This window comes from Melospiza georgiana, chromosome 11 (genome assembly GCF_028018845.1).
Source record: "Melospiza georgiana isolate bMelGeo1 chromosome 11, bMelGeo1.pri, whole genome shotgun sequence".
Taxonomy (NCBI): Eukaryota; Metazoa; Chordata; class Aves; order Passeriformes; family Passerellidae; genus Melospiza; species Melospiza georgiana.
The window spans coordinates 17,655,007-17,776,902 of record NC_080440.1 but is presented as its reverse complement, the minus strand read 5'-3'; the positions used below and the strand labels follow the sequence as shown (position 1 = coordinate 17,776,902).

General features: G+C 42.4%; 1 protein-coding gene and 1 non-coding gene across 2 annotated transcripts; both read right to left on the bottom strand.

Annotated features, from left to right (window-relative positions):
* Nucleotides 1-6,138: 6,138 nt before the first annotated feature.
* On the bottom strand, nucleotides 6,139-101,652 carry IARS1 (isoleucyl-tRNA synthetase 1). Its single transcript, XM_058031823.1, has 35 exons — nucleotides 101,599-101,652; nucleotides 99,840-99,929; nucleotides 97,033-97,152; nucleotides 96,435-96,591; nucleotides 95,868-95,987; nucleotides 93,064-93,146; nucleotides 85,092-85,209; nucleotides 82,455-82,602; nucleotides 81,220-81,307; nucleotides 77,222-77,282; nucleotides 75,359-75,454; nucleotides 70,614-70,736; nucleotides 69,105-69,196; nucleotides 64,776-64,874; nucleotides 54,566-54,692; nucleotides 49,803-49,876; nucleotides 48,353-48,547; nucleotides 43,898-43,984; nucleotides 43,127-43,210; nucleotides 39,628-39,775; nucleotides 36,672-36,792; nucleotides 32,887-32,978; nucleotides 32,102-32,179; nucleotides 31,600-31,721; nucleotides 28,902-29,004; nucleotides 28,691-28,774; nucleotides 24,673-24,847; nucleotides 23,071-23,174; nucleotides 22,694-22,789; nucleotides 21,722-21,898; nucleotides 18,150-18,261; nucleotides 17,084-17,209; nucleotides 11,620-11,763; nucleotides 10,619-10,771; nucleotides 6,139-6,734 (listed from the first exon to the last, which is right to left on the bottom strand). The coding sequence occupies exons 3-35, from the start codon at nucleotides 97,149-97,151 to the stop codon at nucleotides 6,652-6,654; spliced, it is 3,789 nt and encodes a 1,262-aa protein (XP_057887806.1). The 5' UTR covers nucleotide 97,152; nucleotides 99,840-99,929; nucleotides 101,599-101,652; the 3' UTR covers nucleotides 6,139-6,651.
* LOC131088341 (small nucleolar RNA SNORA84) lies at nucleotides 99,166-99,297 on the bottom strand. The gene has a single exon (XR_009115088.1). It is a non-coding gene; the product is annotated as a small nucleolar RNA SNORA84 (small nucleolar RNA).
* Nucleotides 101,653-121,896: the final 20,244 nt, after the last annotated feature.

Here is a 121,896-nt window from a genome sequence, read left to right as displayed (position 1 = left end):
AGGGATGTGCTGGTACCATGGCACCAGTGCTTACAGCCATGGCTGTGGCACACACACTACACAGCTGCTTTGGGACTTTCTTCCTCAAAGAGATACTCAATTACTCCTTAATTTAATTTTAGGTGGTGGAAATAGAAACACCTGTGGCTGTTTACCAGCTCATCTCCTCTGTTAGTATTGAACTGTGAGTTTATGTCCCTGAGACGAGGGCAAAGCAGCAGGGAAAGGCATTTTTTACAAAGACCATTAAAAAGGGGGAACCTGGGACACTTTTTCTAATTAATTTGCAGAATTAAGATCAGGAGTAAGCTCCTGCCAAGTCCACAAACTAACAGGATCATCCAGGGATTTGCAGCATAAGGTGAATGCTTCAGTTTGGGTTTGTCCCCTTTGGGGCAAGCAGTCATCACACACAGAAATAAATATAATCTGTGCTGTTCTGGGGTTTTAATCCCCTTTCTGTGCTTTTTTTCTGTTACTTTGACTCCTCTTACAGAGCTGGTCTAAGTTGCATGGTGTTTAACACCAAGTGAATGGCAGAATCTTGAAGGTACCCAAATATTGCCAGCAAAATGCATTTTTGCATCTGGCTTGTACATCCAGTAGGGTGATGAGGATGCCACAGGGTGCACAGAGGAGTTCAGATATCAATGTGATGAATAAATTATTGTAGATATCCAAACAAAACCACATTTAGAACTAACAACCGGATTCTTTCCTTGTACTCACTAATTTTTATGGGTGAGACTAATATCAGGCTGAAATTTGTCAGGAATTTTTTTTTGCAAATCTGTCATTTCCTTAAGTGACAAAATAAATTTTAAAAGTGAGTCAGAAAAACCCTGACATTTTCTCAGGCCACCCATCCTAGGATTAATTCTTAGGCAGCTTCCCCTCATGTGTGGCCTAAATTCCCATCCCATTTCACTGCAAGCCTCTTGAAAACTTGTTCATTACTATTCTCTTTGCAATTAGTATTTATTTACTGGAAGATTCCTCCCATCTCACCCTCAGACTTCCCTGCTGCAGAATCAACATGCCAACTCTTGCAATCCTTCCCAAGCCATCTTTGCCAGACCTTATTCCTGATTCTCCTCACGGGCCTCCCTCCAAATTGTCAACATCCTCCTCATGGCAGGGCTCCCAAAATTGGACACAGGGCTGCAGGAGGAGTCTTATCAGCAACTGAGTGGAAAGATTACTTCACCATCTCGCAGACAATCCTGTTTATGTAGCACAGCACTTGCTTTTTTTTGGTACTTGTGTTCTTTGGCAAGAAGATGGAATTACTGGTCCTTGTTTAATTACTAATCCATGGCAGCTCCCTTTGCTGTAAAGCTCTTGCTTTCCAAGAGCCTGAGCTTGGCTTTTGGCTCATTCAGCTGACACAGTGAGCAACTTCTCTTTTTCATCTCACAAACACTGCCTTCAGGAATATTCAAGATCCTTCATCCTTGTTTAGATTGTATCACCAGCAAGATTTGCAGTCTAAGATCTCAATTTTTCCACGTTGCCTCATCTCCTCCCACTTCCCTGCCTGGCACACACAGCCAGAAGCAATGCAGTCCCAAAGATCCCATGATTTTGGGGGTTGCCAGCACATTAATCACAGAACACAAGTCCTAGGTCTATATTTTGATAGTCTTCACCTCTGCAAAGCTGCTGCCTTGCAAACAGAAGGATGTTTGTCCCCTTCAGGCAGAGCACAAAGGATATCCCATGGCAGCACCCCCTGCACAGCTGCCCAGCTGTCACACCTGATCAAACACAGCAAATATTAACTGCCAGGCTACATTTTGCTTGTCTGCAAGGTTTCAGCTGTTTTCACTGGTTTGAGCACTAAAGACAACTAGAACAAATTGCAGAATTAAGACAGTGTTTACAGAATTCCCAAGAAAGTCTTGAAAATTAAATATCTTTAGGAACAGTTTTTATTCCATCTACAAGGAACTTCAGAAGTCTTCTGAGGAGCTTTGTGACCCCCTAATTAGAACTTTGTACAGACACAGACTGCAAATTAACTGAAATATCCAGACACACTGAAATAGGAACATTTTTCCCCCCTCAATTACATAAAAGCTATAATTATATTTGTTACATAAACATTTTAACTGGGGAAAACATTAGATAATTGATGACAGTCCCTCCCTCCAACCCCAGCTGCCCACCACTCACAGCACAGCAAGAGCAAAATTAACTCAGCAAAGTTGTGTTCCCCCTGCAAAGCTGCTCCTGTGTGTGGATGGTGCTGTGGAAAAAAGATGTGAAAGGAAATTATCTGAGGCTCTTTTGCAGGCCACTTTTTGTAATGCAGCTGCAGACAGTGTATTTTCAATCTGTTTAATCAGTGTTAAGAGTCCAGCTTGTAAGAAATCACATAAAGAGCAAGAAATTATTTAACAGACTGAATAATTGCTCTGTGCTTAACCAGTAATGATGAGGACACTGAACTCCACTGCTGCTGGCAGAAATCAGAAAGATTCTGAGCTGCACAAGGGCTGAAAGGTTGATCTGCTGCCACTCAACTCATTGCAGGATTGAGTGGAGAGGAACAGAAACCTGGTTATCTTTTCTCTCCTTAAAACCATTCTTCTCTCTGGAAGTTACCTGCAGAAGGACACCTACAGTCACCTGGGCAGGGCAGAAATGCAGCTCTGAGTGCTGTACCCACCCTGGGGAGGGCAGAAATGCAGCTGTGAGTGCTGTATCCACCCTGGGCAGGGCAGAAATGCAGCTGTGAGTGCTGTATCCACCTTGAGCAGGGCAGAAATGCAGCTGTGAGTGCTGTACCCACCCTGGGCAGGGCAGAAATACAGCTGTGAGTGCTGTACCCACCCTGGGGAGGGCAGAAATGCAGCTCTGAGTGCTGTACCCACCCTGGGGAGGGCAGAAATGCAGCTGTGAGTGCTGTATCCACCCTGGGGAGGGCAGAAATACAGCTGTGAGTGCTGTATCCACCCTGGGCAGGGCAGAAATGCAGCTGTGAGTGCTGTATCCACCTTTAGCAGGGCAGAAATGCAGAAATGCAGCTCTGAGTGCTCTACCCACCCTGAGCAGGGCAGAAATGCAGCTCTGAGTGCTGTACCCACCCTGGGTAGGGCAGAAATGCAGCTCTGAGTGCTGTACCCACCCTGGGTAGGGCAGAAATGCAGCTGTGAGTGCTGTATCCACCCTGGGGAGGGCAGAAATACAGCTGTGAGTGCTGCACCCACCCTGGGGAGGGCAGAAATGCAGCTGTGAGTGCTGTATCCACCCTGGGCAGGGCAGAAATACAGCTGTGAGTGCTGTACCCACCTTGAGCAGGGCAGAAATGCAGCTCTGAGTGCTGTATCCACCCTGGGGAGGGCAGAAATGCAGCTGTGAGTGCTGTATCCACCCTGGGCAGGGCAGAAATACAGCTGTGAGTGCTGTATCCACCTTGAGCAGGGCAGAAATGCAGCTCTGAGTGCTGTACCCACCTTGAGCAGGGCAGAAATGCAGCTGTGAGTGCTGTACCCACCCTGGGCAGGGCAGAAATGCAGCTCTGAGTGCTGCACCCACCTTGAACAGGGCAGAAATGCAGCTCTGAGTGCTGTATCCTCCTTGAGCAGGGCAGAAATGCAGCTGTGAGTGCTGCACCCACCCTGGGGAGGGCAGAAATGCAGCTGTGAGTGCTGCACTCACCCTGGGGAGGGCAGAAATGCAGCTCTGAGTGCTGTACCCACCCTGGGTAGGGCAGAAGTGCAGCTCTGAGTGCTGCACCCACTCTGGGGAGGCAGGGGGGTGACTCTGGGCTGGACCAGCCTGGCCACACTCAGTGATGGCTCCTGAGGAGTGACAGGGACTGCATTGACAAGAGCAGTGCTGCTGCTCTCCTGTCACAGAATTTGCTGGTTCAGCTCAGCCAAGCCTGAGGATTTCCTGCCCTCAGGCTTGCTCAGTGCCAGGCCCTGCCCTTGCCAAGGATGCCAACAGAATCCCAGCCTGGTGGAACTGGGGCAGAACAAACCCCTTGGAGCTCAAAGCAGCTCCCAGAGATTTAGTGGGCAGGGACACAACTCTGTGCACGTGTTTTTGGGGATGTTCCCATTTTGCAGAGCTGCAGCACTGGGATTTTTGGATACAACAATGGATCTGGGTTGTGTCAGTACCTCCTGCTCCCCAGCAGCCCAGCTCCTGCAGGCTGCACACATTCCAGGCAGGAGGAGAGCTGGAATGGCACCAGGTGAGAGGCAGCAACACCAGGATTCAAGGCTCCAAACTCCTCCAGGGACAGCAAATGCTGTGACACAGCTCTGGAGTGCCCTGCTCATGGCTCCTCTATGCAGCAGTGGTCTGGGACCTCATTTGTGTAACAAGCTATTTAAGAGGGAAGCTAATTGAGGTACATAAATCCTGAAGAATATCACATCAAGCCAAGAGACTATTATTAGCCCAACCTAGATAATGTTATAGAAGTGCATTAAGAAACCTCAATAAAAAAATTACTAGAAAACATTCCCCCCCCCTTCAAGATCCCAAGAGATAAATTCTCTCATGCAATGATTAGATATTATCCAAAATAAAAAAAGAAATACTAAAAATGGATGTGGAGAAGGAAGGTAGAGACAGCACAAGATCACCCAAATGGGTCACAGCCTGTTCCTAATGTTCATGGCTGTGCAGGTAAGAGATCACAGCCATCTAACAGGGGCATCTGAAAGGAAAATTAAACCCTAATTCTGCCTCCAAATTATTTTTTTTAATTTCATGCTACTTATGTTGATGTAAATGTTGATGTAAAGTTAATGGACCCAGAAGCATTTCCAGCAGTGTCCTCTGATCAGCTCTGGTCTTGTTCTTCCATTACATGTCCTAAGTATATTGAATTTTCCTTTCTGCTCGTTTCTACTGATCCTACCACACAGAAAGAGCATCCATGGGCATTTCCATCCTTGTGATGTGAGCAGGCTGGAGCACACCTGGGTTTCTGTCATCACAACCCATAAGGACTGTGCTGATGTGGAGAGAAAGTAGATCAAGTTCAACAAACAAACAAAACCAAGACAAACAAAACCAACCACACATACACCAGAAAAAAAAAAAAAGGAGAAAAAGGAAGAGTGACATGGTGAAGTGTGTACAGTGAAGGAAGGAGAGTGAGATGAAACAGGACAAAATGCTAAATCCCAAATAAGTCTCTAAAAATGCAAGTGTTGTGACCTTAGACTGGGTCATTAAGAATGAGGTTAGGTTGCAATAATTTACCATCTCCCTTTATTCTCCATCAGCAATAAAGCAAAGTTACTTTAGGAACAGCAATCTTGCTTTCACAGATGAAACCTGGACATCTTTGATGTGACAAAGAAACCTCACAAACCAATACAAATTGGATTTCCATGTCACTGTGTCACTAAAAAGCAGCTGACTTCCAGGTAAAAGTAGAGGGCAATGTCCAGTATTCATTAACCTGAACAGGAACCTGAACAGGCCAGTGATTCAGGAGGCACAGCCATTTTTAATACTGATAAAATAATTATGTGTAAGCTGCATGCCAGGAAGTTGGTTCACTTCAAAGAGTCTTTACAATTTTGGTCCAGTGCACCAGTGCACAGGAGTTACACAGAACAGCTATTTATAGTTATTCCAACTAACACAGAGTTATCATGAACCAGCTCTGGGTTTTGCTCCTAGTGTAAAGATGAAACTCACAGAGCAATGGAAAAAGGTGCTCAGAAGCCTCTGCTCTGCCAGGCTGCTGCTCCACTGTTTGCAGTGTGTGTGCTGCTGCTCCCAGCACAGCCAGGGCTCACTCTGCCTGCCCCAGGGAGGTGCAGAACCCCCAGGTGTGCTCAAAGCTCCAGCTGAACCAGGCAGAAACACCCCAGCACTGCCAAAGGGGGGCTCTGCCTTCCCCTTCCTTCCAGCAGGTACACGAGTGAACATTGAAACACTGACAAGCTACAAAAACTAAAACCCCAACTGTTTTCAGTCTGAAACTGCTTCTGCATCAAAACAAGCCCCCAGACCTGTCAGCAGCACAATGCAAACAGCCACTGGTGCTCAGCACTGTCACACCTCAGGTGGCTCTGGCTGCTCCTGATCCATAGGGAGCTCTAAAATGTCTCTTCTTCAGAAATCCTGAGGAAGCAAAATACTCTGAAGTCAGGGAAGCAAAAGTCAGGAGATGAAGCAAATTTATTGTTCCAAGTGTTGAAATTAGGGGGTATTTGAAATCAACAGCCACACACTTGATGAAAACCCAGCGAGTATGAATGAACAAATCCAGATAACCCTTAAATAAGTTACAAAGCTGTTGTGGGAGGGTGGGAATACATCAGAGAGCCTTGTAGGTAAGCCATGGTTTAGAAAAGATGCCCTCTGCCTGCACAAAGGACAGGCAGAGAACAGCATCACTGAGGTACAAGTCCCATTTCTCTCAGGCAAATTACTGCATAGATATCTAAGGTTTCTGAACAGCTTTTACAGCATATTAAGATAACAAAATGAAAATACACTGTATTTGAAACCAAAGAGCAGCATATTAGACATGCACTGGTAGAAAACATCCTGTGTGCCACTAGAGATGTTAAAATACCATACACAACTTGGATGTTCATCTAAAAGCATAATAACTTCCTTTGACTTCATTTTTTGTGGAAAAAAGTCTACATGGTCATAAATCTGGAATTCTCAACATTCAGCTGTGGTGGGTATGACATGAACATAGAGGGTCTTCATGTTCAGGTTCTTCATAGAAACATCTTTTGTGATCTCTGAAAGAAGGAAAGAAGAGAGAAACAACAGAGTTAGTGTTCTTTCTTACCATGAGAACTATGAACTTTAAAAAAAAAAATTTGCTTTATTCAGACATTTTTGCTGTGGGACTGGGACAGAAACTGCTCAGCTCAAAATTCCTTCCTCTTAAAGCCCAGGGCATGAAAGGAAGGGTCACCACATGTCACCAGTGTCCCTGCAAGAGCAGGAGAGCCTGTTTTATGTTCCAAAGTAGAAATTTTTGGAAGTCTACATCAGCCCACAGCTCTCACCTTCACATCCTGACAGAGCAGCACCTAATTCAGAAAACTCTAACACCATGATATGAAGTCAATATGAACAGCCCCTCATACACAGTTTATATGTAAAGTAATGATTGTACCAGTACCTGCTGAAGAACTACTGCTGGAATCTTGTTGAGTATGCCTGAAGACTTTCTGACCATACAGGACAATTCCCTAAGTCTTCTCACAGCTGCATGCCCAGAGTTTGGAACAGGGACAGGATAAAATCCCAACAAACCTCTGAAGGACAGAGCACACTTCCAACAGGCTGACTCAGGGGTTGTAATTACTCAAGAAACACAAACACTGAGTAATCCCACTTGTGTCTAGGGAAAGTCACCTGCAAACTTGCAGGAGCTGGAAATCTTTCACCATTACCTTGTGAAATGTGAATTTTTTTTTCCCAAGCAGCCTGGTGCTTGCTGACTTTGCTTCCAGCAGCCATCAGCTGCCCCACTGAGAGCAGAGTGTTTGGAATACTGGGAGCTACAGCCTTGGAACAAAAGTCAGCCCAGTATCAAGCACCCTGAGGCCTCTGCACTGAGAAAGCTCAGAGAAATAAGAAACTTGGCAGGTGTAAGCAGAGAACACTGGTGAAACCCAGATTAACAAGGACTGGGGTCACGGTGTCACTCTCACCCCGGAACCCTGCAGACAACCCAGCAAACACAAGATATTATAAAGGTCTGGCACCAGTCTTAGCACAAAGGACACATTAATAACACCCAGAATGGCTGGGGGTTTTCAGGAGGAACCCTTCTGCAGTGTCCTGCCCCATCCTGCTTTGAAAAATGTTTCATTTTTAGCCTCAACACACAGAAGCTGCACTGATTTTAAAAGCCATCTGTCAATGAGAGAACTGAGAAGTCCTCATGGATCACAGTGCTATTCAGGAGTTCTCTTCCATTGTAATACCACCCTTTAAGCAGCTGAATATGCATTCACAGAGCTATAATCCAATACAGCAATCAGGGCTGTATTCCCTTACTAACCTTCCTTCCCAGGAATGTGTTCCACCAGGATGTGAAAGAGTCCGGTCTGCAGAAGCAGCCAAACCAATTGTGAACTTGGATCTCCAAGTCTCTAATTACATATTTATTTATAAGATCCTGAAAAATGAGGAACTTACATGAACCTATTTCCTACAGTATTTATCACAACAATTAGTTTTAAGAACTGGAAATTTGATTTATCAACAGAGTGTAGGGACACCTTCCTTTCTGTGCCAATGGCTCCAGGGAAGGGCTGCAGGGAGCACCTGGAGTGTCCCCACCATCCCCAGTGTGGAACCATCAGGTACCTGGAACCTCTGTCTCTCCAGCTCAGGAATAAACAACACTCACCACCTGAACATTTCTTTTTGGAATGTTTTCCAACATTACAAAGGGGAGTGAAAAGCACGTTTGTTTCTGAAAAGCTGCTGAGTGTCTGTGCAATAGACAGCAGATGCCCAACTGCCTGGACGACAACATTTATAAAAATAACTCTTCAAAACCAATAACTCATTTTCCACCAAGTGATTGTTTTTCCTTTTTATTGAACAGGCACCAACCTTCCAATTCCTGGGTTATTTTCATCAAACACTTCAAACTGTTAACAGCAAATACATTTTTATTTTTAGAATAAAGCACACAAAACCTACTCAAGAGACTGAACTTTGCTGTTCTGAAGGTAAGACCTTGAACAGATTGATCAGAAGATGAATGGGAGATTACAAAGCTGCAACAATATAGATAAACACTAACTGACCTAATGTTTTCTAGAGGCATCAAAGTGTTTTATATGCAGCCCTCATTTGTCACACAAAGAGATGTGAAGATAAAACACAGCTATGCCAGTGTTTAAACTTAAAAAATGTTATTCAAGGAGCTGAATGCTGAGAATTAAATCTGAGATAGCAGAAGTGTGGCTACAAGGCATTAACTGCACAAATAAACCTCTGGGACCAAGCTCTCTGTGTTCTGAGTTTTAAAAGAGACCAAATCTGTTGTTTTGGCCTTGGAGGAGTTATCAAATCTGATCTTTCACATCACTGTGAATTGTCACTTCATACACTTTAACTAAAGTTTAAAGAGTTCTAGAGAATCCATGCTACAAATGTTACAGTGATTTAACCCATTTCCCTTTCAGGTGAAGGCATTTTAAAATTCCTCACTTCAACTGAGCCTTAAAAGCTGTTTTGCCAGTCTGTACATTTTCCTGTCCTGTCAGCTCCTTGCCTCTTTCAAAGCTCTGCAGTTTCCTACAGTGGTTATTTCAGTGTCTGAACAGAATCATCTGGGGCTGAACCAAAGAGGAACTGTGCCTAACATCCCTTGTTTCTGAGTGCCTGAATCCCTGAGTCCCCAGGTGGGCAAGGCTGCACACAAAAATACCTTTCAGTTTATGCAAACCAAGGGTGGTTCATCTTCTAGGTTTTTACCCCTTGTGCTGAAACACTCCAGGCTCCAGTTCTCTGTTAACACCACCCAGCACATTATTTTTGGCATTTGCTTAAACTATCACTAGAAAGTTTCATCAACATCTGAGATCCATTTGAATTACAAAAATGGCTTTTAAATAAATACACTTAAGGTCATATGAAGTAAAAGCTAAAAAAAAAAAAACCAAACCAAGAAACCCCCTTCCCACGACCACTCCTTGCTCAGACTTCAATATATCCCACCTAAATCCTCATGGGCAGCTGAGTGACCCCAGCTCTCAGCAGCTGCACCAGAGCTGCCCCCTTCCTGCCCTCCCCACTGACAGCACCTCCTGAGGAAGCTCAGCCACCCTCAAAGGGGCAGTTTGAGCAGGATGTCCAACTTCTGGACAGGTAATGAGTGATAAGCCAGTAACTGTCATGGATCCCTCCCAAACAGCCTGTAAATCACATCACTGTGACACACTGCAGACAGAAACCTCAGCATCATTCCACTCAGCTGAATTCTCCAAGAATCCCTGTTTGGAGTTGTTTGGGTTTTTACCATGTAGTTTGCAATCCACTCTCTCTGTCAAATGAAGTCCCAAATCACCCTGGTCCAATTTTTCAGCACCACGGAAGCTTCAGTCACACCTTCCTCATGAATCAGAGATTTTTGTTTCCCATCTGTCAGTGGGTTTGGGGGGCTCTTTAGCATTTCAGACCTTCCTGCTTCCCAGGTATCCCAAATGGCTGTGCCCTACCTCACTCCTCTAACAGAGATCCAACACTCTTTTCCACCCACTCCAATCCTCCAAGACAATGCAGCAACCTGAATGCTAAAAGTTTGAACAGATTCTTAAAATATTCCTGCTGTAGACTCAGTTCCAGGAGGAGATTCCCTGTTCATCACTCAGCAGGGCACTGCTGACTGACCTTTACTGCAGGAGGAAAAAACTTTCACAATGCCTTGCCTTGGCCATTTCATGAGGGGAATGCATTACAGCTTAGAGCTTCTACATCTGGATGTTTGCTTAAAGGATTCTGTTATGCTAATATTGAATTACTGGGCAAAACTACAAACCAGTGTGTGAACAGTGTGGATTTAGTAATTAAACTGGATCTCAGGTTACATGAGCTGCTCCTCAACAATAAATTCCAAGGATCCTCAGATGGCAAACCAAAAGTTTGTGCTTACCATGAGTTAGTGCTTCATCCAGGAACAGCTTTAGCCTCCTGCTTCTGAGCCCAAAAACTTTTGCTGTCTCATGCAGAAGAGCTTTGTAGGTTAATCCATTCTGACCAACAGGGTTTTCCATTAGCAGAGTTCCCACTGTTCCTTTCTGGCATTCTGGACAAGATAAAACAGCTGAGTCACTATTGGTGAGAAATCAAATTACTTCATTTATCTGAGTAAATTGAAATTTAGGATTTCTTCTTCCATTTTACCTCTATTTCTTCATGGTACTGAGAGACAAATTAGCAATACCAACCTACAGATATTCTCTTAAGTTCATTAATTACAGAGCCAGAAATGTAAGTGATGGCTGACAGCTTGACCAACAGAAGAAAACTTCTTTACATGGGTCAACAGGATGACACAGAGTTTGGGAAACATGAAATATTTCAACAGGACATAGAAACCACTACGTGCAGAAGCTCACCAAGCATGTACTGATGATCAAATCCCCTGTAAAAAAACCACATTTTTGGCTCCTGCAAGCTCTCAGTAGTGTCAGAAAGGGCTCATACCAGGGCACAGGCTAAGAGCAAGTTACTGAAACAACTCAGCTGCTCCCATGTGAGCTCTCAAAGTGCTAGAATAGCAGGTGGGAAACAGAATTACACACACATATATTTATACTCCAGACCAGATGAATAATACAATTCACTTGGCTTTTAGATAGCACTAAGAGCTGCTTCACAGGCTGTTTCCAGTGTTCAAACTTGGTCTGTTTTACACTCAGCCTTTTACAATAAACTGCACAGGTGAGCTGATGGTCAGAAACAGGGAAACAATGCCCAGGGGCTCATGTTTAACTGCTGCCCCTTATCTCAAACTGGCACTCCTTTTGCTCTCAGGAGAAGAGGGAAGATTGTTTTTATCAGAAAGTACACACTAGGAAAAAAAATAACCAAAATCTCCATGCAGCAATGCTGTAGAAGCTGCTGTGAGGAGCAGCCCAGCAGCCCCCATACCTTGTGGCTTGGCATTGATGAGCTGCAGGTTGATGTACTGGCAGAGCAGGGCACTGGGGGAGCTGGGCAGGCCAGGGGCTGACCCTGCTGTCACGTGCAGAGTCCTCCCACTGAGCCCCAGCAGGTCTGTGTGCTTCAGCAGCTCTGCAACACAAAGGGACACCAGTCAGGCCAGCCCAGGAGCTTCTCACTCCTGCCCCACTGCCTCCTCTTGCACCATCCTGTCCTCCAGAAAGAGCTTCTCTGCTGGAAAAATGGGATTTGTGCAGGAATATTTGGGTTTCATAATAACACAAAGAGAGTGCTTGGTTTGCTGTGGAAATTAGCTCCTATATAACATTTCTTATGCATATAGTGATTTATGCAATAAAAATAGGTAGCTAACTTCAAACAAGCAAGAAATTATTCACCCAAGCCAACCATTCAGCAGTCATTATGGGCTACTTGTATGAAAACTGAGTGCAAGTCTACAAGTTTCCCAAACAAGAAGCTTAAGAGAGTTTTCAGCAGTCTAGAGGAAAATAAAATCACAGAAAATTTTTTTAGCATCTGACTTGAGCCCAGCTTCCTCCCTTTGAATTTTATTTTTTTTAATGTAGCAAAGGGCAAATTTTATTTTTTATTTTCTATTCCTATCTCATTATATGAAAAGCTGTGATCTTTGCTTGCACCCAGACTTCCCTGGACAAAGCAGCACTGGCAATGTGTTACTATGCAACATCAAGTTATTTATTAATAATAAACATTAAATATGGTAAATTATTATCATATTAATAACAAATTAATTGATACAATAATAATAAATTATATATTGATATTAAATATATTAAACTCCAGAAAAAACAAACCAAAAAATTTCAAGTCATGGCTCATGAATAATGCCCCCTACAGGAGGATCTGTATGGCCAAAGCAGCAAGCACTGGGAATGTGTCACTATGCAAGATCAGGATATGAATTTTACCTTTTTCTAATGTAGAAAAGGACAAATTTTATTTATTATTTTCTATTCCTATCTCATTATATGAAAAGCTGTTATCTTTGCTTGCACCCAGACTTCCCTGGCCAAAGCAGCACTGGCAATGTGTTACTATGCAACATCAGGATACTTATTAAATATATTAAATAAGTAATATTAAACAAATATTAAATTCATTAAATTAATATAATATTATTAATAAAATAATAATTATATTGATAATAAATGAAATATTGATATTAAATATCTTAAACTCCAGAAAAAACAAACCAAAAAATTTCAAGTCATGGCTCGTGAATAAAGCCCCCTACAGGAGTATCTGTGTGCAATGCCAGCACAGCTCATGATCCAGCACATGACTCCAGGAAGGCAGATGGAGAGAATGGGGGAAAGCCAGACCCAAACCAGCAGCCCCATCTCCAAGGACATCAGAAGCAATCCCTGGAAGATCTGGGAGGAGAAGCTGATGAGGTTTCTGTGACAAAAATGAATCCTGCAGCACTGCCTGAGCCTTGAGGTCAGAGCCACTGATGGGCATGATATTAAAATACACAGGAATAACATAACTCTGTGCTGCAAAGAGCTCCAGAAATCAAATCATCAAACCCAGGGAGAGCTGATGCATTTAATTTCTTGTCAGAACTGTGTGTTCCTGTACATATGGAACAGGCACACCTGTCAGCTCCAGCCAACAGGTTTTCATTCCACAGCAGCCTTATCCACATGTCAGGCAGCCTAAGCTGTACAAAGCTCATTTTACATAGTTCACCTGAAAATCTCAAGGGAAATAATTTATAAATGTATACTTATTGTAGGTTTATAAACTTATAAATAAAAAGCCTCTAAACCAACCACCCAGCTCCCAAAAAAAGCCCCTAACCCCACAAAAAGATGAACAGCAATCACAAGTTCTCAAAATTCTGTCAAGTGCCACAGAACAGAGTGAGATGCACTGGGAGTGTCTACAAGATTGCTCAAGGAGGCAAAAAGACCTCAGGCTGCACCTAAGATTCTAAAATGTGTATTTTAAACATCAACTTTTATATATTTGTATATAAATATATACAAATTTAAATTTAACAGTTTAAAGTAAAAAGAAACCAAAAGTCAAGCACTGTTCAGGCCTGTCTCAAGCACAGGAAGGGGATTTGCTTTTGAAAGCAAGCAAACAACTGAATCAACAAGTGGAGAGGAATTACCAAGGTTCCATCCAAAGGAAGGGAGGCAGGGGCAGGTTTTTCCCAAACCAGCACCATTTCAGGCCACAGAAGAGAGAGCACAGGGGGTGACAGAGTGGGAACACCTGGCCCCAGTAACTCCCAGTTTGCCATTCCCCAGCTGGCAGCACCCCTGGGGATCCATGCAGGGCAGGGAGGCAGAGCTGCAGTGATGGGGGTTTGCCCAATTAACAAATGAGCATTTGGCATTCCAGGAGCACTGACATTTGCCAGGGAAGAGCTCAGGCTGACAGAGGAGTCTGTTCACAGAGCCCATTCACAAGAGCAAGAAAAAATGGATCATTTCTTCCTGGATATCAATAGACTTGAAGGCAAGCAGGTATTACAAGTGCTCATCAAAATCACTTTAAAAGTCACTTCTCCCTGCAGTGGGGTTTAAGTGCTAATGCTCTGCCCTAAAGTACCTTACAGCCTCACAGCCTTTTAAAAATTGAAGATTAAAAAAATCAGCCATCTGAAAATTATAAAGATGGAATAAGGCATGGATCAAAAGCTTGTAGGGGATTTTTACCCCACCTTCTTTGCCCCTCTCTTTTTTTTTTAAGCCCTACATGACCTACAGATGCATTTCTTCCCATAAACATATTGAAAGTATTTTAAATAAATCTTTTTCATTAAGGGCTACTTGCATGAAAGCTGAGTGCAAGTCTACAAGCTTCCCAAACAAGAAGCTTAGAGAGTTTTCAGCAGTTTAGAGGAAAAAAAAGTCACAGGCAACTTTTTTTAGCATCTGACTTGAGCCCAGCTTCTTCCCTTTGAATTTTATTTTTTTTAATGTAGAAAGAGACAAATTCTATTTTCTGAAGGTCAGTACAAGTCCCAGAGCCTTGTTTGGGGGGTGCAGTTCCTCAAAATACCTTGACACACTATTGGGGAGGAAATGTTCATCCCATTATTCCAATGCTGCACTGAAAAGCAGGGACAGGACCCATCTGAGAAGAACTGCCTGGTCCTGTGCCACAGCACAACCCTAAGGAAACCCTCATTACAATTAGAGAACAAGATCATAAATTACTGCAAGTACAATGGACAGCCCAGAAACCACAGGAAGGGAATGAGGAGCCAGAAATTTGGTTTTGCTGGGTCCCAATTTTATTAACACACGTGGGAACAATTCAGAAATTACTTGTCTGGAGCGCACAACCTTTCTCTGCAATTCCTCTGGGACACAGCAGCTGATTCCAAGCCCTGGAGTCACCATGAGACCTCACCTGAGGTTACCCACACCAGAGCAGATGGATTGTATCCAAAGCAAACACTGGGATTCTGTTCTGTCCTCTGACACCTTTCAGGATGTTTTCCTGGCACATGCCTTGAGCTGGGACTCCCCATGGAGCCACATCTGCTGACCAATGCTTGTTTGAGATGTGACACACTGCCACAAATGCCAATTTGATGATCTGATCTTTCCAAGGGAATTTCCATATGGTGAATAAGTGGGCAGGGAAAATACCCTGCTCTGCTCAGACCACTGACACATACTGAAAGGTGAAAATCAGCATGGCAGGAAATGATTCCTAAGGAGCAAAAGTGACGAGGAAAGAAGGAAAGGAGGAGAAGGAAAGGAGGAGAAGGAAAGGAGGAGAAGGAAAGGAGGAGAAGGAAAGGAGGAAAAGGAAAGGAGGAGAAGGAAAGGAGGAAAAGGAAAGGAGGAAAAGGAAAGGAGGAAAAGGAAAGGAGGAAAAGGAAAGGAGGAAAAGGAAAGGAGGAAAAGGAAAGGAGGAAAAGGAAAGGAGGAAAAGGAAAGGAGGAAAAGGAAAGGAGGAAAAGGAAAGGAGGAAAAGGAAAGGAGGAAAAGGAAAGGAGGAAAAGGAAAGGAGGAAAAGGAAAGGAGGAAAAGGAAAGGAGGAAAAGGAAAGGAGGAAAAGGAAAGGAGGAAAAGGAAAGGAGGAAAAGGAAAGGAGGAAAAGGAAAGGAGGAAAAGGAAAGGAGGAAAAGGAAAGGAGGAAAAGGAAAGGAGGAAAAGGAAAAGGGCCTTTGTTACTACAGCAGAAGAAGAGGGAAGGTTTCAACTTTCTCCACCACTTCCCTTTGGGATTTCAGCATTAATGGATTTGTGCTGCATATTTTTGTCCTATAAATGGCAGAAAACCCCCAAATATGGAGTCAAATTACTTCTAAACTTAATGAGATGGGAGTTTCCCAACTTTTCTGGGCCTTTTGAAAGTCATCTCTTACTATCTGTAGTGACATTGAACAATACAGGTACAGACTCCCCTCTGCAGGCACAGACCACACTGTCATCCCTCCTACTTGGAAAAGGATTTCAAGGTAAACCATTTCCTTCTCCAAAACACAACTGGAACTTGAGGAAGATACTGAAGGATTTCCCCTAAATCCCCTCTGACTGAAAGCAAAGATTAATCCTTTTGTATGACAGGACTGAGGACTGTGTTCAGCTGAGCTGAGCACAACTTGAAAGATTTATCACAGGGAGTTAATGGATGACACCAGATGGGAAACCCCCAAAATCCTCCTAGAAATACTCTCAGGAGAGGACAAGAAGGAAACTAAGGACTGAGATGGCAGCAGTGACACATAAACTATTTCTTTATGGATGTCACTGGTGGACATGAACTGGTGATCCTGAGCAGCCCTGGGGGCACCTCAAATCAGCCAACTCAAGCACCTCCCCCTCAGATGTGCCTCAGTAATATTCCCATTAAAATACTAATAAAAGGTTTTGTGGCCATCCAATTATCATTTTTATAGTTTTCTGGGGTTGTTTTTTACATTCTTTTGCCTTAAAGTTCAAGCTGCAAAGATTATTCAATAGGTTTTTCTAAAAAAAGAAGAAATGTAGAGCTCCTCAAGGTTCTCTAGGGTGGAAAGGCAACATTTTTCTTCTACAGATCACAGTTTGCATTCAGCTTAGGTTCTCACCCTGCCTACTGAGGCATTAGGGAAAGCATGGAAAGGCTGATGGCAGCTGGCCATGGAGATCCAGCACAGCCTGGGCCCAGTGCAAACACTGAAATAAATCACATTTTGTCCTGATGAGAACTGCAATGGAAGCAAGATAACAGATGAGCACCATTTAGCAGCAGCTTTTGGAAACATGTTGATGTGACTATAAACACAGTCTCATAAGCTAAGGACTATAAAATGGAATATTTCCTTACCCATTTTCTTGTCAATTTGATATAGCTAGCTAGATAGATATAAATTACACAGTAAATAATTATACAGTAAATTACTCCTAGCTGGTGCAAGAAAGACTTTCAATTTTCCTTGTCATACTCCATTTACCTGTGTTTCCATTAAAAACTGTCAGTTTGGAATTTTTAAGACCAAAAATGCAGGAGACAGCATCTACAAGTCCAGTGAAGTTCAAGGTATTATCTCCTTTTGGATTTTCCAGCAGCAACACACCATCTAAAACCAAAATTAAGAAATTAAAATGGAGTTTGGAAGCAATATCCAAGTTCTAATGATTTTCTAATGATGCTAATTACTTCCAGTGAGTTTCTAAGTCAATTTAAAACTGACAACACTGCATCTTTCCAGATTTTTTTTTAGTGGGAAAGGGGAAAGAAAACAGAGAAACAAACTGATGTGTACTTCAGATTTATGGTGCAGAAGTTCTATTTGCCTTTATTAACAAGGCAGTCCCATTTGTGTGTTACTAAGGTACAACCCGGCCTATAATTTAATATTATAGGTAATATATTGGTTAAAAGCTGAGACTGTGCCCTCTGAGATGGTCACCAGCTTTCCCAGCTGGATTCCTTCTCACTCAGGGAGCAGCTCTGTGACCATGTCCAACAAGGAACAATTATTTCCATACATAAACTGGCAGTACATGCAAGAAAAAAGCTCCCCAAGTGCATTTAGTTTTCTCCCTTCTTAATATCTAACTCACTCTTGTAACAACATCACTGCACCCATGTCCACTGCCCACACCAGTCAGGCCATTATCTGGCTTTAAGTATTCTCTTCATTTCTGTACTTCATATCTGAGCTTTTCAATCTCCTCCACATCCAGGCCTCACCTCCTGCACAGAGCTGCAGCAAGGATTACAAATTCTCAAGCACAGCCCAAACCCAGAGAGTGCAGACCCCACAAGGACACTGACACACAAACTCTCCAGAATAACAACTCCTGCCCACACAGAAGAGTTTCCCTCAGAAGGAACCATGGACAGGTGTGGTTTTGCTTTGAATAAACTTATTTTCAAGAATTATTTCAAGGTCCTATTTGAGGGGAGGCTGCACCACCTTTCAAATGAATTCAGGCTCCAGCCTTCACCACTCCATTTCCAAACTCTCCCTCCCAGCAGCCCTGCCAAAGCAAGCTGGGGATGTTCATTCCTACCTTGCTCTGTCCCATTGACACAAACTTTGAGGTTGACATAGGCACAGGCTGGGCCAGCAGGCTGGCACACCCCTCCTCTGACCAGGGTGATTTCCAGCTCTGATCCCTTCAGCTGGGGAAAGACAGAGATTGGCATTATTTCAATACTGCTTATTAAACAAACACAGCAAAATGTTTTCCATCAATAAACAACACTAAGATATTGTTTTATACTAAATGTGATTTATCATAAAGCAGGGATTTTTCCTACATCTGCCTTCAGTGACAGTGCTTCAGACATCAATCTGCCTGTACCAGATGTCAGGAAAGCAGGGAACAAACAGCCTGATTTTCACAAGTGATGAGCAGTGAGGACACCCTCCCAAAATACAATCCCAAAGCAAATCTTCCTGAGAGGAACACTTCCAGAGAAATTCAGGTTACTGAGCAGGGCCCTGCTCTCAGTCACTGCCTGGAGAAGCCCCCACTCTCCCTGGGGGAGCACTGAGAACCCCCTGGGTCACACTGCCTTGGTACCACCAGCCTCTGAGTGTCTCCCCAGGAGGCACCAGTGACCCTGTCAGACCTGAATCCAACATGGATCTTGCAAAAAAGATCCAGAAATCACTCATATGAATAACTGGTACAAAAAGACCATTTAAGCCATTTTGTTTTGTAATTTTGGAGATGGTCTTTGGCAAGAGACACAGTCCAAAGGGTGACAGACAAATTTGGAAGTGTCATTCTTTAGTCCTATTACAAAGTAGGGAAAAACACTTATGCAGCAACAAATGCCATTCTGTGTTTATCCATTCTACCAACAACTCTAAATTCATTTTTCAAGTACCTACTTTTCTGCCCCAATAGTTTCTGAGAAACTGCTTTGGTTTTTTTGTTGTTGTGGCTTGGAGCAAGTCTTTGGGAAAGGAGCTCAGAATTAAAGCCTTGTAGCAAAAATTGATCCAGGATAATTTCCCAGAAGTAATGACTTTAATGTAATCACAATAAATATAAAAAGAACAGAGTGCATTTCATTTTTGTTCCAATTCTCACATATATTCAACAGCAAGCAGATTCCTGTTACTCCTCTGAGTAACTTCCAGAAATTTGGTGCAATGATCCTGCCACAGCTGGCTTAACTTACACACTCCCATGAAGGATTTCTCAGGAAGGGCTTTCTCATGTCACTGCTCTGGATGTGACAAAGGAGCTGCAGCAGAGCAGAGTCAAGCACCTGCCCCAAGCAATCCATCTCTGCAGGCCCAGAACACCAACTCCCAAGGAGCACTTGACAGTGGCACTGCAATCTCAGTCATCTGGTTCTCTCTGCAACATCCACTCTGAAGTCTGAGTGTGTGACAAACAGTTCAGAGGCACAGCAAAGGCTGCAGCAGGCACAGAGCTCCTCCACAAGGAGCTCCCTGGGGTGACTGTCCCTGTCCATGGTAGGGCTGGAACTACATAATCTCCAAGGTCCCTCCCAAACCCAACCCATTCTGTGATCCTGTAACTGAGACTCCTTAAAATAAATAATAATGAACAAGTGCATTGCTTCTGTTCTTCTGTGCCTCCATGTCCCACACACAGACTGTACCCCCTCAGGACTGGCAGCATTGTGTAGGATCCTAGGGTGGCTTGGTTGGAAGGTGCTTTACCTTGGTGACCATCTCATTTCACTCTTCCTGCCATGGGCAGGGACACCTCCCACTGTCCCAGAGTGCTCCAAACCCCATCCAGCCTGGCCTTGGGCACTGCCAGGGATCCAGGGGCAGCCACAGCTGCTCTGGGAACCTGTGTCAGGACCTCCTCACCTTCCCAGGGAACAATCCCTTCCCAAAATCCCATCCAGCCCTGCCCTCTGGCAGTGGGAGCCATTCCCTGTGTCCTGTCCCTTCATCCCTTGTCCCCAGTCCTTCTCCAGCTCTCCTGGAGCCCCTTTAGGCACTGGAAGGGCTCTGAGCTCTCCCTGGAGCATTCTCTCCTCCAGAGAGAACATCAAGCCCAATTCCCTGCTCATGGTTTTGTGTGAAACCCTCTCCCTCCAAGGTTTCAGGGTGGCAGGAGGCCCTCTCAGTTGGATGCCCACAATGAGACAACTGCATTTCTCTGAACTGAGCTATCAACACCCCACAGACCTGGCTGCCAGAACAGTGCCATTTAGTGAAGATTTCTGTAGATTTTCTCTGTCTGAAATTCAACATTTGTGCAAATGCATGGCCTGACCCACAAACCTCTCCCAGGGTCACACACTAGCTCCTCATCTCCACAACTGAAAGGACTGCCTGGTTTTTGCTGACATTTAGATGACAGCCATCAGTTCTAGCCATAAAAACCAGGTCAGGTGCCTGCTGGCAGGGGAGGATTTCATCTCTACACACAGAGCAGTGTTTATGACTAAACCAGTACACTCATCTTTCCACAATGGTTTTCTTCACTAAAATATACTAAATTAGATTTAGGTAAGAGCAAAATAAGTGGGGGGGAGCCATACTTGCACAGGCATTAAAGTTTTCATGGAAAGCAACAGTGACCAGCACTAAAGCTCAGGTTCAGGGGATTTGAGGCAGGCAATCACACAGGTGATTCCCAGCACTGTATTTCCAGCTTTTACATTCCAATTCAGATTTGATGTTGTCCAATTCAGATTTGATGCTGTCCATCAGAAGTATCAAATTTAGAAGAAACTTAAAGATTTTCAGTGATTTCTCAACCACAGCATTTACTTAGTGTTTACCCCCTGTCTGTCACTAGATGAAACTGATAGTTTTGAAAAAGGCCAAACAGGGCTTTGTTTCAAATCTGTACAACTTCAGAAGTGCCATTAATAACTATAAAACATTTCCTTTACACACACTATTAAGATGGATGAAATGTGCCCTTTCCTTTCAGCTATTCCCTGCCTTCCCAGTCATCCTGTAAATCAAATCTCAAGTCTGATGGATCCTACACTCTTGTGTGAATTAATCTTTGTAGTCCAGCAGGACATTTATATTGAAGAATAGCTCATTCACAGTTCTGCTAGGAATGTCTTTTGAATAGAGTAAGTTTCAGTAAAACCATGGCAAAACTATCATCAAGTATGTCAGAAGCAGCAATCAAAGAAAACAACAGAAATTGCTGCTGATTTGAAATATGAAACTACACTTTTACAACAGACAACTTCAGCAACACAGGGCAGAGGAAAAAACATCCTTAAATATTAAACAAGTTGGTCTTAAGCCAAATTCAGCCTCAAAGGAGTAGTTCTAGTACAAAAGACTATTAATCTAAGAAAATCAGAGCAACAACATTTTGGCCGTTCAAACAACACACTAATCCAAATACAAATAACTGTGTATTAAGTTCAGACAAACAACTGCCTCAGTTATTTACTCTGGTATCCAAGCAGCTTCATTCTCAAAATCACCACGCATACAGAACCCAACTCCTTTCCTTGATAAACCAAGAAAGACTAATACAAAAAGTTATAAATAGAAAACAATATCTGCTCTATCCCACAAACAAATATTGACACCATTATGCTTTAACTGGAGCAGCTTGTTGGGTTAAAAGCAAATAAGATGAACTATGCAAGCAGTGCTTTTTCTCCTTACTTGTGTTGTTTCCTGGATGAGAACTTCCCTTGAGGTAGGCACCGGGTAAGGCTTCAGGTCTGCCTTTACTGTGGCAAAAATGAACTCAGCGTGCTGCTGGATGACAGTGTCCAGGTATTCCCCCTCTGGCAGGGCCCTGTAGTACACTGTGATCTCATCTGTGGGCATCAGGTTCCTCTGTAGGACACACAGACACCATTACTGATAGCACAACCACACACCAAGACAGCAATACTTGTCGAGTTTAAAAAAAAATAATTTATCAAGCAGTTGTTAAAAGCTTCCACAAAAGACTTGGAAGAAAACAATCCTTCTACAAAAACATAAAGAATCTTAAAAGATGGGAGTTTAGGCAAGATTAAGTGTATTAATATTCATTATAGTGAAAATAAATTATGAACAGAACTGAATTTAAATGCAGTAACACATGGGAGAGTTTTCATGGTCACAATCCTTCCTGGTTATATTTTATACAGAAATAAATCCCCAAGTTTTATATATGTAAGAAACCATTAAAATATATAAATCTACATAGGTGTAGACATAATATTTTTAAAAATACTGCATAGGTGCGTATATGTGCATATATATGTATATGTATATATATATGTAAAATCTACACAGATTTTTTTTCAAATAAACATAATGTAAAGGACATCTATTTTGGTAAAATTTGTAATTTTTCAGTCTTATGCTGAAGAAAGGTCCTTTCCAATCCAGACTTTTCTATGAGTCTATGATTTATGCAGCCTTAACTGCACTGATCTTTTCCAAAATAACATGACAATTTTTCCATGAAAATTTTCTCTACACATCCTTTAGAGCTCTTGCAAGGGAATCCAATCAGAAAGCCATACATGAGGAGTAAATGATACAGGGCTCCATGTTTAATTAAAAAGGCAGTCTGTGTATACTGCCCAGACTGCTGGAAAGGGAATGGCAGTGCCTTGTCCCACCCCACTGAGTGCTCACCTTCTTGCGAAGCTTCTGGATGCGGTTGATCACCTCCCGGGCCACGCCTTCATCCACCATGGACTGGTCTGGGGTCACATCCAGCAGCACCAAAACCTGAGCAAAGGCACAAAACATTGATGAACAGGTGACAAACTGGACACAAGGTGGGAGTAATATTGTCAGGAGCTCAGGATGCCTTTAGAGAGCTCCTCACATAGAAAATACGATGGTGGAGAGAGCGCTGAACAGCTCCAGGATTCACACACCCCTGGAATGTGTGTGCTACCTGAACTAACAAACCCAAGCCAGCTTTTACCTCCTCATTTTCCTACTGCTTCCTGAGGAACTCTTCCCTCAATCAAAAAAAGAGAGAGAGGAAATAACCAATAACATACCTGAGCATCGGAGTGTGCCTCGAACTGGGCAGATCCCTCTGCCATCTGATACATGAGACGCAGATCCTCCCCATGGAGCTCGTGTCCTTCCACAACAATGCTGCCTGCAGGGTTGGCAGATGGAGAGCAGCTCTTACCATCCAAGTAAAACCCCCAATTTTAAATTCAGAAAGCTTTAACCAAGCATCAGCCTTCAAACATGTGCCATGTATATATTTGCAATGCAGTCAGACAGCAGTTAAGCACTAGTAAGCAGCAGTGAATTATCCCACATTTCCATTTTTCACATAAGCACTTCTCCAGGCAGCAGAGCCCACTAAAACACAGGCACTTCAGCAACTGTTTGTGTGGAACCATCTGAATGAAATAAAACTTAAAAATAACCTGTATACTCCACCAACTCCAAACTTCCATTTAAGCAGTTTGCTAAACAGATATAGCTGCAAAATTCACACCCACTTGTAACTCTGGAATCAAAGGAATGCTTTTGGAATAAAAGCTACTGCACAAAAACTCAGTTCCAATCTGATTCAGTCTCACAGAAAGCTTGTTCTCTGCTTCATCTGGGCTTTACAGAAGCACTTAAAATCAGAGAACATCCTGAGATGGAAGGGACCCAAAGGGATCATTGGGTCCAAATCCTGCACAGACACCTCAAAAATCCCACCAAACAGCACTGTCCAAACTCTCCTGGAGCTCTGGCAGCCTCAGGGCTGTGACCATTCTCTGAAGAATCTGCCCAGTGCTCGACACCCTCTGGGGAAGAACTTTTTCCTATTATCAACCCTAAACCTCCTCTGACAGGAAGGAACACTTCACAGAAGAACAGTTTAAAATCAGTGTCCACAATCATTTCTAAACTTTTTTTTTGCAAAAAAAAAAAAACAAAAAAACATGGAAATAATAAACACAAATTTCCTCCTCATAACAGGTGAAGAGGGATAACAAGAGGGAAGCAGGCCTTAAGATCCCTTAAGCCAAGGGCATCCGGGCCTGGATCAGGAATGGTGAGGCCAGCAGGAGCAGGGAGGTCATTCTGCCCCTGCACTGGGCACTGCTGAGGGCACACCCTGAGTGCTGTGCCCAGCTCTGGTGCCTCAGTTTGGGAAGGACCTTGGGACACTGAGCACATCCAGAGGGGACAACGAGGCTGGAGAGGGGCTGGGAACACAAACCCTGTGAGGAATATTTGAAGGAGCTGGGGGTGTTGAGCCTGGAGGAGGCTTTGAGGTGAGCTTATTGCTCTCTGCAACTCCCTGAAGGGAGGTTGCAGGCAGGTGGGGGTCGGTCTCTGACAGAACCAGAGGACACAGTCTCAAGCTGCATCAGGGAAGGTATAGGTTGGATATTAAGAAAAAGTTTTTCATCAAAAGAATAACAAAGTACTGGAATGCTCTTCCCAGGGAAGTGGTAGAATCACCATCTCTGGCTGTGTTTAAAAAAAGACTGGACATGGTTCTTGGTGCTACACTATAGTTGAGGTGTTAGGGCACAGGCTGGATTCGATGATCTTAGAGGTCTCTTCCAACCTCATTATTCCGTGATTCTGCAAGCCCAAGAAGGACACCCTGTCACCCCTGAGGGCTCTGTCCCACTACAGACCTGTCTCCTGGAACCTCTCCAGCTGCTCGCTGCTGAGCTCCTTGATGGCCGCCATGACGGGCTTGAAGGCGCCCTTGAGGCGGCGGCCCAGCACGGTGTGCTCGGGCTCGGCCCTCAGCCGCACGCCATACCGGGCCTTGTCCGCAGAGAGTGTCAGTGCCCGCACGTTCAGCTCCTGCAGGGACACACAGCACACAGATCAGCTCCTGATGTCAACGTGAGACATTTGTACAGGGCTGTCTCTATGGACAGAGTAACTGGGAGAGCAAACAAACCCAACCCTGAGCCCACCTTCAGCAGCAGAGCCCGTCCCCACCCTCCAGGGTGTGTGGCTATTAACAGGCAGCTCCCGCCTCTAATCAGCCCCTTTAAATTTCTTTATGTCCTACCTCCACCTAAGCTTCTACCCAGCCTTCGCCCTAAGCAGCCTAGGCCTAGCCTTCCACCTCATCTCAGCCCTACTATGTTTAGAAACTCAGCAGCCCTCTTGATTTCCCCCTCACAGCTGCCCAAGAGCTGAACCCATTCCCTCTGTGTGCAGTGGCCTGGCAGAGCTCAGGAGAGGAAATTCTGCTGGAACAGAATTTGTGTCCTTTCAGAACACACAGAGCCAGGAAATCATTACCAACTATTTTATGGTTGAGGTTGTACAAAATGGCCTCATTTTGTCTCCTCCTTACCTGTTCATTGCAGCTCCTCACTGCACAGAAAACCACCCTGCTCAGAAAAGCTCCTGCAGCCAAAACAGCTTTATAAAACCTGCATGGACTTTAGGAGGGGCCCCAGACACTGCAGGAAGGTGTATGCCCATTTTTCTGAGCTGCACATGCAGATTTTGTTCCCATATCTGAAGGGAACACAGTGGTGCTGCAGAAGTTTTACACAACTGATTGAGAGGACAAAGTTGTTTTCACATGAGGAAAGACCAAGGCTGGAACTCTTTGGAGATAATATGGCTGGGGTTGGAAAACACGAGGCACAGACCTGCACAAACATTTCACTGCAATCCAGCACTTGGAGCATTTGGTGTTTAATGTCCACTGGATGGTGGTGAGAGCTCCCATCACCATCCTACAGCATCCCCAGGTGCACTTGGCAAACAAGCAAGGCATTTAGGAAGCAGAAGTAAATGGCAGCATCAGCATGACAGGACTAGCAAGTAGCCAAACATTTGGATTGAGAAATAATGTTTAAATACAACCTCTGAGCTGCAGCCTAATTCCCTAGGAAGTCCTACTGACATGAGGAGCCAAGAACACAACTGAATCTAATTTTATTTAATACATCTTTTAGGAAATCTAATGAAAATTATGCACTTCAGAAATTCAGTTTCAATGGGGTGCTGCTGGAAATGAGCCCACGAGTTGTAAATGACAACCTCGTGGGGGAAAAGAAATAATAATCCAAAAAATAGCACAAATTGAAAAATTACTTTGGGCCTGATTAGATAAATCAGAGAAGCCAACTCCATCAGGACAAGTTTTCTGTACTAATTAGATTAGGAAATTATTCTTTCCACATATTATCCATTTAAAAACCCAGAATGAGTCTTAGAAAAACAGGCAAATCTGTATCTTAGGTCTGTTTACACCAGTCTCAGAGCTTTGACTTAAAATAATTCTTAATTTTATCTTCCTAATTACTCAAAATTAGCTCCTTAACACATCTTTCAAGTCTCATGGGGACATAGTGAGGCAACCAGCCCTTCCCATGACCAGCTGAAGAGCTGAACACAGAATGCCTGAACATGTAAGAGCCTTCAGCTGGTGCCATGTGCCCCAGCTATGGCCAGTCCTCAGAACAGAGACAGAAATATCAGAAATGCTGTGCTTCAGCTGGGCTCTCTAAGCAGGCAGCCTAAAAAGGAAAATAAGTACTCATTATGTCATAGTGTAAGAAATGAAAAACTGCTGGGCCCTCCAGCCACAGCTCCTGTCAGATAATTCAGCCCTGTCACAGGCTCACTCCCTGGGTTTGATGGAGAAGTCAATTTTCTGTTTTACAGCAGCTCTGCACAGGGCTGGGGGTTGGAGGGAATGCAAAGGCTGGATGGAAACAAGATTCTGACTGTGCACAGAGTCAAATTTACACAGAGAAAACCTTTCCCTGGAAGCAGCTGGGAAGGAAAGTCCTGACCCAGGCTTGTAAAAGGCCTCAAATAGAAATGAATAAAATGCAACTGTGTCCAGTTGCTAAAAGCCTTCTGGGTTTATTTCATTTCATCAGCTTGGCTATTTTTGCATGACAACCCTACAATCTGGCAAGTTCTAATATTAAAATCCATTTATTTAAATGACTTGCTGTGTTCTGAAGATGAGAGAGGAGCACTGCAGATCAAAGACTACAGCTCTTTCTGCAAAAGCAATGAATGAAATTTCTGAAGAATTGACAAGTATATTTTCCCCACTCTTTTGTCAGCAGCTACACGAAATTAAATGGTGTAATTCTCCTTACCCATTACCTCTGGCATCTGCAAATTTACTCCTGGCAATCACTGAAGGTTCTAAAGCTCTGAATAGGCAGGAGGTTGATGAACAAAGCTGCAAATGCAGCCCAAGCAATGCTGCCCAGCCTGCCTGTAATCACTGACCTCTTTAGCTCTGCACCATCCAGTAAACAACAGGATTGATTGCCATGCAGTACAATAAAACACACTCTAAGCTCCAGCAGCAGCTTGTTGAATTTTAAGACACATAATAAAACCAGGACAATAGACAGCACTTTGTGTTTGTGCTTCCACAAAGGCATCTGAGTTTGTTTTAACTCATCTCTCCAGAAGAGACACTTTTGTCTGCAGGAGGAAAGGAATGCTAATCAAAACATACTAATGTACAATCCAATTATGTAATAATTTAAAAATTGTTAGCTTCTTTTGTTACCTTTCATTAGCTGTAGAAGCTGACAAAAATTCTAGCAACCACTCTTTTGGAAGTAATTTGAGGAAGCAAACCTCATGTCCCTTAAAACTGGATTATCTAGAATTTAAAATCCATTTTTCAGATCCAAAAAATGGGACAGATATTAGGCTGAATTTCACAGAATTCTGCTGTTGAAGAGACTCGGATATTGAAATTATTATAATTAATAATAACAGCAATTCTGAAGCAAGGGATCATAACTGCCAAGTCTAAGAGCAATAATCAATAAGTTAACATGACAGAAAAGCTTTACAGTGCCCCTTGCAAATCAATTACTATTTTTAAATTTAAAATTCCTGCAGTTAGTAATTCTTGGGCATTTAACTCCCACAGTAACTAAAAGCAAGCCGCATACAGCACTGATGTAGAGGTCCTGTGCACTGAGCTGTGACTTCCTGAGCCAGTGCTCATTCCCCCAGCAGAATTTTCAGAGATTTTAATAGATGTGTATTTAGGCTTGGGGAAAGCTCATGTTGCTGGAATTGTAAGTAACACAAGTTTCAGAGTCCCTCATCTCCTGAATTCCCTGACTGACATGGCTGCCCTCACCAAGCCAACTGAGGTGAGCTGATCCTCTCTGGGAAGATGCACATTTTTGTTCTCTTTGTCAAGGTAAAGCAGCTGCCCTTGACAATGGCAACCTCAACCACAACAGAATGGCATATTTTAGGCACATGAGCAGATGTGCTGTTACAGTGAAGGGAAGAAAGGATCCTTAAGCTGCCAAGAACAGGCACAGGATAATGAAAAGGCACAGAAATGGCCACACCATTTGCACAAGAGAAAACCCCTCAGATCCTGTAGTGCCAGTGCTCAGTGGAAACAGAACAAGAATTTTGTGTCACTGACCCTTGAAGATGGATTTCATGGCTTTAAAGAATGCAAACAGGTCAGATTCTAGCAGCCTCTCAGCCCAGAGTGGTCAGTTTGTAGGATTAAGTATTTCTCAACACCGAATGCCTTTGGCACATGACCCACTGCCACCCCTTTCATTACAGCTCTCCTGGAAATTCATTTCACCCGGGAGTTGTTAATATGATCAACAGGGAGGTTGTTCAGGAAACCAATAGACACAATCCCCTTAAACATGATGTTCTTACCTCGAGTACATACTTCTCTAAAGACCTGATGTTCTCCAGAGCCTCTGGATCCTGGTGGATAACTACCACTTCTTTCAAAGGGTACTGGGGCAAAAAACAAAAAAAAAAACCAAAACAGAAACTTAACTATTCAGTTTCCCCAGGTTCATCCCAAAGTTACAAAGCTGTTACACATTCCCAAGGTTTGACAGGAGATGTGAGGAGCTCTAACCTTGACTGGGATGTTTTTTCTGTCTCTGATCACTCGTCCCAGCTCAATCACAGACTGCAAACAAGAAACGGCACTTTCAATTTTTTTGTCGATGAGATCCTCCCTAGATTAGAAAGGAAACATTATAATTGCTGCATTTTCATCACATCTCTTTGAGCAGATGGAAAACATTTTACCCCTTTCTCTGACATTTCCTGCAACAGACTCAATTATGCCCTGGTTGGGGCAATCAGGCTTTTCCTCTGTCTTTGTGGAGAAGATGAGGAGGAAATAACTTGCTGACAACAAATAGCAGAGCTATTTTTACATCTTTTGTTAGCACCTCTCACAAGGTGCAGAGGATTGACTCATACAACCTGTTCTAGTAATAGCCAATAAAAAATACAATTTACATTAATAATATCATAAGAAGATGCAGAAAGATATTATAAAAAGGGTACTTATAGCCACAATGAATTCCCTGTAACAACAATTCACTGGATCTCAATTTATCCTCTTTTCCAAAAACTGCAGATATTTGAGCTTGATGTTTTAGAGTTTTAACATCTTTCTGAGCTCTTTTAACACCCTTCCATGTTGAGGCTAGGCAGGGTTGGGTGTTTTTTTGCCTTTTGGGGTTTTTTTGGGGGTGGGGTGGAAAGAGGATTTGGCTTGAATTTTTTGGCCTTTTTTTCCTTTTTTTTTTTTTTTGAGGCAATTGATATTTACATCTTGTTTCAAATGTACAAGCAGTGAAATGTTCTGAAAATGTGTTTCTCCTGATTTGTTGAGTAGATGCACTAATTGGGCAGCTCCTTTAAAACCACTCAGGTATCAAAGCAAGAGCAGAGGTATTGGTTAAAAAGACAGATATGAATAAAATTAAATGAACACAGATACTTGCTGTAATCTAAGGAGCAGAAGTACTGGGATGAAAACCACAACTCCAGTAAGGACTGGCCAGAAAAAACAGAGCTGCTGAAGCAAAACTTACAACTGAAATATGCCCATTGCAGCATTAAAGCTTTGAGTTGCTTCTACCTCTTTTGAAGCTTTTGTTCTTCCAAAAGCCAGTCCCTGAGGATGATCCTCCAACAAGTTGGAAATGTGGAAATTACAAGATGGAATATTTTGTCCCAGAAAGCTTCATACAGGATTATGTGACACTATTTCAATATCACTGAACAGGATTGCAGAGCCACAACACGAGAGTATTTTTCAAAGACTGAATGCAAATCCACAAAATGTAGTGCAATCCATCTGCTCAGACACTGAGCAACCAAGCAGGACCTCAGTGGGGTTTAACACAGGTGTTGAGTCAAGCTCAGCTGTGAATGTGGCCAAGCCCAAGTTCTTCAGCTTTATCTGCACTCCCCATACTGGTAAAGTGGTATTTTCTGTAACTGCATCCAAAAATCTCTCTTCCTATTAATTGACAATATTGTCCTTGTGCTGTATCAGAAAACTTTCCAAGTAAATGCAGTGATGTGCCTTGCAACCACAGGTGAAACTCCAACAATATTCCGGATTTGAAAAGGCTTTTTCAAACTGATACACAGGGGATCCAATAAATTCCACAAACTAGTAACAGACAAAAACCCAAACAAAATGCAATACAGAGAAAAGTGGTGCAAGCCTCAAACACATCCCACATTTGCACACTGCAGCAGCAAGTCAGCACTAACTGCAGTGAAGAGTGACTAAGCCACTTTTAAATGCTCGTGCTACACCCATGCCTGAACTGAGTCCCTGCAAACAGCTCCCCATCCTTCCCTGACTCCCTTCCACAGGAGCCCTAACCAATCCTGGCAGCTCCCTGATGAGGGTGGCATTCCTTGATTATACATTCTTCACAGCACTTGCCCGGGGAACAGAAAATCAGCACCATCCTGATGCCAATCTCCAGCTCCCTGGTGCAGTAACTCTCACTATTAAAGCTCTCACAAAGACCATCCACCCTCCTCAAAGCAGGTAGCAGCCATAAAAAGACTCACCATTAGAGAAGGCTTAAATTTTTAAACTGTCAAGTACCAAGGTCAGGTCCCCTGTCCTTGAGGGTTTTCATACTGAGCTGCAATGCTGAAGGGAGGGTTTTTCTCCTATTTTCAGATACCCAGAGCAGACAGTGCTGCAAGAATTAAATCCACTGCAATAGCAGTGATCTCTCTGATCCTTCAGGGCCCTTCACAGTGAGGCACTACAGCTTTGAGCCAACACACATTTTGAGGAGTTAAAAAGGATATATCTGCCCACCATAAGAAAATATTATGAATTGGGAACATGCATTCCTCCTAATTGCTTTCCTTCCTATCTCCAGTCCTTTAAGCTAACACAAATCTACTGCCTAAATATGGAGGGAAAATTCTCAGCTAAAATTGAGGGTGGAGTGTGAAGAGCACTGCAAGGAAAATGTTCTCCTACAGCAAAGAGATTAAAATTGATCAGATCTTAATCAAAATATAAACATTCTGTGCTCATAGAAAAGAACATGTTCACTAGCATCCCAAAGTTTTTTCAGAGAAAAAGGAATATTTACATTAATAAAGTAGTTGGGTTTCTTGTTATGCAGTTTTAAACAGAAAAGTGAGGAAGCACTGTTCTGTGAAATCAAAATTAAAAAAAAAACAACCAACAACAAACCCACAAACCCCAAAAATTAACAAAAATCCCCCAACAAACAACCAAATCCCAATTTTGCCACCTAGGAGCTGCTTCTTACCTGACTTGGGGGAGCATGAGGTAGTGAATGCTCTCAATGTTCTTCTCCTGGACCGAGGCTGGATCAATGAGGGTTTTCAGATTCTGGTACATCAGCTCAGTGATAAATGGAGTATATGGTGCCTGTAATGTTGCATTCAATCACCAGCTTGCCTTTATTGCTTGGACATTATGAATCAGTCATACCATGAATTACATAAGGGCAGTTCAGCAAAAACAATGCTTGCACAGTGTCTGCAACTGGGATGTTATTCAAAATGCAGACTGAAATAAACAATGGAATTCAGACTACTTATTTACCTCCTGTCTGGTATTTAAATGTTATTTTTGGGCATCAGGGAAGAAATTATAATGTGTCCTTATCAATAAGGTGATATAGGCCTTCTTTTTACTACCATGGGGCAGATAAAGAAAAGGTAAGATGGAAAATGAACTGTCCCATAAAGATGCTTTTGTATTAACTGCTTTAAAGTGTTATTGAGGGTGGGGCATAATTCCCTTACCATGAGTCTGCACATGGAGAATAAGACACTAAACAAAGTTTCCAAGGCCATAATGCAGTCCTCAGTCCCATTCTCGCCCTAAAGGAAGAATTCACCAAGAAAAATAGACATTTTAAGATCAGGAAATGCACTTCAATAGGCTTCCAAAGTTTCCTGTCTTACTACAATATACTTATTTTCCAAACTGTATTAACTTAGGTCCATTCCACTGAGCAAGTCTGTCACAGACACATTTTATGAAAAATCCTTTTGCCAGGATTTTTTCTCCTGAGAAGCTGAGAGACCTCAGGAACAAAATGTAAACAATGATTATCTGCTGCTGTGGAATGCAACAGGTGAATCTGTGATTGGTCTCATGTGGTTGTTTTTAATTAATGGCCAATCACAGTCCAGCTGTCTCAGACTCTCTGGTCAGTCACAAGATTTTATTATCATTCCATTCCTAGCTAGCCTTCTGATGAAATCCTTTCTCTATTCTTTAGTATAGTTTAAATATATAATTTTCTTTTAATATAATATATATAATAAGATAATAAATCAGCCTTCTGAAACATGGAGTCAAGATTCTCATCTCTTCCCTCATCCTGGGACCCCTGTGAACACCACCACACAAGTTCAACACAATTACTGGGAATTTTGGTGGCTCTTCCCACAAAGCACAGAGGAGAGAGAACAGTTCATTTTGGTGCCACTCTCAGGCACAAAGTGACAGCATTTCAAGCCAAGATTTTATGTGGAGCTGCCAGGACTCTGCAGCAGGGCAGGAGTGCAGCACTGATCCCTACCTTGAGCCTCCTGCGGTTCATTCTGACGTACCAGTTGGTCAGAACATCCACAAACTTCACCAGCCGGGGCACCACCGTGTACAGCCTGTAAGCTGCAAGGGAAAATGGGTCCTGCAGGTCAAATAAGCTCCTCACTTAGAAACCACATCATCCTCTACAGTCCTGGGGTTAAACACAGCACAAAGCTCCAAAAAGTGACTAAATATTGATCATTTTTGAATTTTGAATATGCACAGCATTGTTCTCATGCTCAAGACAAACACTTTCCCCCCTCCCAAACTGCTTCCCTCATCCAACACAAACAGACATTATGGGAGCCTTATGCTTTTTTCTGACTGGTAAAGAGGATAGTGGATAAGAGACTATTAATGGCAGGGGATTGGGCAAATCCTCCCTTTGCACATGCTGCAAACACAGCCAAGGCACTGCAAGTTGAACAGAAATTATTGCAGAACCAGAAAATAAAATTTTCTTAATTACTGCCAACGCTTCCTCCTTTTGCTCAGCAGATTTAAAATGAGACACCTACTTCAACCAAGTCTCCCTGAATTAATTACAGCTTTTCACTATTATTTAAGTAACAGGGTAAGCTAAAATGTGAAGTAGCAGCAAGGCTGATGAGGTAAGAGATAAACAGAGCTGTATTTTCAAGTTCTGTGTAAATGAAATTATGGAAATCTGCCAGCACCAAGGTCATCCCAACATCACTATGCAACAGGGAAACAAATTTCAGCTGTTCCTGAGAAAACTGGGGGATAAGGGGGACAGACCTTACACAGGACTCCATTTTCTAAGCAAAACCTTCTATTTAACTTCCCTAAAAGCCAAGAGCTTCTGGAGCTCCATTCTGAGGCAGTTTCATTAATCAAGCAGCTACTGAGTAAAATGGATCTTGGCTTTAAAAGCTCCACCACACTTTTCACTGTGTTTTGTAGAGCAGAAGTGTTTTTAAAGGCAAAGAATAGGGATTTAAACCTAAAAAGGAAATGCCCAGAAGATTCACACCATGGTGAGGAAGACATTATTCATGGGGGAATCTGTATTTCTAAAAAATCCTAACCTTTCTTCTAGCTATGCATTATTTAGTTAGGAGGACTGTTATAAACAAAATTTTAAACAATCAAAAATCCCACCCTTCAGGGACAGTGTGTCTTTAACAACAAATACAGTATTAGCCTGGAAAAATGTATTTCTGTTCTCAATAGCTGTGACCAAATTGTGAAATCTACTTTTTTGCGAGTCAGGAAAAAGCCATGGATGTACATTGAGACACTACAGACTTCTTTTCATTTCAGTCATCAAGAGAAAAGATGCTTTACTAAAATAAGTGTTTGTATTGGGTACTTTAGTAGAAAATAAAAGCTTAACAAAGCTTATTAATTTTTAACACAGAATTTTAACACCCCTGAAACACATCAGGTTTCAACACAATGTAACTTGTGCCATTTTCCAGGAATACTGGGAATGGGGCTGGGTCTCCTCTCCTCCAGCTGCACACACTCCTGGGAGGCAGAGCCCTCCCCAGGCAGGACCAGCAGAGCTTTTCCCCCTGCCTGGAGTTTCTCCAGGCTCTCCCAAGCACCCAGAGCTGGAGGGGGCACAGGCTGAGCCCCTTCCCTGCCCCTCAGCCCCTGCAGGGGAGTCAATACCACACTGACCCCACGCTGCCACCTCTCCAAGTGCCAGCAGAAACTGGGACAGAACAACCAGAATATGGATTTAATGGAAATATTTTTCCAGAGGCAGGAGCTGGGTGTAAAATTCAGCTCCACTCTAAGAGACATTGGATGAAATGGAAGAAGCAGAGCCCAGCTGCAGCATTTCCCTGGTCACTGGGGTCTCCTCAGCACTGCCAGGTTCAAACCTGTGTGTTCTTACACCCCATGACCTCCAGCTACAGGAATTTATGTTTTTATTTATCTCATTTATTGAGCATTTGATAGTATCAGTCACCATTGTAATCTTTCATTGTCTCTCCCTAACATTTTTCCTACTTGAAGTGATACAAAGTAGAAAATATTTTCAAAAAAAAAATCCCAAAATAGGTTTGCAAAAGAGATTAGAGTATCATGTCACAGTACACAAATTCACTTCATCTCATTAAGATCTGCCTGACTGAATCCACAGTTTATGCAGAAAAATAAATTGAAAAATTCTGTTTATTAATCCCTTCCACATGAGACTGCCACTCATTTGCTGAGCACAGGATGTTATCTTCATCTAACACAAGACAACAGTATTTCCTACCAACACTACTGCCTTTGAAGTCTTAGCATTGCCATTTTCCAGCAGAAACTCTTTGCTCCTCTTGGAAGGATCTTATTTTATAAAGATGGCCATCTCTTTTATAAAGATGACACATCTCTTTTTCTCAGCTTCATCTTCCTCTCAGAAATCCAGAGCAGGTAATTCAAGTTTCTACCCCCATATTCACCTTCCTACAAATATTTCTGTTTAAACTATGCACTGATCCAAGATCCCAGGTTCAAAAACTCACAAATGAATTTTCTGCTGTCCCTCAGAGTTATTTTCCTGTTCACAAGCAGCACATAAACTTGCATAGGCTCTGCTTATTTCTGCTTGGCAACACTTGAAGCTCAACACAAACCACCATCAAATTTCAAGGACAACAACTTGCAGGAAAAGAATCCACATTTCCATCAATGAGAGCCAGCTTTTATCATATTGCTAGGCTGGGTAGCTTGAGGATTCCTTCCTCCTTTAATGAAATGTTCTTAGATGAGCTCAGTGAATTCTGCAGGTACCAATGAGCTGGTTCCCCTGTCACAGTCAGATAAACTGCTCTGCTCCTGGTGACAGTGACCATCACACCAGCCAGGGGGGAACAAGAGATGAGGGCAGTGCAGGACTGTCCTGTGTCCTGCTGAACTCACATCTGCCAATCAGAAATTTCCTTATTGCCTGTTATCCCACTTAACACGTTCCTTCCCAAGCCCAAGGCTGCTAAAAAATTCTTCTGGGGGCAACTTAAGATCACAGGTATTGAGGGGGTTATTTGTTTATTCATGAACAGGAGTGACAATGGCCAAAGCCACCTTCTCTCCAATAGCTGGGCTTCCAGTGCCCTCAAATGCACCAAAACCTCCTCAAATCCCATCTGCAGGTTTCTCAACTATTTCAGGGGGTTCTTGCAGCATCTCCTCTTTGCAATTTAGTGTCCCAATGGAATGTGAGCATCAAGAGGTATGGGATGATGAAAAAGACATCATGAAGGAAAAAACCTGCACAGTATCCTTTACAGCTATCCTAATGCCATCCAGTCTGCTGCACAGATTCCCACAGCATGATTCCAAAGAAACCCTCTCCATGGAACCACACCATGGAAAAATTTATTGCCAGTGTTCATGTACCCATCAAAATTATTTTATTCAGCTGACTTCAGCACTGCCCATTTTATCCCTTTTTTTACAGCTTCTCCAAATTCTATTTGGCTTCCTTTTCAGTGCTGTCTTTCAGTGACTATTATAAAATTATTAATTGCTCCAAGCACTGCAGACGTTGTTACAGCAACAAGCTCCATCCCTGAGCTCACAGGATTAGCTGTGACAAAAAAAGCCTCATCATTTTTTGAAATCTCATGAACAAGCATAGCAAAATCAGACTTCACACCCATGAAAGAAGCATTCCATGGATTATTGCAGCTGGTTAAAGATTTCCTTCCTTTTATCAAAGACTCTCACAGAATTTGGGAATCTCTGTATGGAAAGAAAAGTTCTGCAAACCAACATGAAACACCCCCAGACCCCCTGAGCAAAAATGCATACCTGCCATTTCAGCTTTGAAGAACTGGATGAGGGACTGGGTGAAAGAAAGAATCCATTTATCCATGATGTTACTGCTCTCCTTAACTGTGTTCTCATTGTAAAGGAATTCTCTTCCCTCATCCTATCATCAAAACACAAAGCAGATTTCCAAGTCATCAGGGTATATAATCAAACCTCTGTATCCAATTACCTGTCAGCTAGCAGTACTTTGGCATCTTCCCTGGGTTCCACTGGTTTCCCAGCAGCAAACATTAAATTCCAGACACAGCTATGTAAGAGAAGGAGCTGTGCAAAACCTGGGTCTCACTGCTGCCTCTCCAGCACCTTTAACTGCAAAGGAGGCTGGTGATTTGGGCTGTTAAAGCAGATAAAAAGCAGCACCAATCCTTCCCCAGGCTCCAGACACAGGCCAGGATCCTGGAATTTACACAGCTCCTTCATCCAGGAGGGTCTGAGGCATTTCTAAGGAATTCACTGTGCAGATGGATTCTGTTTGGAGAGCAGGCCTAGAAACAAGACCATTACTTTTTTAAGAACATGGGACAATCTCAACACACTGAAAAACAGATGAATGAAGCAACCTGAAAAAACAGGTGGAATTTTTAGCATCCAACATGCACACAGGGCATTTCTGCTGCTTTCCAGGGCACTGATGTTTGCAGCCATCTGAGAAATGGCATCACCTTGCTGGTTCTGCAGGGCTTTGCAAGCAAGACCATGTCTGACTCCTTCCCACATTCTTACAACAGGTTGAAAACAGGTTTTGGTTTTTTGTTTTTTGTTTTTTGTTTTTGTTTTTTGTTTTTTTTTTTTTTAATTTACAAACTGTATTTAATAGCTGGTTTAAAAGTCTTCAGACTTTCCCTTCCCTCAGAGTCCAGATGAAAAAATCTGTCTGGATTATTAAACCCAGATCCTACAGATGCACTTTCACAGTACAAAGAAGAAGATTCATAGGAAAGAAATGCAGAAGAGGAACAATCCCAGTGTGAGGTCAGCAGTCATTAACCAACTACAATTAAAGGGGGAATCACAGTAAGCATTAAATCATTATTATACCTGATCCAGGACACTGGGATTTTACTTGCACTCTTGCAGGAAGCAGAACACAATGAAGTTGCTTAAACCTAATGAAATCTAATTTAAGCATTACCATATCCAATAGCACATTCTTTTGCCTAATATGGTGCATAGGAAGGATTTCACTATTTAGAAAGAGAAAATCCTGAAAATACTGAATTACCAAACCTATCTCCTCAAGTACCTGGATTTTCCACTGGGGTTTTCCATCCCCAGCTGAGCTGACTGCAACACTTAATGGAATCACAGCAAAAAGCTATAAAGGTCACTTTAGACAATTCAAAGGTCACACAGGATAAACAGGTGTATTTTGGGGGTAACATCTAAATTTGTCTGATGACTGCTCTCTAGGGATACTGAAAATAAGACTTGTTGAATAACAGGATCTGGAGTTAGCAAACTTTCTTCCCCAAAGAGGTTGCTGAAACAGATAAATCTAATAGTTTAAGTCAGCTGTTTACTGTACTGATTTGTGAATCCAGCTGCCTTTATTGATTCAAATGGCAGCTCCCCAGTGCCCAGGCTAACACAGCAAGTGCAAGGTTTGGACTCTTCATTCAGCTCCCACTCTCCCATAAAAGTCTGCACTAAACCTGCTGTCATTAATTTCAGCTAAAAGATTAAAATTGGTTTCAATAGAAACTGTACAAAATACACATCAATTCTTCAATTTTAATGAAAAATTACTATAAGAAAGAAATTTTAATCTTGCTTTCACACTCAAAGTGTAGAAACTCCTGTCACTCATCCAGCATTTTTAGCAGACTTCAAATGTAATCTACAAGTCTAAAGCATTATTGCTTTTGTGATTTGCCTTTCTTTCCATTCCATTTCTGAATCTTTTTTCTAAGTTGCATTTAAATATAACTTTTAAAAAAATTACTGTCATATGACAGAAGACAATCTCCTTGCTGTGGCTAATGTATTCAGGACTGAGTATTCCCAAGTTAAGCATTTTAATGCAGATTCATAATTAAAGTTCCTGTAAATGAGTTAGCTCAAGAAACTGTCACAGCAGCCACTACTGCAAATAACTTTGCTGACTGATTTGCAGTTCTGCACAGTGTGTGTGGTGCTGAGCACTGCTCTCAGTGCAGAGGAACCTGCAGCCCAAGTGACAGATGCTGCTGGACAGGAGCTGTGCTGGCCACACCACACAGGGAACAGCAAGAAAAAAGCAGCAGCTCTAAGGCAGGATCAGTGGGAACTGCTGCCTGCAGCTGCTCTGGAAACACCACCAGGAAAACCCACCCATGTTCAGCAGGGACATTCCAGGAGGATCCCCTGAAGCACACGTGGCTTTAACTGGTGCTCCCAGGGGTGAGGAGCAGCAGGTAATTGCTCAGTGTGCCCTGACCCCACAAACACCAGGTCTGGAATTCCTATTTCACAAGTCTGAATGCAGCAGCAGCATCCCACAGATGTGAAATAAAAGGGACTCAACAGCACTCTGATCTGAGAAATGAGAGCTGTCATGTCTTGGCAGTCCCTCACTTTCCTCTCCCCCTTTCTATTTAATAAGCTTGGTCAAGAATACAAAGATGCAGGTGGTTACAACTTTATAAAGCGTGGTACAATGAGCAAATAACAGATTAGGAGCAAGTATAATAAACAGTCTGATCTATCTCAGATCAAGGAGTAAAGATCAGATGACCTCCAGAGCCCAGACCTCCCTCCCAATGTGAATTTCCCTGCCATGGCGATTCCCTGAGCCCTGAAGGAGCAGAGCCCAGCAATTTCCCTGCCATGGTGATTCCCTGAGCCCTGAAGGAGCAGAGCCCAGGAATTTCCCTGCCATGGTGATTCCCTGAGCCCTGAAGGAGCAGAGCCCAGCAATTTCCCTGCCATGGTGATTCCAGAGCCCCCTGCCCTGTACCTTGTGCTGCAGGACCTGCACGTTCTGCACCAGGAAGCGATAGGCGTTGTACCAGGGCAGGAACACATCCTTCAGGATATCCCTCACCCCCTCCTCCTTAAACCTCAGATTTTCTGCTCTTACCACGGGAGAATTGATCAGGTACAACCTGCAAAAGAAGAGCACAATAGTTCAAAGCTTAAACCTGCAAATACTGATAGGGTTTCACAGGAAAAACTCCAAAGATGGGTGTACTGTAGGCATGCAACAAACTGAACATGAAACCATTTACTAGTAATTGCTGCAGGAGTTTTTCTAAGATGCTGCACACAGAATTTGAATTGAAATTTTCTTTTTCACTCTCTGTGCTAACACATGCTCAGGTGCCATCACAGTGTAAATCAAGCTGAGGTTGTGTGGCTCATCTTTAAAATTGTTGTGGTAATATTTTGAATTCCTTAACCACTAGTATCTTTCTATTCAATCCTATTCACCTCCTCAATAATGAAAAACTTTGGCAGAACTAAGGAGCAAAACAAACCAGGCAGATCCAAGGAAAAGAGCAGAAATCAACATTTTCAAGAAGGACAGCCCCAGAAGGGAACAAAGGCTGTACCTCCTGCAATACAAATCTTGTATCCAAAGGCAGCTCTGAGGGACCAAAGCAGAGGATCCAGGTGACACCAACTACTGATACAAGGGACAGAAATGTCCCTCAGCTTCTTTGCTGCCTCTCAGTTAAAAAATAAAAAAAATCCCACCTTCTTCCCCAAATAAACATTCTGTCTTCAGAAATAAACTGGAATCTATCAAGTTCAATCAAAGAGAAACCAAGCCTTACTCAGGTGTCAGAAAAACTTGAACCCAAACTTGATTTAGACACACTTCATTTAATTTTCCAAATATGAAAACCAAACCAAACATTTTTTCATTTTAACGATTATGGCATTTTTCAATCCAAATTTATTGACCCATTTTCTCACATTTTTAAACTTTTAAAATCATGGTTCTAAACTAATGTAACTTTACAGGCGCTTCCTTTAAGAGGCTTTAAAATCTTAATGGGGTTTGACACAGCACATTCAAGAATACCAGACCATAAATTCTTCAGGAGAGAGGGATTCTTGCATTAAAACTAATAGATAAAAATAGAGCTGCCAGAATAAACAGACAGTAATGCAGCACAGAAATGGGCTTTTTCAGTACTGGATTAAAAAAACAAATTAAAAATATTGAAAAATAAAAACCAACAACATTTTTTAACACAGATTCATAGAATGGTTTGGGTGGGAACAGACCCCAAAGATCACCCAAGTGAATTCATACCTGAATTCAAATTATAAATTTACACAAGAACAGAACAATTAATGGCAATGAATAGTAAGTCCTTAAATGAAACTGGAATTTAGGTCTGTCCTTAAACCACACCTTCCTTCTACCACAATTATTTATGTGCTACAGTTTGGTGGTGATGTAGCTTTGGTTTTTTTTTGGGAGGGTTGTTGTTTTAATAAAGCAGCCCTACCCTGCCTTACAATATGTAAATGTTACAAGAAGAGCAATTTCCTCAATTACTCTAATTCAAAGATCCATTTATTGTATGGACAGAGAAATAAGGTCCACAGAAAAACCAGAGTTCCATCAGTTTAGTTACAGCCATTCAGTTACCCACTGGGCAGAAATAAAATCAAGCCAGTGTCACTGAGTTTGCTGACAATGCATGAGAAAAAAGTGAATTATCTCTTCACCCCTCAGACCAGCAGCTTGTTGCATTATTGCTCCTGCATTTGAAGACTAGGTTGAGAGGAGGATGCAACTGCTCCCTTCTAACAGCAATCCTCACCCAGCACAGAGGAAAGCAAAGGCTGGAAATACCAGGACCAGCAAATTCCTTCTGACACAGCTCAGCTTGGACAGGTCACCAGCCCAGGTCTCAGCAATGTTGAAATGTAACTGGTTTGGCCTTTCTAAAAGATTTCACTCAGGATTCAAATTTCACGAAGCCTCAAGTTGAGCTGTTAAATTTACTGTGCTGTTATTTCTGCTGTTTGCTCAATTCCATATTCATTTCACCAACTTATATCTATATTTTCCACTGATCTATTTATCAAGCTACTGCTGAGAATACTTCAAAGCTGGAGTTAGAATATACATATATATTTGTGTACTGCAAAAGCTAAAGTAACTCTGCAGGGAAACAGTGCCAAGGAAAAAACCTCAGTTGTAGCTTTTGCTATAAACAGAGAACATCAAGCACCTCAGAAAAGGCAGAGAACTGAATTGCAGAGCTCCTTCCAGAAATGAGCCCAGGCTGCAATGCTTTTTTACTCTCTGTGTGGGTGTAGGTATAAATAAATGTGACATTAAAGAATGAGTACACTGGCAGAAAAATGAATTAGCTTCTTAGAAATTTCAAAAAAAAACCATGAATAATGGAAGTGTAACTTCTGGTGTTTGAGATTTTTTTGGTTTGTTTATAAAAAAGGCAGGGTTGTTTTTTTTTTCAACAGAAACATCACCTGTGATTTAAAAATCTCCAGTATGAGTAACTCCAACCCTTTTCACTCTTATTATTGCAGCTACCAGCTCAGTGCTACCCTGCTACCACACCTTGTTGATTTGTAAAGAGCAACCTTGATTAAATGGAAGAATTCCACTCAACTCTTCATTGTAAACATGTTAAAGCTTGAAACAATTAGAACTTCACATTGATTCTGTTAAATTATCTAGAAGCAACAACCACCTTCCCCAAACAAACACTCAGCTCCCATTCAGCCCATCAGTTCTGTGTGCAGCTGTAAAACACAATGTGTGAGAGCTGAAGGGTTTCTTGTATACACAAGAATTACAGAGCTCCAGAGAACTGCCCAAGTGGTGCATTCCTGCAGTTATTAAAATGTCTTTTATGTAGCTTTACCTCAAGGTACCACCTGATGCATGCAGTCAGTGCACCAAGTGACTCTGTAATCACTTCAAGTGGTTCATTAAAATTACAGGAGCACATGAACTGTGTTTAATCTCTGTTTGACCAGGATAATTTATCCACACACATTAGGCTGCTCCACTTCTGCTCTTGTGGTGCCACTACTATTAGGTGCAAATGATGTACTTACATCCACAAGCACAAAGCACTTTCTCTCTAGAAAATGTATAGTGCAAACAGGAAACAAATGTTTTGTGCATCATGCATAGACCCTCCTCTAAGCCAATGATTTAACAGTGACTTGTAGTGTTGTTATCAAATATTTTATTCCCATTTTCAGTGGTTCAGCTCAGACTATCAGTGCTGGAAGAAGCAGATCCCCTGGCCTTTAGGGAGGGAGACATGCACTGCATCCATTGCCAGTTCTTTGCAGTCATCCACTCCTGCAGCTACTTCTGTCACAGTGGTCTAGAAGCTTCTAAAATGAACTTTCTTCCTGCTGCTAACTGTCAAACCACCCAAGCAGCCTCTTGGTATGGATCTGCCATGAGCAGGGAGCCAACACATCCCACAGAACATCCAGCAGAGAAACCCCACCTGAGTGCATCAGCTCCATAACTGTTCACAATGTGCATTGGATCAGGGTAGTTCTTCTTCCTTTTGCTCATCTTCTGGCCATCACTAGAAAACATCAGAATGTAGGCATCAAATCTCAGAACTTTTTTAACACTTTTAACACTTATTTTAATGGATAAAGAAAAAAGGATCTTCAAATCCTGCTCAGTTTTTCTGGCCTAGTACATTCCTGGTGGCACAGACATAATTATAAATATCTATATATTAGCACATCTTTTCTGTAGGACTGTTGAACCTAAAAAACAACTGAAAAAACCAAAGCCCACCCAGAAGGCTCCCAAGTTACAAATCTAAGCAGGAAATCTGTCCTTCCTACCCAAGCTGAGGAAAGATGCACTTGTTTTGAATCAATCCCTCCACCCTACTGATTTTTTTTAAATTTTTCATTGGAAAATAAAGGGAAACAAATATAATTAACTTTAAATTACATCTAAAACTACATTTATCATCCCCTTTACTCTGCATAACAGGTACAATTTCTTTCCTATTCTTGCTATTCATTTTCTCTCTCCAGGCAGGACTGGCCCTGCTGGGAAGAGCCCAGTGCAGCAGATGCTGGGATGTGTGAGCCTCTCACTCTCAGATGCTTCTTATCTCCTACAGCACAGATATCACCCTGGCAAGTCTTAACAGCTCCAAAGCCCATTTCACATTCCATTTACAATTTGCAGGTCTTATCTGAAACATTCTTTGACTAAAAAGCTGCTCAGGAAGCAGCTGATTGACACCAACCTGGCAAGGACAAGGCCGTTGACAATGACATTCTTGAAAGGAGGCCTCCCAAAAAGAGCAGTGGACAGCACCAGCAAAGTGTAGAACCTGAAACAAGAGACAACACAAATGGGACTTTATAAATACACCAAACCAAAGCCTGCATGTCTTCCTTATAAAATAAATGTGTCATTATGCTGCTTTCTTCTGGCAAAGGTAAATTTTAAGTCTGGGGAACATTTATGTGGCAAAGAGTCAGAAGAGGAGCCATGGAATGTAGATCTTCCTATTTGAAGCATTTCATGCTGTTTGCTCAGCTGGGATCTACTAGTCCAGGAAGGCAGAAAAATTTTAATAGGAAGCATTAGGAAGAACCTGAGGAAGAAAACTGCAGCATTTTCCCTCTTTAGCAGAAAAAAGGGAATTCTGCCCCTGAACAAGTTTCCTATTTGCTCACTGCAAACCTGTCAGGACCAAACAGAGCACTCAGGACCAGCACATTTTTGTTTGTGTGTTAATTGTGTGTTCTTCAGCCTGGAACAATGGAACATAGTATAAAAGTATAAAAACAAGTTACCAAAAATGAGAGAAGCCTCCTTCCAATGCTGCCAAAGGTTTGATTGGAAGGAGGTTGTGGCTGTCTGCTTTAATCAGCCATCACTAGGAAATAAGAGAATGTTCCCCCAACAAAGGGCAGCAGTGGTTCCTCCCCATTCTATTTGATGTGTTTACAATCACTCCATAAACTTGGACACTCTGGAAATCAGTGCTGGAGCAAGCACAGGCACCTATTGTTCACAGGCTGATCTATGATTATATCTGGGAAATTAAGTGGAAGTGCAGGATGATGTGATAATTTCACACTCAGGAGCCAGAGCCTTCACCAAAGGAGGGCTGTGTGAGCTGCTGGAACTGCACTGCTGGTAATTACTTTAAAGAAAGTAACTGGAGGGTGGGCCACAGCTTTCCTGGTTCAAAACAGGCATCACACTGACAACTGCTTAGCAACCTTCAAAGAGAAGGTGATTATAAAAAAGCTATAATAAGGCACAGGAGGTTATGTCTCAGAACTATGTATTTGCATGAAGATTTAGGGGAGAAACACTTCATGGGGGGGAAAAAAATCCATCTGTATGTTCCAAAGTTGTTTTTATCAAATAGCAGCCTGTAATTGCAAAAGCATTATTCTGACACTTGAGGGTCCTCTGCAGAGGTTGCTGTGTGCATTTATTAAGTGACTTCCATGACAACTCTGATGTTTATCTCATCCAGACCCCAAACTCTCAAAATCACCTCAACTCAGACTGCAGGATACAAATTCTCTTTATTAAACTGCACTTTAATTTCATTAATTTTAAACAATACTCCTCCATCTGCACACAAACATGTGCATTCAAAATCCCTGTACTGATTTTTTAAAAAAAACCCCAAAACACAAATATCTGACTATTTACTCAGGTGACTGACACCTCAAGCCTACAGGGCTGAAAGTTCATTACAAACACAGCAGTTTTTCCTCTGTACTTACTAAAAAGTTCCTCATTGACAAACTCCCAGCACTTTCTGCAAACTGGTCACAAATTCTCCTATTAGAGCACCTGAATTTGCAGGTAAAAATCACAAAGCAGAACCAACTAGGAGAGATTTCAATGTTCTTCAGGAATTCCTAATTCTCTGTGTTAGAAAAGTTGTACAGGCAGACTGTGGGCACTGAAAAAATGCATCCAAGGATACATCACAAATTTTATGTTCAAATTGTCAAACCCAAAGAGCCTCAGCATGAGGTGCCTTAGCTGATGACAGCTACAAGACTGTCTCTGAAAACCTGTGATCCACATATTCTGATGGAACTCTTCAGATTCTTCCTCAGGTTGTGCTTTTAGAATTCACCTCATTCACTCTGAATATTTTAAAGCAGTGTCTTTCTGCACCTATTTTTGAAATATGTTGTCAACAGACACACTTGTTTCTTGAAAACTTCCTCAATTTCTCTGCTGCTTCACCTTCCATTCACCAAATCTCAGATTGTTCCTAGGTATGTCCTTGCAGATAAATACCTGCCACATAACCAACAGTAAAAATGCCATAACAGGGACAGGAGAAAACAGGGAGAGAAACTTTGCTCCTTTTTTTTCTTGAACATCTGTGGATAAATTCATGATCCTGTGGTTCATGTCAAACCCTCCAGATTTGAACTCCCTATGGGCCACCACATTCTGACCACAGCCATAAATCTTTGCTACATTTCCCTGTACAGAGGCAGAGCCTTTCCTACCACTCTGCCTGGACTGCCAGTCTTGCAACACAACTACTCTGAGATTTTGTCCCGTGGCTTTAACAAATATAATTCAGCTGGTTCTCTATCCATGCAGAAAGTCATCAAAAATATCACTTTCCTGGACAATCACCTTCTTCACATTAATTTTCCCCTTGTCTCCCTTGATTTTTTTTCTCCTCTTCTGTGAAGTGAACCAGAAGCCACCAGACCTGCACCTCCTGAGCCTTTCTCCACCTCCCAGTCCTCACTCCACAGCAGCTGCAGATTCTGACCTGACACAAAACCAATCTCCATTCTCAATCTTCACACTTCTAACAGGATGTGCCAAACACAAATCACATCCTGTGCTCCCAGCACTTCAGAACTCACCCCTGCTCCTTGTTCTTAGACCTCACATCTTAATTCCTCCTGTCTCTCACAAATCACAAGTGCTCTACTACAAATCACCCAACACTTGCTGGTAGCAAAGCCCCAGCTCATTAACAACCTGGGAGAGGTGGGAGCAGCAGGAATTGAGGAGGGTGTTTTGATTTCCCACCACAAACAGGTGAAACACACCTGGCTCTGGCTAAGAGTCCCAGGAACTCTTACACTGATGTTAAGAACAAAAAGCCCCAGACTGAAAAGGGAAAGCCTCCTCTTGCACCCTGATTATGGCACACAAGTCTGAGGGCTCACACCAAATATCTTCATCCTGAGTTCCTCCATTAAAAAATAAATTATTTCTAATTTTTCCAGATGAAAAGAATAAAGAGAGAAAACTAACTTGTTATTCTCCTTTTGCTACCCAACAGTATTTGATTGTTTACTGAGGTACTAAATCATTTTTTGCATCACAATAAAGGGGTTGAAAAATGAAGACATTTCACTGCAGTCATGAAATTTAGTTGTATTTGGCATCCTGCCTGCTTCAGTTGCTTGGTTTGTTGGGGGGTAGAGGAGTGGGCAAAGGGAAGTGCCAACTGTATTGCAGAGGAATTTATTTAGCTCTAATACCTCAAGTTACTGGATGGAAAAGTTCTGCTTGGACAGAGTCAAATTCACTAATCCAGAAAATACAAAAATTCATCTTCATCTGTCAATTTTTACAGTCAACCTCAAACTTCAGACATGGACTAAACACTTTGCAATGCTAGAATTAAAGCTGTATGCAGGCATACAAGTATGTATGAGAACATTAACCACAGAAAATCAGACAAAATTTTTCATGGATGATTGAAAAGGATTTATCCAGAGTGAAAGAAGCAGATGTAGTTTACAGCTGAAAGCTTTGACTTTTTTGTAAACTATACAATCTTTACAACATAAGGTTTGATTTAGTTTTTTTTCTGCACTCATATAAACCCAAAACTCAATCTTAGAGTAAAAGTTATCAGGCTATATATTGGCTTGAAATCCTCAACACATTGACTTCCATTTCAGCCAACTCAACTGCAGCTCTGTCTCTAGTAGATAACTCAAGTTCTGTGATCATTCAGCTGCTGAGATTTTTGCTTACCAGGCCTAAGATGTGCCCTATTACCTACTGATGTCTTCCATAACAGCTGGGAAGTTTTCTTGCTAATATTGTATTTCTACAACAACTTTTTCATCACCGAGTTTTAGACCACCTTGTGTTTTAGTTTAAAAAATTAATTATACACTTACCTGTACAGAAACAGTCAAGTTATCTGTACAGCATTACCCAAAGATATGGAAGTATTGAAGCCACGACAGTTTAAGTAGAATGATAGTGAATTTATCATGGGGTGAAAAATAGATTTTTGGGGTTTTTAGAATGGGGGTTCAGGGGGCAAGATGGAAGAACCTGGCTGTGTCAAGTCCTTCTTCTTGGCCTCCATCTTCTGCTGTGATGTTGGCACTTTTAGATTGGTTGAGAGTAGAAGCTCACTGTCTAAATAGGTGATAGGTATTGGGAAGTTATTGTAAATATTGTACACGTAGTTTTTAGTATAAAAAGATAACACTGCCCTGAGGGTAGCCAGTGTGCCTCTGACTGTCTTGCTGAGCAGACCTCAGCAGGTCAGAGAAAGAATTCTATAGATAAGAAACAACAAACAACCTTGAGACCGAGAAACGAAGAGCTCCGACTCCTCCTTTGACCGCCAGGCTGGGAAAAGAGACTTTCTAACACCTCTTGGGGTCACTGTGACCAGCCAGAGTCCCGAGGCCCCCAGAGCTAGTAAGGCAGGCATTACCATCCCCGCGTCTGGTCGATGCCCTCGGCGATGAAGTCGGCGGGGAAGGCGTCCTCGAGCTCCCTCCTGCTCTCGAAGGGGTAGTGCACCTGCGCGTAGGGCATGCTGCCGCTCTCGAACCAGCAGTCAAACACCTCGGGCACGCGGCGCAGCGCGCCCTTCCCGCGGCGTGACGGGATGTGCAGCACGTCGATGCTGCAAAAGGGACACACCCACCTTCAAAAACCCCCTTTAAAACTCAAATGGTTTATTCAACCTTAACAGAAATACTACAGAAAGACTCAGTCATCTTTGTTTCAGGTGTGCTGCGTATCTCTGGGTTGTCATTGCTACCGTGTCACGGATGTATTTTATGAAAAATCCTTTTGTTAGGATTTTTTTCTCCTGAGAAGCTGAAAGGCCTGAGAAATGAAATATAAACAATAATTATCTGCTGCTGTGGAATGCAACATGTGCATATGTGATTGGTCTCATGCCGTCGTTTTTAATTCATGGCCAATCACAGTCCAACTGTCTCAGACTCTTTGGTCAGTCACAAGATTTTATTATCATCCCTTTCCATTCCTTGCTAGCCTTCTGATGAAATCCATTCTTCTATTCTTTAGTATAGTTTTAATATATCATTTTCTTTTAATATATAATTTTCTTTCAATATATCATTTTCTTTCAATATATCATTTTCTTTCAATATATCATTTTCTTTCAATATATCATTTTCTTTCAATATAATATATATCATAAAATAATAAATCAGCCTTCTGAAACATGGGGTCAAGATTCTCATCTCTTCCCATGTCAGGGTTGCCTGCAAATTCAACACCATCAGAAAGAAGATCTGAATGAAATAATATTCTCCCTCAGACATATTCGTTCCTATGTCTATTGAACAGAAGTGATCTAACATTTAGTTTAAAGTGAATCAGTAAAGGAAAACAGCTCTTGGTCACGTGAACAAATCCTCTGAAGAATAAAACGTGCAATGATGTCCTAAGCTGACTTGATTTCCCCGAACCCAAACAAGTGCATTTTGTGTCTCATTTCACCAGGGTTTAATTTCATGCAGATTTAGTCTTATAGATGGATAATGAGATGATTGGCTCTCACAATTAATATTGTGTGAATATTAAAAAAAGCTTTAGTGATGTATAGTTATGTTATTGTAGTTTAGATGTCCTCTGTTCTCCCCATAGTTCCCTTTCCCCCAGTACTGTTACCATCAGACAAAGTGTTTCCTTTAACAGTCTCTGTAATTTTTTGTATTAACAGCATTCAACAAGTGTTTTTCAACAGAAAAAAAGAACCTGACATTTATATGTGTTAATCACAAGTCCTGTTACAACTTGTCTATTCCCTAAACCTGTTTCCCAGGGATCTGGCAAAAAAAAAAAAAATCAAGGTTTTTTTATGTCTGCTTATCTATTTCTAATACCCAGTAGTCTCTGTGACTCACCTTTCTCGATGCAGATCTGTCACTTTGACTCCAGTCAGCTCCTCCAGTTCTGCCATTGAACCAACACAAACCACCTGCAGGAGAAATTACAGAAAATTAGCCAGTTATTTGTACACAGCAGGTTTGGCTTTTTGTTGTTTTGGGTTTTTTTGTTTTTTTTTTTTTTTTAATATCAGACAGGAGACTTGCACTATCTCCTGTAGCAGTTTACAGAGCTGAAAAAAAACCAATACAAATTTTGTACAAGGCTCTCCTTCCTCAAATGATGTTAAAGACCACTGCCCTGATTTAATACAATTCATGTCACAGGAATTGGAGACTTGGAAGCAGCAGCATCTTGGCAGGTTATCAAAAAATGTGGGGGGCTTCTCCAAACCAAACACAACCAAAAACCTCTGAAAATTCAATGACTGACTTTACACAAACAGGAGTTTCAGACCCCAGGTTCCTCCCCTAAAGTAAGCAGCTCACTATCCATAAGGGTTCCATTCCAGGCAAACAAAACTGTACATGTTAAAAGGCTTTTTATTTAAAGCAAAGAAAGCATCACAGCTACCAAAGGGGTTGCTAAGAAAGACTTTTCTTGTGCACCAACATGCTATTAGGAAAAATGCTGATTTCCACATCAGATTTGCACTGACATCATGAAACAATGATTCTAAAAAAGTGTATGAGAAAGCAGAAAAGCAAAGGTTTTTACTTTATGTTTTACTGCAATGAGCCCTCCCAGACCCTGGTAGCCTCTCTCATCTGCCAGGACTCAGGAGCCACAAGCTGCAGCACAGGCCTGGATTCTGGAGATGCTGTCCCACATGCCATCTTTTCCATTTAGACTAGCAACAGAAAAACCCCAGGGTCTGACAGATCTGACAGGGAAGGAGTTAAATGTAGCACCATAAAGAAGCTGTAAATAGGCCAGACGTTTTTCACATGAAATAACTTTGGAAGTTGCTCTTAAGATACAAAAAATCAGAGCACTGCTCAATTCCGTGAGCAAGTCTTAAACATATGCATATGTATACACATGGAAATTGTGACTAACTGAAAGGTTTTGGTGTATTTCATTCCAAAAAATTGTCATGAATTACAGAAAAGACAGAAACTCAGTCTGATTTGGGTTTTAAGACATGATTTTCCCAGTCTGATTCAAGTGCTGATATGCATTACTAATCACCATTTGCTATTGTTAAAGTACTTTGGAAATGTGATGTTTTCATTCTTATCTTTTTTTTTCCTGTAGGAAATGAGGCAGGACAATGATTCCACTAGCCAGGTACAAGAGGCTGCAGAATGCACACAAACTACACCAGGGGATTTATTCCAGGTGAAAATACATCTTCATCAACAAACTATTTTAAACCCAGATCTGTTCTTCATTCATGTGGCCCCACAAGTAAACACAGAGGCTCAAGTGAGCAGCAGCAGGTGCTTAGTTCAGCACTGCTGGAGGAAGAAAAGGTATTCATAGAGAAATGGCTAAAAAAATGCCCTTGGATACAACTTCACCTTCACTAACCTATGTATTTGAAAATACTTTCACACTAAGCTCTGGGAGAAAAGCTGCTCATTATTTGGTGCTTTTTGAACAAGTTCTTCAATGCCAAAGCAAAATTCTGAATATTGATGCACAACTGCACCCAGAAATCACTCATGGAAGAAATGAAAAATCCACCAACCCCCAGAGCAACAGAGATCTCCCCCACTGAGTCAGACTGCCTCTGTCCAAGGCAGAAGGAAGGAGCTCCTGTGTCCCAAGGGGAGCTCATTAGACACTGAAAGGCAAGAGGAGAAAGCAGCAAAGAGATGCTAATCAAATTCCATCCCTCATTAGGCCCACCCCCTCGTTTCTGCAAGGAGCACACACAGGCTGATGCTCCCCAATTAAATTCCTCAATTAGATGGATCCTGCTCTGGATCCATCCCTTCAGGAGCCATGGCTGCCCCAGCAGCCTGGGCCCTCTGCTCTGCCCACCAGACATTTGCTCCTCCTCCATTTTATGGTTCACAGCAGCTACAGAAGCAGCTCCACCACATCCAGCAGCAGCTCAGGCTGCAGCAGATGGGACCTGACAAGAACCCACAGGTCAAGGTTAACCCCTGCCAACAAAATGAACATCAGATCCAGGATTATCCATGTCCACAGGAGCACAGATCCATCCAGCAGCAGCCATGGACCTCAATGCTCCTGTAGCACAGCCCTGCAGTCCCTGCTGGATAAAAATGTTTGTTTATGTGGGTTTGCCATTTCAGCTGTGCCCAGGACTACAGCTGGAGGAAGGAGTGCCCACAGAAAGGAAGAAGCCTGCAGGGTGTGGCAGAGAGATCTCCAGAAAGCATCTCATGAATATTCAACAGGGGAAGAAATGACTGCTACAGTGGCCCAGAAATGCACCAGGAGAGGTTCCCTCACCCTCAGGAGAGCAGAGGCAGAGCCCTCTCCTTGTGCTGGGCCAGACTGAGGGCACCCAGCCCGAGGCAGGGTTACCATGGGTGACAAGCCAGGAAATAATCAGGGAACCTTCACAACATCACTGAATACTGAACACTATCATTTGTATGCAAGGCCTATCAAGTGAGCCCATATCTGCTTTACCAACTTGGGTGTTATATTAAAAAATTTTATTATCTAATCCAAATGAGATGTTTTCCTCCACTGGGGAAATGGTTGGAATTTGAAAGCTTAAAATGATAAACTGTCTGCAAAAATGTGGCAATAAACACAATCTTCAGAATTTAACTTCCATTATGTGTCTCTACCTGATAATTATGCTAAAAGAAAACTAAAATAAAACTGTGCAAAACCAGTTATTGATCTGTAATAAAATTCACTTTAATACCAATTAATTCACCTTACTGTATATTAAATAAGGAATTGTTATTACTTCTCCAGGATTTAATATGCAAAGCATAATTGCATGCAACAAAGTGTTCTTCTGAGAGCAAGACATGAAGAGGCTGCTGTGCAATCCCACACCAGGCTGCAGTAACACTGGAGTCAGGAATTCTGAGGGAATATCATTACTGAGAGAGCAGATGTCACCCAGGCTCTAAGTTCCACATCAGTTCCAGCCCTATTTGTTTTTCAAGCCATATCTCACACACACAAAAAGATAAAATACTTTTCAAAAAACCCTTAACTTGAAATTTAGCTCTGTTCAGAAGCTGTACTCAGCTATTAAAGCACAATATTCAGGCTCTGGAGCAAACAGAAATGTGTAACATCTATGGATAGAAATAATAGACCTGTTGGTATTTCCATCATTATTCAGAACACTGAGCCCTGAGGAATATTTGCAGCTCGTTTCTAAGGAAAGGTCAATCTTCCAAGTTAGACATCATTTTGTTATTAAAAACTAACAAATCAAACTTAGAAAAGCAAAAAAATCAGTACACACAGGAATACAGATATGGGGAGACTGGACAGAAAATGAAATATTATTAGAGGCAAGGAGTGGAAGTAATGAAACCTTTACACAATCTTTTTCAGCTGTAGAATGAAACACTCAGCCACAACACTGAAAGCCTTTTTATTACCTAAAAGAAATTATTATATTGAACAAGGGACTGAGCAATGTTGGATGAATGTGAAAAAAAGTGTGTATAAATTGTCAGTCCTCAAACTAAACTGGAACTGTTATATGAGAGACAGAAGCACTGGGTTTGTCAGTAATTTACAAACACACTCACAGCACAAGCAGAATCCAAATGCCAAGGCTTTCTTAGATACTTAAATCCTAATTGCAGGAGTATCTCCTTGTCTTACCAAGATTCCCAGTGAAGAGGAAATAAAAAATGCTTTATGGTGCACATCTAAGCAATGGCAAGTTGAAGATCATAAAATACTTCTCTAGCAGATGTTTTCCTACTCGAGGTCTTTCAGGTCTAAAATGAAGAGTAAAACTTTTTCAAATTGAGAGAGAGAAAAATAAAGGCTTGGGGTAGTGCCATCAGTGTTTACCTTCCCTGCACACCCTGACACTGATTACCATTTTCTACTTCTTGCATGAGGAAGGCTTTTCATGTGTGTCTAGTGGAACTAACTCAATGCAAAAAAAAAAACAACAAAAACCCCCACAAAAAACCCAAAACCCACTCTACCTTCAGAAAGAATTTTAAAACCATCAAAATTCTGTTAAGTGTTCACTTGTGCCCTCTGCATCTTGGTACCAATGCAGGGTACCTTACAGCTTGACAAAGCTCATTTATAGCATTACCATTATACATTTTCATCATTCCACTAGATCCATATTTTTACAGTCTGCTACATTCACATTTGTGGCACTACAAATATGTATCTTTGCTGTTCTGCTGTGGTGGACTGGCTTTTATGCCTTCAGCAACTCATTTGGCTTGAACTAACCAACCACCAGAATATCAAAAGCAGACTTAAAGGAGTTCCAAAAAAAAAAAAAAAAAAAAACTCCTCCTTGCCATTTTCTCACTGCATTTATTATTTCCTTTAGATTTGCCATCACTGCAAATTCTTCTGGGAAAGACAAGATTAATTTTAATGTAAAAACCAAGAAAAATTGCTTGCAGTTCTCAAGCAAAAGCAGGGAATACCTGTACAGGCACACCAAGGCACCCATAAATAGGCACAGATCTATCACCTATTACACACACACAAATGGGTTATACAGATTTACTGTTCAAACATGTAAACAGCACTTCAGGCTGCAGCAGTCAAAGATAGAGCAAAACAGGCAAACAACAAGTACAGGCAGGGTTTCTGCCAGCTGGAAGCTTTCATGTTCCTCACTCACCTCCTCCAAATCGTCGCTGACCCACAGGGGGATGGGGGTGCCCCAGTAGCGGTTCCGAGAGATGGCCCAGTCGCGAGCGTCCTTCAGCCAGTTCCCAAAGCGCTTCTCCCGCACAAAATCTGGAACCCTGGGCCAAAAAACCAACAGTGTTCATCTATCACTACTGCCACTTCAGAGAAAGCTGGTAAGAATTGGTTCTATTTGATTTTATCCACCAAGAAGTTCATTTCAGCATTGATTGACTTGGAGCGCGTTCATGTTACAGCTCTGGTTGCTGCAAGGCCTGAGGAGGTGCTGCCAAAAAACACAACATTGCCTTCTTCTGACCCCAGGTGAGCTGCAGAAGTGACAAACACCAGGTTCATTTTGCCATGAAGTAACTCAGGAAAACATGGCAACATAAAATAGATTAATTAGGGGTGAAACACAGCCAAAGTGCTCAGGACAGTCCAACGCTGGAGGGTTATGGCTAAGGGTGATCACAACACTGCTGCTTAAATTACATATAGAAAAAAGATTTTGAGGTTCAATGAAATTCCCATTATTAAAAAGCCTGGAGCAACAGCATCAAAAGGCACCTTGGATTATGTGTGGGCATCCAGGTACACAAACATTAATCAGGCTGATAGATCATACAAAAAATCCTTTCCAAGCTATTTATCATCTCACTTTGAATTACCCAATTAAGAAACAAAACACGCCCCCAACCACAGAACCCTATCAAGGCTTGCTAAAACCTCATTTTGAGCACTAATGGGCACTGAGGGATGGTAAAGACAAATTTTCATTGTATGAAAGTATCTTGGAGCTCAAAGGTTAAGGCCAGAACCCAATGTTCCTGGCTGTGCTAAGTGGCCTGGTGCCTTGATCAGAACCATTTTCTCCCACAATATAAACAAACAATTAACTATTTACCCAATGATTATATGCAGATGAAGGAAAGCAATGGATTTCACAGTCAACAATATGCTCCCCTCGTGCCTAAAGGTGCATTTTAAAAGACCAAATTGAAATTAAACTCACAGAAAGAGCAACCTTAAGCCAGCGTCAGACACACAGAAGCTTGAATGAGCGGCTCACAACAATAAAGCAGCTCTGGAACTGAGATTTTAGCAACCCAAGGCAGGTTTTGCTGGGTTTGTTTTCCCAGTCTAACCAGAAAGGCCCTTCCCAAAGTCTGAGCTGGATTAGGAGAGCCACAGTTTCCAAAGGGGGAGCAGCCATGCTACAAAGCACACAGGGTCTCTTCCACCTTTTCTTTCTGAAGCTCTTGGTCCTCTTGTCAAGTATTTCTTTTTAAAGAAGATTTTTAATCACAGGTCAGTCCCAAGGGTAACAAAGATGAAAGGCTCCATTAGAGGACAAATTGAAAGAATGGATTCATACGACACAAGGATTTGGCCCATAGCAGGAGATTTATGAAACAAGTGTGAACAAAAAAAAAAAAAAAAAGGCAAACTATTGATGAAAATAAAAGCCACTCTCTTTTAAAAGTTTTACCCATGATGATGCCATGTGGAGATCTAAAGACTCCTTGACGGCAGTGTTGTCTCAAGTGGATAAAAAGTACCCTTAAAAGCCTCACTAAATATCAGCCTGGGGTTCCAGAGCTTCCCTTGCTATTTCTGGAGTTACTTTCAGCCACACAGTTGTCTCCTGTAACACTTCTCCAACAAAAATCTAATATAAAACAATTTCAAACAAACTCAGTGAGTCATGTTTCACATGACATGTGCAGCCCTGCTTTGAAATGTAGAATGTATACAGCCTTTCCCAATTTGGTTCAGCGTGGGACTCATTACTATTAACTCTCTGCGCTGACCTTAGGAGACCCTCTCTCCAAACACAAGTGGAAACTGTACAAAGTTCATTAGCATTTGCCCAACGTTCCACTAATGTGGAAAACTTCTCTTTACATCACTCCTAAACTAGTTTCCATTTTTCAGAAGTTGTTAGACACTGATTAGCTGAAATTATTAGTCCCATTTAACATAGCTAGAGGCTGAGACAATCCCCCAATGACATTAAAATGCTAAGAGTTTCAACTCTGCCTCCTCAAAACACGCCTGAAAAATTAATTTTATCCCCAAAGTGGACATTAACCACAAAAATGTATGTGGTGTGATCTCTCTCTGTGAGCTATGAAAGCATATAATTTACCTCTTCTGGTAAAATTGTCTGACCCTGCTGCCAGTTTTCAGTGGAACATGAAACACAAACCACTTCATCTCCTACCAACCAATTTTGGAACAATGATCTGTGGCTCTTCAGAGGTACAAGGCAGGAATAACAGTGGCACAGGCATCAAGTCAAACAGAAAGAGCCTGTACCTAACCCATTCTGAGCCCATCACTCAAAGGAAGTGTTACTTAGAGCAGTTGGGTTTTGCCTGTGCAGAGATGCTGCCCATGGGTGCTGCCCAGGGCAGGCACAGCCTCCAGCTGGGATCAGGCTGGAAAAGGGATCTGCAGCAGGAACAGCCATGCCAGGCACAGCTCTTCCAGTCTGGAGCCCATTTCTTCTACTTATTCTCACTAGGTTTAGCTCCAGAGAGCTCAGCTTAACACACACCTACATATCACAGAGGAAAAAATAAAATCAGAGGCACCTTCTACTGAAATATTTCCCTAATACTTAAATATTAAATATTAGGCTGGAAAAAAGAGTATTCTCAATGATGTTGTTATTAACACCTGATCTTTATTTAAACCAATTCCAGGTTAGTGTTCGTATAGAGTTTTTCAGTTTCTTTTCATCCTACTCTTAGATATTTTCTTGGTATATTTCTCCTGTTAAATTTTCATAAAGACACCATCCTGCCACAGGCATGTATTAGTTGAGGGAGCATTTTTTACTCTTCCATCTACACAAAGCAGCTGGAGGATAAATGAAAAGCCCTCTCCCATATAGCAATGCACACATTTTTCATGTTTAACCCCACATCCATCACATTCATGTTGACACACAAAGCTCAGGTTCCTGCTGCTGGTGACCCCTGAGCTTGGCTGTGCCCAGTTGTGCCTGTTCAGAGCCCTGGACTGGCACTGGACACCTTCACACCTCAGAGAGGATCAAACCCCAGCATCCAACTGCTCCATGAGGCTGCAAGTGAAAAATCAAAGCAGCCCCATCTCTCCCAAAGCCATGGTGCTGCAGCTCCTCAAACTGAGCTGTGAGAAATGGGTTTTTTGGGTTGTTTTTTTTTTTTTTTTTTTTTATTTCCCAACTGACCTACAATTTGTTTGACCTTCAAATTTCTCTGCAAAATTACACAGATAGGATTTCATACTTCTTTCTGTGACATTTAGCAAGGTTAAGGAGACTGCTGCCTCAGCAGGTCAGGGAGCTCTTGATTCATGGCTGTGGAACAGTGTGGGACAATTGCAATTTCTCCTCTTGGCACCCAGGACAGGGCACTAAATAAACTTCAGCATGCAGACACTGCAGCAGTTGGAAAGTTCAGGGAACTGAACTCCACAACACAAAGGAATAAATACTGTTTTGCCAAATCATACATTAAAAAGATTCTGAATCAAAGTGCATCAGTTCCAACCTGTTTGAATGCTCATGTCTATCTTACTTTCCCACCATCAAAACTCTATCATATAAGTTAGAGATAATGAAAATTATTCATTTGCTGCAAATTTCCGTGTCCATTTTTGACTGTTTGTTCCTATTTTTGAAGCAGATGTGGGGTTTTGCTTAATTCATGCATTGCTAAGTCCTCTGCACAGTCAACTCCCACATCCTTTCTTGGTAGCTACTCATTTTCTTCGTGTCTAAAATAAAAATTCCATTTGACAAGCCAAAAAAACCCATGAAGAGCAAAGCAAAACCCAGCCTTTTAACAGCATTTATTAACTTATTACAACAGGAACCATCTTCTTTGCCTTCTCAGCCTATGCACCACTCAGCACCCAAGTCACACAAGCAATGTGGGCATGGGTTTGAAAACAGCAAATATTGACCACCCTCAATCCCAGAGCAGAACTGAGTCTGCTGACAGTGAGCTACCACAGGCTGAGCCAGTGGGCTCTCAGCATCAATAAAATGCAAGGAACAGCATCAATTAAATACAGAAATTTGCTTTCTGACTCTTGTCTCCAGAGGAAAAATGTACAGGATGCAAATAAAAAAATATTCTAAATTATCATATTATCCAGAAGGAAACTTATTAAAAGGATAAAGACATCTGCTCCTTTTCTGTAGATATATTCTGAGGTGTATTTCTTGTGCTTATAACACAACTGCAAATACTGAACTGAGCTCCTTATTCCATCTGAGAGCTCAGGTGTGCTCTGAGCTGCCTCTCCATGCCCCAGCCACAGGATGCAGGAACTGCCTGAAAGCAGCACCATCCCTCTGTTCTGTAAACACAAACAGCACTGCCAAAATAAAACACTGCCCCTGCACAAGCCTCGTGTTTTAGCATCAGCTCAACATGAAAAGCTGTTTCAGATATTACATAAAGATAGACTAATCCTTTCTCACTCTTCATTGTCATGATATTCTCTGCAAAACCACAGCACCTTTATGTATTGGGTAAGATTTACTTCATAATTGCTAATTAAAGGAGTTAAGACTGTAAAGTTGATAAACAAAATACTACCTTAAGCAGTGGGAATTAGGGGACCTAATACCAGATTAAGAACTCTAATACAGCTTTGGTTCTGAGAGGATGGTCCCAGATCTGTCCTTCTTTGGCAAGCTGGTAACTTTTTAAGTGCCACCTGAAATCAGGAATCAGTTGTAAGCCTGGAAAAGAGAAAGTTACTCTAGCAGCAGATAGCTGAGTTGTATCAGCAAACTCAAAGGTGATGAAGTAGTTATTCTATGTCATCTAACTAAATATGTACAGATTTATTTAAATTCCTAGCATACCAACTGGGGGGTTTATTTTAGGTGTAGAATTTGGCTTTCTTTTTAAACATTAACCAACCCTTAGAAGACAAAGGCTTAAATTCCATTATGTTAATTTACTCTAATAACAAGCCTCCTTCAGCATGCCCTCAAATTGATTTTTAATGGTTTTTAATTCAAAGAGATAAAATAAGGAACTATTCATGGCCTTTTGACACTTTAATTAGCACCAATCTATATCATGGACCTAATTAAACATGGGGGGAGGGGGGAGGGAGGAAAGGTCAGTGTGTGGCAGGCAGAATTTCCACTGCAGCAGCAGCTCTGCTCCTCAGCCCGGGAGAGCTGCAGTGGTGCAAGCCCACAAACCCTGCTCATGGTGCAGCTCACAGGGGCTAGCTGAGCTGTGCTTTCCATCATTTTCATCTCCCAATGTTCCTCTTGGCTCCTTTCTCCTGGTTCCCATGGCAACCCCCACGTTTGGTGTGCCTGCAATGCTGCTGCAGCCCCGTCAGCGGCACGGCTCCGGACGCAGCCGTGACCTCCAAGGCTGGCACACACACACACACACACCCCTGACACCCTGCTGCACCTCCCTGCCACAGCCAGGCACTGCTCACTGTGATACACTCCTTATCTCATCAACAACCCCTGCAGCCACAAGCCACGGAGCTCCCTTGGGAATGTTCTAACATTTGCTGGCACAAAGTATTTTGTAGGGCATCGGCACCCAGGATCCATCTCAAGGCACATCTATCAATGCATTTGCATTCCTGTGACAGGGGCAGATATTCTACACACTGCTCATGTCACAGATTTATCAGATGCCCAAGGAAAGAGTGCTGGAGTTGCTCTGTGAACTGGCATTTGGGGGGTTTATTTCAGCAGCTTTTCCTTGTGCCCCCTCAGTGGGGATGGAGAGGTGCCTCTGCATTCATGGCATCAGCAGCAAGCCCTGCACCAGAGCCTCAGAGAGCAAACAGCAAAACTGAGGCACAGCAGAACAGTAGCCATCAAAATCCAGTGAACAAGCCTCCAAATTCACTTCTAATCCTCAGCCATGTCTGATAACAGACAGTAATAAAACCCTCTCTAAATTAGACAAACACAAGGCTAACCCTGCAGCAATTTTTTTCCACCTCCTGCTGTAGGCAATGGCAGTAATTTGGATTTTTCCTCGGGAAATGTTGCCATCTAGTGACTCCACGTTGCTGTACACATCACAATTGCTACTAGAGGGAGGATCTCATTTGTAGTCACGATTCCCCAGTAAGAAAAGTGTGACTGATGACTCAAAAAGAAGAGTTACAACTGCAAGGTGATACTAAAGAAAAGAAAGAAATGAAAAAATCTACACACAGCATACATTTCAAACTGTTCAGATGAAATGTATTAATATTAACAAACTAAGAAAGAAAATGTCCTGAGACTTTCTATAAAACAAAAATAAGCAGCAAAAGAAGGAAAAAGGACTCACTGATTTTCTTCCATTGCTCTACAATCCTGTTATGACTTAAAATTCTGTTGCCCTGCCTCAGACTCAGATTCCCACATGAGCAAAAATGACAAGTTCAGTAAAATAAACATTTGCTTTCTATTGTGGCTCTACAGCCCATCCCTGCACAGCCTCGGGGTTTCTGACACAAACAGGCATCATTCCTGATCACATCTCACCTTTCCACAGCTGGGACACAGTTTTGTGCTCAAAGATTAAAATGACCAGGGTGAAAAGCCTCTCCAAAGCTTGATGTGCTTGATGACACCTGGGCTGGAGCTGCAGGGAGTGAGTGCAAAACTCTCATTTTAATTTCACTACAGAAATGTGCTGTGGGTGGCATTTCCAGCAAGAACTAACAGCTTAAGTGATGGAAGTCAGGAAAATAATACCTTCAACCATACATCAAGCTCTTTATTACAGCACCTGAGTCCTTCAGTGGTGAGAAGATGCCAGAACAAAAGGTTTGGCTGCTTTGAAGTCCCTGACTGTCTCCCATCACTGCTTTCCTTCCACTGATGCTCATTTTTCCACTCCTGCAAGTGCTGCACATCTTATGCAAACAATGTCAGAACTGCACAATGTCTTTAACATCAGAAACTTGGCAACAGCTACAGGTCAATGTTTCAGGAGTTACTGAAGGAGAACTTTAAGTGAGGGAGGTTTAAAAGAAAGAAAAAAAGAGTTCAAAGCTAAAATTTAAACAGAATCTTTTCTATCAGTCTGCAAGAATGGAAATAAAACATCCACTGCCAGAAGGATGAGCTACAAGAGTTTGGAATTCTCATTAGAAGTTGTACAGATTTATTGCTTTCAGTAACTTGTAAATTTTCAATTTACACCAACTTTGAACACTGATGACAGGAATTAGTCCTATATTGTAATTATAATCTAACATGGCCTGGTTTAGTCTGTGGGTACATAAAAAATGCTCTTTCAACAAACCATTTGAGAAAATGATGGTGACAACATTCAAGGCTGAAATCCAGACAGCACCTTGGTGCTGCATCCAACTCTCCTTATCAAGAGAATAGAAAGCCAAGATCTGACAAATCTGGATTTTACAGCAGCCAAACCTGCCCCTCTTCATCTCAAATACAGCAGCACTGGGTGCCTGAATGCCAAACAGAAGAGAATCTTTTTAATTTAAATTTTCTTTAAATAAGATCTCAGTTACACAGTAAAGAACATTCAGTAAGGGAACTTCAATTAAAGGCTGAAGCACAGCCCCCTAAATACTGTTCCAATTGTGCATTTTCATCAACATCCAGCACAAGTTAATTCCCAGTCTGACTGAAATAAGGATGCAACAGAGCAGAGAGGGTTTCTTGGCTTCTGGTTTTACAAAAATGCTGGCACATTACTCATGCAGCCATTATTGGAAGTGATAGTTAAATCCATTTTGAAAAATGAAAATAGACTTACTGGTTTTAATAAATTTTGAATGACTGTGGCCTTATAAGTTGGGTAATTCACTAAAAAACTAATTAGAAATGCAATCAGGTTGCAAAGTTTGTCCAAGTATGTTTAATCTATTTCATCAGAAAGGATATCTATCAAGAGGGCAGCTATTCTTAAGGGAAAATATACCTATCAGTCATTTGGAGGAATAAAAAAAGCAATGCAGTCAAACCCATTTTGTAAAGGTTAATATAGTCGGAAAAGCATTTATCCCAAATTTTCTCATTTTCAGGACATGCTGAAGCCCCAGAGAGTCCAAAAATAAATTTTTAAAAAGCTACATATTATTCTTGTGACACTTTCAGAGATCAAGTCTCTTCAAAAGCAGAAAAAGTAGGTTTGGGGAAGGAAGGAGTTGCCAAAATTTAAATAAATGAATACTGCAGAAGGCCAGCAGTCTCAATGCCAACTTCAGAAGCTACAAGCCCAAACAAAACTGGCATCAATGGAGAACACATGAAGAAAACCTCAAAAACACTTCTATATTCTTTACAAAAGCTGGATTTTAAAAGCCAACTTCCAGATTACCCAGTATTCAAATTACTGTGAATTCACATACTGGAAATACATATTATTTATTAATAATTCTGTGATCATACATCTCTACTTGTAGCTACATTCCCAACAAAAAGCTTCCCAAAATCTTTAAGACCACATGGTTTTAAGAGGAGTCCTGAGGAACCAGTTTTATGTTCGATGATGGAATTGTGTTCAGATTCAGGAACTGCCTAAAGGACAAATGGTTGCTGTAATTCCAGGCATTTTGGAAATTGCCAAATGATGGCATTGTCTGCTCTTCTCACTCAACCTCTGCAACACTGATATCCCCCCTATCAGCACTTACAAAAGCACCACTGAAACCCCAAATATGTGCATGAGGCTCAAACTGAGCAGTAATTCTCACTAATTAGTGTCTCCTGGATGAATGGAGGTCACTCAGCAGCTCCTTCCTGAAGCTCTGCTTCTGGAAAAGCAAAACCCATCCATTCAAGCCCTTCTTAACAGGATCATTACATTTTTTCTTCTGTTCATGTGAAAATTAAGTATGCAGGTCTACTGTCATCCCAACAGTGAAAGCATCTTGAGGAAGCTAATTAAAGCTAAGAACAAACACTTTCACCCCCTCTCCAGCTTATTTTTGCCCCAAAGGAGGATCACAGTATGTTCTGCTGTGGAAAACAGAAAACAGCACTCCCTAATCTCTAAACTCTCCTGACACAGGCAGACTGGGCTTGTGCTGCAGCATTTTTGGGCAGGCTCCATTCTGGATCACTGACTTCTCCCTCACATCCCAGGATTTACACTGCCTGCACCACGTCAGCACTTATGCAAAAGCTGCTCATGGAGAATTTAATTGCCAGCTACTGTCCATGAAAAAAAGGCAGCACAAGCTGTAATTGCTCACTGAAGGTTGAGTCACCTTCTTTCCAAGAGGCAAAGGAGGTGGGAGAGGGGTGGAATCCCAACTCTCCCTGCAGCCCTCAGAAGAAAAGACTGAATGAGGTTGGAATCTCCAAGTTTTCCTTGCTCACTGGGAGGTCTCAGCCTCTCAGGCACAAGTGATGGATGACAGGAAGGGAAATAAAAATGCAGCTTTTAAAAGTGCAGAAGATAAGGTCCTTTTGTTACTATCACACCACAAACCCAGGACTGACTCCCTAAAAGGCCACCAGCACCAAGAGTCCCCTTTTACTGTAATTAATAATGCATTTAAGTTCTTATCTAAAGCTCATCTGCTGTTTTCTACACAAATCTCACACAACATAGGGAGTTTTTCACACTCCCTATATACCTGTCAAGATTTCATTTTTGCCATTAATAGAATTTTTTTCTTTAAAACTGTAACTGAGTTTACCTACAACAATTAAGGCAGCTGGGTTGAGCTTTTTGTGGCTGTTTAGGGAGAGAGTGGGTGTGGATTTTTCTTCAAATGCACCTATGATGAAGTAATCAACCTTATCTGTAATAACTAGATGAAAAAACCACAACTTGTCTAAAAATTGGTTTAATTTGGAACAACATATACACAGCCCTAAGCTGCCTCTATTACTGCCTCAGGTGGAACCTTTTGGGAAGCACATCTCTGCTTCTGCAGGATGATTCTCCTCTGCAGTTTCTCTCATGCTGAATAGTTTAGGTTTGCATACCATGATTGGAGGGCGCTCTTAATGACCCTGTAGTGTATTTCTCTGTAAATGACAAGGGAATATTCATTCTTGATAGAATTGAGATAAGACTCTGCTTAGAACTGGTCGCAGCAGCACTGGCTGAAAAGGAGTGGAAATATGAAGCAGAGTGAGCATGGGAACAGGGGAATGGCTTTGGAGAGCTCCAGCACACACAACCCCCAGCTCCAGGGAAAGGAATAAATCAGATTTCTGCAGGACACATTACCAGTAGCACTGGGCATTGTTCTCCAGCAGCTTCTCCACCATGTGCTCCACCCTGACAAACCAGCTGGGCACAGCTTTGTAGATCAGCGGGGTATCTGACCTGTGCAGGGAAGGGAATAAAAGAAACAAACACATTTTTAAATGCTACATTATTTATAAAGTGCTCTTTAATATTTATTTTTGCACATGACAGTCTCCTTTTCACAGGGTGCTGCTGAAATACTATCACAGTTAAAGGCTGGGGTTTGTTTGGTTTGTTAAATTACATAAACTGTTACACTTATGTGAGCTACTATTTTGAAATCCAGTCCTGAAAAAATATTTTACAGCCTTCAAACCCAGTAATTCAAGGAATTTGTATAGCAAGAGCAATCATGAGAATGTTCAAACGATACTTGAATTTGAAATTTGTGCTCCTACATAGTACAACATGATGAACTTCAGCAACTATTAAAATGAGTCATGTTTCAGTCTTCCACATGAGCTCATTCTGAATCACTTTTTATGTGTACATGAGCTTGAAAAGTCAGGGAACATTATGCTGTGCTTTTACTACTTGCATTTAAAATAATAATCACAAATCATAAAGAAGTAACAGCACCTAGGGTTAACCAGAAGAAAGTTCTATTCCAGGAGGAGAGGGAAAGCAAGAAATCCAGATAAGCATATAAAAGAAGTTTCAAATATATCTTAACATATTCCTTACTTCAATAAGCAATAAAAGAAAATTCTTATGGGAGGAGAGCAGTTTCACAACTTGGGATTGCTTAGAAATGGAAACACAATTGGCCAGAGCACAGATTGAGCAATTTCCTAAATTGCTTGGGAAAATCAGTATCTCCAAACATCTGACTGCAGTGTCCCAACCCAGTCTCTGATTTATCAGTTCCACAATAACTGCTTAAGGTCTTGAATAACTGTTCAGGCAGCACATCCTTCTGAAGGATCCTGGGATCCAGCAGTGGGCACAGGTCACTAGCAGGGCTCAGACATTTCTAACCCTTCCCATCCATCCCATTATTCCATTTTGAGGAGGGAGAAGAGCCCTAGGGGATAGGATCTGTGGGTACAGAGGAGAAAACAACACTGAGACAAGAACCTCATTCTCCTTTAGCATCATTCCACTCTACAAAATGTTTCTGAAAAATATTACTTTTGTTTGAGTCACTTTGGTTCAGAACTTGGCAATACACAAAAGTTCACCTGAGAAACTCCTGTTATCTCCCATGTGCAGTGAGCACTACAAACAGCCAAAGTTTAATTCATTTCACTTATACCCACAGCAATAACACATTTGAAATCCACAACTACTGCTGGTTATGATGTAAATTCAAACTGCTACTGTGCCAGTACTTACTAAAGGTGCACCTGCCTGACCCACAAAAGAAAGAAAACCCACAGCAAAGGTTCTTCAGACCTTAAAAGCCGAACTCACAGTGCACAAAGCCCAACAATAAAAAACACATTGTTTCTTTCAACACTATACTTCAAAGGACTTTCCATTTTAACTATAGCTGTATGTTTCCATGTGCTTAAGTGTTAAACTACCTATAACCTTAAAGGAAGTGGTGAAAGCTCAAAGTAACAATAATGTAGTTGTGTCCTAGCTATTAAAGGCAAACCTACTGATGGTTTGCTACAAATTTAATTTAATTTAAAAAATGGGAACAGTTGAGTTCACTGCTCACACAGTAAAAAAGAAAACATTCCCCAAGCTACAATGTGTTTTGATTTCACTAAGTATCTTGTTTCAGATGTGCTGAAGAATGATGATCACAAGGTCTTGAGTAAGTGCAAACAAGGAGAACAAAAAATTGATATTAAAAACTTATATTTAAAATTTCTCACATGATCTTCACATGTTGGAAAAGGAAGGTTGGGACAATGGTGAGGAGAGCAGCAGGTGGGGCTGGCTGGGAGATCTGTACCAAAGGCCCAGCAGGGGAACATTTCCCACCCAATACAGAGGTTATAACACCTGATAACCACTCCAAGCACCCCCAGGGCTCTGCTCCTCCTACAACAACAATAAATGGGAGAGGACAAAGTTTCCCTGAATATTTTTCTTCTGGTACTACCAAGCAGTGCCTCAGCAGGAGACTGCAGAGAACAAAACAGTAAAATCTGCCCAAGCAGCGACACCTCCCATGTTTATGCCCCTCATGACTGGTGAGGAGGTTGAGGAATCCAGATCCAAGTGGATTTTACTGTAGAATCAAATGAGAAATACTCATTGCTATCAAATGAGAAAGACTCACTGCTGGGTTTGTTTTCCATCAACACAAGGGGAAAAACACCCAAACAGACCTTAAATCCAAGTCTAATGCTCACAAAGTTCCTACCTTACCATTCCTCTCTGTCCCAACTGAACAAAGTCTTGTTCCCCTTACACACAGATCCTTTAGAAACACATCACAAGAATCAAATCACATTAATTGTGATCCTATTCCATTTTCTTGCAATTTAGGAACGAAATGATCAATAATTGAGCCCATGCTATAAAGATGCTTCTTGGCTTTGCCTTACTCGTTTGGAAAAGTCAAAGCTCCACATCTGCCAGTGGAGGAGCTTCCCAACACTGTTCCCAAAGGAATGGCAGGCAGGAGCTCTGAGGGACACCCAAGATCTCAAGACTCCCAAGATCTCCAGTTCTGACCAATGTCTTCCATTTTCACCAGTTCTAATAAAGACAAATTCTAACTGAAAATTATCTACTCTGTCCTTACCAAGCTGTTGTGTTTTTCATAAAGTTTAGTTGACAGAAAGTTACTTAACAGAGAAGGATCCTGATTTCATGATATGTGAAAAGAGAAGACAAATTTCTCAACATCCCAAGAATTCAACAACTGCTTGGTTTCAGGGAAAAGCAGGAGTACATTAATAAGAGTCTGATTGCAAAGTTTTCTTCCATTAATCAATATAACTTATAACTATGTTCAAAGTTAAGAACTACTTTTCTACTTTTAGCATATTCCAATTATGGTTTGATTTGTGATGGCAGTGAAATGAGCTTTTCAAGTAGAATCCATTGTTCGGTTCTTCCCACCGGATAATTTGCTGCTAGGTGCTGCCTGCAACTTATCATCCATCAACAAAAATGTCAACAGAGTGGCAGGATTAAGGATCTTATACAGAATCAGCACTTCTGCATCCCTGCTCTTCTCTCAGAAGGCCATGACTGGATATTTGAGTTGCTGCACAAGAAAAACACAAGCCTTGCTTGATTTTGGGCCTGCCATTTTTCAAGAGCTGTCCCAAATCATCAAGGACGTAACACTTGAAGAGCAATTTCCCTTCTTCCTCCAGGCAGCTGCTAGAAACAAACCAATCCTGCTGCTCAAGAGCAAGCAAAGGTTATTTTTGCTATAAATTAAAGATAAATGTACCCTGCTAGAACACTTCACCTGGCAGAGTCAGAGCCAGACAGAGAGATGAGCTTTTATCACAGCTATTTCAGTACAGGTGCTGTATACATCAGATAAGCCTTAAAATCTTCAAGCCATTTCAGATAATTAAATTAGATATTTTAATTTAAGTCTGTCTTTGCTCATAATAAGAATTTAATACTCTACTAAAAGGTTACTGAAGGTTCTTTTTCTTTTAATTTGATATGGTTTGGTGATTTTTTACAACAGCAACCATGGAAATTTCAAACCAGGGAAGACACTAATAAAAACAAGCTTCATTTCTAGATTAAATCTGTCTAGCCCTGTATTCCTCAGAACCAAAACTTGTTTGTTCACTGATACTGAAGGCCCATGGAGAATTCCACATGGAGACTTCCCCCAGAGACCTCCACCTAGGGAGATGTTTCCACATTTTTAGCAACTGGGCTTCTTTCAAAGAAATAAGTCATTCTACAAGGTTCAAAAGAGCTATATTTTAGCCATTTCATTCAAAATATACAAAGCTTTAACACCAACATCTAAAGACCTTCTGTGATATGCTTATTTGGATACAATTCAAAGGGTATCAAAAAAATCCTTTCCCATCACTCAGCTGCTTAAAAAATAACCTTTTTTACAAGAGGTGGTTAGTTAGGAGTTCTACCCCAAGAAATGAGCAACACAAACTACAAACTACATTTAAAACCATGAATAGAAACTAAATTTCAGCACTACACCTAAGCTCATCAGTTTTATGGCAAAAAAAAAGAAAAATTTCTTGATGACTAAACCAAAACTGGAGCTCGCCTGAATTAATAACCTCGGTTTGTGTTACTTTTAGTTTTGGCAGGAAAATTAAGTAAAAGAGGGGAAAATATGGGAGAAAGCTGAAGAATTTGTGTGTTAGGAAGCTGTGCTGAAGGCAGGTGCAGGGGTGAGCTTACCTCCAGCAGAAGGGGTAGCTGTGCTGGAAGGTGGCGCTGTGGATGAGCCGGCCCTTCTCCTTCAGCCATTTGATGATGTGCTTATCTGCATCCTGAAACACACATTGGCCTTGGAATGCACACTGCTCTAAGCTACCACAGGGTTTGTCTCAGATATTCAAATTATTTTATAAAAAAATCTATGCATAACCCAGCATTTACACACACACACAAAGTTGCTATCAAGTTTATACATTTCCTGCAGGGGCACTGTAAAACACTAAATTAGCAAAATTATTTGCTCTCCAAACCCTGTTTATTTACAGTGTCTTCAATGTGTCTCTGCTATATGAATACATTAAAATTCATAAATTAAAGCATCAGTCCTTTTATACCCTTAACTCCCTTTCCATATACATACAACTGTGTGTAAAATTTAGATTTTCTGAAGCACCAATACAAGCCAGAAACCACATTGTTTAATATCCTAATGACTGAGTCTTCTAATTTTGTGGCAGGAAATCACACAGTGCTTTTTACCCAATATTTAAACTTCCTGATACCACATTCCTCTAAAATGACTGATTTTCAGAATTTGAAGCATATTTCACAGTACCTCCCTAACTAACTGGGATTTCATGCTAAGCTGGAAATTTGATAATTGATAATTCAATCAATTTCATGTATTGATAATTCAAGACAATCTACTGAACATACAAGTGTCAATATGACATTAAGGAAAAAAAAATACAAATATCCACGAGTGAAAAATTCAGTATCATAAGATAATTTTCCAAGAGCCTTGCATTCAGATTTTTACCAGCAAGAAGCTAAACATGGAGCCTCCAGTGTCCTCTTATTTGCCTTAATGCATAAAGCAGGAAGGAAAGACAGCTGATTGAATCCTCAACTTAATTGTAAAATCTTGCATTGCATTTGTTTCCAGAACTTGCTTTGCTATCAAACTGGAGCAGCAGGGCTAAAAGCAATTTGTTTTCTCAGGACATGGAATTTAAGAGGCACTCCCTGCTCGGGATTTGTATCTGCAGCAATGTGGAGTTCCTGGAGGTTCCTTTTCCAGGGATTCTCCTGCATCTACTGCAATTAAATTCCCACTGCAGCACAGCCCACAAGTGGGGAAAGGATGGAATTTCTCTTTTCTAGGGAGCCACATTACATTAACTGGCTGGGAGAAACTTAGTGATGGCACCTGGAAATCCAGAGTCATCCAGAGGTAGGGGAGGCCCTTCAGATGTGCCTGGAGACTCTGGACATGACACGCGGGTCAGGAGAAAGCTCAGAGTGAGTGAGAGTCTGCAGACAGGATCCTCCTCTGCCCTCTCACCACAACATCACTTGCATTTCACCTTTTTTCTCAGCTGCTTAATTAACAAATTAAACAAATGTTAAAACAAATTTTAATTTATCCAGATACCAGTCACACATTGAAAACAAGCCCACACAGGGAAAGAAAAGAAAGCTCCTACTATATATAAAATGTCTTGAATAAAGTATTTCAGGCCCACTGACCTTCACATACTGCCCAGCAAAGTCAGTCACTTCTGCTGTGAAGCAGCCTGATGCATCCACAGGACACACAGGCACAGAGTCCTTCTGAATGATATTAAAATCCATGCAGACTCTGTAATCATCCTGCAAAAGAGACAAGCAGCAAGCTGTAAGAATACAAAATACTGGCTAAGATATCCATCCCTCGAAACAGAAATGAAATATTCAACAGAAAATGTGATGACTGGACAAGAATAGCAAAATACTCAGGCTTCACTAATCCCAAGTGCTTATGAAAAAGTCCTTTTTTACAGGATTGTAGTTTTATTCATGCAGAAAATTATGATTTCTTCAGGCTGTGCCCTAGTACAGGGGATATGTGGATGTGTTTCTCTGCACATCAGTGCATATACACACATGTATTTGATGTGTCTGAGCACACACACACCCATGGAGTGAACAGCTTCAGGCAACCCTTGCACGGCAAAGGAATCCATCACTCCATCCTGAGCCTGGATCTGCCCAGCTCTCCAGCCAACAGGGCATGTTTCAGAAAGCAGGTTGTTTTAATCAATCTAATTCTGGCATTTCACGTAAGCAATCCCATTTTCTGAATGTCTTAACGAGCCAAAGCCTTTAAACCTGTATTTCTCAATCATTTTTGGCCCATAGGCAATGCTACTGACCAAGAACCACACATGGACAACATCATAGTTCTTTTTTCCTGGCCAGTCTCCATTTAAATTTTTAATTTCCTGTAGCAGTAAGGGGAAAAAAAAAAAAAAAAAAAAAAAAAAAAAAAAAAAAAAAAAAAAAAAAAAAAGGGTTGCTTCAGACTTTCCAGAACATGACTGAACAACAATGGTATCGGAGAAAAGATTAAAACAAAATCAGTAGAAAAGTTTAGATTTTAGCTTCCAGGCTGAAGTGACAGTAAATCTGTATCTGACCCAGGATACACAGCAGCTGTTTCACAGGAGCTGCACCTACAGCACCCTCTGAGGCTGCCCAAGGACAGGGTGTAAATGCACATTTCACATGCAGGGCTCCACAGCTCCCTGAGCTCTCCTTCCCTGGCCCTGACCAAGCCAGGTGAGCCAGCTCTGGGGTGCCAGGGCAGAGCTCCCATGTCCTTTGTGGCCTCACCCAGCCCCTCCAGCTCTCACCACTACCCCTGAGGCTCCCATTCTCCTAAGCCAGACCTGCTGTGTTTTACAAGGATGAAATCCATCCACAGATGGGGAATGTGGCCGCTTCATGGACCAAAACCTTACACATAGAAACAACAAATCCAAAGTTTTACACACAGAAACAACAAATCCCTGCAGCCCCAGCACTCCCAGCAGAGCACAGCCCTGTTGCCCTAGGGTGGTGTTATGATGCTTGTATCCCCATTCCTGTGTTCTGTTTATGCTGGATATCATGTTCTGTGCCTTCAAGACTGGCTCTGAAGAGTGAAAGTTTTGGTTTGGTTTCTTATCAGAAAGACATACAGACGGGACAATACATGGTGCTGCTTTTGCTTTTTGCTTTCCTTTTCACTTCGCTTCTGCTTCCTCTTGCTTCTGCTCATTAGCTAGTTTAGCTGAACAGTCAAAATTTCTTCCTGGATTGTTTCTCCTTTCCTTTTTTGGACCTACTCAAACCTGCTCCAGTCTGAACCTGGGAAACACCGAGAATTTGCACCTTGTGGCTGCAGCAGCTGCCCCAGCACCAGAGGGACTGATAACAGAGCAACCACTCCCAAGAGAGACTTTCTGAATTTGTCATCTTTTTCAGAGTGGTGCCACCTGGTATTGTTCATTCAGTGTGCTGGGGGTGCTGTGCCTGTTAAATAAACAGGTTCTTTCCACTTCTCTCTGAGGAATCCTTCCCAAACCAGTTGGGTTTGCTGTCTAGAGGGGCCCCCTTTGGAGATTCTCTCCCAGATTTGCCCTAAACCAGGACACCTGTCCAGCAGCTGCAGAAAGCATCCCATAATTATTGCCCCTGCCCTTGTGACCCAGAAGAGCCTCTCCAACAGTGAGGACAGTTTCTGGCACACAACACTACTGCTCACATAAAAGCCAAGATCAACATCAGGTTTTTCCAGGGTAGGAGTTACTCCTGCACTATTCCAAGATAGTGCTCACTCCTGCACCCCAAAATCCCTCAAAAGATAACACACAGAAGTTGTAATATACAAAATTAATAAGTACAGCTCATTTGTGAGAAATCAAAAGCTTTTTATGTGAAATTTTAACAAAATAACAGGAACACAAAGTCAAATGTTCACCTTCAGCACTTCTTAGCAAAAACAAACATCACTTTTGCCAAAAGTGTCAGGCACTGAAAAAAAAGTGCATCAGTAACAGATCTATGAAAGTTGTGTGTCAAAGCCTGAGCAGGCACTAGCAGTATTGCAAATTAAAAATTCGTATGCAAATTCAAGTGTTACTAAAGCTTTTAAGTTGACTGCACATACATCTACATATGATGAAATACCTGAGCAGCTGAATTTCAGTGTCATGTTAATCTGGAGGTACAATGAGTTTACAGCATTTTTAATACAGGTTTGTCTTGTTCTGTGAGCTTTAATTTTGATGTCTTTTGAACTGAAATAACAGAGTGCTCTGATATGGTGTGGCAGCTTGCATTTGGCAAAGGCATCACACAAGACAATGAAAATGAAACAACACCTGGAACTAAATGGAAGTGAATTTTTACTTTCTATTTTTTTGGAGAAGGATACATTGCTGAGCTATCAGCAATACAGAACATGTATCATGTAGGATTTTAGGATAAGTAGGATTTTAAATAAATAAATAAATAAAATCCTGTCTTTCCAAATTTATTTATCAAAGGGACTCACTTATATTGATGGGAAGGGACAGAGACAAGACTCAAGGCTTGCTGTGAAGGACTGTGCTTTGTTTCCTCACCTCTGACCATCCTGGTGCAGTTATTCCTTTTTTATTCACCTTCACCTCAACAGGAAGGTGCAGAGGAGCCAATTAAGCAGGAACAGAACTCTGCCTGCTACCATGAACCATCTCCCTTCCTTCAGCTAAGCCTGTCTGAAGGCCAACAAGCAATACCAGCAGGATTCTGCACACAGCCTGCTGCGTAATAATGAAATCCTGAGCTTACACCAGCACCTCTGGGAGCTTTTCTGAACAGAAATAATCCAGGGGCTGTCAAAACTGAATTACATGCACCCCAAAAAGAAGGCAGCAGCTTTAAGTGCAACACACACTGTGCACTTTCCTTGTGAAGGCAGCACAGCCCATTGACTCAGGCACCAAAATTATCAAACCTCTCCTTAGCTATGACTGCAAGGTTTTGTTTGTGATGTCTGTGCACTTTTTCCTCACACAATGTTTTATGTATTTTTTTCTTTGTGAAGCATTTAACTGTTACTCTCAGGTTTTTTTCATAAAAAAAATGTTTTACAAGTAATTGCTGATTTCCCAGAGGAGAGAGAGAGAAAAATATTTTTTCCTCTGTGTTTACAAAACTCAGTGGGCTTATTAAAAAAATCAAATAAAAGAGGGCAGATAATCTTTGCTCTAAGAGGCCAGTCAAGGTTTCCAACAAGCTGTTTCCAATAAATTTAACTGGACTGTGCAAATACACAATCCACTCTTAGGGATTTTGTGATTCTTTCCTGTCCAGAGCTCCTTCCCCTCCATCTCCCACAGCAAGAGCTCCTGACTCTAAATCAACTCCCACCCTCTGGAACACCCAGGATTCAGCTGCAGGGGAGAGTCTGAGGAGCAGAAGTGGGACAGGATTTACCCTCCTGAGGACACTGACCAGCCACCACCATTTCCTTCATTAACTGCTAAAACAACCCACTCTAATTTGCTTTATTCAGAGCTATATTAAGCTGGAACATCTTTTCATATCAACCATCACCCTGACAAGGGAAACACCACCACAATGGATGTTCCCTTCAGCAAAATGCAGGGCAAAAAGGATGGAAGAGGATGGGCTATTTCACATGAATACAAAGAGGCCTGTTGCTAATGCCAAGTTTCTCTGGAAATTATGACAGAGCTCGTGGTCCAGGGATTGCTAATTGCTAGGCACTGCAAGTTTTTTGAGGGCATATTTGGATAATGGCTGAAGACAGGACACTCTACAGAAAGGACAATGAGCCTAAAACAGTGCATTTAATTCAAGTGTCTAAAAACTGAAATGATTAAATCCATGACAAATTATTCCTCTTAGCCTTAAAAAAGAACAGACTGAGAGAAGGGACAATAAAGACAGGAAAAAAAAAAAAGAATGGAGTGCAACAAAATCCTTTCACACCAAGGGATAAAGTCTCAGGACAAAAGCAGTGAAAGCATTTTCTCATTCTCTAAAAGCCCAGTGAGTAATGACATTGAAACACTGAGCAGAACTGCTGTTCCCAACCAAAATCACCACTTAGCAAAGCCAGTTTTCACTACCAGTGCCACAGGCCAGCCCTTCCCAAAGCTCCAGCTTCAGACTGAGAAAAGCTGAGCTCAGTGACACCCCCAAAAGATCCAGTGGTGAGTTCAGCTCACACAACACAAACTCCAGAGGGGGACACAAAAATCTCCAGCCTAGCACAGGCACTAAGTGGAAGAGCTCATGAGAATACAAAGCTACATGATATTCTTACACTTTTAAGCAGCAAATGGGAAGATTGTTGAACATCACTCACCCTGAGAGAGTCCCCAGGAGCTGGAAAACCAAGCAATGTGTGCTGGCCAAAATTCACATCACAGATACACTACAGTGTACTTGATACTTACAGCACCAAAATAGGGAGCCTGATGGACAACCCCTGTGCCTTCCTCCTCCTTCACATAACCATCCACCACCACAGTAAAAGCACCATTTTCTTTGCACTGTAACACAAAAATATCATTTTATATATTATTTACTATCTATTTACTCATTGATTATTTATTATAAATATAATTTATAGATATATAATATATATCATATAATATATATCATATAATATATATCATATAATATATATCATATAATATATATCATATAATATATATCATATAATATATAATATATAATATATATCATATAATATGTAATATATAATATGTAATGTATTATATTTATTCATTTTTAATATTTTTATTTTTCTATTTTGATATTCATTAACACACATACAGCAAAACAGAGTTGCTCAGAACCTGGCAGAGCCACAAGCCACACAAAAGAGGAAAGAAGTGCATCAAAAATCAGTGACACAGTAAAATGTGACATCCCTGCCATGACTTAATGACTTCCCATAGCCCAGACACCTGTGTACTTCATTTAAAGAGTGTCAAGTGTGATTAAATCTCACACCTCTCCAGAAGGCCTCCAAGTCAATTACTCCTCAAGCCACAGATCTTCACACAGTTCTGTGCTTAACAGACTGCAAATCAATACACTCCTGAATGTGGGGAAACCAAGAAAGGTACAAAAGTTTCCCTGCATTTTTGTATGTCCCTTATACCTCTGAATTAAATAAAATTTTGATTTTATAGTCACACATTTTCCTTATTTCCTCCAGAGAATAAGAGCATGGTAAATACCAACTAAAAACAGAGAGAAGAGAAAATCCAGGAAAAAAATTGCTAAGAAAAGATATGAGAATTTTCAGTGTGTTCAGTATAAAGATAATGAAAAATAAAGGGTTATTTACTATTCCCTAAAACAAAAATAATAAAATAAATACTGCAGTCACAGCTGAACCAAATAAGTTACAAAATATTAAGTTTGGCTTGTTCTGAAGGGAGCTATTTTGAGATAAGATCTCCATTCTAAATAAAAAATTGTAGATGCCCCCATCTGCTCCTTACAAGTACAGCGGGACTCACAAAATTTATCCATTCCAACCCTCAGATGCACAGTCCAATATTCCACATTCAGCTGTGTTTGACTTTCCTCTAGAAAGATCAGAGATTGCTCCCTGCAGAGGTTTTCCCACCTTTGCTGACTCCTGCACATCTTTCAGAACAGGAAACGTCTCAAATGGCCAAATCCCTCACAGCAGTTCCCAGCTGCCTGGCCAGCAGTGCTGCACCTCTTCATCAGATTTTAATCACCTTTTAATCAGATTTTTTTTTTTTAATTTAGAAAAATTCTCTAGGAACTCTCCTGTTTCTAGATATTCTTTTATCATCTATGATGCCAGACTTAATGCAGCTGAAAAGCTGCATCCAGATAAATCTGATACATCAGTAGGGTTGTAGCAAAGGATTTTAAATCTTCACTGGGAAATGACAATGACATGTCTGTGGCTGTTATCCAAGTCATTCCCTTGTGAAGACAAAGCTGGGCTTAGGAGGAAGACAACACTCACCAGATGAGAAAAGGAGAGAATATTTGTTAATATGTACTGGTTAATATGTATTGAAGTTTCTCTTCAATCTAAAATCAAACTTCTATTTATCAACCAGTGTTTACTCTGAGTATATTTAAAACTTAAAGGAAAAAATTAGAGAAAAAAGTCAACACTGTTTTTCAAACTTTCACTATTTAATAGAATCTGGAGTTTGTTATTAGAACCCAAGATCTTTTTATAATATGAACAAGGAATACTCAGAATGGGTTTTATTTTTGTCTTTATATCCTGTATCAAACACCAAACTGGTTCATCTTACCTGAATAAAATATTCAAAGAGTGGTTTGTATTTCTTGCCTTTAAGAACAATACCAGGAAACCTGAGGAGAAGGATTTACAAGAACATAAATTAACAACTTTAAAAACTGTTTTTTCTATTTGCTTCTTCACCTCCCTGACAGAATTTGATTTCAGAAGAAGAAAATAATTTCCTTAAATTTACTTCCCACCTCTGTGGTAAACTGGAGAAAAACCAATGTCTTTTATGCATCTCTGCTACCAGTCAACAACTTGTACCTGATGGGCTTCAATCAAACAATCAATGTAAATTAATAAAGGAATTAAGCATTAATGACAAGCTCCTTATGGTAAAGCTGGGCAAGAATCTTCTGGATCAAACACAATAATCATAGCAACAAAGCCCTAAAGCTCAGCATGTCCAAGAGCAGTAAATAATGACCAAAACACCTGAAGTTTTATGTACAGGAGATTGTGACACAGGGTATTGCAGCCTGTGAAGCTCAGGTATCTCATTCCTTATTCCAAACTGGGCATCCAAACTCTCCAGAGGGATCTCAGGGAATGACCCCACACAGGCAGGGCTGCCTGGGGAGCAGCTGAGCCAAACAAGGCACAGGAGCAGAGATGGAGCCTGGCTCCCTCAGCCCCTGACAACAGCTGACAAAGGCACAGCTTAGGTTGGGATTTGCAGCTCAGAACTCCCCTGGAAGTGCTTAAATTGTCCAACTTCAGGAGGAAAATCCACTTAAAACATAACTTAATCTAAGAGATGGGCTGGCTCTCTGACTGTGTACCAGCTGTGGTCTCTCCCTGCTCTGGCCTTGATCTACAACTTCCAAACAATGGCCAAACCATAAAAACACTTGACTCTTTCAAAGTGGGGGACTTTCCAAAGCTGTTTCCCTGCACAGGGAGGACCTGCAGCAGCTTTTACTGCCCAGTTCAAGAAAACAAGCCCACACAGGGAAAGAAAAGTAGTCTAGCTTACAAAAATTTTCATGTATCTTTTCTAATTGGTTTCCATGCTTTGTCTTCTTCCTTGCTATAGACACACCTGAAAGTCATCAATTGTTAATTCTTCTATTAATTTCTTCTATTAACTCAGCTTTGCTTGCAGGCCAGCTGTCAAGCCCCTCCATACCAGCTCAGCACACACAATATATCCTCTAGGAATAGGGGAGACTTCCATTTTAAGCCTCAGCTTTGCAGATGGTTTATATGTTTTTACATTACAAACAGCTTTAGGAATGTTTGAGGTGCTTAATCAGGATCAGATGAGAGAGAAGCATCCCAGTGCTCAGCCACACAGATACAGAATGTGAAGCACCAAAATTGGCTTAAACAAAAAAAAAAAAAAAAGTAGTTATTTTTTTTAACACAAGTCAGAGAAAGGTTAAGATTGTGGATCACATTCCTGATTTTCATTTTGGGATCTGAAGTGCTTTGTTTCTCAAAGTCCTGGACTTCAGGTTGAAAATTTATACAATGGTGCCTTCTTGTGACCTAAGGTATAGCAGTAAGGCTGGTTTAAAATCACTTCAGCAATCCTTCACTCTCAGGAGATCAGAAATCTCTGGTTTGGATTCTTTAGAATCCAGAAAAAGACAACCAGGGAAAACAGTGTGAAGAAATTAAATATTTAATATGCCAAAGGACTGAAATCTAACACAAGGGAAGGGAAATGCTCAACAATCACATCCCACCTCTGCTAAATAAAACAGGAATCCACTGAATGGCCAAAATTGGGTTTATACATCCAGACACACTCACGAGGGCAAAGCAGCCAGTTCAGGGGATTTCAGACACTGAACATTTTCATCAGACCATTCCTGACCCCAGCCTGATCCTGCTACAGATTTTGTTCTATCAATTTCTCCCTCAAGGGCCTGACTGCTTGAGAATTTAAAAGTGAGCTAAAGGAAGAAAAAAGCTAAAAGAAGAAGTGGTAAATTTCATTTCCATGAATTTAGATACTTGTAGATCTAAATCTTTCACAGAACCATTCAACTACCAGCTACCTTTTAACTGTCTCACATTTGGGAAAATTAATTTTTACATAACAGAAAAACTGGAGCATGACCAAAACCAGAAAAGAAATCAGCTTGAGAACAGACCATAGCACTAATACAAAAAGAATTAAAATATACTGTTCTGCAAAGAGATTTGCTAGCAGCCTCATAGATCGGCAGAGGTTAAAAAAATAAATTTAAAAATAATCAGAGATTGGAGGGGGTGGCTGGTGGTGTTAGGGACATAAATACAACACCTGAAATGTTCATGATTGCCTTAAAGAGCAGGATCTTCCAATTTCTGATGAAGACACCACATCAAAAGAAGGCCAAAATGTTCTGTGCAGTCCTGATACAGAATGACTGCAGTCACACTGAAGTTAAATTTGCAGTATTGCATTAAAAGAAGAGTTTGGAAACAAAAGACAACAGATCAACAAATTTAATCTATGAGCTACCTTGCTTCTTTTTTAAGCCTAAAGCAAATGTATTTGAAAATACTTAAGAACATAAAATGGTTTTGATAGAAGTTTTTAGACACTCTGAACAGGTTTCAAAAGACCAAAAAGGAACAGAGTATCTGCATTTCCCAAGAGAACTGAAGCACTGATGGACCTAAAAACCACTGAGACAGATCTAACAACCTGATTCAACTTCAAGGGATGGACAGTTTCTAGTAAGAGAAGTGCTAAAGAATATAAAATGTGGATTTGTCAAGAACAAGCCACACAAAGCCAAAATTTTTGGGGCAGAATTGCCAGTTTAGACAGCAAGCAATCAGATCAAATTTAGGTCTCAATGTTGGTGAGAGCTTTGACACTTTATCATTCCAACACACAGAGATATGGAACTGGAGGATACCCCAGCACTTCCAGACAAAGTTGCTGTTAATTCAGTATCAGACCAACAGAAAATCCCCAGTGGGCTCTGGCACGACCAGCCTGACACTGTTCAGTGATTCCACTGGTGACTCAGAGGGGAGGGAAAAACTCCAGAGATCACAAGTTCAGCCAGGCCTGAAGAATGAGAGCACTGAACATCATCCTCAGTAACTGAACACCAGCTTAAACTGGTACAGACCAAGTGACAGATTAAGAGCATTCTCAGAGAGGGGGGAAGGGCAGAAATCAATGGAGAAATCTAAAATTATTCAACTGTCACAGTATGAACCATCAGAACAGGAAACATCTTAAACATTCCAGCTCTGCATTTCCCTAATTTAATGATTACATGTAACTGCTTAGCTGAAATATCCTCTACTTTTTCAATTTACAGCTTTCAAATGCTTGATAAAAAGACTAAAATAGAAATAACTGATGCCAGTGAAGAAGTGTGTTATTCTCAAAACCATTTCTAGTCTTTATTTTTTTATTGTGGTTATGTGGGGTTTTATAGGGTTTCCTGGTTTGTTTGTTTGTTTGAATAAAGTGAACAAACAAATATTTGTTGTATTTGACCTCTTTAACAGGCTGCTGGTTTATACAAAATGTTTAAGAGAAGCCAAGGCAGACATTTTGTCTAAAGAGCTACAGAATTTAATATCTACACCCCCTGCCCAGCCTGACTTCTCAAATAATTCCTCTTTTTCCACCTAATCAAGATGAGCAAGCACCCTGCAGAAAACAATGGCTGCCACTAATTAGAGAAGTAATATTTATTTGCTAAAACCAATGGGATTGCTTTGCCCATTTCCCTTTAAATCTTTACATCATGTGTAGAAGAAGGAAGAAGGCACCTGGACCACACCTCCAGCATTTTCTCAAACTTTTACCTTTATCTAAACACAAAGGAGAAGGGTGGACTATGGAACCTTTATTCCCCACAATACAGGGACCCAATGAAACTTTTTTCTATTTGTAGCTTCACATACAAGACCAATTTGTTCCAGCAAATTTCAATTCCTTTTATAGATTTTTGAAATATAAACACAGATGCAGGGAAATCCATCTTCTTAACAACATTTAGAAAAACACTGGAAGCTAGCAAGTATAATAATTTATGTACTTGCCTGTCAAGTATCTGATATTCACTGTCAGATTTGTACAGTGCCACCAGTCTGGACTCCATCAAAATGTAAATCTTCCCTGTGGCTTTATCTAGAATATAAAATAAAACAGGAGTTTCACAAATCTCAGTTTAATCCCCTCATTTGCACCATTATGAAACCTTTCAATGTATGCAAGATATTGTAACAATAAAACTGCCCAAATAATCCTTTACTACTTTCCAGCTACTTTTTCCCCACACAGCCAGTTAAGGAACACTTTCCAAAGGATAAGTTTAAACAGAAACCACAGGATAAAACCCAGGCCACTGGTTTTCAGTGTGTTTTGTTTTTGCAGAGGCAGAAATAGCTTGTCTATTATTGCTGAGTCAAATAAAAAAGCAATTGAGAAGTTTCAGTAAATTGTAACTGAAACTGGAAAATGGACAATGACTGCATAAAATCAATATTATTAAGTTGTGAGGTAATGATTGCACTTCATGCAGCCTTCCTGAGATTTGCTATTTCAATTACATGCTTGCATTTCTTTATAAAATAAGTATATACCAACAAAGAAAGTTAACATCAAAATTGAGTGAAATGTTATGAAGAAAACTCATTTTCTATCCCAAACCAGCCTGATTTCCTAACTTCAATGACAAATTTTATTCAGGCTGCTAACTTAGGGTTACTGTCCCACAGCAGTGAGCCAGAGACATCCCAACCCAGCTCAGGGCCTCAGGTTATTATTTCTGAAAATACCCAGTATTCTTTTTAAGATGACCAAATTTATGTTAAAACTTTTGAAAACTGAAACATACTTAGTTCTCTTCAAAGAAAGAAAACCCAAACAGGTGGAGTTCACTGCAAAGGCCTGCACAACCTCATGTTTAACACACAACAGATTCATGAGGTTATGTTGAAACTGGAAATTCCTACTCTCTATTTTACTTTATAAAAAAAAGGGGAGAGGTGTTTGTAGATGAAGGTATAATTAAAGACTACAAACACACACACCTTTATTTATTATTCTTTATTTCATCTATCTGTATTTTGTAAGGAAGAGTCCTCTCAATTCATGTTAAATAACAAGAGCAGAGCAGCTGCAAATCATCAGCCACATCCAAAGTGGATCTCATCCTTCACACTATCACTGGTTCAACCCCAGAAAGTTCTGTAAATTTCACATAAACCAGACTAAAATACAAAACATAAATACATGTCCACAGGCCCTGAAGGAAGAGGTGTTCCACACTTGCCTTTGAGTTTTACATACTGCAGTTCTGGGTTAACACACAGGGCCAGGTTGCTGGGCAAGGTCCAGGGAGTCGTGGTCCAGGCAACAAGAGAAACACTTGGATCTTCCTCCAGAGGGAAGCTCACAGTCACTGAGGGATCCTGAACATCCTGAAACACAATTTAACATGCCATGTTCATCTGGGATGGAAAAGGTGAAGTGGGAACATTAAAGTCAGGATAGAGCAATCACTGAGCTCCTCATTACACCAGTGCAGCCTGCCAGTCCAACCAGGCCACAGGGTTAAAATCTCCCATTAGCAGGGAGATTTGGGAGATTTGCTGCCAAAACACCAAAGAAAGACGAGTGCAGTTCCTATAGGCACCTCTCATAACCCCATTTTCAAAGTTCAGAACCAATCTCAAGGGTCAGGAAAATGAGCAGTTTCTCAGATACTGAGAAATACTTAGATACTGCTAAAAAAAGCCTTTTCCACATTTTCTTCTGCAGCCAGGGATTAGGAAGAACAGCCATCACATAAAATGATTCATCTCTAATTAAGGAGCTGTTGTTAACAAGGGGGGAAAAACATTTGGGGTACTTAAAAAACAAGGGTATGTCAATATTTAAGAGTAAAAACCCTCAGGGAAGGAGACCTTTGTCAGCTACACTATAAAACTTCACCTTCAAATGAATCCTAAAAATCCCCTGAAAAGAAATTTTTCTTTCAGCCAACTACAACCTTATTCAGTCACTTCACATTTCACATATGATGAAAAGCTGCTTGTAAAAAACAAGCCTAGGCCTGTAAATGTGAAATTTTCCCTTTGCAATCCCACATGCCAGCTCAGAGGGTGCCATGCACAGCGACCCTCAGCCCTAAATTGGTGCTGTGGCCAGGGCTCTGCTCTCTATTCAGCATCATGGAACACTCACTGGCATCATGGGACAGGCAGCTATTTCTGTCTGAGCTGAGGGCTGCTCCAGAGGGAATTTGCTGTGAACATCTGGTGCAGTCAACAGTAAAACATAAATATTACATAAGCCATGGCCCAGGCTCAGTACCAGGCAGAGATGGAGCCCTCGGTTCTGGTGAGGCAGCACTGCAGGCTCCTCACTGATCTCACCAAGGAGATAAAAACAACTGGGAAAGTATAAAAATACCCTCCAGGCTGGCAGGTTGTTGTGTAGGGTTTTAGCTGTTAGAATTTCACCTGCAGACACCATTTCCTCAGTTTAATGCAGTACCAGCTGCTGGCATTGACAACTCCGGTGTGCCTCGGACACCCAGCTCTGGTTCTGAAGGTGCTTCTTGTGCTCCTGATCTGTGTCCCAGCTCTCAGAGGATCAATGAACAGCAGCCAAAGGCTGCTTCCCACTGAGAGAAAGGCAACAGCTGCCTCACACCCAGGAATGACTGTGCTCAGCAACACTACATCCTGTCAGCTCACAGACCCACAACTTCCAAACAGCTCTTCTGGCAGATGAGAAAGGTAATTTGTGCATAGAGTGGCAGAGCAGCATCCCACCCACACACACCTCTGGTTCTAGAGTAAGAAACAGCATCTAAATATTTCATTAAGACTCAAGAAGAGAAAAGAGCTTCAAGCTTTATTATGGAAAAAGAGAATATAGATACACATTCAAACTTTCAAAAAAGTCTTTTTCCTAAAGAAATCTCATTTATCTGAGCCTGTATGAAATGTCAGCCAATAAGAGCAAGAAAAGTAATTATTTCAGTTGTCAGTCACAAATATCAAGATCTCTTTGCAAATCTCTCTTTCATAAATCACAAACCATTTTTTCTTCAGTACAAATGCCCTCCAGCAACACTGAAAGCTCTGGTATCTCTCTGGTATCTGTGGGCTGCATTGTACTCCAAGTCTATTTAAACATTTGTTTTAAAACCACTATTTTTGGCCAGAAAACTGGACTTTTTCAGGCAAGATATAGAGACCAGATGTACAATCTGTGCTAGCTCTCTGCTCTCACAATGCAAGTGGAAGATTTACAAGGTGAGGATGTGGAGGCCTGGGTCAGGATTGGAGGGGATACAAAACCTCTGTCTACAAACTAATGTGGAATTTGGAAAATTGGGGCACAAGTTCTGCCTTCACATACATGAACATGAGTTTGTTGCAAGTGAGAAGCTGCACTTGCTTCATCTTGTCACTCATTTTTAAAAGAACGTTTTATAAACCACAGTAAACCCTGCATGATATTAGGTAGAACATTTTCTGGTGTTTCCCAATGTAAATGAATGATTTTTAGAAGAACCATTATCCTACATCTACAGAGTCTTTGACATTCCTTACAAATTTCCTCACAGAAGACTCAAACCCTGCCAAAGACCCTCTTCCTTCCAGATGCAGCTCTGCTCTGCTCTGAAAATCCACCACTGCAATAAAGCCTTGAGAGCACAGAGAGGGAGGAGTTTGCCACAACAAAAAAAGTGAGTACTTTAAACATCTGTAAGTAGTAACCAAGGAAGAACTCTAAGATCAAGTGATCCAATCAAATACATCAAAATATGACTAAAAATAACCAATTTACCTAGATTTTACCACCAATCTGGAGTGTAATGACATGTTTAGGAACCACCAAGTGAAAAGAACAAAAGCTTTACAGAGGAAAATAGAGAAATCTGATTGCAACTTACCTTGTAGTTCTGATGGGACTCAAAGTTGGACAGGGGGGTGTTGCATGCAGTAGAAAAAGGCATGACCTTAACCCCTCTATACACCAGGCCTTTGTCATAGAGCTGCTTGAAAACCCACCTGGAAGTACACAAGGAAGAAGAAATGACTTGGTGTTTCACATTTAGTAAATAAACTGTAACATTTATTTTACAATTTCTGCTCTAGCTGGAGTTTCTTTCTGAATGACACTTCAAAAAAAAAACACCATAAACTAAAGACAATATTTGCAAGTCAAAAGGCAGAGATATAATTGATTGCAACTGCATTTCTGGCAGATTTTGGCTTTGGCTGGAACTAGCAGCTTGGTATTCCATGCAGTGGTGCATAGCACAAGGATTAACCAGCAGTATGGATTTGTGTTCCATGTAAATCCCTTCTCATATTTCCTGAATACAAAAATCACCTGAAATTTGAACATTTAACAAGGCTGAAATCAGTCATAACTTATGGAAGAGCTGTAGTGACATGGCTGCTCACCTCTCACATGATCTTAATTTTCTGCTGCAGCAACCAGAGCTGCAGCAGAGACACAGACACAAATCAGAGTCATCTGCAACCCAGCCCAAGTAAATCCTGCTCATCTGAGAGCATTTCCACAGGAGACCACAGTTAACCAAGAACTCAGTGCTGCAATTTAATGTTCTACTTTGAACTCAGATCCTCACCAAGACATCAGTCTCACACCAAGGTCTAACTCTGCTTAGGAAATCATCAGTTCAGCCTGGAGCATAGCTGGAGCCTTATGTTTTCTTGAAATAATCAAGACAGCAATATTAATATTGCAAGTGACAAAGTGAGTCAGTGTTCAAGGTGAATGGAAGCTGGCAGAGAAACTCTTCACACAACTCAAGGTGTCCATGTGATGGAGAAACCCTGAATGCCCAGGGTTTCCTCAAGGATCATCAGCATTTATCAGCTTCTCCCATCCTGCTGACTTGCACACTCAGTGGCACAGCCTGCAGGCTGTAAGGCAGGAGAGGCCAAGCCTTAAATAATCCTGCCAGCTTCAACTCACAAATCAGAGCCGCTACAGAGCCTCCTCGTTTGGAATTTCACAGCAAAACTGTTAAACTCTGCTGACTTTAAAAGCTCCTTTATTCAAACTATGTTTTCAAACCATCCTGATCCCTTTTCTGGGTCCCTTTGCAGATAAATAGCTCATTGCTAAGCAACCAACCCAGTCCTGGCAAGCAGCACTTCTTTCTGCAGGCTGTCATTTTGTGCTTGAGAATCTGGACCTGTGTTTCAGTCAGTGTCTTGTCTTCTGTGCTTGAAATTATCATCTTCAACAAAAACCACAAGTAGATTATTGCACTGATTTTAACTGTGGCCCAAAATAAGAATACCAAGAGACATGCCCTGGCTTGCTGACATGGAATTCCTGTGATGCTTTAATCAGAATAATTATTACACTGCAGATTAGGCAGCTGGAGAAAATAGAGAATGTCACACAGAAAAGATGTGCAGTCCAATCAAATTCATCCATGGGCCTCCAATAGAAGTCCAAAACTCTGCTATGAGTGGTCATTAACATCAGAAAAATTATATAATCCAAAGTCTGAGATGGAAAAAGCCTCTGAGACCTTCAGCAGCATCAAGTTCTGCCACAGAGGAGCCAAAGCCAGGAGTCTCTCAGAGCTGTGCACTCCTACAAAGGTGCCTTACCTTACACACAGCTCCAAAGAAACCTTGTTCAAACAAGAAATGTCACCAACAGCAAGATGTGGCTGCCTGACCCCCAACCCAAATCTGAAACACAGCAGTGAGTGACTATTTTAAGGTGGAGATTTTAAATTTATCAACTTAGACTTGTATAAATCCAGATCAGTCTTTTATAAAAATGATCCCTGAATATAGTTTCACCAGCTTTCAGCATATAAATTTGAGCTGGCTAACTGCACAAGTTTTTGTGGGAGTTAAAGTAACTTTAAATGTATGCTTACCCCCTCAGAGCATAATTAATGCAGCCTGTGACAAGTGACAGCATTCCTACTGAAGGTGTTCTATTTGCCTTTCAAAAACAGTAACTGAAACACCTATAGAAAAAGGCTCCACTTGCCTTTCTATAGAACACTGCCTACTAACAGCACACAAAAACTACCCAGAGAAACACTGAATATTTAATTCAGCTGTAAATATAACTGTAAACTCAGGGAGCTGCTCAGGAAAGGTGAGCATTAGTGGAGCTGCCAAGCTCCCAATGCAGGCCAGCATCTCCCTCCTGTGGCAATCCCACCCCACTGCACAGCCCAGGCTCCAGCTGTGCACTGAGAGCAGGGGTGGGCTCTGAGGGAATGCCTGCCCTGAGCACAGCCCTGTCCTAGATCCACCATCCCTGCCCTGAGCTCCATTCCTGCCTGTGACCATGTTCACAGGGGTCTGAGGATGAGGGAAGAGATAAGGATTTGACTCCATGTTTCAGAAAGCTTATTTATTATTTTATGATATATATTAAAACTATACTAGAAGAATAAAAGAAAGGATTTCATAAGAAGGCTGGCTAAGAATAGAAAAAGAAGAATGATAACAAAAGCTTGTGTCTCAGAGATTGAGCCAGCTGTGATTGGCCATTAATTAGGAACAACCACATGAGACCAATCCCAGATGCACCTGTTGCATTCCACAGCAGCAGATAACCAATGTTTACACTTTGTTCCTGAGGCCTCTCAGCTTCTCAGGAGAAAAAATCCTAAGGAAAGGATTTTTCAGAAAGTATCATGGCTACAATTGCCCTGAGCTTCATCCCTGCCCTGAGCTCCTCCATCCCTCCTGCCCTCTTTGGAGTTTGTCACAATCTGTCCCCCCACACAGCCATTCCAGCAGAATAAACAGAATTCTAGTTGAGTCAAGTCTGCTGTTTGATGTTATAGCCCTCATTACCACTACACAAATTCTTTTGTTATCTTAAAAAGCACCTAAAATGGTTTCCTTTAACAAAAAAGCTGCTGGTGTGTGACCAGCAGAGCTGATTCCCAAAGAGCTCCCTGCAGCAGAGCCCACCTGCCAAAGATGAGATGGTCCTGACAGTAAGAGTCACTGACAGGTAGAGATCATACTTTGATCAAAATAATCACAATATTTTAGGCAATTATCTCACAAAACATGGTGAAAATACATAAGGTTTAACCCTTATGTTTGAAAAATGTTGACACTTTGCAACAAAGGGACCCGGGTTTGTAAGCCAAAATTGAAAATGCAGTGCCTTCTGAAAAAAAAATAATAATCTAAGGAAACCACAGAGCTCCTTTCTAGTAACAAACACAGCATTTACTCACAGAAATGAGAAATTAAATCCTGTTCCTCTAATTCTGCTACATTTCTCCTCACACATAAATAAATTTAGTTGCATCCTCTTGGCTGTGGGAGCAGCACTCAGACCTTTACTGAAGAAAAATGCAGTTTGGGAAAAGGTGAAATTCAAGATGCATATTTCAGCTTCTTGTTCAGAGAGAATCTGGTCCCTAAAGGTGCAAGGAGTGTTTAACTTCCAAAGTGATAAGAGTTTGTTGTTTCTGAAGTGTCATGGGGGTCAAGCCCAGTCAATAACAAAGCCTTGCTCTCCCCAGAACTCCCAAAAATCCAGAACCTTCCTGCAGAATTTGTTCAACCAAGTCACACACACAGCACACAAACAGCACATGGATACAACCAAACCCCTGCAAATGGAAGTTTTGCTTCTAAAAAATACTGAATCAGCCAATGCAGCACTGCAAACAGCCCTGGCATCCCTCATACCCAAAAGCAAGCTGCACTCCTCAGACACCTCCATCCAGCTCACATCAAAGAGAAGGTTTGATCTTGGAGCTGCCCAAGCCCTTCATGCCATTCCTTTGAGGGATCAAGGGGCTCTGTCTGCAATGATCAGTATCTGAGGGTTTTCTAAGGGTTTGAGAACTCCAATCTTTCCACAAAACTACCTCATAACTGAGATTTATTTTCAAACACATAAAGTGCTTTCCCCCCTTTTTTCCTCTGTAAAGAGTTCTGTAGCCATTAGGACAGCAGGATCCAGAGGTCTATGATTTCAACATATCCATGGTACTTCAGGTAAATGGACAAAATTATTGCTGTGTGACCTCACATCAGTTCACACCAAGATAAAAGCACAATTTTATAACCTCTGTAGACCCACCAAACAAATCCAGGCACAAACACCACACTATGTAAGAAGCCTGTCATTTTAAATTCAGCAAACACTGCATCCTAACAGCACCATGGGAAGCAGAAATCCTGAGGAAAAGCTTTTCCTGCAACTCATGGACAATACTTGAAAAACAAGAGGAAATTAAAATGAAAGCAACATGCAAAAACAGATGCTTAGGGACAAAAAAAAAAAAAAAGAAGTACTCAAAAAACACTGGATGTGGATCAGAAAAATCATAAGCCTAAGTGGAATATGAATTCCAATAACAAACACAACCTATCTTTAGAATAGCAGCTTGGAAAGACAGCTCCTGAAGAAAGGCAGGAAAAGTATTTCTTTGTTCCAAGGCCTAGGAATTGTTGAGTACAGAAGTTGTTAAATTCTGTGTTAAACTAGCATGAAAGCTTTAAAGTCCTGGCATACAGAGATCATCCTGTTCCAGGTCTACCCTCCAAGCTGTAACCTTCAGAGCTGTGTGTCTGTTGACAGATTCTGGATGAAGCCAGAAATGCAAAATACCTGCATAACAGTAAATTTGAATATCTAAAACTGATGCTAGACTTATCCCAAAGGTCAGCCATAGGGCTGCAGTTTTCCTCCTCCAAAATACAGGTAAGGAGATACAACAAGACTGGAATGGTGAGAAGGTAACAACTAGGGGACTAGAGAATTTAATGCACAAAAGAAACACAAGAATGAGGGGAAAAAATACAGGTAACTCATGGAAAAGTGGGCAAACCACACTTCTTATCACCAGTATCTCTCTAGAGAATCATTAGTCATGGAATACACAGAATACAAAAGGGATTTCTATTAGGAGAAATCTATTTCTAGAAATCTACTGGGAGAATTTCTGTTCAGAGATCTGTTGCTCTGAGATCATTCTGGTTTAGTGCTGGGTGCTGGGCCTGTCTCAGGGTGTGAGCCCAGCTCTCCGGGGCAGCTCCTCCCACAGCTCCGTCACCAAGGGCTGTCTCTACCAGGCTCAGCCCGCAGTTGCTCGTTTGGGCACTAGATGGTGACAGGAATCTGCTCGAGCCACCCTTCAGAGGAGCAGGAGGAGAGGAAAAGCCCTCACATCACCTGGGGATGCAGAACATCCCCTCATCCCACCTGGGCTGCTTTTCCCAGGGGTGAACCCACACCCAGCACTGAGGACAATCATTTACAGTTATTCCAACTCCCAAAGGTTTCTTTCAGACCACCTCAGTGAGAAGTTGAAGCTCCCAAACTCCTCTCCATTTCACTGGATGTGCCTTGTGGCTGTACAAAGAAAAAGCAAGAAGATATTCCATGTTTGTGCCATGCCAGCTCAAGAACATCACTCACTGCACTGTTCCAGTGAAGGGCACTTCTTAACTGAGATCCAGCTGGCTGCAGGACAAGTTGTACAGAGCTTTTAAGTTCTAATTCTATTTAAGTTATTCAGTATGTGCAGAGCTGATTGGATCTTAACATGCAAAACCAGCACAGTATCACCTCTCACTGACACCAACCTTCAATCCTCCCCTGAAAAATTCTGCCAGGATAACACAATTCTACCAGTGAATGTTTTGTTTTAAGTCAAAATTTAGCAGGCTAAAAATTCAGTTTAGTCAGTCATCATATGACAGCATCAAAATGCCAACAAAGTAGTCATTTCCACCAGACCAATTATAAAGATAAAGAAATGCTCTCCAACATTCTGAGCTTATTAAGATTGTTTTGTAGAGATACCATACAACAGATGTATTTGGTGTCTGAGTCCTAAATACTCCAAATCTAAAGGATTTGGATCAAATCAGCCACCACTGAAAACAACATTTATTACCAGTATTAGATTTTCTCCCTGAACTCAACAGAAACAAGGAAGAAAACACCACATGTCACAAAGAAATTCCAGTTGAGGCCACTCCAGAGCTGCAGGAAAAGCTACAGACCAGAAAAAAACAACCTAAACAGACTGGTTGAGCTGATTATATGACTAAAGAGACACTCCTCACCATATTTTAACCACAAAACCTACAGCTGCCAAGCCCACTCCCATTTTCATAACCAGGTTATTTTTTTTTGGACCTAAAATCATCATTGTACTCCCACAGACAGAACAACAGCAAGGTCAAACCACTGGACAGGCCAACATGGTCTCCAGGGCAGCCAATGCAGAAATTAAGCTGCAGTTTCTCCATTGTACATAGCTGGACACTAAATTTGAAACTTTCAGGGATTTCAAAAGGAGCACAGAAAAAATTGAATCAATTGTGAGAGAAGCATTCTAGAACCTACAGCTCAAATTACACTCCTGAGGGACGTGCAAAGTAACTTCAGTAACACCTTGTGGGTCTGATGATTGCCTGGCTCACCTTTTAATTTATTTAATTTTTAGGAAATTGGGCATTACCCTGCCAAAAGCATCACTCTAAGTGCAGTGACAGAGCTCTCTTTAAGCATCATCTGCTTCAGCCCTGAGACAGTCCTAGGAGACTTCCCAAAAAAAAAACCCCAATTTTTAAAAACAGAAAATGTTTCATTACAGGATTTAACAGAAACTTAACAGTATCAGGAAGCAAAAAAAGTACAAAATTAAGAGGCTGTCTGCCTACATGCTTCCTGAAATCTCACTGAGTTTTCAGATCCAATATAATGTAGAGTTTGTATCAAATCAGGCATTAGAGGAGGTGATCTCTGTAACACAGGTCAAAGACCAGAAATTGCCTTTTGAAGAGGTGGTGGGATAAAAAAATCACCAAAAAAAGGCTTGGGCTGCTGAGAGAGACCCTGCAACTAGCTCAAGGCAGGTTTGGTTTTTAAGCTGCCCGTTAAACAGGATTTGAGATGCCACTAAGTATTTCTGTAATTTACAAAATGAAGGTTTCTTGTCAGTTTTGGCTTTATAATTATGCAGGGTTTCTTCAGCTGAGCGAGTTAAACATCTGCTGCCTTCCCACCATCTCTCCACTGCTCACTGAAATCTCACTGGCACTTCAGTCTCTGCAGTGGCTTCTTTTAGATGTCTCTGCAGGGACATCTAAAAGCTCTGTCAATCCAGTGGCAGAACTTTATGAAACTACACAATTAAAGCTGATTAATAATGCTAACATTACCAAATATTCAATACTTCATTATGCACATAATTTGCTTTTCAATGGATGTTGAATTCACCTTGTGATTCTATCACCCAAAGGATTCACAGCTCCCATTTCTTCACTGTGTTAAACCAACCTGCTCATCCTTAACCTGGAAGGTTTTCTTGTCTTCTGAAATCCCAACAGAAACTGAACACATTGCCAAAACACCCAAATTTTATTAAGCTCTGCTCCAGGAGTCCAAGGCAGTCGTCAAACTGTGCTGCCAAGAAAAAGATAACAGCAGATTCACAGCCTCTAAAATCAGGCTTGAAGGAGAGGTTTGGAGCTAAACTGAGCTTGGACAGTTTGCCATTTACAGCTGACAGTGTGAAGAACATCAAGAATGCAGAGCTAGAATGTAATTTCCTAAACCAACCAAGGACCATATTAATAGATCTTCAGAAGTGCTTTGAAGCTGGCATGGAGCAGTAAGATTTCAGGGCAGCGTTGGTGCACTTTATTTTGCAAAGCCCTGCTATCCTGGAGAAGGAAAAAATGGGAAAATTCATTCCATCACTTGGACATCAAGAGGTTTCACATCACTTTAATTCCTCTGCCTGATGTTTTAACTGCATTTGGCACTTTCTGAGCAGTTCCAGTGACACGTGGACCAATACATGTTTGCAATGAGTGAAGCCTTTCTCACATTTCAAATCCCCAAAGCAGTGAGTGTTCACTTACCACACAGACTCCATGAACTCAGGGTAAAGAGTTTTATAGTCATTTTCAAAGTCAATCCAGCGTCCTAATCTGGTAACACTGAACTGTTAAGACACAAAAACAGATTGAAAGGCATCTTAATAATGCATCAGCAGGATACATTACAAATATTTATTCTGTAAAATAAAAATCAGCTGGATTTTAAGTGCAGTGTTGTCCCATCTCAATGAAATACATCTACAAAGTATTTTAGCCTGATAATAGTTCCAAACAGTGTATTCATACAGGCAGAAGTAAGGAAGGAATGAAACCATGAGCATGGCTATTTAGAACCAAGGTCACACATCAGGTAAATGTGTTCAACACAGCAGGAACAGTAGATCATTGGATCATCCATCAGATAGAAATGGTGGATCCCTCAAGGTTCAGCCAAGGTTCAAATGCCTGAAAATTGCTCTTCATGACAGTGGTCACACTTCTATTTTTAAGACTACTTGTTGCAGAGACAGTGAAAACCCAGAACTCTCTCAGCTTTCAGCTCCATGCAAACATGATGTAACTTGAAGACAAAGCAATGCTGAGAGAAATTGATACATGACAAGTTCTCAAACCCTTCCAGGGCCAGCTGCCTTCTGTGCCTGCCCAGAGCCACGAGAGGGCTGCCAGAGCCCCAGCAGTGACAGGTGCCACCCCTGGCTCAGGACAGGCCATGGTCACACTCAGACACTGATGAGGAATGAGCCAGCTGTGGGATTCACTGGGACAAGTGGGATTTCACAGCCACCCAAACCCCCCAGCTCTGCAGAGAGCCAAGGCAGGGACAGCTGTCCTGACACTGCTAACAGAGCCCACACTGAATGTCACACCAGCCAAGGGAACACAAAACATTCACTCCCTCACCTCTGCATTTTCATACCACACCTGAGCTCTGACATGGATCAGTTTCCATCCTGACCTTTAAGCCACTCTGACATTCCTCTATAAGATCCACAGCCTAGGATTGATTAGCACAAGGATTCACAGAGTTGGAGCAGTATGTCTGGTCACAGCATTGTGAGATCTCACACAGCCAAGGAACCTTTACTATTTTTTCATAAGGCTCAAATATTTGCTAACCACTCCAGGCAGAAAACAAACAATCCAACAGGAATGCTGGTAATTCCTCTCCCAGCACTATTCCAAAAAATTTCAGTTTAAACAAATTTCATTATTTTTATTTATCATCTAAGATAAACTTGTTTATGTCTGTGTGTATGAACAAAACAAAACACAAAATCCATTCACCACCCAAAAGATCAAGTGCTTGCACTAACCAGCACTGCAAAAACACCAGCTGCTGAAGCACAGCAAGTTAAAAGGTATGGAAAATGAACCACAAATGTTCCAGGTGTGGCTGGGACAAAGTTAACTTTCTTCTTCATAGCTGTCCAGTGCTGTGTTCTGGATTTAGGATGGGAATCATGTTGTTAACCCACTGCTGGCTTAGGTACTGCTGAGTCCTGCTTGTCCCAAACAAGGAGTTCTCAGTTTCCCAGGCTGTGCCAGCCAGGAGCTGCACAAGGAGCTGGGTGGGAGAAGAGCCAGGACAAAGAAAAGCCAGGACAGCTGATCCCAGCTGGCCAAAGGGACATTCCACAGCACAGGACATCATGCCCAGCAGAGAACTGGGGGGACTTGGCCAGGAGCTGTGAATCACTGGGCTGGCCATCACTTGGTTTTCCTGGCTTTTATTCCTCCCTCTGTCCTCTTTTACTATTATTATTATTATTATCATTAACATCATTCTACTATTTTATTTTGTTTCAATTAAACTGTTCTTATCTCCACTCTTTGGTACTTGGCTGCCAGCTGGGGTTAAACCACCACAACAAACCAGAATGAATCTTGCTGTTTTTATTTCTAAAAGCAATAAAGAATTATCCATGATGGGTTTAAAATACAACATTTCAGAGTGTAATTTGAAAAAAAACAAACTGTCTGCTTTTCATCCAGCCACAGTTACTCCACCCAAGGCACCTCTGGTGTCTTCATGCTCCCAAGGGCAAGAGGCAAGTGATGCTCAAGTAAGAAACTCCTATTTCCATGAAAAGAAATACAGCAGGACTAGAAACATGCAGAGGAGTGGGATGTAGTAGAAGAGCCTTTGCAGGAGGAAAAAATTAAAATAATATAGGACTGCTCTGCCTAGGGAAAAAAATATGGTTAAGATGAAGCTTAATTGGAAATAATTTTAAGAGAACTACCATTCTTCAAACTCGCAGACATCAACACTCTCCCTGTATTCCTGGGATGAAAAACTGACACCAATATCCTCTGGGAAGACTGAGGGTTTACCCACACCTCTGGTGACAAAACCAGATGTGAGAATTTCTGTTCTTCCAAAAATACAAGCTGCTGCCCTGCACTCTGGCAGTGAAAACACTGTGGGGAAGGAGGAGCAGAAAAGCAGTGAGGTTAATGGTAATTTTCTTTAATGGCTCCATTAGAAAACCAGACAGATCTTTCAATTTTCTATACAAGAGAAGACACAAAGAAAGAGACAATGCTCAACATATCTGTTATTTGCTCAGTGTAGCTCATCAGACACTTTGAGCTCCAGGTAACCTGCCAGTAACCTTCTCCTGACAGCACAGCAGTGTCTGTTCCAAGCCACAAAGGGCCTCTTTTTGTTCCCTTTCAGGATCACAGGGGAGAAACACAGGAGCTTAAAGGCATGAGATTTATGCACACAATCAGAGAAAAGGATGAAGTCCCCCCACCTGAAACACTTCTGCACAAACACATTTAGAAATGCTCAGCAGAAGGTGGACTGAGCCTGCACTCACCTCCCACTCCTTGGCATATCTCATGACAATCCCTCTGCACTCTTTGTTGTAAGCTTCAATGCCCATCTTTGCCACGTCCTCTGGCCCTTTAATGCCCAAAGTCTTGTCAATCTCATATTCCTGGAACATGGAAAACAACCAAACAAAACATCCTGTTAGCAAAAGCCTTCAGGAGTCTCCTGGATACTTTATGTGTCCTGTGCATTCTAATGAGGCTCAGGGGCCTCCTTTAACCTTTTGGGATTTCATGGGAGCTGCACCTGAACTAGGCAGGGATTTCACAGGCTCACTCTGGTGTGACAGTTTCTTTAGTTTCTTTAGTAAAATAAACAAAACACCACTTTCTGAAATATGAGCCAAATAAATACAGCTTCATAGCAATGACCAGAAGGAAGCTCCTGAACTCACCACACACAAAAGCCAGAGAAACACACTGGACAAGGAACTTCCATTTCTCTTTTAGCAACAATGTCAGGCATAAAAGCAACAGAAATATTAGTGATAAGCAGGGAACAACAGGGAAAGAAGAACCTACAGAAGTATCTGCAGTAAATTCATGACACATACCACAGGCAAGCCATGGCAATCCCAGCCAAACCTCCTCTCAACATGGAAACCACTCTGATGAGCAAATCTGGTCACAATGTCTTTGATGGTTCCTGCAAGAATGTGGCCATAGTGGGGCAGCCCCGTGGCAAACGGGGGGCCATCATAGAAGTTGAACCTACAACACAAAACATTCCTCATAAAAATTGCAAAAACTGAGCAGCAGGTCAGTGACAGGTGACTCCATGCTTGCACTACTTGTGTTTCACTTGGAAAATGTCCATTCCTTCCTCCTCCATCATCAGGTGCTGGCAGTGGCACTGCAGGGAACATCCCAGCCTGTTCCATGGCACACCCAGCACAGCGGGAAGAGCTCCTTGCTTCCCTCCCCATTTCTCTTACCAACCCACCAGGCAGGAAATTGCAGGTTCATTACAAGGGTTTGAACACTGCTGATCTTCACCAAGTGAAATATAAAGGGACAGCAGAAAGAGCCAGGCCTGCTGCTGGCAAAGGGAGCAGCTGCTGTTTACAGAACCAAGGAAAAACAAAGAGTAACCACAGCCAAGCCAGCCCTGCACTGCCACACACAATTGCTGCAGCTTTTAACAATTCTTACCTAGGTCTGTTCTTTGATTGCTTCAGGCATTCCTTGAAACAATTTAGATTTTTCCAGAGTGTCAAGATCTTCTCTTCCTCATTTGGAAAGTTTATGTTTTCTGGGACTTGTTGAACCATTCTTTCCCAACAAGGATCGATAAGAGAAAAAGACACATTGAACAGAAGTGAGAAAAAATAACTCCACAAATACAACTTTTATCTTTCAAACCCACATCACCAATCCAAAGAGCCTGATTCATTGCAGGCATGGAAGCAAGAACTCCATTCTAAAAAAAGCCTAATTTTGACTGACTCACACCAAAGTTTTGGAACAGGAAAAGGATTCTCCATTCATTCAACCAGGATTGTTCCCTTTTTTATCATGTTTTTATTTCTGTTTCCCAGAGAAAACAGTCAAAGGGTAAATTATGTTTTGGTTACAGGGTTTTTTCTTCAGGACAAGCCTCTGAGTTCAAACTGACCCTTCAGCACCAGTTTGTATCAGAGAGTTTCACTTTCAACTACTGAAGAAGGAGCAACTTTTCCTTGTTCATCTATTCACAAACTGTTTCGATGTTTAAAGGAGCATTTTCCATCAGGCTGTGCCAACAATCTCAGATGCCCCTAAAAGCAGCCAGACTGCAGAGAACACAGCTGAAAAACTGCAAAGATGAACATGAGTTTTAGAAGTACATAAAAACTTGTACAGGCCACTTGTGTACAAGCAACACAGGGAAGAGGAATTCTCAACATTATTAGGAACACACAGCAGTTGCCTGGTTCCAGAGCTGCTATGAGATAGAAAGGGGTCAGGTGTCAATAAAATGCCACAGCAAGAACTAAACAAAGCTCTGTTTTAAGGCAGCAGCTCCCTAAGAGGAGAAAATTGGGTATGAAGGTTGTAGCAGATGATGCTAAAGGATAAAAGGGTTCTTCTACCTCTCACTTCAGTGCTGCTGCTCCTAAGCATACTTACACCAGAAGTAGCTACTACAGCTTTGAGTTTCACTCAGCATTAGAGAATTACAAGTAACAGCACTGTTTTGTTAATAAAAAAAGGCCTGAGTTTTGGGATTTACTCAGATTTGTAAATACTAACCATAAAGCAGCAAAGGCAAATGCATGAAGACAATTCTTCCAGTTACAGCTGGAGCTCCAAAATATTTCCTTAAACAGAACCCAGAACACCACAAAAACTGCCAGCTCAAGACTTCAACCCCTATGAAAAAATGTGCTACAGACCAACTCCATCACTTTTGTATTCATGACAAATCATTCTCTCCACTAACAAACCCAAATTATCCTTTATCACATTATTATAATTGAGAATCCCACGACCTGGAGCACAGGCAACACAGCATTTGGAGGGGAAATCAGAGGCTGACAAGGAACATGTGGACATGGCCTGGACGTATTTTGAAAGGCAATAACCAGCCTGAGCACAGTGAGTTACTCTACATAACCTGGAATTATCACCAATCTGCCTCAGAGCACTGATTAAACTGTGACTTGATCACAGAGACAATGGAACTGATAAAATAATTCAGCCTTAAAGCTTTGATCTCCCACAAGCCAGCTGACCTGAGGTTTACGGATCTGCATGTTCTACTCAGCTCCATGTCACATTTTCTCAAAAAATCCCTTTGCCCAGGATTTTTCTCCTGGGAAGCTGAGAAGCCCCAGAGGAAAGGGAAACAATTCTTATCCCATTTGCTTCTCCTGTGTTTTGCTAGTCTGGAATGTGTTTGGAGATTGTTTACCCACAGGTGATTATTTCATTGGTTTCATGTGAGTTGTTTTCACTCCTTGGCCAGTCAGGGCCAAGCTGTGTCAGGGCTCTGGAGAGAGTCACAAGTTTTCATTATCATCTTTTTAGCATTCTGTAAGTATCCTTTCTGTATTTTTTAGTATAGTTTAGTATCCTTTAATATAATATTATATGATAAAATAATAAATTAGCCTGCTGAGAACCTGGAGTCAGATTCACCATTCCTCCCTTTGTCTGGGGGAGCTCAAACACAAACTCAGCTCAGGGATCTGCACGTTCTGCTCAGCCCCAGCTCAGCATAAATCAGTGTAACTCCCAAATCAGTGTAGCTACAAAGTGTCTGGAGCCTGGCCAGCTGTGAGGAAGCAGAGGCAGGCTGGTTTGGGGTGTGCCTGGGGCAGGGCTGAGGAGGCTGCTCAGGGCTCACAGCCTCCCTGCGTTGCCCCAGGGTCACTGTGGGCCCATTCTCCAACTGAAGCACTGCACAGGCACAGCAGTGTCCAGCAACCACAGGGCACAAACCTTCCACACCCTCAGCAACAGCAGCACTTCACTGCAGCAGAAGCACGGGGGGGAAATACTGCTGGGAATTAATGTGCAACCATCACTACCCGTTATATTTTCCAATGATACAAACCAGAATTTTATGGAGATTTAGAATTTTAAACAGAATTTTAAACAGACTGACTTAAAAGGCAAAAAGCACATTGAAAATCTTGCCATGGCTCAAGCTCAGCTGAGAAAAAAAAGCCAAAGTACAACAATCATTCTATAGACAGAGGTGTGAGTACCCCTACAGCACAGAAAAAAAAAAAGCTTGTTATAAGCAATCTAGTTATTTTCAATCACAAAATAATGGAGAATAACTTCATTACTTTGAACACAGTCTGAGCAAAAACATCACAAACCATATTACAAAAATTATACAAACACATCTAATAAACCTCACTTTCACACAACACCACATCTACAGAGATCAGAAAACACATGAAGCTGACAAGAAGTGTTGAAGTTTAAGACAATGCACCATTAACTAACTTTTTATTAAGTACACTCACTTTTTTAGAGGATAACAACATGCATTAGCAAAGGTGTCAAAATTTGGAGATTGTGCTACAGCAGTCAGAGACTTAAGCTGGGCTTCTTATCTACAAGAAAAAAAAACATGCATTAAAACCATAAAAGCAAGTTCCCATGAACTTTTTTTAAATATTAATTTTTTAAGAAACAATAAAAATTCAGTTAAAACACCACTATGAACAAAGTGAACCCACATCTGAGAAATATTGCTGTACTTCCCATACATCAGATATGTGATTAAAACAAAGTGGATTTCATTATATTAATCATTTTGTCGCCTGAGAAATGATAAATATAAAAACACAGGATGAACTAAAGGTGAACAAAAGGTTTCTGATTTCCAGGGGTTTATGATCAGTCTCTTATTCTTGTTCCAGTCACCTTCTCCCACAAACTATTCCATAAAAGAGACCAAAGCTCCCTCCAAAGACAAGGAGCTTCCTTTCTCCACATACAGCTGCTTTCTCCAAAGTTAAACAATGCTCCATTTTCCATATTTTCCACATCTAGCACCCATTTCTGTCTTTTCAGGTCCTGTTCTGGAGTAACATCAGTCTAGACCATTCACCTGATCATCAAAATTCTCCATTTCAAGAAGGGGTGCAAACAGCAAAGTTTAAAACAAAAGGAAGGAAGGGTGGGAACAGAACGCTGAACTACAGAACGAACATTGCTTCTGAAAACCCTGTGTCTTATCCAGGGAATAAAACTGCAACACCAGCCCAGCTGTCCCCCTGCAAGGATTTCCTGTAACATTGAGAGGCCAATTAAAACCTTGCTAAAACAATAAGCACACTCATCAATTAATGCTGTCCTTAGATACAAACATTTCATGCTATGCAAGAGCCCAGTTTTACACTGTATCTTGTGCTGGCTTAGGAAATGTTGGTTGTCATCCTGCTACATTGATTAAAAATGCAACATCATTGGGAACAAAGGAAATCTAGGTTATCTTGAAATAACTTTGAACTACATCTTTTTAATAAAAACTCAGAAACCAGCATCAGCTGAGTTACTGAACACTGCTTTCATGTGACAAATTAATTCTATCACCTGACAGCTGCTTTCTAAAGGTGTCACCACCAAACCGAATTAAAGCCTCAGAAAGGCTGTGGAAGCCAAGGTTTGCTGGAGATATCAAAATCACTGCAGCTGCAGCAATAAAAAGGGTGCATTCATCAACCCCCCAGCTAAAAGGATATTGAAGGGAATGCTTAAGGTATTACACATTGTAAGGGACTGTAAGTTCTTTGTACAAATAACTAAGGAAACCAAGACTTGCTAAGCATGAAGCCCTGCAATACAAATAACTGATGAACCCAAGCCTTGCTAAGCATGAAGCCCTGCAATACAAATAACTGATGAACCCAAGCCTTGCTAAGCAGAAAGCCCTGCAATAAGGCACCAGGCTACCCTTTAATAAGCACCTCCTATAAGTAATCCCTAAATTGCCGAAAAAGCAATAAATCCGCACAGCACCCAGGCAGTAAATCACGCACACGAACGGGACGCTGTACACACAGAACACACGATCTAACAACGCCCAAGGCCGCAGGGAGCCGCCAGCCCGGCCGGAGCCGCTCCCGCCGTGACAGCACCGGCACTGCCGACCCGGGAGCCGCCGCCCCCCGGCACGGCGCTGGAGCCGGCCCGCTCTGGTGTGTCGGACCGGGCGCACGGAGCTCAGCCCGGCCGGGCCGTGAGGGGCCGAGGCTCCGGCCCGGTCCCCCCGCTCACCTCCGTCCCGCCATGATGCAATCGCGCCAGGTGCAGCATGGCCGGAAGCGCCGCCAGGGCCACGGCCAATCGGAGCGCGGCTCTGTGTGGCCGCACAACGGCGCTTTGTAAGGCGGCCACCCATTGGGTGTGAGCTCACTCGGGGCGGTGCGTCACGGCGGCGCGAGGCCGCTCGGGAAATCCTGATTGGGCGGGGCGGGGAGGGGGCGGGGCTTGGGGGAGGGGTCGGGCGGGGCAGGGGCGGGGCCGGCAGTTCCCCTCACGGCGCGGGGGTGAAAGGAGCTCGGTTCGTGGCAGGGCAGCCGAGCCCAAACCCGGGCAGGAGCTGCGCTGGACGTCCTGAGAACCCCGCCCGGCTCTGACCCACCGAGAGCAGGACGCTGGGCTTCCCCCAGTAACTGGATACCAAGGGCCTCCACTGAATCCCTCTTGGGAGCTCGACCTTACCTCCGTTAAAGGGATTCTCTTAAATACCTCAAAATATCAATTCTTAAGGCTGTAGCTACAACAGAAGTCCCTCCTTTGCTGCTAAATACATAAATAAATAAATAAATTTTTAAAACCAAACTTGTAGATGGGTTGTCCCATGTCAAAGAAAACGGTTTGAAAAAATATTATTGCTGGCTGGCAACCACTGAGAAATTACAAAACGTTTCATGATACATCAAAAAAACATTTCCTCCACTTTTCCAGTGCTGAAATCAGCTGTGAAAAGGCTCTGGAAAGGGAAAAATAGTAGTGAGGCAGGAAGGTGAGGGAAGGAGATTTCCCAGCCTGCACACCTGAACCCTGCCCAGAACAGAGCCTGGGGAATGAAGGCCAGGTCAATAATGGCACAAATAGTTCAGCTGTAATGATTTCAAATTGCTCTAAAAATTTATTTACTTATAGAGATATAGGTACCAATAAAGGTTTCAATAAAAGCTTTATGTTTTGATTTGCAGGACTGGGTGCAGGATGAATTCAGTGGTCTGTGCAGGGCAGTGTCAGTGTCTGGATTAGAGATAATCCAGATGTGAAGGGAGGCACATTAACTGGAATTCTCTCCTGCACAAAGTAGCACAAGGCTCCTTTCTACACACAATTTCCTACATCCTTCTAGAACAGCTAAAAGAAATGCAGACTCAATCTGCACCAAAATGAGAGAAACAGAAGAGAAAATGGGAACTGAGGCCAGACTGAGCTGGGCTGACCAGCCAGACAGGAGAGACTGGCTGCATGTCGTTGCCAGGGCAGAGTCCCCTGTACAAACACAGAGTTCTGGCATGTTCTGTATCCAGGAGAGAAGTTTGGAGTGGCAGAAGTTTATTCAAGCCACACTGCTGCCTAATACATCTGTGAAAAAGCCTGTGACAACTGGAGATGTGGATTCTACCCCATGATGTGGCATTTCTTTATAAACATCCTCAGAGGCTGCACATTTTAGACAGCTGCTGCTTGCTCCAGTGCCAACCCCTTCTATTTTGGCCTTTAGTTTGTAAAACACACAGGTAATAACACCAGCTGAGTTTAAATGGAACACCATATAATTCCTGAATGGAATTTGAAACAAACACTGCTTAGAAATACACACTGTAATGCAGTGAAACAGACAAACGTGGGCAATTTTGTTTGGGCAAGTTTCATTACATGTTTAGCTCAAACCCAGACTTTTACCTTGTCTCCCTCAGTTTATTTGGTACTTCTTTGCCCTTCACTGTTAAATTGTAATAAAATGTTACCCGCATGGGAGTTGCTGCCCTTGTTCATGCACAGCTTTTACTTGGGAGCCTTTGGGCAACACTGGGCTTGTTTTCCATGAACAGATTGGGAGGGAGTGGGGAGGGGGGGAACGGGGAAGTCACAGTCAGATTAGTTACGTGCAGGGCAGAAAAACGCCACCCAAAACAGATTGGAAAATCAGGGGAAATTTGTGGTAGAGGGACCAAGGCCCAGCACAAGTAACTGGGACATTCCCCAAATTACAAAAATGAATGTCTCTGCTCTTGTTTTTCACTCTAGACTGATGAAAAAGCACCGATTCAGCCGGAGAGGTTAAAGGGAAGAAAAAAGAAAAAAAAAAAAAAAAGTGAAGCCTCAGGAGGGGACCCCCCTGGCGTGAAGCGGCTGAGGGGGAAGGCGCGGGCACCATTTTGTGGGACCCGCGGGAAGGTCACCGCTGCCCGGCGGTGGCGCCGGCCGCAGCCTGGAGCTGCAGAGGAAGGGCGGCCGCGGGCACTGGCACTGAGGGCCGCGGCTTCTCTAGCACCCGGTGCCGGCCTCAGGCTGCCCCTTCTCCCTCCCCGCTGCTCCCGCGGCCATTTCACCGCCATCCCCCCACCCCACCCCAGAGCCCCTCACGGGCGGCATACGCTGTTTGCGTAGCGGTTGGCGTAGCGCCGCTGCTAGGTACAGGAGCCGTACGCGGTTTGCGTAGCGGTTTGCGTGGCGCCGCTGCAAGGGCCGGGCGCCGTACGCGGTTTGCGTAGCGCTGCTGCAAGAGAAGGGCGGGCAACGGTGCTTGCGCGGTGAGCTGAGCGTAAACGGCCTTCGTGAATAGGAGATGAACAAAATGCGCCCGCAGCTCTGGGCCAAGCCAAAGCGCGCCCAAGGGGGAAGAGATCCCGGGATAACCCGGGATAACACGGGAGATACGAGCGTGCGGGCTGCGGTGCCGCGGAGCCCTCGCACTCCCCGGGCGCGGAGAGCCAAGTTTGGCGGGGACAGGCCAGCTGAGGAGCGGCTGTGCCGCCCCGGCTCCCCCCGCGGCGCGGCGGCCGTTGGACTGCGCCGGAGGTGATAACTAGGGGCTGCGCGGGAGCGCGTCGGCAGTGGGCGCGGGGCGGCGGGCGGTGCGCGCGCTCCGTGTGCGGTCCCCGAGCCTCGGCGCCTTCCCCTCACCTCGCTCGCTTCGCTCCCGGGCCCTGCCCCGGCCCGCCGTGCCCGGCGCAGCGCTGACAGCCCGGCAGCGCCCGGCCGGGGAGTAGGCGAGACCATCTCCGAAGAGGCGGCTTGGAACCCGTCAAGCTGCCCCGCAGCCCGCAGCCGTTCAGCCAGGCTATGCGCTGCCAACGGGCTCCGCTCAAGAAAAAAACAGAGCGGATCGTGAAAAGGTAGAGGCGTCCGCAGAGGCCCCCGCAGGGCTCTTGGGAAGCGGCCGCTCAGCCCGGAGAGAAGCTGAGGACGCGCCGGAGAGGCGACGGCGCAGGAGCAGCGCGGCGGGGGCGTCCCGGCGGCTCGGAGCATGTGAGAGGCCGGGGGGCCGCGATGCTGCGACGCGCGGAGTTCATCGTGTGCCCGCCCTGGGAGCCCGCCCGCGGCGAGGGGGTGCCGGGGGGCGCCTCCCCGACGCCGCTGAAGGGCGGCGAGCCCCGGCGGGGCGGCAGCCGCTCGCGTTGGCCGCCCGGGCGGCGCGGCAGGGTCCCCGGCGGGGCGCGGAAGCTGCTGGGCAGCCGCACGCACAGCCACTTCCAGCACTACCAGCAGCTGCAGCAGCAGCACTGCCGCGCCTTCCGCCGCTGCCACCGCCCGGCGCGGCCGCGGGTGCTGCTCTCCCTGCGGCCCGTCAATGTGCTGGGCCGGCGGGCGCCGGGCATGCGGGCGCCCCGCAACACCAACCAGTTCCTGATGCGGGAGAAGTACCAGCTCATGCACCTGCGCTCGGACTCGGTGGGCACCGAGAGCGGCGGGTCGGACTGCGAGATGGACCCGCTGGACATGGACTCGTACCTGGGGGTGCTGGAGAACGCCCGCGGGGCGCTGATGGAGTGCGCGGGGGAGCCCGGGGCCGCCGCCCGCTCCCCGCCCGCCCGGGCCGGGGCCGATGCGGCCGCGGGCTCCCCGCAGGAGGAGAGCCAGCAGTACTTCCCCTCGGAGGACGATGTGATCGAGAGCGAGCTCTTCATGGAGAGGGACTTCGACGAGTTCTGCAGCAGGATCGCCTGAGCCCCGGGCCTGGGGGGAGCAGAGCCCCGCTGGCTTGGAGCCTTTCCGCCTCGGAGGGGGGGAGAGGTTTATTTATTTCTCAGCCATTCCTTTGCGTTTTTGTCAGGGGGGTCGGCTAATTTTACAAATGGGCGCGTGTAAACAGGGGGGAGCCCCCCTTGTAAATAAAGTGAACTTTTCTGAAGGCGACATCAAAGCGGATCGCGCTTTTTGGGTTTTGGGGGAGAGCGGGGACAGCCGGAGCCGCCGTCGGGGGCAGTGCAGAGACCTGCAGGGAGGGAGGGAGGGACGGGCAGGGACCGGGCACGGGGGCGGTGACGGCCAAAGTCACGGCGGAAAAGTTTCACGCCTCCCTGGCACTCGCCCCGATTGTGGTTTACGACGGCAAAGTCGTTTAATGACCGCGGAGGGCGGCCGAGGAAGCGGCCCTTGACACACGGACACGGGGGGAGCGGCAGCACAGAGAGACAACAGCTCGAAACTCGGCAGCCCGGCCCGGCTCGGCTCGGTGCGGGCACAGCGGGAAGGGAAACACCAAAGCCACTGACCGGCCCTGCAGGTCTTTATTGACCCTCCCTCGCTGGGGGCACTTTGGCCGAAGCTTCCATGGCTGCCCGTGCTCCTGACAGCAGGTTTCTTTCTATTTTACCAACTACAGACATTTTACAAATGTCTGGAAAGAGGTTTAAAGGGCCACCAGCTGAAACAACTGAGCCAGAGGCAGTCAGGGTTAAGTTTAAGTACCGTGCAGGGAGCAGATCTGACCAAAATTAAACTGACCAGTTCCCAGAGAAGGGAAAGAGGAGGAATCAATTCCACTAGAAACGGTTAAAAATTACAGCAGGTAGCTGGAACGTTCCTGGCACTTGTTGCCAGGGGAGAAGAGAGGGACATTGTTTTAACAGGTCTGAAACAGGAGATGCGGGGCCATCCTTTCTCATGGTGCCTCCCTCGGCTCCCTGTCAGGACCTTGTGCTTTCCCCCACTGCAGACACGCTGAAATCAGAGTGTGCCAGGAGGACAAATGGGAGATGAATTTGCAGATAAAGGTGTCCCTGCCCATGGCAGGGGATTGGAACTGGATGATCTTTAGGGACCCTTCCAACCCAAACCATTCTGGGCTTCTGTGGGATGTTTCTTGCAATTACATAGACAGGAGTTAACTGTTATCCTTCCAAAAGAAACTATTTGAAGACAAAATATTCAAAATTCGCTGTACCTCAGTTGTAATCCCATGGAAAGAAATGTCCAAAGACACAATTTTCTTCATTCTTCTTTAAGAAACAAAGCTGCTGAACACATTAAGACCAACATTGTGTTTATTTTCTTTGGAATTAGCCAAGTGGTCTATACACACAAACTTCAGTTTGTTTGATGCAGGGTTGCATTACAGCCATGCTTATTCTGGGAATTTCACTCCATGGGAACTTCCAGGAGAGGCACAGGGAGAAATAAACCTCTCACACGGGTAAATAAACCTAAGTTTGCACTGGTTTGGTCATCAGCAAGTTTGTATTTTATTAATGAATCCAGATCTGCACTAACATGTTAAATTAATGGCTTGAATGCATGTTTCCTTTTTTTTTTCCTGACTCGTGATTTGAACAAGTATGACAAAAACTCCCTTAGGAACACTTACTTGGAGCTTGGCCTTCATGCTGCTGCTGAATTTGCATCATAATGTGGATGTGCTTGGACACAAGCAAAGCAAAGTAGGAGTGTAAATTAATAAAAGAGCACAGGGCCATAATTACAGGTCACACAGAGCCTGACAGAATTACAGAGATTTTCCACTGGAGAAGGGACCCCTGTGTTTTCTCCACCAGACAGAGACTTGCCATCAATGATCCATTCCTGTTGAAACCCTGGAAATTCCTCCAGGCCCCAGACTTGCTCCCCTCCCAAAGGGAATTCTCTTACAGACCTTTCCCTGGTGTGTTACTTGTGTTACTCAGATCTGGCTTAATTGTCTTTTTTTTCCCCTGTTTCCTTCCCTTCTCACTTGAATTAGGAATTTCCTGAGTGTTTGGAAAGTGTCTGCCTTGCAACAGCTGCAGACACAACACCTTCCTACTAGATTTGAAAATACTGAACAAAGCTGAAATTCAAAATATAACCAAGTTCCTCAACATCAAGGCTGGGAAAAGAAACCAAAAGCTGTTGGTCCAGAAGATCACCCATCAACGCAGTGGCCAACAAACTTGCTCAACTCAAACCTTACAAAAACAAGTTTTATAAATTCCTAGGTTTTCCCGTTATAGACACACTTCTCATACAGGTGAGCTTTACACATGTAAGCAAATGTGATGACCAGAACCTTATATATCAAGTCTTTACTTTGGTGAATTTTTGTTAGGGGTCCAGCTGGAAGTCACTTATAAATAAATACAAACGACTGGGAAGTCCAAGGCAAACAGAAGAAAAATCAAAGCCTTTGTTCCAACACAGAGGGTTCTGTTGTAACCTGTGTAAGGGATTTTTATGGCCAGTCTGGGCACAGAATGACTTAGGATTTTATAAATGTTCCTGGAGAAAAGAAGGGTTTGGTAATGTTCTGAAGGAGGCAGCAGCATTTATTATTCATTATTGCCATTTCAGCACACTGCTGAGCAGGTGCAGTAGCAGTTTGTGGGGCTGTTTGAAGCCTCCAGCACGGCAGAAATGCTGATTTTTGCTGAGGAACAGTAATGCTACACAGCTCTGAAAGGTTTTCAGCCACATTCCTGGAGGAAAAGTAACCATGAGTGGAAGAAAATGATCAGCCTGTCACCCCTCATTTCCAACTGTGCATTTGTCATGGATCTGAGGATGTTCAATTCAACATGGGGTAATAAAAATAATTTTTGAACTGTTTGCTGTAAAAGCAGTGACCATTTTGCTGTTATATGTTCCAATTACATTCAAATGTCTCTGGTTATTTTTTCTTAGCTCTTGTATTCTTTTCAAGGCAAAAATTAATGGCTAATAAAATTCACATTAGGGGTAATTTATTTTAGCTGGGTGAGGATACCCTTTTTCACCATGCAGAAAAATAAAAACTTCAATCAAACTGGGTACATCTCACCACCCCTCCTGGCTGTAGTGCTGCTACATCACAGCCAGCCACAACAGGCCATTTTTAGTTTGGAAACAAGAAAAATAAAGTATCACATGAAAAGAAGCTTCCATCTCCTCTTCAACAAACAATTTTGCATTTCATATTATCTTTAATGTTAATGATCCCTTTATCCTGAAATTTCATAGTGAAGAAAGATCAAATGTTTTATGCAATTCAGAATAAGGAAAGGAGTTCAGGATAAAATTTTAATTTATGTGCCACTCCTCCCCGTGTTTCTTCAGGAAAAGAAACCCAAAGTGTAACAGTAGCAGATTGAAATTGAAATAAATAAACACACAATTTATTTATAATAACTGGCTGTTATTCCCAGCCAGTTAAAGGTCTTTTCCAGATGATTAATCCTTTATTTAATAGCAACAATTTAATCAAAAGTTGATTCAAAATAATTAAAATTCCAGGCTCCAGAATAGTTCCTTTCAATATAACCAGCAACTTCTGCCAAGAAAAAAAAGAGCCTGAGCACTCCAGGCAGGGTGAGGAGACTGAAGGAGGGAAGTGCTACAGGAGCTCTGCCCCACCAACATCCCCAGAGCCCACCCAGCTGGACACTGAGCCACTGATCTTTGCTTCACTAAGTGTCCAAGGCCCCAGAACATCAAGGAAATGTGGATTTCCTTCCATCAAGGAAATGTGGATTTCCTTCCATCAAGGAAATGGGCTCATTTTGTTGTTTCCAGGGTTCTTGGAAGGGTTAAGAAATGTGCCAGACCCTCACCTGTGGTGGTGTTCACAGGGGTCTGAGGATGAGGGAAGAGATGAGGATCTGACTCCATGTTTCAGAAGGCTTGATTTATTATATTATGATATATATTTTATTAAAACTATACTAAAATAATAGAAGAAAGGATTTCATCAGAAGGCTTGCTAAGAATAGAATAGGAAAGAATGATAACAAAGGTTTGTGGCTCTGCTCTCTGTCCAAGCCAGCTGACTGTGATTGGCCATTAATTAGAAACAGCCACATGAGACCAATCAAAGATCCACCTGTTGCATCCCACAGCAGCAGATAATCAATGTTTACATTTTGTTCCTGAGGCCCCTCAGCTTCTCAGGAGAAAAAACCCTAAGGAAAGGATTTTCATAGAACATGTCTGTGACACTGACCAGTGAGTCAGGGCAGCAGTGCTGCTGCTGCTGCCAGGAGCAGGGCACAGCAGAGTTTCCTCCTGGCTGCTACCACAGACACTTGTCCAGGCCAGCATTTCCCAGTTATGGTGCTCCACTCCTTTTCCCTCCACAAGTGAACCCTGTCATGCAGTTGCTGTCCTTACCAGCGCCAAAGCAGGAATCCTGCAGGCACACTGTGCTGCTCCAGCCCCAGGCCTGCTCCCCGCCTCGGGCCATCTCCAGCCAGGTGTGCCCCACAGAGAACATCCTCTGCCTCCTGTGTTTGCACAGCTTGCTGCCACAGGATCCTCAGCACGGCTCTGCATGGAGCAGGGCTGTCAGCTGAGCTCATTTCCCAGGTCAGTGAAAGGTTCTGTTGTTCCCCTGCCAGCGCAGTGAAACCATCCCTGTCACCCCGCTGTGCCCACCCTGGCCCGTGGAATCTGTCAGGGCAGCAGGGAGATGGATGAGCACTCCCCAGCTATGTGGCACCTACTTGAAGTCTCACTGTGTTTACTGCAGGTCAAATGCCCGGCAGTCTTTCTGCACAGCAAAACCCACCAAACCATGCTCCCCATCAGCTGCGTCCTCAGCACATTTCTATTTCCTCTAACACCTCACTCCCTCAAAGCAAGGAGACTTCGAGATCCTTTGGGAACAAGCTCCCCAATGTGAAAAAATGCATATTTTATGATTGGATTTTTGCAAATATTAGAGTGAGTATTATATGTTTTGTGTTAGAAAGTTATGCTGTATTAATTCTCTTAAGTAGTGTGGTAAATATAGTTTTGGGTTATAAAAAAATTTTAAAATAGAAACAATGCTATGTAGGATATTTTTTTAAAGAAAGGACTCACAGCAAGACAGCAGCCACAGGACACCTAAATCTTTCAAAGAAAAAGAATTTATTGCTCCATTATCAGAAGAAATGAACTTCTTCCTGCCTTGAAGGCGCTGTTAAGATTCAGAAGAAGAAGTTGACAATGACCAGACAAAATCCTGTGTTTGAATGGAATTTATGCATCATGTATGAGGTGTATGAATATACAACAGCCTGTTGTTTTTAAGGGTTAATCCTTTGTTAAAAGGTGTCCTTTTCCGGGCTTATTTTGCCCAGAAAAAGGTACCCGGATGTCTGTACCTCTTTCTCTCTATTGTCTCATATTGTCCTAATCCAAATTGTCCAAATTATCATTAATCTATTTGTATTACTATTTTTATAACCATTTTATTACTATTAAGCTTTTGAAATTAAAAAAAAAAAAAAAACAACAAACAAGTGATTGGTGTTTTTCACACCAAGTTCACCCTGGATTTCCCCACACACTGAATCCATCAGGCTTGTGCAATGCCTCCAGAGCTCTTGTATTAGATCTGCTGAACAGCCAGTCTTTATCTCATCTCACTGAGGGTTTTATAACCTCTCCTGCATTCCAGGTTGTTTCTTCTCTGACCTGAAGGTTTCTGCAATAATCATCTCTTCCTCACACTGGGATCCACACAGAATTGTTGCATCTCCTCTTGCAGCCTCTCTAATCAGTTTCTCTCTGAGTCACTGATGCTATCTAAACATTCATTACCTACAAATGCAATCTTTGTGTTTTGGCTTGTAAAAGTACAGGTGACTTGTACCTGAAAATGTCTTGCTCCTAGGAAGGTCATATTTTATAACTGAGATCACCTCATTCCAACCAAAAGTTACTTGGTTGTTAAATTAGTTTTACCTACCTAGTTTTAATTGATCTATGGATCAATTACAATAAATACATGTTTCCATTTTTTAAAATTGTATCCAAGAAAATACAATTAAATGCAATTCTAAAAAGAGAGAATTTTTGTTCAGTATCGAGAAGGAAGGAATATTTCAAATGTTGCATGCTTGCCAGGTGGAAAACTGCTTGTGGTTAACTGAATGTAGGTGCTCAATTGGATTTACCATCTTCTACTTAACAGCATAAAACTGGACCCAGCAGTTTGTAAACAAGCAAAAAGTACTTGCTTCCAAATTGAAAAAAAAAAAAAAACAGGAAGGAAAATCAGATTACAGCTCTCAGGTACTCCTTATCAATACCCAGTACAGAGAGAAAACCCATTTATGATTTGAGAAGCCAGAGGGGGAATGGGGAAGGGAGGGCAACAATTCCTTGTCACACTGCAGTCCTGGAGTCACATCACCCCAAGCTCAGCTGCTGGAAGAAATGCAGTGCTGAGCAGAGTTCCCGCTAAAATCCACCCCTGGATTGGGGCAGCTTTCCAGCAGGCTCGTGCCTGGTTGTTGACTGAATTATTTTCAATGTTTTTATCACAAATGTTTCTGCATCACCAGTTCATCCCTCTCTGATGACCGTCTGAGAACTGACAGAGGAGAAGCTTTAACTGGGAGGAAAATCTGGGGCTTTCTTTTGTGGGTCCTTTGATGCACAGGTTGGGCTCATGCTGCATTCTTTAATGCAGCACCCGGCTGTGTATTTCCCTGTACAGAAAAATGACTGATGTGTCCTACCTTTGAGATCTCTACACTTGGCTCCATAAATTATTATAAGAGACAGATGAAAAGACAGCAGCATGATCCCTAAGAGACAAAGCTAGGAAAGAAAAATAATAATACACATTTCAAAACATCTGCACAAGTGTTATTATCCTGTAGCTTGTGGTAAAGTACTTCCAGTGCTCAGCTTTAGAGCACACACAGGAAGGTGCCATCACTACTGAAACCTGCTTTCTCCATGGATTATTCCATTACTTAGTCCTGATCCATCTACACCATCACTGAGTACCAGAGCAGCTGCATGAGCACAGGGACACACACACAGGAGTAAAGAAACATTCAGAGTGGGTCTCACAAATACCAAGGAAATGTTGGATTAAAAGAGATTATTTTATGCTGCTGACATCAGTTTTCCTGCATCACTATTTCATTGACACATGTTATGAGAAAAGACAAATCATACTTCCAGAACTGCTTCAATCCATTTTGCAGATAAGAAAAGCCCAGTTGCACATTTCAGACCATCAAGAAATTCTCTCTGTGCACCAGAGAACACATTTTTCTCCCTTCTGTAACCAATTACTACAAAATCCAGCAAGTATCAGATATCCACCTAAGAACATTTACATGAGAGAGCAGGGTAAAGCTACCAGAACATCAGACAGCCTCACACAGAGGTTTGATATTTCCCATTTTTGTTCAGAGACGAGAAATGAGTCAGGCACACTTGACTCTGGTTTGCCTTTGGATCTCAGACGTACTATTTAATTATCATTAAAGTCATGCAAGCATGAAAGAATCCATAAGCATGCATGGATTATTTCTTTGCTAACACTTGCATGAGGAAAGTTGGTCCTAAAAGGCTTGGAAGAGTAAAGCCAGATATTTATTCTACCTTTGCCATTCACACAATGCAAGTGTTGCTGTGTTCTGATCCCTTTATAGGCCAGAATTCAGCATATCAATCAAAATCCTATTAATTACAAAAAAACCCTGAGTTGGACACTAACAAAATTAGAAGCTTTCCTTTTAGTACTGATTTTACTCATTGATTATTGGGGGGTACACTTGATTATTGATTATTTTGGGGTACACTTGAAGAGGAAGCTTAGAAGTAAATTACCCCATTTTCAGGGCTCTCTTGAGGGATAACTGCCCAAATGTGCGCCATTGCAGGGGTACAAATCCAGCCTTAGAAAGCTGAAGCAAGCCTTCTCATAGTGATCAGAAGGGATTCCTCACCTCTCTGATTTCTGGAAATCATTTCTTGTGTTCACATTATTCCATTTGCTGTAGCATCCTCCTGCTCCAGCCTTCTCATTTCCCTTCTGTTCCTAAAGACCCCATTTCTCCCCTTTCCTTCAGATCTCTCCTTGTCTTGTCTTCCTTACAGTTCCTACACACTAAACCCTTCTCTCAGTGGGACTGTAAGAGAGGCTGATCATCAGAACAAGAAACAGCTTCCCCTTCCCACTGCTTGGATGTGAGGACCAAAAACAATCACAAGGCAGCCAAGTGTAAGCTGGAAACACGTCACTGGTGAGAGCAGAGCTCCTTCCAGCTGCTGTCTGCACACATCTGCTTCCTACCATTTGTCCCCTCACATCCCCCCAACATGCACATTGTTATGCTAAATGTTCCCATTCGTTTATGGATCTGTCATCACAAATGGGGCTCATCCCTGATGCAATCTGTCCCACCTCTCTTCCTGGGCTCTGTGTGTACACTGCTTTCTCTGAATTAGTCTAAATTTAAGCCTTCACTCTGTTCTGCTGTTTTAGCATTTAAGCCACCTGATATTTCATAGAGGAAACACAAGAAACATTTAACAAGTACCAAAAATATGGAACTATTCTAAAGCTGCTTCAGTATCACCCATTTTCCCTCAGTTCCTTGGGCCAGGAAAGCTTCAGCAGTCCTGCAGCACAACCTCATGCAAGGCAGGTCTGCACTGGTGCCAGGGCAGCCTCACAGCAGCACTCTGGAGCTGGTTCAGCTCTGCCAGAGCCAGGCAGAGCAGCAGGAGCTGTGTCTGCACTTGTCAGGACAGAGCCCTGTGCTCCTGCAGCTCTGCAGAGCCCTCTGAAACCCTCTGGGGTTTGGGATGGCTCTCACAGGGGGTGAGGCCTTGTCCCTGTGTCTGTCAGCCACAGCCTGTGGAGCAAACCCCACTGCAGAGCTCTGCTTGGTCAAAGAATATACAACCAACTTCTGCTAGACTTTTTTCCTCTTTTTAGAAATAAAGCCATACTTTCATTACATTCCCAACCCCTCAGGTTCTACTTCAACATATTTTGTATTGTCCTGCATTCAAGAAATATAAAAACTAACAAAGAGTTTACTTGTGCAATAGTATAGCAAGAAAGGGAAAAAGTTAGAAAAAAACTTCTGCTAGACTTTCTTTTTCTCTTTTTAGAAATAAATCCATACTTTCATTACATTCCCAAGCCCTCATGTTCTACTTCAACATATTTTGTATTGCTCTCACATTCAGGAAATACAAGAACTAACAAAAATAAGAGCTGAATTTGCAGTAGTATAGCAGGAAAGGAAAAAAGTTAGAGGTTTACATTTAAGCACTTTCAGCTTTTCTGAGAAACTTTTTTAAACCAAAATCCTTGTACAAATGAGTTTCTTCCTTGATTATGATTCCTCTGAATATTATATGTGTTGTGTTAGAAAGTAATGCTTTAAAATTAATGTATTAATTTTCTTAGGTAGTGTGGTAAATATAGTTTTGGGTTATAAAAAATGTTAAAATAGAAACGATGCTATGTAGGTTTTTTTTTTAAAGAAAGGACTCGCAGCGAGATAGCAGCCACAGGGCACCTGAATCTTTCAGAGAAAAAGAATTTATTGCCCCATTATCAGAAGAAATGAAATTCTTCCCGCCTTGAAGGCGCTGTTAGGATTCAGAGGAAAAAGTTGACAATGACCAGACAGAATCCTGTGTTTGAATGGAATTTATGCATCATGTATGAGGTGTATGAATATGCAACCGGTTACTGCTTTTAAGGGTTAATCCTCTGTTAACTTTTCGCACTCAGAAAAAGGTACCCAGACTGTCTGTAACTCTTTGTCTCTATTGTCTCATATTGTCCTAATACAAATTGTCCAAATTATTATTACTCTAATTGTATTACTATTTTGTAACCATTTTATTACTATTAAACTTTTAAAATTTTAAAATCAAGTGATTGGCGTTTTTCACAAACACAACCTCTCATTTTAGAAGGTGGCTTGCATGGGGCCTGCCCACGCTCCTGAGAGCTGACCTGCTTTCTGTGTGCTGGGCTGGTGTTCCCTGAGCCCTGGATGTTGTTTTGGAAAGTTTTTAGACACTGAACTGAGATGGCACAGACCGAGCTGAGGATGGGAAGGGGGATCTGCTCCCCCAGGAGCTGCAGCTCTGTGCCCTCCATGCTGAGCACATCCTCCAGACCTGCTGGGAAAAGGGGAAAAATATCCACAGTGCTTTAACTTCCATTAAAATACAGCTTTAAAATCTAGCTAAGCACGAGCAAGAAACAGTTAAGCTCACAGAGGAAAAAAAAAAAAAAAAAAAAAAAAAGTTGGCTTCTGATCAGAAGGAGGAGCTTGGCTTTCAGTGACTTTGAATGAGCAGTAAATCCAGGCTATGGTGAAGCTTCCTGCCCAAGCCTGGCTGCCTCAGGGTGCCCCCAGGGTGGGTCCAGCACCCCTCTTTAGCTGCCAGCACCCCTCTTTAGCTGCCAGCACCCCTCTTTAGTATCCAGCACCCTTCATTTCCATGGCCAGGGGACACAGTGAGCCCCCCAGCAATCCTCACTGCCCCAGGCAGAGGAACATTTTCAAGCCATTAAGGCTTTGATCACTAATTTATTTGAGTTGTGTAAATTGTGAGGGGATTGTCTGTGCTGTAAGAGGGGCTGGGGAGCCTGCACAGAGTCCCCCACCTTGCCAAAGCTCCCAGGATGGCATTCTGTGGGACACAGAGGGAGCACAAGTTTTGGAAGAGTCCAACAGGTGCCAAAGGGCCTTTGCAGAGGGACCATTGCGGATTTGTGGAACCACCGAGGTTGGAAAACACCTCTGAGGTCAAGTGCAGCCACTTAACCCCTGCAGACGTGACCCCAGTGAGGCTCAGCTGCAGATGTGGGGTCAGGAGCCTCGACACGGGGCAGGGCAGCTCCAGGGGAACTGAAATCCATAGGGATTCCTGTCTCACACACAGAATGCAGCAGAGCTCAGTGCCATACCCCATTTCACCTCCTGCCACCGGTGTGACCAGATCTGTTAATGTTTGAGGGTGTTTTTTCTAGAAATAACTCCCGTTCCTGCTGAGCAGTGTTACCCTTTGAACTCCTGCCCTCACCCTCTCCTCCCTCAGTAACTCTGTGTTTTTCACTCTCACATCTTCATTCCTTTTACTCTTTTCGATTTTTCAGTCATTAGCCTCTGCACTGGGTTGTTCTTTTGGTTTTGGTTTCTTTTTCTTTTTTTTCCCTTCTGTTATTTTGTGAGGACATGAAAGCCAATGCATGAGAGGTTTACAATACAAATGGCTAAACAACCTGAACCTGATGTTTTGCCTCTGATTTAGTGGTGAAAAAGAGAAGGCAGGACATAGACTCAGTAGGGCCAGAAGGAGGATGCTCATCAGCTGAGACACAACAGAGGAAAGGCACACTTACTGAGACCTGAGCTCTTTAACCTTCCTGAGGTACTGAGAAATGCTCCCCAGCACTAACTTTCCATTGCCTGTTTATTTCTCACATTGTGGCCATTATTTTGACTGCCACGTTATTCAATAATCTACAGTTCCTCTCCTTGCATTAGCCTGGATTCTACTTTGAAAAAATACTTTTGGGTATCAGAAAAAAATGGCATGGAAAAAAAGGGTTAAAATTTAGGCAGAGCAAATGTTTAAAAGCTTCAGGAACCATTTCCTTTCTAGTGAAAGAAAAAAAAAAGAGTTTGCTGCTTGTTTCTCTGACTTAAGGTTTATTTTCTATTTCTCCAGTTTTCCAGGATTCCAATAACTCTAGAGGGTTCAGTAATCCAGGTCTGTCTTAGGTGCACAGAAAGTCTATTTTGACCTTCCAGTACCTACAAGAAGCCCACAAGAAAGATGGAAAGAAACTTTTTACAGGGGCCTGGAGAGACAGAGCAAGGGGGAATGGTTTCAGACTGACAGAAGGTAAGTTTAGTTAAGATATTGGGGAAAAATTCTCCCAATTTGGGAGTAAGGCCCTGGCATAGGTTGCTCAGAGCTGCTGTGGCTGCCCTGGATCCCTGGCAGTGCCCAAGGCCAGGCTGGACAGGGCTGGGAGCACCTGGGATGGTGGAAGGGGTCCCTGCCATGGCAGGAGGGTGGGAATGAGATGAGCTTTAAGGTCCACTCCAACCCAGGCCATTCTAGGATTGTCCAGTTCTGTGCTGGCTGTGAGGAGATGCCTCATGCCAGGGAATCTCTCCAGTTCTGAAGTCCTGTGCCCTGCCACTTGCCCCCCAGAAGGGTTTTGTTCAGGAACACTTACAGAGAGCAGCAGCCCTTCCTTCTCTGGCTGCAGTGTTTGCACAGCAGCTGGTATTTGTATGGCATTTTTACAGGCACCAGAGCTGCTGCACACCTGTCCCTGACGCAGGTGAGGGTGTTCCTGCAGGGAAGGGCTGCACGTGTGGCACTTCTGCTCCTGCCAGAGGCACCAGCCTGCTGCTCCTGCCCCACACAGCTCCTCTGCTCACCCTCCTGCAAATTCACTTCTGTGCACGTGATCTGTTCAAATACCTCTGCACTCAACAATTTTAGAAAGTTGAATTTTAACTCAAACCTGTAAGAATAATTCAAAAGTAACAACGAATTAACCTGATCAAGTTTGCAAGCGTATATTCTCCCTCATTTCTCAAGGTTTGTTGTAATTATCCATCAGGAATGAATGTGCTCCAGAGAGTTTAAAAATATTGGAAATTCAGGGCTGCAGGACAAAAGGGTTGTACTCAGAAATCAGCATAAGAAAGACTTTGTCATTAATGCTACAAGTGATTAGGTAACAAGTGGCATCAAATTCAGTGTATTGTAAAAAATCATAATCCCATATTTCCAGGTGTTCTGGACTGGACAGCAAAGTATGGAGTACTCAGAGACTGAGAGTCAGTTGTTTCCATCTCTGCACCCTGTGTTCAAACATTGGGTCTACAGTAAAAGTCATAAAAATCTCCCCTGAGTGTCTCTCTCTCTTCACTAAGGAGGAGATGTGCATGTCTGAACACAGCCCCAGGAATCCAGAATTAATGAATATTTTATAGTCACATTCTAAGGACACACACATAAATAAGAGGCTGGCCTAACTGATATTTATTCAGAGCTGCTGCCATAATAAGAAACCAAATTAATGAAAACCATCAGCAACTACAGCTAACAGGAGAAGGGGAACAGATAAATACAAAATGTACACAACTGTTACTGCAAACTTTCACTGGGACAAAGAGAAGCACTACTTTTCCAGCCTAAAACATTTTGATGTGGATTAATTTACCCATCACTAAAAATCGAATTAATTTGCTCAGCTGTTAGTAGTTTGATCAAAATGTTAACAAAACCTTGTTAATAGATCAGTTCAGGGGGGACCTATAGCTCCCTGGCACAGTAACAAAAGCCAGAATTCCAGCTTAGGTTAGAAACTGGAGTTTTGTGACAATTTATATTACCAGTGTTGCCTCACATGGCATTTGTGACCCTTAAACATCTCCCTTAGCCTCCCCAGCCCCAGCTGTAAGGAATGGAAGAGGTTATTTCTGAGGAAGTAACACTTGTTCCAAGCTGGGATTATTTGTGAAAGCCTTTTTTTTTTAATAGGTTTGGATTAAAGCTATTCTCACTTTTTAGTCCATTCCAACGCACCTATGAAACAAGTCTGAAAAATGCACTCAGAATTACAATGCAGTAATTTGTGACAGAGCTAAAAAAGATTCTCAGGTGACAAAAGAAGGGGGAAATAGGGAAGACACAAGTTCCCTGCTGGATAATTATTTCTAAGATATTTTCCCTCAGTGATCATGGCACAGACCTTGCTACTGCAGAGCAGGAACCTGCCTCCTAGAACAGCCACCATAAATATGACATCACAGTAATTAACCTTTCTTTAATTCCTCTGCATGAGTGACATTACAGTGGAAAGTCTAAGATAATGTGCTCATTAACTTTTCCATTCTTTGAAGCAGTAAACTGAAACACTCAAGCAGAAGTACTTGAAACAAGCTCCACTTGTCTCATTTTTTCCTGGATTATCTGCTCAGCATAAGAGACAGCTTGTTTCTCATGCGTGAAGCAACAATTCCACGGCAAATACTAACCTGAAATGTTCTTTTCTGTACCTGTTTCACCCTGAAGTGGCTCATTCACTCACAGGGGGGCTTTTGAGCAGACAGTGGAGCTGCAGCCATGACTAAGTGACAATAATGAGACCAGACAGTTTAAAACCTTGATATTGTTTCTGCCTCGTACCCAAGCTGGCACCCCACTGAGATCCTTCCACATTTGCCTCCCTTTGTGGTGCTGCAAAAGGCACAGCTCATCAGAAACAACAGCATTAATGAGATTTCTATTGGGATTGCAATACATTTTTCTATTTGGACACTACTATTTGCCTAATTATTGCTCTCCTAATTAATTCTGCTGGCAGTTGCAGATCTTCAGTTACGTAAATGCTCTCCTGTGTTTGTTCAATTAAGTGGAAAGATTCCTGTAACCTAATATGTTAACATTAGGATAAAACAGCTGCATAACCTCCACCCAATACAGAAAATCCTGGAGTTCTCTGAAGGAAAAGCCTCTCAAAGCTCCTTAGACCTCTTAATTTTTCCCCTGTAGTTTCCCATGATTTTTAGAAGTATATTCCAAATATTTTTTTCTATTCTTCAGAGCTGGTAAAAGATATTAGACTACCAGTGAATAAAAAATTGTATTTCTTTGGAGAGCGACATGGCAAAGAGCTTTACTACAACTTTACTATACAAATGATACTACTTAAATCTTAAAAGGCTTAAGGAGCAAGAGTTCAGCACTCTGCTACATTGTCCATCACCCACACACAGAGCTGGGGATGACAACAAAAGGTCCTGGTGTATTTTGTTTTCCTGGCTTCCATTCCAGTGGGGATGGAGAGGGGATTCTGTCCCCAGCTGGGGACTCATTCACCCAATTCTTTGGAGGAGCCACTGTCAGTCCTGTCTCAGCAAATGGGGCCAAAATCCACTAAAGGAGACCCACAGAAAAATGGAATTTTCCCAGCAGGAAAAATAATTTAATTGTGCAAAAGGACAAACTCTCTGCAAGTGCCCACGTGGCCCATGTCAGTGTTCCCTGACTGTTCCATTCCTGTGCTGACAGGCCACTTCCCATGCCAAGTTTTCCTACCCAGACCCTTCCCACGTCCAACTTCAAGCTACTTCAGACTGGCACCTTTTTAAACAATCACAAATAACGTAGAAGGACATCCTCAGTAATTGCACGTCAGCGTTTCTGTGCTTTGCAGTGCGTGCACAGCAGCCTGTTTGCTTTGGTTTATGGCCAGTGATTTACACTGAAAATTGCTTTTCAGGGCATGAAGGACATGCCAGCAGGTAAGCACTCAGCACTACAGGCAGAATTAGCTTTTAGGAGATGGCAATCTCATATTTAGGGATGTGTTTAGGACAGCCAGAGTTACACAGAGTGTTTCAGGAGGCAGAATTAGCTTTTAGGAAATGACAATCTCAAATTTAGGGATGTGTTTAGGACAGCCAGAGTTACACAGAGTGTTTCAGGAGGCAGAATTAGCTTTTAGGAAATGACAATCTCAAATTTAGGGATGTGTTTAGGACAGCCAGAGTTGCACAGAGTGTGTCAGGGGGCCAGGTGGTGGCTGCAATTCAGTTTTAACCATGGATTTGGTATCTAAATGTTCTTATCAGGGAGGTCTGCCATTTCAGCAAGGTAAAAGTAGAACAAGTGTTTTAACTCCAGTGGATTTTGACAGTTCTCATGATTATGCACTTCTAAAACAAACACCTCAGGGCACATGACAGGCTGCTCACAATGTCTGCATTGGCTCTCCCTTATCACAGACTTATTTAAGTTTCCAGTTGGAAGCCATCAGCTTGGAGAGAGCTGGTTTGGGGGTATTTTAATGAGCTGCTGACTTGGAACCCAATTCTAATACTCAGAAGGAGCAACAGCTGGTAAGCACCAGCCTTCAAGGCTACATGACACACATTACTTTTTCAGACTACAAACAGGATTATTGAGTGTTACAAAACAGAATTAGACTTTTCATTTTCTGGGACTGTAAAATTATTTCAGTGTGGATTAGCTCTAGGTTTTTCAAACATTATCAATGTTATCAATTCTATTCAATGCAAGAACTTCCAGCTGTGTTAATTAAGACAGCAATTAATACAAAATCATGCCAATTAACCAAAGAGCCTCACAAGATAAAGATGACACTGACTTCTTTCCAAAAGACACATCCCAGTTAATACAAAACTCCTGTTTAATTGTTCAGCAATGAAGTGCCTCCCAGGACTTGGCATTCCTGCTTATTTGGAGTTGTACAAAGATAACCACTCCACAGTAGGTTTGGCATGGATTTGACATTAGTAGACAATATATGTTAAATATTGAATAGGGATGCAGCAGATT

Bases quoted from the DNA above. Each gene is read 5' to 3' on its own strand.
- IARS1 (XM_058031823.1), bottom strand. From the start codon at position 97,151: ATGGTTCAACAAGTCCCAGAAAACATAAACTTTCCAAATGAGGAAGAG. The intron at 85,210-93,063 runs GTAAGTGAACAC...GTGTACTTCCAG, and splicing joins GAGTTCATGGAGTCTGTGTG to GTGGGTTTTCAAGCAGCTCT. The intron at 43,985-48,352 runs GTAATGCCTGCC...CTCTTGTTTCAG, and splicing joins ATCGACCAGACGCGGGGATG to GTTCTACACTTTGCTGGTGC.